The 121896-nt window shown below is 36.9% G+C and overlaps 6 protein-coding genes, 1 long non-coding RNA gene, 2 other non-coding genes and 1 pseudogene across 14 annotated transcripts; 6 read left to right on the top strand and 4 right to left on the bottom strand.

The window, feature by feature from the left end:
• The first annotated feature begins 23772 nt into the window (after positions 1-23772).
• Positions 23773-54028, top strand: exoc3l4 (exocyst complex component 3-like 4). The gene is made up of 14 exons (XM_088087484.1): positions 23773-24354; positions 26567-26822; positions 29953-30078; positions 30827-31054; positions 33311-33929; positions 35738-35852; positions 36933-37058; positions 38068-38168; positions 40925-41023; positions 43596-43719; positions 45539-45661; positions 46361-46513; positions 46997-47118; positions 51093-54028. The coding sequence occupies exons 2-14, from the start codon at positions 26591-26593 to the stop codon at positions 51310-51312; spliced, it is 2388 nt and encodes a 795-aa protein (XP_087943610.1). The 5' UTR covers positions 23773-24354; positions 26567-26590; the 3' UTR covers positions 51313-54028.
• LOC148187398 (uncharacterized) lies at positions 38185-38669 on the top strand. Its single transcript, XR_015778675.1, has 2 exons — positions 38185-38574; positions 38615-38669. It is a non-coding gene; the product is annotated as an uncharacterized LOC148187398 (long non-coding RNA).
• On the bottom strand, positions 50702-50908 carry LOC121954177 (small nucleolar RNA U3). The gene has a single exon (XR_006106553.2). It is a non-coding gene; the product is annotated as a small nucleolar RNA U3 (small nucleolar RNA).
• A 2279-nt stretch (positions 54029-56307) lies between the features above and the next one.
• On the top strand, positions 56308-56513 carry LOC121954176 (small nucleolar RNA U3). The gene has a single exon (XR_006106552.2). It is a non-coding gene; the product is annotated as a small nucleolar RNA U3 (small nucleolar RNA).
• Positions 56514-57908: 1395 nt separating this feature from the next.
• On the bottom strand, positions 57909-58107 carry LOC121964044 (small nucleolar RNA U3; annotated as a pseudogene).
• Positions 58108-61304: 3197 nt separating this feature from the next.
• Positions 61305-74356, top strand: LOC121953977 (tumor necrosis factor alpha-induced protein 2-like). Of its 2 annotated transcripts, none has more exons than XM_042501268.2 (12): positions 61305-61428; positions 64631-64837; positions 65869-66514; positions 67676-67787; positions 68137-68259; positions 69751-69845; positions 69964-70056; positions 70158-70284; positions 71178-71297; positions 72467-72622; positions 72837-72958; positions 73731-74356. In XM_042501268.2, the coding sequence occupies exons 1-12, from the start codon at positions 61386-61388 to the stop codon at positions 73879-73881; spliced, it is 1995 nt and encodes a 664-aa protein (XP_042357202.2). In that variant the 5' UTR covers positions 61305-61385; the 3' UTR covers positions 73882-74356. The 2 variants fall into 2 exon arrangements, with proteins under 2 accessions (XP_042357202.2, XP_042357203.2); XM_042501269.2 differs by lacking the exon at positions 61305-61428 and adding an exon at positions 63416-63570.
• Positions 74357-78206: 3850 nt separating this feature from the next.
• Positions 78207-91074, bottom strand: LOC121954005 (uncharacterized). Its single transcript, XM_042501308.2, has 11 exons — positions 90448-91074; positions 87617-88097; positions 86692-86809; positions 83744-83830; positions 83395-83495; positions 83170-83271; positions 82930-83047; positions 82710-82817; positions 81701-81856; positions 81476-81597; positions 78207-80253 (listed from the first exon to the last, which is right to left on the bottom strand). Exons 1-11 carry the CDS (start codon positions 90545-90547, stop codon positions 80103-80105), a joined length of 1644 nt encoding a protein of 547 aa, XP_042357242.2. The 5' UTR covers positions 90548-91074; the 3' UTR covers positions 78207-80102.
• LOC121953226 (uncharacterized) lies at positions 84069-99842 on the top strand. Of its 2 annotated transcripts, none has more exons than XM_088087370.1 (8): positions 84069-85132; positions 93775-94536; positions 94660-94688; positions 95680-95816; positions 96611-96737; positions 97736-97913; positions 98368-98453; positions 98653-99842. In XM_088087370.1, exons 2-8 carry the CDS (start codon positions 94466-94468, stop codon positions 98769-98771), a joined length of 747 nt encoding a protein of 248 aa, XP_087943496.1. In that variant the 5' UTR covers positions 84069-85132; positions 93775-94465; the 3' UTR covers positions 98772-99842. The 2 variants fall into 2 exon arrangements, with proteins under 2 accessions (XP_087943496.1, XP_042356118.1); XM_042500184.2 differs by having other exon boundaries at positions 94292-94536.
• Positions 99843-100366: 524 nt separating this feature from the next.
• vps29 (VPS29 retromer complex component) lies at positions 100367-107127 on the bottom strand. 2 transcript variants are annotated; one of them, XM_042501175.2, is made up of 5 exons: positions 106996-107092; positions 104926-104937; positions 103395-103586; positions 102199-102434; positions 100367-100889 (listed from the first exon to the last, which is right to left on the bottom strand). In XM_042501175.2, exons 1-5 carry the CDS (start codon positions 106996-106998, stop codon positions 100772-100774), a joined length of 561 nt encoding a protein of 186 aa, XP_042357109.1. In that variant the 5' UTR covers positions 106999-107092; the 3' UTR covers positions 100367-100771. The 2 variants fall into 2 exon arrangements, with proteins under 2 accessions (XP_042357109.1, XP_042357110.1); XM_042501176.2 differs by lacking the exon at positions 104926-104937 and having other exon boundaries at positions 106996-107127.
• Positions 107128-109087: 1960 nt separating this feature from the next.
• On the top strand, positions 109088-120300 carry eif5 (eukaryotic translation initiation factor 5). Of its 3 annotated transcripts, XM_088087497.1 has the most exons (13): positions 109088-109225; positions 109834-110060; positions 110749-110793; positions 112376-112655; positions 112823-112904; positions 113741-113913; positions 114013-114124; positions 114222-114352; positions 115450-115611; positions 116658-116819; positions 116998-117162; positions 118349-118489; positions 119844-120300. In XM_088087497.1, the coding sequence occupies exons 4-13, from the start codon at positions 112584-112586 to the stop codon at positions 119940-119942; spliced, it is 1299 nt and encodes a 432-aa protein (XP_087943623.1). In that variant the 5' UTR covers positions 109088-109225; positions 109834-110060; positions 110749-110793; positions 112376-112583; the 3' UTR covers positions 119943-120300. The 3 variants fall into 3 exon arrangements, with proteins under 3 accessions (XP_087943623.1, XP_042356726.1, XP_042356727.1); XM_042500792.2 differs by lacking the exon at positions 110749-110793; XM_042500793.2 differs by lacking the exon at positions 110749-110793 and having other exon boundaries at positions 109182-109230.
• Positions 120301-121896: the final 1596 nt, after the last annotated feature.

The raw sequence follows: 121896 nt of genomic DNA on the forward strand, positions 1-121896 counted from the left end.
TCCTACTTCTATTGGCACTTCCCCCTTATTTTTTCCTGTCAATCTTTTCTGCTGCACTTTCTCTGATTCCCTTATTTCCCCAGTCTTTCTTTTTTCCTTTGACTCCTCACTCTTTTCTTTTCTTTAACCGTTTTCTCCCTTGTTTTGTTCCTTTTCCTTCCTCCCTTATTTCTTTTTTTTTCTCATATTTTTGACGGAAATGAAACTTCACTCTATTCGAGTCTTTTTCTTTCTGTCTGTCTGTCTTTTTTTCTACGGCTTTGAATCCAAAACAAACTCCGATTTTTTCCCTGGACATTAACAAACCCAATCTCAAATGAACAGCCATTATTTTTGCTCGGCTGTATCTCCTGCGGTTGCTCTCCTGTTTCATTATGTTGAATTCATTCATGTTCAATTCAGACAAAGAGCACACGGACCATGCCAGCGGCCACTTGTAAATCTGTGTATTTAAAAGTACCTTTTAACACAGCCATTAGAGCCGCTGAGTGTTGTGAGGGAGTTGTGTTTTGATGATGTCAAAGTGTGCTGCGCCAGGACTTTCATCTCCCACTCCTGCTGGCTTCAAACGGGGCTTTCAAATGTGTCCGTGATAGGCCGAGGTAACGCACACCCGCCTGCAGCCCGACGCCATCCTCCTTCAGCTCACCACGACTGGATAACAAGGTTTAATGTCAAACGGATCACAGACAAAACAGGATGCAAAGAAATATATGTAATATGTCTCCCTCCTTCCAAAAGTGAAAACTGCTTGTTTAAAATTAAGTTAAATTAATATTATAATAATAATAATTATAATTCTTTCTATCTCAGGACAAAGAAATTGTCAAAATGTTTTCTCTAAAAATATTAAAAATGTTAGAGAAAAGGTTTTAAAGAAAAAAAAACATTATTTTATTTTTAAAAAATCTTCAAAACTTTCAAAGAAATCGTGGTTAAAAATTTTCTTTAAAATTTGCCAAAAAAAAATGGTAAAGAAAAAAATGATTAAAGCAATTTTGGAGGGCATGTTTGATTTAAAACTCATCAGTAAAATAAACACAAGATACAGCCATTTAAAGTTGTATGCCCCTCCCCTACAACCAAAATAAAAAGGAAGCCCTTCACCAATGTTTAAAAAAATATTTGACATGCCTCCCCCTTTTTGCACCACCCCCTCCCCTCTCATAAATAACAAGTTATGTGGAAACATTAAGTTTTAATACTGTTCTTAAATTCATTGTTTTTTTTTTAAATAATATGTATTTTAAAAAGCTATTCCATAGCAATTCATACAGTTCTGAAAAAGAGCTGATAAGGAGTATTGATCATCGTTTCAGAGAATATATGGTCTTCAAAATTTGCCCCAAAGTCACAGAAATGTATTGGTTAAAATGTGTATAAAAAAACAGGGTCAAAAGTCTCATCTAAAAGTACTGATGCTGACGTGCCGTGCAACATGAGTAGCGAGATTTCTTGAATATGATGAAACACAACATGATGAAACACTTGAACGTGCACGGTCTAAATTAAAGAGCGGGGAGATGCAGCATGTTTGATTGTATGAAGAGCTCTCAGTGTGTGGACGGCAGCCAGCCAGGAGCTCCGGCTCCTCCGGAGGCCTCTCAGCCTTCACTGAGACGCCCACTCGGTGTGAAAAACACCTCCGTGTTGGACTCGTCATGGCCGCCGAGCACGGCGCTGCGACTGGAAACATTTAGCAGGAGGCCAATGTAAACATTCGTCCGCCAACTTGTCGCTGCTGCTGTTGTTTGGGCGGCTTCGAGTGGAAAAACTCAAGTGTGTTCAGCTCAGTTAGCATGACGCAGCTCACTGTGGAAGCACAATTGGACTTCTAAGTGTTTTTAACTCTAATTTATCGGGTGTCGATTGTAAAGGTGTGCACTCTGAAAGCAACAGCAACATTTATCCACAATTAGCCCTAAGCATAAGAAAAAAGAGGTGTGAATTTTTCAAAGTCACTTTTTTAATCACAATTAGATCAATATGTCCGACCTTTGTCAGATTTATTCTGTCATGAAAAATATGTTCAAGATAATGTTGCTGTCAAATAATAATTATTAAAATTAAATTTAAATGTTGGAAATGTTATATGTTATATTTAAATGTTAAATCTGAATGTTATATGTTAAATCTTAAATCTAAATGTCATATGTTATATCCAAATGTTATACGTTAAATCTAAATGTTAAGTCTTAAATCTAAATATGTTAAATTTAAATGTTAAATCTTACATCTAAATGTTATATGTTATATCCAAATGATGTACGTTAAATCCAAATGTTAAGTCTTAAATCTAAATGTTATATGTTACATGTAAATATTAAATCTTAATTCTAAATGTTAAATGTTAAATCTAAATGTTATATATTATATCTAAATGTTATATGTTAAATTTAAAAAAAAGATGGGGGCAGTTGTGTAGTTCTTTTACTTGAGGATCAGAAAAATCTGTAAACTCAGGTTGTATTTTTTATTAAAATACTAGAATATTGATCTGACAATCATTATTTAAACACTTTCTTTTCGGTTTATCTTTCCTTTTCGAGAGTGGGGATAAAAAATCATGATCTCAAATACCCGACAGATATGCATATTATTCATAATTACACAACCAGTTTGTCATTCAGCCGTGGTGCACAGTTCAGTGAAGAGCGCCTCTTCATTTGTTTGGGAATAATGTTCCACTCAAACATGCGGCCCAGCACAGGGTTACTCTAGTAACCTTTTCTATGAATAGTAAATGTCAGCGTAATCAATTTTAGATGGGGCGGCTCTGCAGGTGGAGCCGGGAACCGGCTGGGAGGAGGTAAAGGGGGCTGATGTGAGGAGCGAGCGTGCCTCCACCTTCATAAAGTAAAGGTTTCATAAAGGCTCCATGAGGTGAACAGTCGTGAGACTTAACGAGTACAAATATCTGCCATTAGGAGAAAAGATGTGTCAGTATTTGTATATGTATATGTGTTTGTGTTATATGTCTGCATTTTATTAGTGTTGTCTAGTCGTGGATCTTTTACTTAAGTAAAACTAGTGTTACCAAAGTGTAAAATTACAAAATTGCATTCAAAGTTTTTAATTTACTACTTTAGTAAAAGTGTCAGCACATACACATACACACGCAAAGTACCAAAAGTAAGTACTCATTATGCCGAATGGCCCATTTCAAAATGATATATATCATATTACTGGATTATTATTATTACTGATGCATTAATGTGTACACGTAACAGTGTTTAAGTAGTATATGATGTAATTCCACTAGCTATAATTGCCATGTAAAGTTTGTCTTTTTTTTTGACAGCTCAATGGCGCCCCCCACCAGAGGTAGTTGATGTATGCTTGACTGCGCCCGAGGTGGGTTGCAGAGCGCAGTACTGTGTACAAATGTTGGGTATTAATGCCTGTAGGTCCACTGTATGAACATTTTATGCACTGTGATGGAGGGAAATGTTCATGAGGAGACTTACGAGTGGGTTGCTGTGCTTTTTAAGTGCTAAAATATTCAAACAACACCACGATGCACCTGCTAAGTTAGCTTGTTAGCCTCTGTGCTAAATAAACCTGTCGTTAACTGTAGAGAGTGCTGTGTGCGAGCTGCCACATCGGGCCAACTGTATGAGTGACCAGCACAAATCCAGTTTCTGTTCAGAATAATTTGCAGCTTTAAAGAGAGAAACTGGCCTCAACACAGAGTCGCAGGGGTTATTTGGACCAGCCAGCTGCAGTGAAGTGCACCTGAGCGCGGTTACATACATGACTTTAATACTGCAGCTGGTCAACATTTAGCTCATTTTAATGACTGCATGTACTATATTTGTATATAAACGTGTATTTGCAAAGTACCTAAAGGTATGAAAGAAATGCAGTGGAGTAAAAAGTTCAAGATCTCCCTCTGAATTGTAGTGTAGTAAAGTATAAGGTAAATTGAAACTACTCAAAGCTGCACTCATTGGTTGGCTGGTCTTTTAATTGTCTTGTTTTTATGGCTCACTTATAGCTTACATTAACACACTTTTTAGAGCTTCCTTGAGGCAACTTCATTTTTTGTTCTTTTTGTGTTGTACACTTTGATTTTCCATTTTTGTTCCATGTTGTCTGTCTGTAACTTTTGTTGCTGGCTGTCTTTGCGAGGACACTCTTGAAAAAGAGATTTTTAATCTCAAGAGGTTTGTCTGGTTAACAGGTTTTTTTTAATTTAAAAAAAGGGGGTAACATAACACAGGCAAAGAAGACAATTAAATGCCAGGGAGCAAAACCAGCAGTCCTCACACTGAAAGCTTCTCGATTCTGCTGCTGGCACGGGAGGTTTAAACGCCTCCTTCCAGGTGCACCTCGCTGAGCAATGCACCTCGTTAGGCAACGTAGCACACCTGGGCAGAGCTGCAGCAGACAGAAAAGGGACAACAGCTCAGAGGACAGATTTTGTTCTTTTTTTAAAATGCAATCTAAGCTTTAACATTCTTTTCCTAACCATATCCAAGTGCCTTTGTGCCTAAATCTAATCACATGTTAATCAGTGTTGTAGAGAATTATAAAATGTTCAACTTATTGAAGCTTATATCGATGCAATTTAGACTCTTTTTTTTTTTTTTTTTTTTTGCTGGTTGGGTTGCTATTTTTTTGTGTAAGTGCACTGAGAGCAATTCAAAACTCAAAAGGAGTAAAACTCCTCGTAAGTTGTACACACTTATCCAATAAAGCAGATTCTGAAACTTTGCCCACAAGCAAAGTCCACAGTTTCTTTAAGATATAAAACAACTTATTTAGTTTCATGGAATAAATCAGTTAATGTAATGTAACCCACTACTTTTCATTTACCTGGCAACAACATAAAAGAGTGCTATGGCTTAGCACAAGTCAGGACGTGCAGCTTTTTTGTCTTTCTAAAACCTCCAGATGTTCTGTAATCAGCTGCAGATCCACAGACTCATCCATCAATAGTTGAAGGATGACCTGAAGCTTTTGTTCAGCGGTCCTGATTCTCACTCTGCAAATAAATAAATAAAAATTCAGATCTGCCTTTGGATGTTGTCCTGTTGGCTCAGTGGATGATGTTGGCACACACACGTGATAAGGAGTGTAAATTCAACTCTCAAAAATGTTTTCTCCTCTTCTTTCTGTCTGTATGTGCTGCATTATATGAACTAATAAAACAGCAATATACCCAGCAGTTTCCCCTGAACAGCAAACAGAAGAACGCAGACGGCAGGTGGGGACTGTAGTCGAGGGGCAGACCGTATTATTCTCCTCTTTGGGGAGCTGCAGCGAGCCCACAATAACCAAACAAACTCCTGCAGACGAAGCTCTGCATGAGGACATCCCAGTTCTTTTTCTGAAGACATCTGTGGTCCAGTCAGATCATCAGTAAAAAGGTTTCAGATTTCCTGAAAAACTGACACTAAATGCAAGACTTTTTAACAAGAATAGTAACTATGTTGTATGCTTTTACAAAATACAGTATTCCTCCTAGGGTGTTTACGTGTCTCATGAAAATGAATATTCCAATAAAATTCCTGTTTACATGCAGCCGTGCATACTATGATTAACGAGCATACGTCATTTATCACGAATGGGTGAAAGTCCAGAGTTTGCCTGACCCATCCACCATCCCTCCTGCCCTTGATATTACTTTTTTTTTTCTTTTTGTTTTTGCATTATTATACCACCACAAAGAGTGCCTCTACAGGTCTGTGCCTTGCGCCAGAGCTGGCAAGTTGGTTTGTGCACAACACACAAAGCTGATCAACAACTGCCAAGAGGAAATGTGCCACTAACTGTGGTAAAAGCCCATATTAACATGCATATTCTGAATTTGCTGCATACATGTCCAAAGAATGCTCCTTAAACTTAGACAAAACTGGCATATCACACATTTATTTTGAAAATGCTGCATTTGGAATAAGACCTATTTTGGCATATCAAGCAATGTTTACATAACCTATACCAAATTCAGAAAAAAAGATGAACATTAGTGTGCATAGTCACTGTTATTTGTGTAAGTTGATGTAAAGATCTGAGTCTGCTGCTGCTACTTTCCTTCAGAAATGTAGGGAGGGAAAAGTAATACATTTCCTAAAATGGGTAACGTAATAAAAGCAAAGTATTTCACATTTGTTTTGTACTTGTGATGTCCCACTTTTGTTTATTTTACCTGATTCAGTCATAAAGAGAAGTTGAAGAGATATTTACGAAGCTACTCTCTTGATGCAGCGTGTCATTTTGCTGTGATGTGAATGCCACCTGACTGAAATTGAACTGTTCTTCATTTTGCTCGTTGACCCGCTCAAAGCCTCGGAGATCCGGCAGGTCATGGAGAGCCTCGGGGCCTCTCAGGGTGAACCGAGTCTCTACGTCTCCAGCTCGTCCACATGACACAGAGCTGATGACACTGCATGCATTATTTAAAGTCTATCCAACTCCCAGTGTCAGAGCATTTTAATCTGCAGCCTCTCATAACCCCTCTTCTCTGCAGGGCTCGTGTTACTGTTCGTTCCCCCCGGTGGTGACAGAGAGAGGACGAAGATGTTTCTACCAAAAGATAACTCAGACGCTGTTTTATCTTTTTAGTTTTATCCATGTTTAGCCCACACAATAATTCATGCTACATAGTGTTGTCTGTGCAGCAGAAACTTGCAGGATATTTCTATAAAACAATGTCATACAGAAGTATTTCCTCTTAATTATCACTAATGACCCACTTGAAGTATTTGGCTATGTATTTATCTGCAGAGACTGCCTGTAATTTCTTTTTTATTCTTATTTTCCTGTGTTTAGGATGTTCCTGGGCCTCAGGACTTAATAAAAAGGTATGCAAAATAAGCAACAGTCATTCAAGAAGACGGTACGAAAATTGCGGACTCAGCTCCTAAAAGATGCAAATATGGTGATGCAAAACACCAAGTGGAGTGAAGCTGGAGTGACAGACAGAAACCAACAGTTCCTGCAAGTAAATCTGGATCGCACAGACCTGGTGTTTGTGGGGGAGGATATAGTTGTTAGTGAGAACAGCCGCTCCTAAGGGAGTATGCTGATAATACAGTGGAGCCGTGTGGCCCGGTGCTTCAAATGTTTCAACATCTATCTTTTGTTCTCCCGAGGAAACAGTTTTTTTCTGCTCCATAAAGGATGCATTTCTCTCGGTGTGGATGCTAAATGTTTGTCCTCTGCACTGAAAACAAAATCTGACATTAATGACACCAACATATTTTATTTGCTACAAGGGGCTTTTACCAGCAGAGTCCATGTAGGATGAGACATGCAAACACACATAATATCTCAAATTATAGGCTGCAGGTGAAAGAAAATTTGTTTCTTTCACTTGCCTTTCTGTGGCTGAAAGGGATTTTATTAGCAGAGAAAAAGTGTTGGATGACAGATACAACTCATCTCAACATTCACATAACGATCTGAACTCCAGAAATGTGACTTCATTGTTTAATTATATCCTACAAGGTCTCTCTTAAGGACAATCTTGCAAGTTATTTTATGAACATAAGAGCTGAACTCAGACCATATTTCCATTGACTGAAATACTCTTAAATTACATCAGGTAAGAAATAAAACTGTAAAGTTTAATCCGCGATGTAAAGAAAAGAATCATAAAAAGCTGTAGTCTAATACTTTATGGTTTCCTTCTGTGGAAGTTGGTTGGTCTACCATTTTTGTTCAGACTGAAATATCTCTGTAACAATCAGTTGGATTTAGATCACATTTTCTACGTATTTCCATGGGGCCCAGACGATAAATCCAGCTAACTTTGGTGATGACTCTGATTTTCCTCTTCCTCTCGCGCCACCATAAGGTTCACTTTTGAAGGTTTTGAGAATAATGTCTTGACAACTATTGGATGGACTGACCAGCTTGCCCCCACTCCAAACTCTTTAAATATGTCTGCTTTTTCAGTGCTTTCGGTGTACGAGCATGACGCCAAAAGCCACCTTCCACATCCACCTGCAACACGACTGGCAGGGTATGACATGAGAACGCACTCGGACTGAACCGGCGGCATTGTTAATATGTGCCAGTAGATGACTGAACGGCACAGGCACGTCCACATGCAAAACACATGCGTAGCATCGCTTGAGAACGCGGCTGGAGGGAACAGATTGCGTGCACATTAAATGCTGAAGAACGGCGCTGCCATTAAAAATGTAATGTATTCGTGGTTTACAGAAACGTGCAATGTCAACATTTTCTTCTGGCAACTGGGCTGCCTGAGGAGGCAACAGTCCACCTCCTGCAGCTATTTAAACCAAAGAAAGAAGTGGAAGGAGCCTCTATAGTATCATTGTTATGTTGTAATGCAGCTTCTATCAATACATGTATCGATTAATGAGTGGTAAGGTTTGGGCATGAAAACTACCTCTACCTACGGTTAGAAAAAGATTTTATTTTTGCGACCTTTCTGTAAAAAAAACCCTGCTTTTTTGTTGTCCCTGCCAACGAGTTACTGCAAAACACCCATATTTGGAGCCTTAAAGCTGCTGTAAAAACACTGACATGTCGCTACAAAGAAAAAAAAATCCTGAAATAAACTGTCTAAAATCTATTTAAATTCCAATATGCAATAGATGAAACATCTGAAGTTGAAAATAGGCTGTAACCAGATAGTTCTACAATAATTTAATGTGGCTGGGACATTACGCAGGCTCTGCTCCGCAAACAGAAGATACTCTTACATCTCAACAGTGTTATTTAAATGAGGCTCATTAGCACGATGTCTTAAGTCCATGTAAACACAGAGCGAGAGAACAGCTAGATCATGTGTAGCCTATAATAACCCCCCTGTGGAGGCTTACATTTCCTCCCCTGGTGGCGACCATATGCTGGCAGAGCCAGCCAGGTGTGTTATTGAGCTCGCAGCATCACCTGAAGCAGCAGCGCACACAGCAGGTGGAGCGTGACTTTGTCCCCGCAGTCATTCATAGAGCTCTGGGTCACGAGATGTCATTTTTTATTTATGATTGACACCCATTAGTTGAAACTTGTATTTTGAATTTCAGAACATAAAGCATTTTCCTTTCACACTGCTTTGTTTAAATTGAATTGCATACCTGGAAAGTGATTCACACTGGGAATTGTTTTTTGTAATTTTAGTTTACATAAAACTGAAATCCCAGAAACATAAAAAAAATCATAGAAATATCCTTAAATCCGAGAAACGTCCTAAAACGACCAGAAATGTCCTCAAATCCAAAAACGCATGCTGCTGCGACTGGCCCTTGGCCCCTGGCCCCTTCACAAATAAAGTTGAGTATCGTAGCGAAATCATTTTTCTTTGTTGCAGATTTACTTATATTTTCTCCCAACACTTCAGTCTGTTGTTTCTTTCACCCTGCGGCGGACTCTGCCGTCAGATTTACCCGTTTGAACTCTTGCTCTCTGCATTTTTATATTCAATATTCCACATCTTGTGCGGCTAATTCCTCTAAATATCCATGACTGGCTCCGCTCTCACCAGCCGCTGTGTCCTCCATCATCAAAGCCAGGTTTTAACATGATTGCATCAGATCCTGTGCAGCCAAAAAAAAAAAAAAGAAAAAAGTACATGGTTATACTTTTGTGCTGAAACTCGGATTTGACTGCAGTGTCACAAAAATCAAGCTTTGTCTGCAAACTTGAAAGTCTCACCCAGACATAAAAATTGAGGTGATTTAAATCTTTCATTTTCTGTCTCGTATCTCTTCACTCGGTTGTGAAGACGGTTTGTTGTGACTGAACAAAGAGGCAGTAAAGCTCTCACAGGAACTCAGCAGCTCATTCTGTATGCTGCATGCAACCATGGTGCCATTTTCATCTCAACGACGCGAGGCAGGAGGAGCGCCGCGTGTTTAAGACAGACAGATGATTTTGGCTGCACAATTTTAAATATAGATGCTCTTGATGTCTTGGGCATCTTTTTTATTTCCCTCTAAATTCAGCCTGACATATTGAAATTTAGCCAGAAGAATAAAAACATGAAACTCTATGGGTTTGAAATGTGTTTCTCTGCACAGCAGAGTTTGTAATGATTGCTTATTATTTATATTTTGAGGTGCATGCATTAAAAAAAATTGACTTGGAAGAGGGAAAATACAGAGTTTAAGTGCCACTGAATGTCTGTTTGATGTTTGCATCACAGGGAAGAGAAACAGAGGATCTGACACCAAACTCCATTTTGATTAAACACATTTAATAGTCGTTGAACGTGGGGAGGTTTGACTAATAGAGTTCCTTACGTTTCAATAAAAACTTAATTAAAATGCACCAATGGCAGGTCCTAATCATAAGCATCTGTTATGCACAAGGTTTACTCATCTCTTTTATCTCAGAAATCTTTTGTAATGTTAGAAATCAAATCTTTTCTTAAAAATCTTGTGCAATTATACAGCATTGTTTGAAAAACCAAGACAATCACTTTGTTCTGAAGAGAACTCCTCGAACCACACGGATGAAAAGAATTTTCCATCTGCTGCACAATAAAAAAGTTTTTTTTTTAGCATGCATCCTGTGTAATTAATGCTACATTAAAATCATTCTTGGCACTTTGTGACAACAGTTTGAGACACACTGTTCGTGTTTCAACATGACAATGAGGTAAACTTTATTTATGCAGAGGCTACGAAAAAAAAGTTATATACGTTTTTTTTCAGTGGCTTTACAACATCTCGTTTCTGACTCACATGTGTCTGAACTAAACAGAAAAAGACACTAAAATCTAAAACCTTCGATGGAAGAAAATGTTGCCATTGTATATTTCTCCAAACTACAAATAAGTTATATTTGTACATTTTATTCAATTCAATTCAGCTTTGTCGTCATTTCACTATACTTACATGCAGAGCAGAATTAAAGAGCACTTATCAGAGATCTCAGGTGCAAAATATTAAAATAAATACCAACAATAAATGCTAAAAACATCCTCACAAACTTTTTTTTTTTTTTTTTAGCAAGACATTGCTGTGCTTTTAACCGCAGGGCACTGAACTGGTTATTTGTAGTGACCTGTTGCTGTTTCTCCTGCTGGGATAGCTGCACAAAAAGCAATTATTATTCATCACTGCTTCTCCAGCAGGGATTGTGCCCCCAAAAGTGGGTATTTTAAGACAAATTATGATCTTTTGCTAATCATAATCTAATGAGTTTTGTGCCTAAACCTAAACACATTAACTATGTTGTTGAAACATAAAGTTTCAATGTATCCCCAACATAATATCGTACAAATGTAACTATAGTTTGGAGAAAAGTACCTTTTTTTCTGGTGATTTTGGTGAACATATAAAAATCAGAAATGGACAAAGCCAGCTCTGTGAGGAAATGGTTTTCCCAGTTTGGTGTAAAAGAACTTGCCTGGATCTGCACAGCACCCAGCTGACCACCTTTGAGATTAACTGGAACCCCGTCACCCAACATCTGTGCCCAAATGTGTGGTGGTAAGCCTGAGACCAGAAGACTATAGGCTGTCAGAGCAGCAGATCAATTCCTTATCAGGTATGGTTGTAATATTTGGAAGTCTGCATACTTTTGGCCATGCATATGAACTGTAGATGTATAGGCAGATATGGCCTGTAATAAATAAATTAATAAAACAAAAATGGAAGTAATAAATAGGTTTGACATTGCTTTTACAGAAGGAGGGACTGTGAGTATATTTGTCTGTCTTTGTGGGGACCATATCACTGAGTTAGACCATGAGACTAAGGACATCTTGGGAAAGTGAGGACATTTTGGCCAGTACTCACTATGGTTGAGCTCCTCAAAGTCCTGTTTGATGATTCAGACCTGATTTTAAGCTTCTGGTTAGAATTAGGTTTAGGTTAGGATAAGGAGCCTGTTAGTGCATTATGTACATAGGGTCCCCACAAGTATAGAAGTACAGGATTGCATGTGTGTGTCAGAGAGACAGGGAGAGAGCGACTCTGACAGCCCGTCTCACAGCTGGGATACCCGGTCCTCAAGAGTGGGGTGATCAAGCCACGGGGGCGCGGGTTATTTTGGGAACCACTGAGGAGGAAGTGCTCATTTTCGCTGCCATCCAACCACCGACCCCCACCCCACAACCCCTCCTCCCCAGCCTCCCGCCGTCTGACAGCTCCCTCTGTTAATTTGCACAACCTCAATTAGCCTTCAGCGGGGGAGAATAAAAGAAGTGGTCAGACAAAATCCTTTAAAAGGGTCTATTCACCATGGACAAGGGGAGTGTGTGTTTGTGTGTGTGTGTGTGTGTGTGTGTGTCTGAGGGGATAAAAATACATCTGAGACTGAAGCTGCGTTTGATGTTTGCTCCACACAGCGGCGAGGCGGTTCAACCTCTAAACTGGGAATCTTTGAAAGCAGGCCTGTGATGTCAAACGTCACTTACGGTGAATGAATGAAACACAGGAGACGACATATAGGCCGAGTATTTATACATGACAGGGTACTTAAATGTGTCTGCCACTGTCTGCGTTTTTTCAATGAAATAAATTTAACAGGTGGAAACATCCCCTGCAGATTTCGCCTATTATTGAGGGGAAGGCAGGCCAGGTTAAAAGTTGAATTTTCATTATCACCATGGTGACATATAGATGTGCAAATTGGGTTGAGACAACATGACCACAGTGTCATATTTCTTAAGTACATAGGCTACCTTAAGCAAACGCACTGAAACTGGCAGATATCAGGAGTTTAATTGCTGATAAAACAATAAAAAAAGGTGTCTGAATATGACACTTGGTGGTATTTTTGGTCTTTAATATGTAAAAGATGTTACAGATTCCTAAAGATTAACACTGTTTTATATATATTTTTCTCTTTTTGTGAACAAATTCCAAGAGAATACCAACAACAACAACAACAATGTATTAGTGCGTCTCTCAATACCATGGATATATAGTCCCGTTTCTACACAATTATAAGTGTGCGAGTGCATTTTTATGTATGGCAGAGAGCAACAGCTTGTCAAGCTATGCAAGGGGATTAACCACCAAAGATCACGAACCTCAGCCGGTTCACTTTGACAAATGGTGACCGACTCCCAGATCCTTGTTCTATTAGTGAGAAGTTAGCACGAGCCAGATATATCTATATAAGTATTTGGTGGAGAAACTGAACATTTGCAGCAGAGACAAATTAAAAGCCTACTCATCTGTGGTCACGTACAGAATGTGAAAGTACATGACATTGACGTAGAGTTTTGTGTCTTGAAATTAGAAATCGTACACAGCCAAAGGACACAAGACAACAATGTATGAGACAAGAACATGGAGGGATTATGTGGTTATGTTTAGACAACAAAAGCACATGGCAACCAACGCAAAGATGTCAACAAACGTACATGTTGGCACAGATAATAGGATAAGACAAAATACAAATCCCATCACATTTTGACAGAAAGCAACCACCAGACTTCCACCTGAAAGTCCGGGGTTTGTTGGATCCATATTACATCGTTACTGCATTTCTGCCCGATGCTGTCCAGCAGCTTTTCATGCCGACACCACAGGTTCTGTCCAGTTGCGTTTTCGAGTAATTTTGCTCAACTGCATATCAGGCTGCCACGGCAGGTGCCATCTGGCCGTTCATCAGCTCATAATAACAGAGCGTCTGGGTCTGTCTGGCCGCATTCTCAGCTGATGCTGTCCAGCCCCGTATTGTGCAGATGCAAAAGGTGGGTTTTGGCGTCAAAATGTACGCCATAGACACTGCAAAACATCTGTTTTTATAGAGTTTGTTACACAAGTACTTATTTAAGAAGAAACCATAATGTTTTTCCTAAACCTAACCTTGCAGTTTTGTTGCTAAAACCTAACAAAGTAATTTTGGAGCAAAACTCTGGCTCGTCCGTGACATTATGGACATGTTTACAAGTGTGACCGTTTAAACTGTCATAAAAGTCACATGTGAAAACATGTGAAATATGAAATGTAAACTCTACACTCCAGAGGAAAAGTATTCAGATCTTCACTGTTCATGTCACTGCAGAGGCCTAACATAGAAAGACTAGACAGTGGTGTAGAATGTAAATACTTCAGTAAAGTTACTCAAATTTGTACTCTAGTATAGTAGTTGAGTAAGTGTTCTTTGTTACATTCCAGCACTGCACATACATGTACTTACTGTCTGTATTTTATGATTAAACTTAACTTTGACTGTATGTCTCTCTCTCTCTCTCTCTCTCACACACACACACACACACACACAAACACACATCAAACACGATTAAACACATGGCTGACTGACATCTTTCTAATGTATTACATAATGCATATTTCTTTGCCTCGTGGATCAAAATAACTCTGTTTTCACTGACAACTCTTTATGCCGCAACACAGGAGCAACACATGACAGAAAGCTCCAGTTAAAGTTCATTTATTCTCTGAAAAAGGCAGCTGATGGTGTTTTATGTGTTGGGGAAAATGTAATGGGGGAGATGAAGATGGAGGTTGATGTTTTTGTGATTGGGGCATTAGTAGCCATCTGTGACCTTCCTCGGTGAAGAGAGCCCACGGCTCGGGATTCTGTGGTGGTTATTGTTTGTGTGTGTGTGTGTGTGTGTGTGTGTGTGTGTGCGTGTGTGTGTGTGCGTGTGTGTGTTTGCCTTCGACACGTTCCACCAAAACTCTTCTGACAACATGGTGAGCAGCACAGGAACTGTTTATCACCACAAACTCTCCCCCCGGTCTTCTTTGCTCTGCCTTTCCTTATCAGAATTTAAGTTAAAGGAACAAACACGTAGCTTTCGTAAACAGCCAAAGGCTTCGAGAACTAGATTCAAAAACATAAGTCTTCACGGGACCACTCTGTTTAGCGTAAATAAGATCTGACCCAGAAGCCAAAGTGGCCAAATATGGACTATGTTCAGTCTTTCTAGGTCAAAGAGGATCTTGTTCATATGCCAAATATATCCCAGTGGATCTAAGTGGACACTTTCCATCAGCTGTAATCACGAAACAAAAACATCACACAAGAAAAATGTCAAATGTAAAGTCTGAATTGGAGAACTGTAAAAATGACATGCTGCTGCTCTTTAAGCCTGCTCTTGAAAACTGTAATGTTGCGACAAAAGGGGATTTCCATTAACCCTCAAATTGCATCAATTAAAATTGGGAATATAAAATATTTCTAATGGTATTTCAAACGATTCAAAAAAGCCATATCTGCAAAACCGCAATTAGAACACTTTTTGCTTTTATAAGTCACATGATGCTACTGTCCTCATCATCTTATGCGCAGCTATCGCAGCTAAAAACACGTGTACGTCTGCTCTGAGGAATGCGTGAGGTGACACACTCTCACTGCACGTTCCTCCTTTTTAAATGCCACTTTATGTTTGGTAAAAGACGTACGCGTGGTCTTTATGGGTACACATTGTTTATGCATCTGGCCCCTGCAGTCACAGCAGAGGCTTCTCTCCTCTGCTGCTGGCACAGGAGCACCTTCTGCACAGGCCAGGTGCACCACGTTAGGCAACACGGCACACCTGGGCAGAGTTACAGGGGACGGAGAAGGGACACAGCCACATGTACAATATATACAACATATACACTGGATCCACAGTAAATATACAGTATAATATGGAGTGAAGTAAAAACTTATCATTGCTTTTAGGAATGAGGCAAATGAGTTAAATCAGAAGACAGACGCAAAAGAGTTAAAAAAAGAAAGAAGAAGGAAATAAAACCCTCTACCAAGTCAAGAGTTCTTGGTAAGTATTTAAACATTTTCTGAAAGTAAAAGGCCGAACTTTTCCTGCTTTTTCCAGGATATTAAAAGTTGATGTGTCAGCATTTATGTAAACAAGGTGTCTTCATACTTTAGTTTATAAGGAACATTTTTATATTTTACACACTTTACACACTCAGTACATTATCCATGTCATAGTTTAAAAATTCGCATGAGTGTTTGTTGTCTGTTACCGTATTTATTCACATTTATATTTTTACACACTTTACATACTCAGCATATTATACATACTTATATACTTTTGAATATTTACATACAAGGGTTAATGTTTTTACTTTTATTGTATTTCTATTTTTTATTTTTTTTTACATTCGTTGTGCTTTTCTGCTTGTTGTAATTTCTACTTGCTATAATTGTCCATGCAGACATCAGAACGACTGTAATGAACCACAGTTTCCCTCAGGGATCAATTCAATATTTCTGATTCTGATTTCTGATTAAATATGACTCCATATTTTGTAATCACTGTGTGCAGGATTTGTAGTCTCATCAGGACAGTAACACAACTGTGTCGGATTCAGGTGTGAACAACACACTCGTCAGATAAAAAGTAAGTTTGCTCTCTCTTCCTATAAGCCAATTTTTACAAATATCCATATTACCACAAGCTTTTCTCTCTCGATCTGTTTGTATCATTCATTCACTTCCCTCCTCTTTCATCAGAGTCTGTCTCTGGATCTCATCTTATCTGCATATCCGTCTCATCTTGTGTCTTTCTTTTCCTCTCTCTCCTCAAAATCCATTTTCATAAATCGTCTCTGACAGAGTATAAAAACTCTCCTCACCTGTTATTTTTTTCTTTTTTCTCTGCTCTCCCCTGAGCAGAAGAAACTGAAAACACAATGAGTCACGAAGAAGAAATCCAACCAAAGATAAAGACAAAAAAATCACTCAGCTTCCACTTTGCTTGTGTAGCTGACAGTTTCCTGCCATCTGCCTGTTGACTTTTTCTTTTCTTTCTGTTCTTGAATATTTTATTGTTTGACACTGTGGTTCCACAACGCTTTTAATGTCAAAAATTCCTTGAAAATTCACACTTAACATTTTGTATTTGAGGCATAATGTCAGACAGTTATATATGAGCTTCATAGTAAAATAACGTACGAGCACCAGTATTAGGACACTGAGCATAACTGAAATGGTAAAATAGACTGGTTTCTGATTGACATAAGATATACAACAAGAACATGAAACAAACCAGTTCTGTTAACTCATTCCCGAATCTGCCGCCCACCGTCATTCCTAATCCTTCTGAAGTATACAGACTTCAGAAATTTAAAAAACAGAAATAAATTATTAGAGATACATGTATAATCAATCCATATAAAACCAGATTGGCAGCTGTTTGGCATTTTATTCACACGGAAATGGCATGTAGGGGGCCTGAAAACGCAAACTTTTGAAACTTTTCTGTCACCGTGTAAACTTGCAATGCGTGGATCCTGAGGGGACGGTGACGTCACGGCTGCACTTTGCACATGCGCATTACATTTCAGACAAACAGCCGTGCACGAGTAGGAGGGACACAATAGTAACAATGGCAAACTATCGAGCTGTGTGTGTGCTGCTGCCTGAGTTTATGAACGCTGTCTGTTCTCGTGTGTGTTTGCCATCGTCTTCTTGTTTGTTTACACTCACCGCTCAGTAGAAGATCGCCAACTACTGGCCTGGCATGTATACTGCAGCATTTTTGGTTGTGTTTTTCAATCTGTGTACACAAGTTATGATTTTAATGCAGATTTTTAAAAAATGCAGTTTTTCTTCTGTTTTTATCAGGGCCGTACTCGTCTACACATGTAGCCTTAAACAGCTCATATGCATTATGACTGACACACATGTATGTATATGACTGAAAATCAAAGTGATTTTTGAAGTCAGTTTTAGTCCTTGATTTCAGACAAGTAGACAAAAGCAGTCTTTGAATTTTTAGGTGGTGAATGCCTTTTTTGTTAGAGTTGATCAGCTAAAGCTATCACTATTAAGCTGTCATTATTTCTGCGAGTTGGTCACAAATGTCAGAAAAATAGGTGAAGAGGAGGAGAGAAAGGTTTAATTTATTGTCGATCGGCAAAGTGCAACAAAGCAGTACAGGCTACAGACAACACTTCCTCCTCCTCCCCCAGAACTGAATAGACAAAATAACAAGCATGAATTAATATTTATTTTGAGCACAAAGAATATACTTTACAGCAACCCCCAAAACTAAAAAGAAAAACAAACAAACAAAGAAAACCTTTATTTTGATGTTCTTCCACAGGGCTGGCCCTGAATATTCAGATATTCAGATATTTTCAGTAGATTTAATATAATCTAATTACTTTTGATACTTAAGAATAGAAACTTAAATATCAGATACTTTGAGACGTTTATTCAAGTAATATTCTAACTCTACCAGAGTCATTTTTCTGGTAAGAAATCTGTACTTTTACTGAAGTATGGCTTTAAAGTTCTTTATCCACCATTGACTCTGGACCACATATTAGCCATCATGACTGACGTGCGTGAAAATCTGGCTGTGACAGATGATGACAGGACAGACAGGCGCTGCAGCTGAAACGCCGACAGACAGACTGACAGCTCGGCACAGACTGGAAATTCACCCGAGGCAAGTTGGTTTTCCTTGTGACGGCATTCTGGTAAAAAATAATATTTCCGTCTGAACAATGGTGGTAGACAGCCAGATAATATCCAACACAATCTATGAAGGCCCAACGTGCATCTGTGGGGATTCAAATGAGGTAAAAATAAAGGAAAGTGACACTTGTACTGCAAAATGGTGAGCAATAGACTGATATATACACTGTTTCCGGAGTTATTTTAAAGGATGGACACAATGCACAGCTTGTTCGGCTGATTATCAAAGTTCAGAGTTCAGACTCGATGCGTCGTGTCTACATAAGCCAGATCTCTATGTGCTGCTGATTTCCTGCCTGGTGCTGGTGTTTGATTGATGGGGGGAAAAAACCTCCGGGTCATCTGAAAACCGGACAACTGACAGCTATGAATGGATGTAATTTCCATATGTAATTTTTTCACGGTCGAATGTAATATTTTGTCGGAATAACAAGGCTGTGTTATTTCAGTGTGTGTCAGCACAGAGCTATCAGAGCTTTTGCATTTAAATGAGAAAAACCAGCATCAAGATTTCTACCCAGGGCTGCCCATGGGTACAAGGTGACACTGGAGTGACGTGGGTGGTTTATATATGTTTCTCTCTGTGTGTGTGTGTGTGTGTGTGTGTGTGTGTGTGTATGTGTGTGGGCATAATACAGCAGAGCACATCATAACCTATTTACAGTAAACTAAGCCTATAACCTAATATTACATAATCAAAATGTAACATACAATTGTTAAGCCTATTTATCCACTATATCTAATGATCTATCTATCTATCTATCTATATATATATATATATATATATATATATATATATGGTCATATTTTTTAAAACATATTTGGCATGTAAGGATTAGAGTTGTACACGTTTTCATTTCACCATCTTTAATAAATTGCAGTTTAACACAAAAAAATCTCTCTCTGAAACGAGTCGGTGAAAAAAAGAGAGTGGTAGAGAAACTCTAAGAAAATTACCAACAAGCCGTATAATTTTCCAAAATATATAGTATATAGTTCTAATTATTATAATTATCTAAAAATCTAACCTAATCTCACAATTTTGTTTTGTTTTGGGTTTTTTTTGCTATTTTATTTAAAATATTTGTACTTTATTTTCAGGTTCCTTGTTTGCTTTTATACTTTCTTTCTATTGTTTTTTTTTTTTTAATTTTCTTTTTATTTATTTTACTCTACATGTCATTTTCTTGTAACTTTTTAGTAATTTCTTGCAGATTTTTTTTGTTTTTGAATTTTTGAGTTTTTGAATGAAATCATGCTAACCTGCGCAGGTTTGAAAGGATTATCACAGGATACTTCAAAAGTATATATTTAATTTCCTGTGTCTTCATGTAATATAGTTCAGCACAGCACAAGACATTTAAACACATATGATGTGTTTAGCTACAAATTGCCATTCCTAAGTACTCTGTAGCAAATTAATTAAAGAACAAAAACTGATAAAAACTCTCCACTGAATGAAAAGAAACCAGAGCAGAACTGAGGCCGAGGATAACATGTTGGTAATATGCTTCTTTTTTTCCCCACTATACAACTTACATTATCAAATGATATCGATTCCCCGGCTTTACAATGAGGGTTTTAAAGCACTGCAGTATAATTGAACATTCAACATGGTCTAAGCTCATGGACATCTGGGCTCACACACACTATTCACACGCCACAGCTTTCCTTTCATTATGCAACACTAATCTGAAGCCTGCGTTCAAAAGCAGCCATTGTGTGGCGGAGCGGCTGCTGAGTTCGGCAGCGCGGTGGAAATCCCTGGACTGTTGGCAAAACCGGTCGTATTGTGCCATCATCAAAAAGAAGGAAGTAGATAGTTTAGGATAATAACTGTGTGTCCACAGCTAACATAAAGAATAAAAGAACAATAGAAATGAAAGGGTTAACCCTTTCAAACCTGAACAAACTGGATTAATTACTAAAAAACACAGGGAGAAGTAACATGTTACAAGGAAATTAACTGAAATTGAGAATAAAAAAGAGAAAAGAATAAAAGTTTAAAAATGAAAGAAAAGAAACAAAAAAAATTTAAATATATTATATGGATATAAATATATGGATGGATAGACGGACGGACGGATGGATGAATGGATAAATGGATGGATGGATGGATGGATGGATGAATGATGGAGGGACAGATGGATGGATGGTTGGTTGGTTGGAAGGTTGTCGGATGGATGGATGGATGGATGGATGGATAAGGGAGGGATGGAAAGATGGACAGACAGACAGTTGGATGGATGGATAGCTGTTCCAATGGATGGATGGATAGTTGGTTGGTTGGATGGATGGATGGATGGATGGATGGATGGATGGATGGATGGATGGATGATGGATGGTTGGTTGGGTGGATGGATGGATGGAGGGAGGGATGGACAGACGGACAGACGGACAGATGGACGGTTGGATGGATGGATGGTTGGATAGATGGTTGGATGAGGGAGGGATGGAAAGATGGAAAGATGGACAGAGGGACGGTTGGATGGATGGTTGGATGGCTGGATGGCTGTTTCGATGGATGGATGGATGGATGGTTGGTTGGTTGGTTGGTTGGATGGATGGATGGATGGATGGGTTGTTTGGATGGATGATGGATGGATGGTTGGTTGGTTGGTTGGTTGGTTGGATGGATGGATGGATGGATGGATGGATGGATGGATGATGGATGGATGGATGGATGGATGGATGGTTGGATGTAAGGATGGATGGATAAACAGGATGTGATGAGTTGTGTTAAGCTGTTGCAGACACTCTACTGTCAATAGCAGCTCAGTAACTGTTTCATTTCCGTGTATCTATAATCCCCTCACTGTATGTCACACACACACACACACACACACACACACACACTGACAGAGGATGAAGCATCTGAGTTCATCTGAACTGTGGACAGGTGGTCTGTAGTGCTGATCTTCTGTGGATCTGCAGCAGATGTGTACCCTGATTTAAAGAGCAGATTATCACAAATCTCAATGTTTCTGTCAATATACTTCCAACTTAGTTTGACCTTTTTAAACTTGGACCTTCATCAGTTTTCTGGCGCCTTTCTCGGGCACTGAAACCTCTGAAACTTTGAGCAAATGTGTGTGATTTCCTTCAAAAACACTGGAAAAAAAGTAATCAGCAAATCTGCATAAAATGTCTCACAAATTGCAAAAAAACTTGCAAAAGTTACCTTAAAGATTTGCTAAAAAGAGAGAGGGAGAATCATTAGTACATTTTCAAATAACAATGGAAAAAATACCAATAAAACTACATATATAATTATTATAATAATCAGAAATTATAATATAATTTTAGAACTTTTTTAGGTCATTTCCTGATCTGGATCTTTTACTTTTCTGTTTTTTTTAGCTAAAACTTTTCATGTTTTGAAAGTAGTCGAGCCAATTTCAGGTTTCAAGGGGTCAAGTTTAGTTTTCTTTCCCCTGAAATTTGAAAAAATAAAAATAAAGGTAAGGATAGAGCCTCCATCAGTGCACAGTAATACGTTTTGGATCTTTACCAGAAACAAATATGTCACATATCACCCTCCAGTGGGCGTAAACGGCATGACGATCTCTGGAAGTCATGTTGCATTTATGTCATTTCAACTTTGACCTGACAAAGTGCAGGTGGAAAGCAGAGAGCCATGAGGGTTTATTTTAGGTTTGTATGCAGCTCTGCATATGATAGATAAAGTGAGGATTAATGAAATAAGAAAGAATAAAATCTGGCCACACATAATCAGGTACATTTTTATAATTTCAGCTTTTTTTTTTCCCTAAGAAATTTTGGAAATTTTGGAAACTTCTAATAATCCAATGTACGTTTAGGATCTGAAATTATTTGTTTAAAGGAGTTGAAAGGGAAAAAGAGGGGAAATTGCAATAGATTAGTTATTTAGTTTTTATCACCACTTACAAGATCCCGAATGCACCACAAGTATTAAAGCTTCTATTTAAATATTTAACCAGATTTAATTCATCATTATTTGTTTTTTATTGTATTTTTTAATGCTAATATGTTATTTTTTTTAATGTTTAATGATTTTCCTGATGTGTGTTTTCTGTCATATGCTTTGCAGCTTTGTTACCAAAATTTAAATTACACTGTCGGAAAGTAGGTATAGTTTTAAGGTACTTGAGTATTTCCTTTTTATGCTACTTTATACTTCTAGTTCACCACATTTCAGCAGGAATTATTGAACTTTTCACACTACATTCATCTGACAGGTATAGACTTAATATTTAAAATGCTTAGAAAATGCAGCACACTGTTAACGATTAAACCAGTGGTTTAAAACAGTCCTGGCTCGTGGCCCCTTCCAAAAAGACAATGTCTAACCGGGGCTCCTTGTCATGTTTCCGACTTCTTGGGTTGTTCACTGAGTGAAAAGGTCTCATGTGGTTTAATTTAAATAACTGTTCAAGACCCAAAGGTGCAACTCTTCAATAATTCACATTGAAGATTTGAGATATGTCATTTAAGACACTTTGAAGGGCATGACCTCCAGGTTGGGAACTGCGAGACTAAACCAACACCATATAAAATTGTTAGTAGTAGTAAAAGTAGCACCACTTTTAGCAGCTGCAGCAGTAAAAATGCTACAGTGAAGCATCAGTATTCATAATCTAAAGTAGTGGAAGAAGTACCCAGATCCAACATGCATTTAAAATCCTTTCCAAACATAATTACACAAGTATTATCAGAAAAATGTATTTAAATGATCAAAAGTAAAAGTGCACACACAGAACACACTGTTAGACACACGATTACCTCAATTAGATATAAAATAACCCCAAGACGACGAAGAGACGCAAAATAACTACAAAGCTACCTCAAAGAGACACAAAACGACTACAAACGACCACAAGGAGACACAAGATGACTACAAAAAGATGCAAAAGAACTACAAAATTGGGCAAAACAACCACGAAGCAGCAACAAAAAAAGACACAAAATTACCTCAGAGACACAAACGGCAAAAAAAAAGACATAAAATAACCACAAGGAGACACAAAATGACTACAAAATGACATAAAATAACCACAAGGAGACACAAAATTACTTCAAAGAGACACAAAATGACTACAAAGTGACAGAAAATGACTGCCCAGATGCAAAACCACAAAAAGACTACAAAGACATAGAGCCATCACAAAGTCTGGTGTTTTTGCTCTTGTGTTTGAGGGGTGGTGGGGCCCTTGGCATATCTGTGCCCAGAGGCTCATTATCTCATAATCCGCCCGTGCACATGCCTCTTTATCTCCCAGCTTCGTGCCTGCATGGCTGACTTCCTGTGGGGTAACTGTCATTTCCTCATTATCTTCTGTTTCCTGCCATAAAAGAGTTAACACAGGAATGTTTTTTATTTTTTGTTTTGCAGTCCATGCAGTTTTGATGGAGAATTTCGACTTGCATGGAGTGCTTTTATATTATTATGCTTGTACTTTTACTTCAGCAACGGATTCTTTTTTTTTCACCATTGTTAAATTATTTCTCCCATTAGTGATTAATGACCTTGAAACTGGAGTTTACGGAGGCCCCCTGAATGCATCATGGTGGCATGCTTTAACGCCACATTCCAGGGAAGAAAAATAATCCACCTATAGACCAATAAGTTTGTTTAAGTACATATATGTATATATATGTATGTATGTAAAAAAAAAATGAAAGCAGCTTGTGGAGATCAGTTTCAGCTGTCAGACTGCTGTGACTCTCCTTTTTCAGTTTATATCTGTTTAATCATTAACTCATCTTTTCTGTTTTTTTCCAAACACTAATCACAGCAGAGGCAGGAGGCTAATCTTTGTCATGTGCTTGGACCAGAAGAAACTGGCTGCTCTGCTTCTTACAAACTGTTTTTTTAACTCCATGTTCACTCTACAGACAAACTCCCCTTTTTATTTTTTTTTTTATTTTTTTCTCAAACCGGCTTAACCGTGAAGGCACAGAAAGTGAAAGCACAGTGGAGGTGCTTTAAAGAGCGATAGGTGAGCTGGCAGACGGATTTCTACCTGAGCTGCGCAGGTAAGGAGACACCTTTTTTTCTCTCTTTTTCTCAATATACAGTATGAACCTGTTACTCTTTAACTTAGTGTATAATGTGAAAGCATTGCTCAAATATTTGTGTTTGCAATCAAATTGAGAGTTTTGCTTCAGTTGCAGAGACAGTAAGAGTTTTTAGTGGTAAAAACAATGGTGCTCTGTATGTTAGCAGGCTGTTTGGTGTCAAACACTGTTATCGGCACACTGGTAACCTTTATCCTGGAAATTAGGACTTCTTATACATGAAGCATGACTTGGCAGGTCTGAATCGTATACTATAATGTACTATAATAAAATTATAATTGTTAAGTGGTTTTAAGTGGTGTATTATAATGATATTGTATATAGTAACAACCACAAAGAGACAAAAAAATGACTACAAACAACTAAAAAATGTTCACAAAGAGACACAAAACAACTACAAAGCAAGACTAAACAACGAGGGGACACAAAACAACCACAAAGAGACGCAAAATTATTATAGAGAGACACAAAACAACATCATGGCCACAGAAAAGGACTACAAAGTGCCAGAAAATGACCTCAAAGAGATAAAAAAAACAACACAAAACTAATACAAGAAGACCCAAAGTGACTACAAAGTGAGACAAAACAACCACAAAGAGACATGAAACGATGAAGCAAAGGGACATGCATGACCAAAGGGAGACAAAAAACAAAAAAAGAGTAAAATGTTCCTAAAGTTCAGGCAGAGAGTACAAATGGCTGAAGAGACTGAGAGTTTAATTTTTAAAGACAGCCTTGAGCAAAAATATTTCTGTACCTCTTCTCACCTTTGCTTACAGGGTCAAATTAATTACTTTTAATTTCAATTCGTTGCCCTGGTGGATACTGAAACTAAAAAGCAATGCTGGTGAGTTGCTTTTTTACTTTCACTTTTTTAATTGACGTGTGCTTGTTCGATCAATCACACGCAGAAACTTGTTTTGACTTTAGAGACCGATGGTCTGACTTGATATCTCAAAAATAAAATAAAAGCGCCCATGTGGCTTGGTGCAAGTTAGCAGGGTAAATACTGACTGAATGAATGAAACCTTTATTTATTCAGGGATAAAAGTCAAATTCTGAGCAATGTTTGCATAGATACACAAACACTGGTTTAAGCATGGGAACAGCAGAGTCAGAGATCTGAAACAAAAACAAAACGGCTACAAGATGAGAAAAGTCTGTAAAAAGTGCGTCTCAAAGCTCACGGAGAGCTTGAGCCAGTTAATACTCTACGTTTTTATAGATTGTGCATTTAATTTGTTGCAGAAAATAATGGATTTTTTAAACTTTAATTCTACTTATGTGGAAGTAAAACTGAGGATCTGGATGTTGTTGGGTTAATTTAAGTTTCATTACTATTATGATATTATGTTGATTCTCTGGCAAAAAATACAATATTTGCTGATATCACAAAGTTTCGTTGTAGTCCAGGGGCCCGTGATGTGTATTGTCTTTTTCTTGGTTGCTTGCCATTATGTACCTGCTGTGCACCACCACTTTATGAATGTTTAAGAAGAAGGTGTGCTCCGACGGAAAGTGGTGAACCAGACAGAACATGGGAATTTCAAAATAAAGGCGCCTCCTAAACAGGGCTGCACAATTAATCAAAATATTACTGAGATCGCAGTAAAGCCAAGTGCAGTATCCTCATCACAGGAGCTGCAATTGTTTGATAAAGGCGATATTTGTCGTTATAAATGCAGCGTTGTGGTGCTACAGAGGTCATATCAAGTAAGTTTTGTGTATTGTGGATAAAGTTTCACAGAAAATGTAACTGAATTAATCTATATCTTGAATTTAGTTTACAAATGACACTTTTTGGATTCTCCACAGTATCTTCTTTTATCTGTATTTTTCGAGATGAATAGTCAGATGAGACTGAAAGGGATTTCAGTACTGAAACTATAAATGTGACGGGGACAAAAATAGGATTTAGGGACATCCCCGGTGGAAAATACGCCCTTGCATCTTTGAGTACAGCATGTAGCTGCTGTTACAACATATTTCATGTCAGTCTCTCCCCGTGTTGACATGAGCTGCACTGCTGTTAACTGTAAACAAAAACTGCTCCGCCTGTACAGCTGCTGAAACCACAAAGACCAAAAACACACCTTAACTGCTGCTTCACACACACTCCGAGACAGCAGAGAGCAGGCAGACTGTAACCTTTGATTCGATGTCACAGGTGGCTGTTATTTAACGGGATGAGATGTCGCAAATGATGGACAAGACAACGGAAGACTCAGACGAGGACAGAGCGTCCCTGACGAGCAACAGGAAGACGCCGAACAACGGCACTGTGAAGGAGACGCTGGGGATGTTTCCGACGTTCAGAAGGAGCATCCGGCGTGTGGTGGAGAAGAGCCCGCTGTCGTCTGGAGGCAAAGGGCCAAAGGTCACGACCGGCAATGAGTCAGGGACACAACCGCCTCCGTCACCCAGTGAGTACAGTCATCTCCCTGCCAGCATGTAAAGGTAATATGGCCTCTCAAGGTCAGAACGAGAAGAAGAGGAGATTTGGTGTTTATGTGCCACACTTTTAAAGTGCAGTAACACCATCAACATTTACGGCCTTCGTTTCAGCCTTTTAACCCTCCGAAACCAGAGTAAGTTGGTTTGATTTCTGAAAAACATGGGGAGAAGGCCACGAGCAACTTAACGAGATGTAGTGAAACTGTTACGAGAAAATGACCTTAAAATATGCTCAAAAAAAGAGCAAAAAAAGAAAAAACAATGAGGAAATGACCTCAAAAAGTGCTGTTAACAATTTTTAAAAATCCATTTGATAGATTTTTTTTAAAATGTCATTTTAGATATAAAAGTATTATAATCAGAAATGTAATTTTCAGGACACTTTTCGCTATTTTTTTGGAGAATTTTTAAATGATCCTCTCCTCTTTTTTAAGGCTTTTTTTTTTTTTTTTTTTAGAATTTTCTTGTCACCTTGTAGTAATTAATTAAAAATTTGGGGGACATTGCTGGTCAGGTCGGTCATTGCCTTTTTACCCCATGTTTCTCAAAAAAAAAAAAAAATGCTTTTTTAAATTTTTTAAAATGTAATGTTTCAACACAGATTTTTACATACTACAAATGATCTCTGGTTATTTTCCAGCTGGCGTTCATTAACGTAACATCACTTCGTCATGCTTCTCTCCTGCTCCCTGATTGGCTGCTGTCATATTGGTTCAAACTGAGTGGATTGTGGGAGATAAGGGTCGACTTGTTGGGAATGATGTTAGTAGATTCGGAAAATAAATTGATTCGTGGCACACTTTTTAACCCTTAGAAACTTAAAATGTGAATTATTTCCTTTCATAAACATGGAAAGACGACAATGAGCAACTTAACAAGGAATGACCCCAAAATTAGCAGAAAAAAAGTGAAAAGCTTCAAGAAAAAATAATAAAAGAAAAAGAAATTAAAGTAAAAGAACAAACAGGAAATAACCTGAAAAAAAATGCTAAAATAAAATCCAAATTATGAATTTGCTGTTCCAGGTTTCAAATAGTTAACCGACCGAGCTGCAGAAAAATGCTCCCTAGAAAAATATGCAAATATAAGATAACAAATCTTTTTTTGCAATGAATTTTGTTTTTGGTTTCTCCAGAGAGTAATTGTGCCTACATTTCCCAGAATTCCCCTGTAACACCCACCAGAAAACGAGCGTGTGCCAGCTTGTTCCTCTCAGATGTGGGTGTTACTGAGTGTGTAGGTGGAGAGAGCAGCAGTGTAGGAATTCAGCTCAGAGAGCAAGAAAGCAAGTTTTTCTAGCTGAGAAACAAAAGGACAAGCAACGTTTAAGCAACATTTAACTTTGAAAATGAAACCTTTTGTTTGGATGCTTGTTGATCAGTTCATGTTTGATCCTCCGGGAGATAACCAAAACCGAAAACATCAAATTTATCGTCTACTGTGAAGTTTTGCTGTTTTTCATAGTCTTATTTGACGTGTTTGGGGGTTTTTTTTCTTGCTGATCTGACAAAACAAGCTATGTGAAGACAGTTTTGGGATATTATTAGTTGTTTTATATTGTTATTATTGTCTTATACATACATTACATACATACGTACATTTAGCCCAAATGATTAACCCTTTAAGACCTGAATCCACATGAGTTGAGAGAAATTTGCTGCTCTTTTAGATGAATGTCCTTTTCTGTATTTAAACAGGAACATGAATTTGAATTTATGTTATCGCAGAATTTCAGCAGTGCCCTGACTGTAATCACAGCCCACCCATCGCCCACTGCGTTGTCATTCACTGCTCCAGTGTCACTCTAAAGACTAAAAAAATCTGTGCAAGTCGGTGGAAGGAGTCATTATGTTTGCTTCATTCAGTCCTTGTGGGTTTGTGACACTTAAAAATGAAGCGATGGCGAGTAGTGACCCTCTTCAGTGAGCTCAGAGAAAGACTTTGAAGTAAGGACTCTCATCTCTTCATTTAGTTAGTTTTAGAGGCCTGAAGAGAAAAATAAAAGTCTTTATTTAACAAAAGAAGCAAGGACTTGGGTACTTTTACTTTTGCCATTACATTTTTAGCCTTTATTTCAACCTTCTAATCCTTTGAAACTGGAGCAAATTGGTTTGATTTCTTTCAAAAAAAAATATGTGGAGAAGGCAAAAAAGAGTTACAAGAAAATTACCTGAGAAAAATGCTCCCCACAAAAATAGATAAATAAATAAGCAAATAAAATAAAAAAATAAACTAGAAAATGACCTGCAAAAATGCTAATAAATCAATGAATAAATAAAAATCTCTTTAGGGTATATATTTAGTTTTGTTTTTTCTGTAACAATTTTAGAGGTAAAATTATTATAATCATAAATGTAGTTTTTTATTTTTCAGTAAGCTTCTTCTCTATTCAAAGATTTTTTTAAAAATCAATTTTGTGTTCACCTTTTACAAATTTCTTGAATTTTGTGGGATATTTATTGTCAAGTTGACTATTGCCTTTCCTCATGTTTAAAAAAAACATCGAACCAATTTTTTCAGTTTATGAAAAGCATCTGAACACAGCAAAAAAAGAAAAACTGATGTTAAACCAGGTTTAAAAGCATTAAATTGTTTAGTTGTTAATCTTCTCTTTCAGTCAGCTTTGACAGACAGCAGTTTGACAGGAAATCATTGTGCACATTTGCAAATCCTAGCATTTTGAAATTTCGGCAGCATGCAGCAAGGTTACTTTAGTCCATTTAAGTCGTGCACATGAGGTTATTTCACTCAGTGAGTCCCGAGGATTTGGCTAAATAATTGTCTCTGTCAGCAGACACAAGGACAAACTGCTTTTTCAAAACTCTCCTCTGACTTTAACTTTAATTCTGGATCTGAGCCAAACTGTCAGTTTTCATCAGGACTTAATCTTTGCATTCCTCAGTTGGTTTAGTTTTCGGTCACCGTGAGAATGAAGCACTGCCAAGTCATGCACTCACACGCATGTAAATATAAAGCTTTAGAAACTGAAATCAAATCAAGCACTGAGATTAAGCTTCTTTTCTTACTGACGCGACAAACAAAGATGAGATTGTGAAATGAGGAAACCATTTACTGAGAAACTCTCTGCCTCTCTGTCAGGTCTGAGCGCCGGCTCTCCGGTGACGTCTCCTATCAAGAACATCAGAGGACTTTTCCACAAAAAGGAGGACGACGAGAGAGACGACGCTTCACAGAGAGGCAAAGGCCTGTCGCGTTCAAAGACAGGTAAAGAAATCATTCAGCCTTGGATCAGTTTTTCACACCAGTGAATATAAATTAAAGTACGACTGACTTTTTTTTTTGCTGTTTTCTAGATTTATATAATCTACATGACTTGGTTTTTTTTTCCACCATAACATACAACCATGGCCAGCAGTATGCAGACACCCAAATTAGTGGACACTTAAGCAAAAGCGATGCGGGTTTGCTTTATCCCTTTAAAACCTGGAGCAACACACTTTGCTTGTGCTGATTTCACAAGTATTTAAACATTTGGAGTAAATTGGTGCAATTTCTGTGAAAAACATGGAAAAAAGAAAAAGCAGCTTGGTAAGAAATGTTTCGCAAATTGCAAGAAATTTGTAGGATTAGAAATTTAGTTTTGAAACGAGGGAATATGTCTATATTTATAGCTAATAATAGGTACATATTTAAAATTAATTTATTATTAATTATTTTAATTTTAAGCACCTTTTCTGTGCCATTTCTTTTTTTTGGAATTAAAAAAAAATATATATATATATATTTATTTTACAAATTTTCAGGTAATTTTCTTGTGCTTTTAACTAGTTTTGAATTTATTAATTTTTTTTTGAAAGAAATCAGGCTACTTTGTTAAGGTTTCAAAGGTTAAGGGATTTTGGACATGAGGGTTTTAACACCAAGAACGCTTGACTGCAGCAATGGAGGGAAAAACAAAAACTGAAATTATGTCTGGGTCAGTAAAAGCCAACTGTGTGTTTTCCATCCTCAGATCCCAACATGTCCGGGCTCGGTGAGTCTCTCATAAAAAGAGGAGCATCAATTCGTCGGAGCCTTAAATTCGGCAAGAATAAACCCGGCAAACAAGAGCCGCTGGTCCCCGTCTCTGAAGGCTCGACGGAGGAGAGGAAGGAGGATAAAGAGGAGGAGGAGGAGGAGGTGTGGGAGGAGATGGAGGAGTTGTACACGCTGCCAGAAATCCCCCACACACCGCTGTCAGGTACAGTCTCTCTCGCAGGTTTTTATTTTGTGTTTATTGAGGACAGTTTGCTGATGTGTTGTATTTAAAAGCCACAAATCACCTCCTTGTTTGGAAGATTGTTTGGACTTGTTTTCAACATGCAATTATTGTTTTTTTTTTGCCACTTGGGGGCAGCAGAAACAAGCACACACTGACATAATCTTTTCAGTTATTACGGTGAGCTTGTTATTCATTTTTATCTGTGTTTGTGTCCATCTGATGAAGGTGAGTCCAATATTCACTCTCTTTTAGCTCCGTTTTTGGTCCCCACCAACTCCTGAAGGAAATATCTGTCTCTTTAGCCACTTTAAATGCTCCACTATGTCCAAAAGTTTGTCTCTTACTTTGTCTGTCTGAGGCCGGGCAGGTAGTGTAAGGTGGGTTTTTAATGCCTCTTCGCTGGTAAAAGCGTTGGGTGGAGGCTTTATGATTTCGGATTGTCCTTTCGGCCATTCTTGGAAACTCAATATCTTAGTAGCACTTTAAAGGAATTACCTCAAATTTGGCACAAACGTCCACTTAGTTTCATTTGCTAATTATGACAACTCACACAAATGTCTAACAGAATAAAATGATTAAGTGATGTTTTATATCCAAAAGGTCAAAGGTCAAAACTCCTCAACTCCTCCTTCGATGCCAAAAAGACATAGCAGCATTCAGGATCGACTTCAATTTTCATTTCTTCTTAAACCACGTTTAAGAAAAATGGCAATAAATCTACCTTGTATTCTGTGTTTACCATGTTGGTTTTATTTATGTGTGTAGCTGTAACACAGAGTAATTTCTTATTTTAGCTGTGACATCATGATGTTTAACAGCCAATCAGAGTGCTCGATGCACACAGAAGACAAAGACTTGATTGATTTTATAGTTTGCTTGTTTTTTTAATTTCCTCCCAACTGCCACACGCATTTTGTCTTCTGGGGTCGTTCTGACCCCGCCCTGTTTTGACTGTCAATCGATTCTGTGTTACACCTTTAGTCTTACTTCAGTCCAACCCATTTCCACACATTTTACCTTCATTTTGGAATTTAGGGCCAATAGACCTTGTTTTCATAAGTATAAAAAACATATTTTGATGGCAAAAGATTTCATTTGGCATCAGATTGACCCCAAAGACAACACAAGGGTTAAGAAAAATGTAAACATTTGGGGGAAACATTTGGTCAGTTACTAAATTGGTGACATAACATCGCATCATATTTAGTGAGTATATCCAGACTTGGATGTAAACTATAACTAAACTGATTGGTGGAGGCAAACAACCACGAGGCGTTAATTCTAGTTTTTACAGTTTTTTCTCTGAAAATTACACTCCACTGCTTCAGCTTGTCTTGCAAATATGGTCCAAAAAGCCAAGATGGCAAAGGCCGAAATGCCGAATTCGAGGCTTCAAACAGCAGCCCACAAACCAATAGGTGACATCATAGTAGCTATGTCCATTATTGATACAGTCCGTGTTTTAAACTCACTATAAAGTTTCATAAAGCCGAGTGGAGCTGCAGATTCAACCGATAATTCTCTGTAGGTTCATCAGTCCGCACGACCCCGCTCACATTTTCACATTTGGCGACTGTAGTTCAGGAGGTAGAGGGGATCATCTGTTAATTGGCAAATTGGCGGTTTGAGGTGGTCCCAAGCTCTCCAGTCTACATGTTAAAGTATTGGCAAGATACTAAACCCCAAATTTCTCCCGATAGTGTGTAACTGAGCAGCAGGTGGCACCTTTTATGGTGCCATTTAAGTTGTTTTCACATCTCATTAAAAACATTTTAATATAGCCATTTTTAGGTTCCAATTTTTTAATTTAGTTTTGGCGAATTAGGTCCCTAAATTATTGAACTTTTTGTGCAATTCTCCTGGTGGAGGAACTTCAGTTCGGGTCTGATTTGACTTTCACTTGTGTATTTGCTTTAGTGCCACTCTCAGTTTACATAAAAAATAGGCTGTCAGTGTTGTGTTTTCAGGCAGCAAGTTGTGTCTGCAACCTTTTCTCATAATGTTCCCAAACATATTAGTCTCTGTCTCTGTCTCTGTCTCTGTCTCTGTCTCTGTCCCCGTCTCTGTCCCCGTCTCTGTCCCCGTCTCTGTCTGTACATTCAGCTTTTCTTTCTCTGTTTTGGCAGCAAACACAGATGGTGATAAGGATCTTAGTCCAGGTGTAAATACACAGAGGTCCAGTTTGTCTGCAGACACCAGAGTCAGTGTCTTAATCTGTGTTTTGTTTTTTTCCAGTGATGCAGATCAATAAGCTGATAGAGACGGAGGCGCTGGAGGAGGCTCACCTGAACCTGCTCGCCCTGCGTCAAGAGTTCCAGCAGGAGCGGGACCGGTGCGGCGAGGACTCGCCCATGGAGCTCGCCAAGAAGGAAAAAGACCTCAGCCTCCTCTATGGAGACCTGAGGAACAAGATCAACATCATCGTGCGCGACTCCAACTCTTCTCCCCCCACAAACAAAGGGCTGCTGGAGTACGTGGCCCGCATCATCCAGGAGGAGGAGAAGAGAGCGGAGGAGCCCGGCGGGCTGCAGGGCGGCTGGATGGAGGCCTGGAGGGAGGCGGTGGGCGAGGGGGTGCGGATGAAGGTGGAGAGCGTTCACCTGGAGCAGAGGGAGCAGAACGCCTCCTGGCTGGCGGTTCATCTGGGGCTGCTGGGTAAAACCATCGTGGAGGATCTGGAGAACGTGAAGAGGATGCTGCGCTGGTCGTACCCGCCCAGCTTCAGAGTCTTCAGCACCTACGTGAAGAGCTACCACAGAGTCGTCGGGCAGCACCTGAAGAAGCTAGCGCAGCAGGTGACGGAGCTGAGAGACCTGTACGCCCTGCTGGGCTGGATCCTCAACGGCTACAAGAGGTCAGGCACTAAATCAGCATTTTTTTTCAACAAATTTCCCATAAAAATGATTGTGTTTGTATCAAAACCTGGTAGATCTTCTTCCTCTGCGGCATTAAGCTCCATTAATGTCCAAACATTATCAGTGAGACACAGTGGTGCACTGGGCCACACCTTTCTTCATTATGAACACACACACTGAAGTTTATGTTGACTCAGTCACACACACACACACACACACACACACACACACACACACACGCCATTCTGCTACTACAAATACTCACTAGACCTGTGATTTGATTTGATTTGATTTGATTTGATTTGATTTGATTTGATTGATTTGATTTGATTTGATTTGATTTGATTTGATTGATTTGATTTGATTTGATTTGATTTGATTTGATTTGATTTGATTTGATTTGATTTGATTTGATTTGATTTGGTGTGATTTGATTTATTGCAAGCATCTCACAAGACAATAGAGTCATACAAAATCATGCAGACAGACGAAAAAAAGTAGTTAATATATACGGATAGTTAAAAATTAAAAACATGAAGCAAAATAAACACATGAAGACTTGGTTTACATATTTAAAAAGGAGTGAAAAAAATTATTTATTACTTTTGTTTATTATTATTTATATATTACTTATTTAATCCCACCCCTCCTCCATGAGTCACTGAATTTTAATCAAAGCGCTTCCTTATGAATTTAAACCTAAACTCTAAATGATGATCGTCAGCCATTGACATGTGGCCCAAATCTGCCCCCTGATTGGGTGCCAGGTGGCGCTCAAACCATTTTCTAATTCACAGTAAAATAAAGTGATTCCTGCTGGGAATTGTTTTGTACTTTTAGTAAACATAAGGTGCCAGAGTGCATAAAAATGCATCAAAATAGAGCTTGTTTATCAAAAAAAGACATGTCCTAAATTCCTAGAAACATCCTAAATTAAAAATTCCTGAAAATGTTCCAAATCCTGGATGTGTCCTAAAATCCCCAAGAAATGGTAATAATAATAATAATAATAATAACAATAATAATAATAATAATAATAATAATAATAATAATAATAATAATAATAATAATAATAATAATAATAATAATAACAATAATAATAATAATAATAATAATAATAATTTCTAATAATATTATTTGTGTTTGTTTTATATGTATTGCCTTCCTGTAACCATGTTTACAAACTGAAACATGTCTAAAAACATGTCTCGACTGCCCACAAACAGTGAAAATGTGTCCACAGAAGGTGCAGACTGAGATGTTTAAAGGCTCCTGAAAACACAGCAGAGAGAGCACGAGTCGAGGAAGCAGATGGAAAAAAAGGAGGCAGCACTGCTGACATTATTTGTTGAATCAGGCCACGACAGAAGTGAAAAAGTGTGCTCGAAACAACATTTGGGAGACCAAAAATAAACCGATGAAAAAGAAGCACAACACTCTCTGGAGGCCAAAATGGAAAAATTTAAATCAGGTCGTGTCCACGTTTCTCACAGATTACGTAAAGTAGCATCCTGAAAAAGACTCCTTTATACAGTAGATCACACACATACTGTAACCAATAAAAGTGCAAATTTACTCTGATTCGATTTTTATTTAACAATGATGCATCTTGTTACTCAAATGCAACAATAAAATTCATGCATTTAGAATTATTTTCCACTTTAACAACATCACAGAGGTTTTCGTGAAATCTGAATCTGCAGAGCTTTTAACGCGATTTCTTCTTTTCCTCCGTCATGACGCAACACGTCTTCAGTGTTTTCAGATCGTAGTAAATCTCGTTAAATGTAACCTGTTTCATCCACAGTGAGAGGATCATGGGAAGTGTCTCTCTGCAGCCCGACATGAAGGAAGAGAAAACTGATCTGGATTTGGAGGACGACCTGAAGCAGCTCAAATACAAATACTGCTGCAAAGTGAAGGTGAGCAGCACCGCTGACGTCATAATGTTTATTTTATTTATACAGTTTACAGTTTAAGAGGGACAATCCAAATTAACATCTTCAGCCTTTTTCAAACTAGCTTCAGTATCTGATGTTTCACATACAGAGATTATAGCTACTGCTGGTTTCCAGCTTCTGTCCCGAGACAAGCAAAAAATAATAAAGGTAATAAGGTTACTTACAGTTACGTACATATATGACAACAGTTATGGCAAAATGGAAAGAAAAAGGTAATATTACACAGAATTACAACACTTACAACACTTAACTATAAGATATTTTAACACTTTTCTTAATAGTCTTAATATCTTGTGTTACGTCCGGCATTTATCTGGGAATCTACCGAATAAATGAACCTGTGAGGGTCAATTAAAATTACATTTTTTTTATACCCAGTATTGTTTTTTTCACCATGGTAATACAAATAAAACATTTGTATATAATTTCCACTTCTTGCGATTTATTTTATAAATAAATAAACAAATAAACAAACAAACAAACAACTACTATTGGGACTCATATAATGGACATGCCAATAAAAATAAACATTTGTATGTAGTTTCCCCTTCTTGTAATTTATTTTATAAATAAGGAAATAAGTAGATAAATAGATAAATAAACAAACAAACAAACATTGTTGGGACTCATTTAATGGACATGCCAATAAAAATGAAACATTTGTATATAATTTCCACTTCTTGTGATTTATTTTATAAATAAATAAATATTTAAATAATTAAATGGATAAATAAAAAAATAAATACTGTTGGGGTTCATTAAATGGACATGGCAATGGAAATAAAACATGATGTCCACTTCTGATGATTTCTTTTATGAATAAATAAATAAATATGTAAATATATAAATAAATACTGTTGGGGTTCATTCAGTAGATATGGCAATAAGAATATAATTTCCACTTCGTATGATTTAAATGGTAACAGTCGCTGAGGAAAAACGATCTTAAACTGCATCATTTCTCAGAGTAGACTCTGCGTCTTGTGTCTGAATTTTTTACAAACTTTTCCACCATGTGTCTCCTCGTGTTTGTCCCTGCAGGAGGACATGAGGTCTTCACTGGACAAAGTCATCGAACTGGAAAATGAGGAGGTTTGGACGCACAGTAAAACTCCAGAGAAGGACGAGGACTTCCTCGAATCTCCATTTCACATGGACATCTGGACGGTAAGACGCAGTGAGGCATTTTATATTTTTTAGACATCGATGTCACGTGATACTTTCATACCGTGCGGTCAAAATCAAACATCATCTCACAGTTATTCTTTAATTATATTATGTGTGTGATTTAGTGTGTCTAAAATTAAAGATCTGCAAACTATTATGTTAAAAATAGTGTATTTTTAGCTTTTGAAGGCACATAAATACCAAAAATACATGCAGATATACTTTCATACTTGAACAAAAGAAAAATATTAAATATCAAAAATAAAAAGACACAAATTAAATATTACTTATAAATATAATAAATGATAAAAAATTATATTTTATGTTTATAAATTTTGATGTGTCTGAGTTGACTTAGTTTGTTTTTGTTTAATTTTGTATTTGTCTGTTTTTTAAAAATTATTATTTGTATTTATTTTTGGCATCGTTACTTTTTATGTATTTTTGCTTTTTAAAGAAGAAACAAAAAATACACGCAGATATGCTTTCATTTTAGAAGAAATGTACCTCATTTTGCTTTAAATCATACTTTAAATCTTGAAAAATATGCCACTATAAGTTTCTATAACCTTTTAAATATTTAAAACAAAAAAACAAAATTAATAAAAATAAATACTATAATAATAATAATAATAGTTGTTATTTGTATTTTATCTAAATTAATTATGTATTTTTATTAAATATGTGTCTTAGTTGGCTCAAGTTTATGTTTTTGTTAGTTTTTTATTATTATCATTATTATTTGTGTTTATTTTTGACATTCTTACTGTTTCTTTTTCTTTATTTTTTGCTCTTAAGGAACAAAATAAAACAATGTTCAAAAGTCAAATAGTTTATAAGGTAAATTTAAATAATTGTTGGACATTTAAAGTATTTTTTCCCTCAGCCGTCTTTAATGCAGCGCAGTGATTTGACCACACAGAGGCAGCAGAGAATTCATATTTAACTCACTGTTTCTCTCTTTATGTATCTGCATTAAACTGTTTGATGATTTGATTTCTCTGAACAGCAAGTGGAGGGAAATGCTGTAAACTCTCGGCAAATTGATGCTCAGCTGGAACAGAAAGTGATCTCCTGCTGCATCCAAGAGCTAAAGGAATTCCCCAAAAGGTACATTAACACAAAGACACTGAGTTTGCAGAAAGAGTACATATACGTGTATGGTTCAGGGGGGACACAGGGGACATTGAAGTCCTATTAAAGGGGTTTGAAAAAATAATGAAACTTAAAGACTTCATCATATATGGAAGTGCTGCATGCAGATTTAAAGATGCTATTTCCCAAACAAAAGTCACCACAGAGGAGGGAAGGGTCAATAATACCTATATCTGTGTTACCTATACCTGTATATCCTATATCTGTCTGTCTGACTGAGCAGAATTAATATTTCAAAGCAATACAGAATATCTGAGAGCCTCACTGCGTTATAATCCATCAGACTTTGATCATTGAAATTGTCACTTACTGCTTGATTAATTTTGTTGTACGTGAATAAAGATGTTTCCACCATAAAAAGGTGCACAAAAATTCACTAGAATGCAGGAAATAAAGTCCAGATTTTGGGCCCAAAAAATTACCTAAATAAATAAATAAATAGTTTTTTTAAAAAAAGAGGGAGAAAAACAATTAACTGAACATAACAAGAAATTTTAAAAAGTAAAAGAAAAACGAAGTAAAAAAAAATTACAAGAAAATTACCTTAAAAAGTGCTGAAAAAAATATTTATTTTATATATTTTTATCTGCAATGTCATTTTAAATATAACATTTTTATAATTATAAACATAATTTTTCTTTAAAAAAAAACAAAAAACTTTCTTATGATCCTCCTCCATTTTTTAAAAACTAATTTTTAGGGTTTTTTATTGTCACCTTTTGGTAATTTCTTGCAACTTGTGGGACATTTCGTGCATGTGCATCATTGCCTTTTCAAAAGGTCAAATAGCTTGTGACATGCGTCTAAGCGCAGTACAAGAGAAGTGATGCTGAAACAGGTTTCAAAAGGTTAAATCATTAATTTTAAGTTTTTTTTAAGTCACATACAGTCAGATCTTTGAGACTGTCATTTTCATTCTCGGACAGTTTATTCAGCGTGAGAAGGTCAAAGGTCAAACAGCATCACTGAGAGGAAGAAGTGGAGCACTCCGCCACAATAAGAGGCCAAATGTTTTTAGAAATATCATAAAAAAGTAAAAGAGGAAGGCAGAGATGTGCGAGGGAACCCACCCAAAACAAACAGACTAAAAACAGGAGCGTGCCCTCCGAAATGTGCAATAATCACACTGTTGTGTGATTTTCCTGTTGAGCAATGTGAGAATGTTTCCGCCATCTGATTTATGACTAACGTTGTTTTTAAGTGAAGCCCACTTCAGCCTCTGCGGATCACGCGTCCACCCTCTTCCCTTCATTGTTTTTTATCCCAAAAATGCAGAAAGATGACATGAATCTGTTTCATCTCTGCAGCAGCAAATGTGACGGAGAAATATAAATAATGATAATTAATCTATTACAAGAAGTAATTACAGAGATATTTAATTATCATAAAAGTGATAAAACTGAGTAAACATCTGTAGACCGTGGTGGAAGAAACACTCAGATCTTTTAATTGCTGCTTTAATTCAGACGCCTTTCACAAGTATTTAACCTTTGAAACTTTGAACAAATTTGTGCTTTTTTAAAGAGCAAAAGGCAACAAGTAATTTGGTTAGCAATGTTCCACAAATTGCAAGTAATTAATAGATTTTATATTATGCTACAAAATTATTATAATTTTGATTAAATTAATTTAATTGATTTAAATTAATTAAATTAATTTTAAATTTTAAAATAAAAAATATTTTTTAATTTTAAATCAAAATTTTCTTTTTAAATTTTTCAAAATTATTTAATTATAACTAAAATTATAATAAATAATTTTTATTGCAAATATTTGGGTAATTTCTTATTTTGTTGCTCATTGCCTTCTTCCTATGATTTTGAAAGAAACTTAGCCAGTTTGCTCAGGTTTCAAAGCGTTAAATAAAAGAAGCAACAATACAGTGTACAAATACTTTGAGGCAAATAAAAGTACTGAGTTCAAAATGTCACTTAAAGGTCCAGTGTGCAGGATTTAGGGGATATATTGGCAGAACTTGATTTTTTATTTTCTTTTATTTACTTATTTATTTTTTTGTTTTATGTTAATAGCATATAATATATAAAAAAATTTGCCTGAGTATAGTACTTGAGTAAATGTACTCGTTACATCCCACCACTGCTGCAGGTTATCTTGGTATATTAAGAACAAACTAAAAAAATAATGAAAATAAGAAGTATGAAATTATTTTTAGGAACAGATGTAAATCTCTGCTCGCTTAAAAACAAATAACATAACGTGATTTGTATTCATAGACACACTTTGTGTTACACTGCGTGTTCTTGTTATTTTGTCCACCCCCTGAAGGCTTGTCTCCGAAAAGTCCCTTCAGAGTTGTCTTGTCATCTAAACAGGAAGTCCATGATATGTGGGTGTTATACCCTTTTAGTCGTCTGAAAGGCTTAATCCTCCTCTCTCTTACTCTCTTCTCCCTCCTCCTCTCTCTCCTCTCTCCTTTCTCTCCTCCTCTCTCCTCCTCTCTCCTCATCTCTCCTCTCTCCGTTCTCTCCTCTCTCCTCTCTCCTTTCTCTCCTCTCTCCTCTCTCCTCCTCTCTCCTCTCTCCTCGTCTCTCCTCTCTCCTTTCTCTCCTCCTCTCTCCTCTCTCCTTTCTCCTTTCTCTCCTCCTCTCTCCTCCTCTCTCCTCTCTCCTCCTCTCTCGTCTCTCCTCCTCTCTCCTCGTCTCTCCTCTCTCCTTTCTCTCCTCCTCTCTCCTCCTCTCTCCTCGTCACAGGTTTGAGACCGCGTTCAGACATCACTGCAGCGCTCTCAGGCCGCAGCCTCTGTGGATCAAGTATCACATTACATACATCAACAGCTTCACTGCTTTACAGTAAGTCACGTGACTTCCTGAAAATACCCATGATGCACTGTAATGAACTGCCTTGACAGGCGGCACGCCTCCAGAAACAAAAAAAAAAACTGTCACCAGATTCTTTCAGCGAGGATTTCCTGTTTTATAAAAACAGCTGCTCGCCTGTCAAACAAACAAACCTGCACCTTACATACATGCATTTAAACAGGTTTTTTATTATTGTTTATTATCCACGGGAGTGGAAAATTTATCACGTGGTCACCAAAAGATGGCAAAAAAAAACCCCACCACCATTAAATAATAAAATACAGCGCATTAGTGAAAAATATAAACACAATAATTAAAACAAAGCATCAAATGTTAAAACATAAAATAAAATATGAAAGACCAAGATGTGTAACTCACAGAGCATAAATAATAAATAACATGACATTTTCCTTATTTCAGACATATATGTAATATTACTGTGTACATATTCTGTATGTATGTATATATATATATATATATTAGTATAAGTTCCAGTATTATAATGCTTTTAATTTTAACTAATTCATTTAATTAATTAATTTAATTAATTTAATTAATTTAATTAATTTAATTAATTTAATTAATTTAATTATTATTTTAATCTAAAAAATTATTATATTAAATTTATTCTAAAAATAATTAAAAAGGAGTTTGAATATTTGTTTGGGCTTTTATATCTCCTAAAAACAGTAATTAAATTGAATCAAAACGCCACTGGAGTCATGGGTAAACATTTTAATGTTTGAGGGTGAAGATTTTTTAACACAGATTTTGGAAGAACACTTTTTTCCCCAAAAAAAAAAAAAACCTGAGAGAAACTTTTCTTCATAAAACATTTTTCAGAGCAAATGATTTAGCTTTAAACTCTTTATTTTAAGTTGTATTATTGTGTCTTTATCTTCAAAATCAACGCTCGAAAGTTAGAGAGAGCTTTTGTTTGGATGAGTCACCTCTGAGCTATTCTCGCCTGGACGGGGAGATTCCCAGCACTCGTGCCAGCGTGATCTGTGTGAGATTCAAGCACGAGTCTTTCTGAGAGCAGCAGAGCCACATTCTTCTCCAAAGCGTGGCGTTGTTTGGGAGACACTCTCTTCAACGTGCACAGCAGAGGCTCGTAACGAGGCCGGGCCATTATTGGGCTCTGATTTGTGCCAGCCTTGGAGAGAGGACTGTCCCACGTGATTTCGGAGAATCTGGGCTGCGAGTGAGAAACACTGTGTTATAATTGTGGGGAACAGAAAGAAAAACCAGATGTGGGTTTGCTGCAGGTCGACGTGTACTTATAGCTGCAGATTTGATTTTCTCGCTGCGCTGAGGTTTTTGTGAAAGGGGGCCCAAAGTGAGCTCTGAATGAAGATAATATGAGATAAGATCAAATCAAACCAAAGAACTAGTGGCAACAAACATCAACTGCTGCATCATATATATATATATGTATATATATATATATATATATATATATATATATATATATATAAGATGCAGCAGTTGATGTAAGAAATTATTTCTTTAAAAAAAATGCCCAAAAAATTGCAAAAAAATACAAAAACAGTAAAAAAAAAAAAAAAGAACCTACAAATTGACAAAAAACAAAAAAACAACAACATAGGTTTAAAAAAGACACAAGAAATGAACATAGAACATTTTTTACAAAAAAAATAATAATAAATATATATATAAACATTTCTTGTATCTGTTTCTTGTTTTGTTTTACTTTACTTTGTTTTTTACTTTTTTTCAGATTTTTTGTGGTCAGTGTCCAAGTTGCTTGTTGCCTTTCCCCAAATGTTTTTGCATTTTCTCAAAGGGTAAACAACACAACCCGATGGACAAAGAATATTTATCCTGCACCAGCGAACAATAACACAAGTCATGAACCGTCTCTGCTTAAGAGCTGAATGGCAAACAAACATTACCTCTCCAGACACAACAGGTCTGCGTGGACCTCCCGCGCTCTTGACTTCAGCTGTTTGAACTAAAGTGCCATTCAGAGTGATTTCGCTCACCAGCACGCTCTGACAGTCTTGAGGCTGAATCAGCACGCCTAATCAGCCGAAAACATTTGTGACAATAACCAACGGAGCAGGACACACCACCAAAATTACTGCCATCTGAGAATTCGTCTGGAAAAATTAAATATGATTGGTGACAGATGCGGTCAGGGCCCAAAAATGAGAGCTTTAATTGATAGTCCCTGAGGGGAAGGGTTAAGAGAGAAATAGAAATAGAATATTAATAAACAAATATAATAAAAATTAAGAAAAAATAGTAAAATTAAAAATATGAACTATTTAAGAGCGATTCAAGACAAAAATATGAGGTAAAGTGACAAAGTATGATTAATATCAGCTGATCTAGTGTCCCGTAAACAGCGTACACCAGAATAATAAAAGCTCTAATATGAGGAATAATGCAAATTTGATATAGAAAATGGAAATACTTCCTTTAAAATCGAGAGAGTAAGTCAGATGTACTTCAGCAGAGTCTGCAGTTTTTGTTCTTGTTTAAAAAGTCAAATATTGCATAATAAAGTGGGTCAGTGATGCTGTTTGTCCTCCTGCAGGCAGCACATGGACGGGTACCTGAACACCTGTCCCCAGGAGGTGGAAGGGTTCAGAAAAGAGGCCAAGTGGCTGATCATCAGGCTCACACAGGAGCTGGAGGACCAGTTCAAAGAGGAGGTCAAGGTACAATCACAGCAAAACAAAGTAGACTCATTCAGGGTGGATAGCCACTTCTGTTTTCATTGATTTGCTCCTGAGGCGGAGAGGATCCGCGATATTTTGGGGTTTATAAAACGGGAATTGAAACGGGGATGCACCGTGATTGAACTTATACTTGATGCTTTCCAGCAAGTGAATTATTGTGAAGCATCAGAAAAGAGCCAGCGAAGGGACGTGAAATCAGGATGTAAGACAGCGCAGAAAATTCCTGGTCAGAGGTGAACCGATGATCACGACACAGCAGGAGATATGTGAGTTAATGTACTTAACGCAGGGTTTTGCAGGAAAACAGGAAACAGATTATAAGCTGTGGTTTTCTGTTAATGTCTAAACATCCACTCTGACCTCGTCTTTCAGAGGTTTACATTCCCCGAGAGTTTTTCCAAAACTGATACCAGTATTGGAAATGCCTAAAATGTTTGATCAGGTATCAATGAGTACTCGAGTCTGCATCACGATCTGATGCATGTCACTTATTTAACTTTAAAGAAGTTTCATACGCAAGTAAAACAACAGTTTTTGAGAGAAATTAAATTCTTCTTTGCTGCTTTGATCAATAGTCTAAGAGGTAGAAAACCTAGAACTATGGTTCAGCACATTAACCCTTTGAAACCACAGCAGGTCGGTTTGGTTTCTTTTGAAAGCATGGTAGGGCTGCAGCTTGGCAAGAAATGTCCCAACATTGCAATAAATTAGTAAAAATATGACAAGAAAAAAAAAACAGAAAAATTGTTTAACCCTTTAACAGGCAATGTAACCAAAACCACACGTTTGATTTTTTTGTGATGATGAAAGCTTTCATGTTTTTATAGGATGCATTTAAGTATTTTGATTGCAATATATTTCTATTCTATTTTTGTTGAATTAAATTGACTATTTGTTTTTTTCTACAATATATCTTTAACAGATTTTGTTACTAGATTCAGTATTTTTTAAAATTTTTTATTTGCATATTTTTCAAATTTATTTTATTGTTTATTTTATAAGTTACTTTTATTTTCAGAAGTCTATTATATAACACTGACAAATTTTCACCGTATATTCTATACGTTGTTGTTTTTTTACCCGATTCAGTTTTATTTGCATCTATTTATTTTTGTTTATATATTTATTGTATAAAGTTACTTTTATTTTCACATCTCTGTTAAATTGCATTGACTAATGCACATTTTACAGTGCATTATAATGGGAATTTATTTTTTCTTCATAAATGTATGCATGGGCATTTCTTAGTGTGACTGTTTAAGGGTTAAATAAACAAGCAAATAAAAACCTGTGAAAACAAAAATAATTAAGAAAAATGTCCAGAAAACTGTCTAATCATTATATATATATTTTTTAAAAGAATAAAGTCTATTGTATGGTATTTTAACTACCATAATACTTCAGACCGATAAACGCTTCCACTGGTGGGTGACAAAATGTAGCTTTTGAATGCTCTTATTGTGACACACGGAAACCTCGGTAATTAAATGAGTGGTTTCTGACCTTTTTGGTTTGTGATATCTTACAAAAACACACGAAATAGTGATTTTTACCTTTAAACTTTTTATAATCAACAAATATTTGTCATGACCAATAGTTTTTTTTTCTGAAAGCAGTTAATTAGGTTTTGCCATTTTTTCCAGGCTAAGAGACGAGTGCAAAAGTCTAAAGGCACCTGAGAGGTGGCAGTATGACTAAAGGGAGGGACAAAGAGACAGAATGGACGGAAATAACACAGCTGAGTCTGACATTATGGCATCTGAAAAATAAATAATAACAGTTTCACTCTGTTTTCCAGCCTTTCCTGCGGAGGATGATGACGAGGAAGTGGCTCACCAGTGACGAAGACTTTAAGCAGCTCTACAGCCGGACGACGCTGCTCTCTGAGCACTGCGCTCTGATGAGGCTGCCACACGTCCAGGTGAGGAAGAGGGGGAGCCGGAGACGGGCTGGGAGAGTCCGCCAGAGGGATTTCCAGCTTTTACCAACCACTTCATCGTCTCCATTTACCAGCCGGACTATTTCACTTACAGGAAAGACCCCCGCCTCTCTATTATGATTGGTCACCTGCCAAAGTGATATGATCCGATAAGGTTTCCAGTCAGAGCCAAAGATTTGCTGGCATCTTTTCCAACTTGATTAGATAAATCACACCTACATGTTCCTGGCAACAAAATGTCTTAACAAGACATTTTTGGGGTTATAATCAGCTGAAAGAGGTCAGAAGATGCAGAATATCAGCTAAAAGTAAAAGATTTCACTCTTTTTAATAATCGCTTCAGAAGTCAGGAGAGGAAATCCTGATTTACTTTTTTGTCGACTCTCTTGGAAGTCCAACTGAATTTATATCGGCCCCATTGTTTTGGGCCGGATGCTGCGACTGCAGAATATATTACAGCGAGGAGGAATAACCCCTGAAAAACAGACGTGAATGAATATGTGGAAGTGGAGGTGTTGTGTCAGATGATCTGATGGCTGCTGGTTGTGTGACGGACAAATAAAGACAGACACATCTAGTTTACCCAAAATCACAGTTTCTCTCTCTCTCTCTCTCTCTCTCTCTCTCTCTCTCTGTGTGTGTGTGTGTGTGTGTGTGTGTGTGTGTGTTTCCTGGCAACAGGAGTTTGCAAGCCGACTGCACTACCACGTGGTGAAGGAATATGTGGGCCAGCTGATGAAGAGCAACTACTCCTGCAAGAACCAGAAACACGACAAGGCGGGGACCAAAATAAGTCAGCAGTTGGGTCAACTCAGAGATCTGTTTGAGGACATGGTAATTCCCTTTTTTTTTACTTTACCATCAACATCAGCAGCATCTTTTCTGTTTTGTTTCTTTCTTTTTTTTACTTGTAACTTTGTGATAGTATGATACTGCAGTCATGCATGCAGCACAAGAAAACTGATGCTGAAACAGGTTTCAAAGGGTTAAAGGAAAATTTGCCACCTAATCGTGGATCTCCAATCACTGTTGATGGTAGATAGCCGATTGAAGTAATAAATTCTTCAGTGTGTGTTTTATATTGACCACGAAAGCTGAGCTCTACTGCTCGCGTTGTGTGACACCGACAGCTGCAGTTAGCAGCCTACAGCTGTGGATTTGTTGGATAAAACAGTGTTAAGGCCCAAACACACCAAACTGATGTCAAAATAATTTCAGCTAAAATGCTGAATCCCTAATAAGCTTTAGAAAGAATTTAAATTCAATTTTCTTTTTTTTTTTTGCTTGTTTGTCTCGTCTCGTCTTGTCTTGTTGCAGAAATCGAATCACGACTGGCTCTACGCTGTCGGAGACGACCTGAGTGACATCATCAGACAGAAAAACAAGACAGAAATAAAGAGCCATCTGCAGCCTTTAGTGGAGCATTACCCCGACTTCAGGTGAGCAGCCAGCAGAGTTCACTGCAGAAGAAAAACAAACTAATCCAAGAAAAGTTCAGCAACCCTTCCAGAGGCAAAACCCTCTCACTGTTAAACCAGGCGGACATTGTGTGGATTGTTGCTGCCTTCATGTGCTCCCTGGAAATATCGTATTTATCATATTTACGAGTTCTGAGCACATGAACGGCCCTCCAAAGTTGTTACTACGAGTGGGAAATTGAGAAATTTCAATGATGCTCAAGTTGTGGCATTATGACGTTTTAGGGCAGCAGAAAAGGCAGAAAGCATGAAAACAGTATCAACAATGGACACTAAAAATTATATTTTTGTTATCATTTACTTCTAGTACTTGCACATTTTTTGTAAGCAAGCAAACGTTTAACTACAAAGCATGCCAGGCTAACGCGATAACAGCGTTATTTTATATCATGAGTTACCGACTTGACGTCATAACTGCAAAAACATGAAACATGAGGGCAAAAGTCAATGTTTGGTCAGCTTTTGACCTTGCTTTTTAAAAATCATTTTCTAAATCTAATAACTTTTTGGAATTGATGGAATATTTATTTTCAAGTTGCACATTGTCTTTTTCCCCATCTTTTCAAAAGTACCAATTTGTTTATGCTTTAAAGGTTTAAATACTCATGAAAGACGTCTGAAAGCAGCACAAAAGAAGTGATGTCACTCAATTTTTAAAGAGTTAAATTTAATTATGACCAACGAGCCCATCCAGAGGCTTTTACTGCAGCTGAACGTTGTTTTGATGCAGCAGGATAGCGTCCGCGGCAGCTTCGAGCCAGCTGAGGTCAAACAGGTTAAAGAGGGGATTTTCATTTTCTAATAAACCAGACAGATTTGTTAAAGTGGAACATAGACGGAGGTTAGTGCTGCAACACGTCTCTGTGTTGGAAAGCAGCAGTTTTGTTAAAACTGAAGAAGTCAAAGTGAACATGCTTAACTTAAAAACTCCAAAGTGAAGACATTTAACCAACATCCTGATTTTAATTTCAGTCTGAAATGATTTAAAAAGTTCCCCCCTCTTGTAAATGTGGAAGTGTTGGACGAAGGTGCTTCTGAGAGGACAGAAGATTGAAGCTGTGCAGAAACCCCCGTTTTGAAACAACTGCACTGAAAGTAACCAGAAGACCAGAAGAATGAGGAAGCGATGATGAAATAATGACAGCAAAAAAAGTGAAGTTATAAGATGAGAGTTATTTAGTTAGTTAGTTAATTGTTTACCGAAAAACAGAGCAATTGCTTCTAAAACCTGAAGAATATCAGAGTATCCCTCAACCCTTAGGGACCGCTTTAATGTTATACGCTCAAAAATATCACATGTTAATATGATTTTCTACTTTAATGGAGTTAGTTTTTCAACTAACATCAGTCCCAATCATAAACGTCAAATATTCATTAATTTTCAGAATTTTAACCCTTTAAATGCCAAAGTTTAATCATGATGCCACTATGTTTTTAGATAATGAAAAAAACAACACAAGAACTTAATTATTTTCAGTATACAACATATTAAGTCGATCTTTTGTGGTAAATGCTAAAAAGACAAAAAATGATGTTATCAGGTAGAAAATAGCAACAGTGACAAATTCCAATACAAAAGCCCAGAATGACACCCAGAAATAATACAATGCATGCTTTTCTGCTTTGATGGCTGTGGGATCAAAAATGTCAGTTTGAATGGGTTTCAATGTCGCATTTTTTGCACTTAACAGTCTGAATATAACAATTTAGTTTACACAGTGTGTTTAAGACTTACTGTAGGAGCTGAGCTGGAAATTCCAAAATACGCAATCTTGCCAAAATTCTCAAAAAAAGAAGAACGGAAAGCACGAAAAATGCTCCCAACAGTCCCGAAGGGTTAATGGGAAAATACTATATTCAGAATAAGTCTTATTTTGAAATGTCCAAATACAATATGCTCTTTACATGATCCATATCAAAGTTGGAAAATTGTGATATTTGGACTAAAGGTGGAATATTGCTATGCATGTGATCAGTTTCTCGTGACTTCAGATGGTCTTCTTGCAGCAGGTGACGTGGAGCACCCAAAGGTTGTGTTTGTGCAGCTAAAACATCATAAAGCAACTCTGCTATTTATTTTTTTTGTCATAAAGCTGCATCTCTTTTTCCAAATATCCAAACAGCAGTTTCAAGGTTTAGATTAGAGTGAAAACATGGTGAAAGACTAAACTCCTTTGCAGCCCTATGCACAGCGTTTGTTTGGGCTGTATGTACTTAAAAATGCACACCAATATTCCCCTATTACTCCTAATATGACATTCTGAATTTGATATGGGTCATTTAAACAGCATATTCCGAATTTATCAACTTCCTATTAAGATATGCGGGTATTATTCTGGTTTTAGGAGCATTATTTGGGCATTTGGAGTATGCACGGCTGCATGAAAACTAAATATGACTGGAAATATTAATTTTCTTCATCCATGTAAACATCAGGAATATTGTATTTTTCAGAATAAGGGTAAAAAACTGATTATTTAGAGCATGTAAACATACTCACTGTGGAGGTGTAAAGATTATGATTATGTACGCTTCACAGTTTTTGTGTAAACGGGGTAATACGTGCAGGAGTTTGGCTTTTGTTCCAGTAATTTTCAGTGCAGCTTCATCAAACTTGAGCCTGAGCAGCAGAGTGCTAATCAGCCAAAATCACAAACACCTGTAAAGACCCACACAGGTGTTTTCACTTCGTGTTACCGGATTAGAGCTCCTCTCATGTGCACACTGCTCCTTAACTCTTCTGTTAGTTTGGCTGCACATTTTAAAACAAACCCGGCTCAACTTCATCCTAAGTTGATGCTCATTAATCAAAACATTATTATTTAACAAGATAAAAAGCTGCTCTCAGACCATGTTTCCACCATTAGTCCCAATAAAAAAAACAGTGTTCAACAGTGGAGAAGAAACATGAGCAACTTGGCAAGAAATATTCCACAAATTGCAAGAAATTTGTGGGTTTTTATTAGAACAAAAACATGAGACAGACTTCTTTGAAGCCCCATGCACACCCATGATGCACCTGCACAGGTGTTTGCACTCATGTGGCCTGAATAAATGTCTTTTCAGGAATGTGTGGACTGAAACTAATCGACATCTCCTAAGTTTGTCTCTCTTGTTTGACCAGAATACTTTAACCCTGTGAGACCTGAATCTCAACCCTCTGAACAAGCTATTCAACGCTCTGAGCCCTGAGCACAATGTTTGAATTTCTTTCTAAAACACAAAATTGGAAATAGCAAACAACGCACCACAAATTAAAAGAAATTAGTAAAAGGTGACAGACCTAGAGAAAGACCTGAAGATTTCTTTAAAGGGGGGGGAATTTAAGAAAAACACTAGAAAGCATGACTAGATAACAATATTCCTAATTATTATGATAATATATTTTACAAAAAAAAATGGTATAATTATATTTTGTTTTAATTTTCTGCACTTTATCAATCTGACTTCAATCTCCCACCACAAATAACACATTAAGAGCTGTTTAGGAACTTTAATTTAGTGGATCTAAAAATACTAAGTTTATTTTGAGAGCAGTTAGAGCTCCACTCAGATCATGTTTCCTCCATCAGAGTCTCACTCAGAAACTCTGAACAGTCTTCAACAGTGAAGAAGAAACAAAATCTTCCCACCAGTTTCCTGCTCTGAAGGAAACATCTGAACTCTTCATCGTGGGCAGCGAGACCAAACTCTTTAGAAACACATTTCTCAAGTCAGCAACTAATGAAATGATCCCTGAAAGTATAGTCTTGGTTTGTTCCGGTTGTTTCTCGGGCTCTTAGGTCTGAGACGAGCAGTTTGAGTCCTGGTGAACTCCTCACGGTCACAGAGACGCTCCTCCTATAATCACTGACAAACTGTGTTTCTTCTTTACTAATAAACATCAAATTCACTGATGAATAAAAATACAATATTCTTCTCTTTTCCACCTGCAGCAGGAAGCACCTGGTCGCTGTTCTGTACTTCAGAGGCCTGATGCGAGGCCGTGAACACCAGCTGATCCTGCAGAGACTCACGGAGCTGAAGAAGACACTGGGCAGCGCCGGCGGGGACAAGAGCCGAGTTTTATTTGGTGACATGCAGGTCACCGTGAACACAGAACGCCTCTCAAATCTGCCTTTCTCCTGCTTCAGCTTCCTGCAGCCCAACAACTAATGCAACATGGAGGAGGACGAGCCGCCGAGTGGAGGAAAAATAACTCAAACGGTGGAGTTACAGTTTTTTTAAGGCAGTTTGACACTTTTTTTAATACAAATTAGGGTCATCGTTCTCAAACAGAGCCATCTAAACTCAAACAAACGGTACCTTTTGCACAGAATCAGGTGAAATTCTGCATTTTTCAGGGTTGATAGTTCACAAACTTCCTATTATTATTACTGGGTTGGCAGTTGAGTGGTGTGTCTGTAATTTAGGAATTAGTTAATCTGCATTATACCTCTCCAGCATAAATGTTTTATTGTTATACGCTCAGTCAGGGGCGTATATTCTGAAGCACATGAAGAAATTGATCAAATTCAATTTTTAATCGTGCAAATAAACATGCGGTTGATAAATGAGGCCCCAGGTCCAAGACATGAAGCTCCACGATGTGAAATTCTTTTTTTTTTACACTTTGGTGACATTTTTGCAGTTTTGGAGGAGTTTTTCAGATCCTTTACTGAAGAATTTTGGTCACAAATTTAAAATCCGAGTTAGTGAGGAAGATAATCCATCCACCTGACAGCAAATATCAGGATTAAACAGCATCATTACATCAATAAAATTTTGGATGGTCACAGTAAAAGGATACTCTGAAATGTGCAGTTTGATTTTGCAATACAATGCCACAGATGTCGTAAGTTTTTAGGGAGTGTCCCATTGGCATGCAGACTGCAGAAGTGCCGACGTTGTCGTTTCTCTGAATTTGTCAATACATCCATTGCAGGCTGTAACAAATTTTTACTTAAAATTACAGTAAAATACTGGCAGCTGTTGCCAGCATCCTAATATTATTTTGCGGTGTCACTGCTGTAAATTAGTAAATTATCCTTACATTTATTACATTATTCTTCAGTAAAATATAAACATTACAGTGAAGTATTTGCCCTAAAAGCATCAAGATTTAGAGTATTTTACTGCACTTCAGAAAAAAACTGGTACACTGCTATTAATATTTGGCTGCATTTTTACAGCAATTTGTTACAGTGTTGCAGTGATTAATAATAATCTATAATCTTATTTATGTAACCCTTTGAAATTTGGGCTAATCGGCTTTATTTTAAACACATAACATGAAAAGAAAGTAATGAGCAGCAAAAGAAATGACAGAGAAGTTAGTAAGAAATCTGTGAAAATGTTATTATATTATTATATTTATTATAATATATATTATATTTATATATATATGTATAATAATAAAAAATACAATGTGAGAAAATACCTTTAAAAATAATGATAATTCTGTAAAATAATTCAAAATATATTTTTATAAAAATAGTTCACTGGATTTAAACTTTTATGGTAGTAAAACTGTCACAGGGTGTATTTTTCTGCTGTTTTTTTTTTTTTTTTTGGCTTTTTGTTGATTTTTGTTACAAACACTTACTTAGCTTACATTGCAGAGCTTTTGGTTTTACCAGAGTATTTTCACAGTGTGATATAAGTACTTTTACTTCAGTAAAGGACCTGGTTTACTCAGTCTGGTGATGAGGATGTGAGGTTGATCTGTGTTGGTGAGTCGTCAGCTGATAGACGGCGGTATTATTACTGGGAAACCCCAAAAACCTCCACTGTTGGTAGAAATATTCAGATCCTTTACTTGAAGTACAAGTACTAAAACCACACTGAAAATGCTACAATACAAGAATGTGAGAGTAATGAGCAAAATATAGAAATATAGACTCACACCAGCTGTATCCTTAAAACAAATCAAGTTAAAAATTACTCTAGTAAAATATATATTAGCTGCTTTATAAAAACTCTTAACAGATGAGCAAAGTTATGTTCTTCTAAAGGAAAAAACAAGTTCAGCGTGTTCAATAAAGTCTCCTCTTATGTAAAAATGCCACATATGTAACCACTTACAAAACGTATTAAATCTGACGCATGTAGTGTGTTAGGCATTTAGAGCGTTTCCAGCACTGTGAGGATCTGCAGGAATGTTTCCTGGGAACAAAAGTTTTCATTCACTAATCTGGATGAAATTAATTCATCAAAAAATTGTGAAACATCCTGAATGTGAAGCTCTCAGCAGATGGAACAAATGCAACATGTTTCTCAGCTGCATGATTTTGCAGAGGAATCATGCTGTTGTTGCAAAATTCATCTGCTGTGGCGGCTGTGTTTGACCTCAGTTTGAGTTAAAGTTTGATAAAAACTGGAAGAAACTCTGCATGAATCATGTGCTGTGAAGAGGCGAGTTGCATATGCATATGACTTACATATGTGTATTTAAAGATGACTTTTTGTGGTCTTCTCTTGTCAAATGTCTGATATCAGATGACCTTGTGTGATCACTGATGCAGAAAAGTCTGCAAAACTGAGCTGGAAGTGATTTTATTTGCATACAATTCATTTGAATCAGGACTTTTTGGTCTTCTTGTGTTTGTAAATAGGTTGTGTGATGGTTATCAGTGTGACGAGTTTAGTCTCTCAGGATGGTTTAAATCAGGGTTTTAAGACTTAAATCAGGGTTTTACTATTTAAAACAGGGTCTTTCAAACCTGTGACACCATGTTTTCGGTACCAAACTGTACTTGAATGCTGACAGTTTTATGAATGTTAACACAAAACTCTGATATGTTTCTTCAGTATGAAGGGAGCCAAAAGGGATTACAGAGAATTCATGTTGCAAATCTATTTAATCTGTTTTTAATAAAAGATAAAACAAATATGTCATGACTCAGTCTGCATGTTGAGAAACTGGACCAGACACCAAGAAGCTTTTCAGCTCTGATGGGAAACACTTGTGTAATTTAGGTGTTGTGCATCTGTGGATTCATTTTTAAATATATCAGCACTGACTTTCACAAACCTGAACCCTCAAAATCCAGCCTAATCACCAGCAGAAAGTCTACAAACATGTCACAATTTATGTTTCGTGCTTATTTTTTCTAAATTGAAATGTATAAGTTGGTGTTATTGCGAGTTGGAGGAGATGGAGGATGGAGTGACATCGGCTCAGAATCCACATTTCTTTTGAAAATATGGGAAAATGGCAATGAGCAATTTGGCAAGAAATGTCCCGCAAATAGCAAAAAAATTTGAATAAATTGTCAAGAAATTGACTTGTCACCTAGCCGTGGGGAGATTATTAGATTTTATTAGATTTTTTAAAAAAGGGGGAAAAAAATGTCCAGAAAACTAAAATTATAATTCTGATAATTATCTTTTCTTTTTAGGTAATTTTCTTGTAATGTTTCACTTATTTCTTGCTTATTTTTAGTTCAGTTCTCATTAAGCTGTTTGTTGCCTTCTTCTTGTATTTTTGGAAGAAAACAAGTGAATTTGCTTTGGTTTTAATTAGTTAATATTGAAATATATTCTTATGACTTATTGTGGAAAGGGGAAGAATTTCTGGCATTTTAATGTCATGTCAGGATGTGATTCTTGTCAGACACACAAAAAAACGTTGATTAATCCTTAAAAAACATACAAACAGCTGCAATGTGTGTATAACCGAGGACACACACATCAGTGAGGGATTGTTGAATAAACGACTGTTTTTCAACAATTTTTTATTCAACAAACATGGAGCATTTTCACCTAAATTAAATAGACTCAGATTGACGAGACAGAAAGGAAACATGCAGCAGTCGAATGCATCTCATGTTTTGCAGCACCAGGCGACTTTACCTCTGAAAGCAGTGTTGAATCGGTCCAGAAGTTGTGTAATAGCGAACAAAGCAGAGTGTGTGTGTTACAGTTAAGAGGGAGTCGTCACATGTTTGGCTCGGTGAAAAAAGGAGCGGACCCGATGATTAATGTCCTCCCAATCTCCCTCACTCCCTCCTCAGGGGCTTTATCTCTGTGAAAGAGGCGATCTGACCTGAATGCCTGAATGAATTGGTTCCCATCAACAGAGCGAAGAGTTCAACTTTTGCAAATTTATTCTGCTAACTTATATACTTTTAATGATGCTTTCCTTAGTGATCGCCATTTCTGAGGTGAAATCACCGGTAACATTTTCTCAGTGTCAGTGGACCACACTTGTATCGCGCTTTTCTACTTTTGGACCACTCAAAGCGCTTTAACACTACATGTCACATTCACACATTCACACAGTGATGGCAGAGGCTACCGTACAAGGTGCCACCTGCTACTCAGTAACTATTCATACGCACTCACACGCTGATGACGCAGCATCCTGAGCAATTTGGGATTCAGTATCACGCCCAAGGATAGACATGTTGAATGGAAGAGGAGGAAGAGGATCGAACCGCCGAACTTACAATTGGAGGACAACCTGCTCCACCTCTGAGCCGCTCTACCTTTCTTTTCTTTATAAATCAATTAACTGATTAATTTCTCTGTTTGTTTGTTTTAAACTGTGGTGGAGTGGGCTTCTGTGTGAGCGTTTGTTGCACATTTGTGTGATAAACCTTGTATTTTTATTCTTTTTTTAAAAGTGTTTTTGCCTTTAATTGATAGGACAGCATGAGTGTCAGAGGGGAAGAGAGAGAGAGGGGATGACATGCAGCAGAGGGCCGAGGCTGGAATCGAACCCGCGGCCCCTGCGGCGAGGACACAGTCCCCAAACATGGGGCGCCCGCCCCATCCATCGAGCCACCAGGCACCCCATATTTTTTATTCTTTTAACACTTTTGTCAGTGAGATGTCTCAGGTCGTGTGTGGTTGCATTTTTGGAAGCATTTTGTGCTTGATAATGTGCATTAAGTGTAACTGTGTGTTAGATTTTTGCAGAATGTGGAAGCCTGATGCAAACGTTTCCCCTGAAGTTCACATTGTTTCTCTTGCAAACTTTTTGTGAAAAATAAGATGGGTTTAAAAATAACATTTTCAGTGTCAAGTCACAGAAGATTCACAAAATAACTTCATATGTCTCTGATGATGTAATTGGAGGAGGAGCGTCTCTGTGACCGTGAGGAGTTCACCAGGACTCAAACTGCTCGTCTCCAGACTTAAGAGCCCGAGAAACAACCGGAACAAACCAAAACTATACTTTCAGGGATCATTTCATTAGTTGTTGACTTGAGAAATGTGTTTCTAAAGAGTTTGGTCTCGCTGCCCACGATGAAGAGTTCAGATGTTTCCTTCAGAGCAGGAAACTGGTGGGAAGATTTTGTTTCTTCTTCACTGTTGAAAATGTTCAGAGTTTCTGAGTGAGACTCTGATGGAGGAAACATGATCTGAGTGGAGCTCTAACTGCTCTCAAAATAAACTTAAAGTATTTTTAGATCCACTAAATTAAAGTTCCTAAACAGCTCTTAATGTGTTATGTGTGGTGGAAGATTGAAGTCAGATTGATAAAGTGCAGAAAATTAAAACAAAATATAATTCTACCTTTATTTTTGTAAAATATATTATCATAATAATTATGAATATTGTTATCTAGTCATGCTTTCTAGTATTTTTCTTAAATTACCCCCTTTAAAGAAATCTTCTTTAATCGTCTGTCACCTTTTACTAATTTCTTTTAATTTGTGGTGCGTTGTTTGCTATTTCCAATTTTGTGTTTTAGAAAGAAATTCAAACATTGTGCTCAGGGCTCAGAGCGTTGAATAGCTTGTTCAGAGGGTTGAGATTCAGGTCTCACAGGGTTAAAGTATTCTGGTCAAACAAGAGAGACAAACTTAGGAGATGTCGATCAGTTTCAGTCCACACATTCCTGAAAAGACATTTATTCAGGCCACATGAGTGCAAACACCTGTGCAGGTGCATCATGGGTGTGCATGGGGCTTCAGAGAAGTCTGTCTCATGTTTTTGTTCTAATAAAAGCTGCATAAATTGTGTGTTGAGATTAGGAAATAAAGGAGAAGCTTTATGTCTAAAACCAAAAGTCAGTGATGTGTGAGCTGCACAAACACGACCGCAGAGGCATCACCTCACCTGCTGCAAAAAGGTTCATGTGATGTTACCAAAAAACCTGAACTGTGTCAACTAAAATGACAATAACTGGAAATGCTGTAAAGTACAAATATTGCCCAAAAAGTTTTTATGGTTTATTAACGAGTGACTGTTTGTGTATCAATTAAAACGACAAGAAAACAGACTTGGTGAATTATTGGTGCATACAGCAGAGACTCACATAAGGAAACAGCTTTGTGATTGTTTGAAATAAACATATTTAATCTCTTTTAGTCGGACTAAAAGCTTGGATTTAGTCTGTAAAACTGTCACAGTCTGTGTCCTGAGTGCTTCAGACTTTTGGAAAGCATGGTTTATAAAACTTATTTAAGTTGTCTTTATCAGTAATTCCTGTATTTTCACTTAGTTGTTACCTTTATTTTTTTCCTTTTTTGTGTGTCTTTGTTGTCAGTTAATTTTCTTCTAACTTTTTACTAGTTTGTGGCCATTTTCTTGGTTCATTTCTTGCTAAGTTCCCCATTAACTTCTCCTTCTGTCTTTGCAGGAAAACCATTATGCTCAGGATGCTTCAAAGAATAAAAAACCTTTAAGTTTATTTTGACAGCAGTTAAAGCTCCACTCAGACCATGTTTCCTCCATCAGAGTCTCACTCAGGAACTCTGAACTCATTACTTGTTTCCGGATGTTTTTTCAGGTTAATTTCTTAAGTTCCTCTTTACCTTAACCCCAACCAACATGCTCAGCTTTCAAAAGGTTTAAACTTTAAACAGTCTTCAACAGTGAAGAAGAAACAAAATCTTCCCACCAGTTTCCTGCTCTGAAGGAAACATCTGAACTCTTCATCGTGGGCAGCGAGACCAAACTCTTTAGAAACACATTTCTCAAGTCAGCAACTAATGAAATGATCCCTGAAAGTATAGTCTTGGTTTGCTCTGGATGTTTCTCGGGCTCTTAAGTCTGAGACGAGTACTTTGAGTCCTGGTGACCTCCTCACGGTCACAGAGACGCTCCTAAAATCACGGCATCAGCAGAGACAAACAGCAGCACAAATCATGTCTTACTGGGCAGGTTTTCACTCACATGCTGCAAAAACCAAATTTCCAGAAAGTCTGTCAAAAATATGATATGGGTTGTAAAAGAACAGAAAATGCCTCAGTATGATTGACCCTTTGTAGAATTTGCTGAAAGTCTTTTTGTAAAAAATAAAAATAAAAATAATTGTGATTTTGTTTTGTTTAATTTCAATTCTTATTATTTATTTATAATTTATTTACTTATTTCTATGTTTCTGATGGTATTTTGTATGTTTTTTCTTCCTTAAACTGTTATTATTTAATAAATTATTATTATCTATATTATTATTATTATAGTTTCACATAAAGTCCAATGTCAGTGAATGTTCCATTTTGTGAAAATTGAAAATAAAAAGTAAAAAAATATATATATATAAAAATGTGCCGTAAATAACTGCAAATTATTGTTTGTTTTATGTATTAATGTGAGGAAGGTCACCGACTCACAGTCATCACTGCACACAGACCGGATGTTTTCATCTTAAAAATGAAAACGAATGAAATTTCGTCTTTTAAACCTTGTTTTAAAAAATACTAATAAATCTACCTTCTACCCTCTAAGTCACATGCTTTATGTTTGTAAAACAGTGAAACTGAAAACATCTTAATTCCTCTAAAGAATATTTTCTAAGAAAATCATGTGCATGTTTCCACTGCGTCTCTGTGGTCGCTGCGGAGTCTGTATTTATAGTTTCAAATGACATCTTCCCCTCTGGGTGCTGAGACAAGTCTGTGCAGCAACACTTTCACTTTTCTTTTGAAGCATGTTTTGCAAAAGTTGCCGTGAACAACAACAGCGAGCTGCGTGTCAAACCAACCTCTTGTGTCACTGTGGAAAGGTATTATGTCAAAAAAAGGAGAAAAAAAACAACTCTTTTAGCAGAAATGTTATCTTTAAAATAAAACATCAAACAACTTCCTCTTACTTTTCTTTAAAATCAGTTTCTAATAAATGTGCAAACCATCTCCCAAATCAGCAAGTCTTTTCATTCACTAACTGACAGTCAACAAGTGCATCTTTTTTTATTATATTTTTTAGTGCAACAATTTGCAAGGCATATAAATCACAGAGCACTTTAGCATTCTTCCACTTTTTCAGTGTTTTCTCACCTTACCCTCCGGCCCCCAAAAAGAGACCGTGACAAAAATCAAGACAATAACTGAAGTCATGTATTATTTACAATGACACCAAAATTACTAATCCCATACACACATAACACAAGGAAATACTGAATAAATATTTGGATGAAAACAACAAAAAAAAGGCACAAAAAAGGAAAAACGAAACAAGTGCATCTTTAAAGGAGTAAAACTGCCCTATTTTATATAAAGTTTGGTTTAGAAACACGAAATAGCTCAAATTTTGTTCTTAAAGTTGGAAACAGCTACTGATAAAACAAAAGGTGGATTATTCATCTGTGATACAAACTGTAGTTTTTTATATGACTCAGATTCATGGAGTGAAAATGAATCACTGTCTCAGCTGTTGAGGTGTTTGTTAGATGACACCCACAAGAAAAAAAAGAAAACACACTCTGGTGGTGTTTGCCTCTGTTTAACCCTAAACACACACACACACACGCACATGCACACACACACACACACACACACACACACACACACACACACATACACACACACACACAGAGTGTCTGTTCGTGCAGTTTCGCTGACAGTCGGTGGGCTGTCGTCTGAAATAATCTGGAGCACGAAGAAAAAAAACTGGAAAAAATGCTGCCAGGAAAAAATTATGCAACAGTGAATTACATAAGGAAACAGATCTATGATTGTTTTTTTTCTTCTTCCTCCTCTTCCAAGTCATTGTTGTACTGAGTACTTTCTTGTTTTTTTGTTTTTTTAATATTATATTTCTGTAAATTTAAAAAATAATAATAATCCAGCACTTAGTACAACCATGACTTGGATAACAGCTTTGTGACCATCAGGCCGACACGGAGACCAAAACCTGAGCTCACACACACTAAACCTTTAAATCTTGCTGCAGACAAAAGTTTTGTCCGTCCAGAAACAGCTCCAGTTCATTAAACATTTGGTGATTCATTACGCTCCAAAACGCTGGACCAGCGTCCTGGAGGATCGGAGAGGAGCTGGAAGCACTGATGCTTTTAAACTGTCTTTTTTTCTGGCCTTTATGTCGAGTCACAATTTTATGGTTTATACTTATCCTAATTATTAAGATCCACTTTTGCGTATTTCATGTGTTCTTGCTTCGTTTTTGTTTCTTCAATCGAACTGTAAAGCACTTTAAATTGCATTTGATTTAAAGGTGCAATATGAATAAAATTTGATTGATTGATAAAGCCTCCAACTGTCTTGAGCCTGAAAGCTACGATCAAAGAATCAAAGAACAGGTAATTGTAAAAGTATTATAGATCAATAATAATCAATGACCAGATGTTCATCAAAATGTTTATGTAGTTTTGTGCAGAGTATAATAATAAATCAAATATACATGGTTGCATCTTTTTTTGCAGGTATGGATGCTCTTAGAATGACCTGTGATGTCTGAGCTGTATGATTAAAAAAAATAGAATAAATAATATAAAAACAAAAATAAATAAACTGATAAATTTTGAAATAAAATGTTTTTAAAAAACTCAGACAGAGAAACAAATATGATGAAAAGAAAAGTGTTTATGAAAATTTAAAAAATGAACAAATAAACAAAAAAATAATTAATTAATAAAAAATCTACTCATCTTACCATATAATATATTTAAAAAATATATACATATGAAGAAAAAAAACACAGAAGCAATCAATGACCAGATGTTGACACAAAATACTTAACAGAACTTGTGTCCTAAATTTTTGATGTTCCTGTTCACATGAATCAGTATTTTTTTTTTTTTTTTATAAAATAACACCTTTCCCACGTTGTGAGTTCAAGCTGCACATTATCTTACAACCACTCGTACGTTTATTCTCACATCATAACAGTGAGGTCTCAGTGGAAACATGCATGAGTGCAAAAATGGAAATCAGTGGTGTATTTTTTCACAACTTAACCAACATCCTGACATCAAAAGTCACTCAGCATTTGCGCTCAGTGTTGAACAGACGAGGGAACATCACGCACCTGTGAGCGAGCTGCCTGCAGGAGCGACGATGCAGTGCTGCTGTTTCCCCTGCAGATCCTCCACAGCAGAAGGTGAGAAAAACTGTTCATAGATGTCAGAAGATGGAACTGCACATACCGAAGTTTTGATATGATATTAAAACACAAAATAAATACTGCATGTAAGAAGTTTGATGAAATGAAGCTTTTTAGCAGCATGGTGAGCTGAGCGAGAGCTGTCAGAGAAAAACCAACAGATGTGGTAACGAACTGTGTTTCTCCCGTTGAACAGTGTTTCCCTCTGTTATGAAAAAAATAACAATTCAAGTTCTAAAAATAATTCAGGGTTTACTTATAAAATCCATATGTTTTTTAACATTTAAAATAAAATAAATAAATAGGTTTTGGTCCAAATGTTCAAAAGCGGTAGACCAAGTATGACTTACTGTATGTAGCTCCTATGGATTACCATTGTTTGGCTGCATTGATCAAACTCATAGTGTAAGAATGACAGTTTAAATTATATGAAATATAGCATATATTATAAAATAAAATAAAAAGATGGGGAGTGGGGAATATAGAAGAGAGGATAACAAAAATATTATATATATATATATATATATATATATATGTAGATAGATAGGTAAGTAAAAGATAAATAAAAGAATAAAAGATACATATACATAAAATATAGAATTAATTTGAAATAGAACTGTATTTGATGCTAAAATAAAAGTAATGCTAAAGTAATTCAAGAACACTTAAAGACACTTACGTTTGTAATAAAACCACAAAGTAATAAGTAATAATAATAAATTAAATATTTCAGTTTAAAATTACAAAATTGTCAAAGATGCACTTAGCTTTTGTGTCTCTTCGTGGTCCTTTAGTTTCTCTTTGTTGTTGGTTTGACCCTTTTGAAGTTATTTTGTCTCTTTTTAGATCCTTTGCATCTCCTTGTGGTCACTTTGTGTCTCTTTGAAGTCATTTTGTGTCTCTTTGGGATCATTTTGTGTCACTGGAGTCATGCTGTTTCTCTTTTGGTTTTTGGTTTTGTGTCGCTTTGTTGTTGTTTTGCCCCTTTTTGTGGATATCTTGTCTCTTGGCATCTCTTTGTGGTCATTTTGTGTCTTTCTGGGGGCATTTGGGTTTTTTGGGAGTCATGTTTGTCTTCTAGTGGTCATTTTGTATCTCTCTTTCATTTGGGGTCTTTGAGGGTCATTTATGTCTCTTTGTGGTCATTTTTGTCTCCTAGTGGTCATTTTTTTAATAACATTGCAGTTCCTTTGCATCTTTTTTTGGTAATTTTGTGCCTTTTTGGTGCATTTTGTGTCTCTTTGTGATCCTTTTGTGTCTTATTGTGGTCATTTTCTGTCTCTTTGGGGTCATTTGGGGTCTTTTGAGGGTCATTTATGTCCCTTTGTGGTCATTTTTTTAATCTCTTTGCAGTTCCTTTGCATCTCTTTGTGGTCGTTTTGTGACTTTTTAGGGTTATTTTATGTCTCTTTGGAGTCATTTTTGTCTCTTTGTGGTTATTTTGTCCCTTTGTGATCATTTTGTATCTTTTTGCAGTTCCTTTGCATCTCTTTGTGGTCTTCTGGGCTCATTTTGAAGTTGTTCCCTGTCAGTATTTTGGGCTTCTGTGCCTGTACAGCCGTAGACGCCTCCTTTTTCCTTAAATCATAAATCATTGCCTGGATTTTGCTGACGCTCAGCAGTGGGTTGTTTCCTGAGCGCCTCAGATTGCTTATTTTCTAATGATGTGATTTCTTTGTGTCAAAAAGCGGCTGATAATGTGTTTTATCACTAAAAAAATACATTAGCTGCACTCACAGATGAAAACAAAACTGTGAAATAAACGGAAAAAATGCCATTTCCTTTTGGCAAAAGTCAACCATTAGTTTTGAGGATATCTAATCTAATTTTTGACCAGTTGGTGGCGCTATAGAGAAGTGAGGGGGTCACTTGAATGTCTCTACAAAATTTCATAACCCTCCACGAAAGTGCTGTTGAGATATATCATTCCTTACCAAGGCAAGTTGCACAAGTGTGTCTAAAAAAAGCCCAGTGTGTGTGTGTGTGTGTGTGTGTGTGTGTGTGTGTGTGTGTGTTTGTGTGTGGACTTTCCGCTGCTCTTTACATCATCTGGAGCAGGAGGAGCCTTCCAGCCTCTTTAAAATCACCAGCTCAGAGCAGCTGAACTGTTAGTAACAGAGCAGCGACTGTGAGATCCGGGTGAGTAAGAGCTGCTGGAAAATTATCTGCATGTCCGGACCGATTAATTATGTGTTTCATTCTTCTAAAAAAAGTTTCTGAGCAACTTTCGCCACATTACAATAACTGTTAAAGATAATGGTTTTGTGTTGTTTTTGTGTTTTTATGTTTATTCATCAATGTTAAACTGATATTTAGGACATTTATTTACTGTCATTACAATGTCCTGTTTTTTCAAGTGTTGATTGCACATTCTGTCTTTTTCACGTGACTTTTTTAAAGTTCTTTGACTTTGCATTAATGAGCACCTAAATTAGCACCTATTCTTTGATACCATGAAATAACTAATTTGGCTTTTAATCTGAAATAAAACAGGATGTAAGTTACACTAAGAGCAGTTACTGAACTGTTTAGCTAACTACTATAAAACTTGTTTTTTTTTCATAAAATATGAGAAAACACTATTATATAGTCATTTAATGTGCAAAAACTCATTTTTAAGCGAAAAAATAAGAAAAAACATATGCCCCTTCATTGCATGTTTGTGTTTTTATTTACTGTTACACCCTTGTCCTGTTTTTTCATGTTCTTATTTTTTGCATCTGTTTTGTTTAGTTATTTTTATTCATGCTTTTTTATTATTATGTAGGCCTAATTTCCTTTTTTCTTATTCAGGCAATACCATTACACAAGGTGTTTTGGAGACATTTTAGTTTTTACACTATACTGTCTCTCTTGTGTGATTGCATTCATTTATTCATGTATTTATTCATTTATCAAAAAAATAGCAATTGTTTGATCAAAAAAACGAGTTTGGCTTTTATTGTGAAACTAACACAGGTCTATGGGAGCAGTTAGTTGTTTAGCTGACTTAAAAACTTTGTTTTTTGTTTTTGTCATTTGATCGTCAAAGGGGGGATTGGCATCCTTATAACAGCAAAGTAAAACATACAAATATGGATATAAAGGTAATTTACGGTGTAGAATTTAAATAAAAGCTAAACGTTAGTTCATGCAATGAAATTTGAGCTTTTCTGGATTTTTTTTAATAAATAAAAAAAATGTTTTTGTCTCCATGTAGAACCATCGCAGCCTTTCTTAGACCGCTGGTCGCGTCCTTCCTCCCGGGTAACGATGCTAACGAAGCCAGACAATTTCAGGTTCAACTTCCTCCAGGATCACAAATGGACCTTCGGGAGGGGCCGCAGACGGCGGTCCCCTCCCAACAGCAGCGAGCCCTCCCCCACTGACAGCCAAACATCACCAAAAGAGGAGGAGCCCCAAAAGGGTCAGTTAATCTTCACAAAAAAGTTCATAATTTAATGTGTTTAAATTTGACTCACTTCCCCAGATAACAAACATCACAAAGATTATTGCTGCATGAACCTGAGATATGTTTACAAATAATGACAGTATGAATATTATATCAGCTAATAATAACTGTTATTTTAGGTTTTGTAACAAAAGAAAAAAGCTTAATGTTTGATGGTTTAACCTGTGAAAACCTGTGAACCCTGAACAAAATTATGACTTTTTTTTCACAAACATGAGAAAAAAAAGGCAACGACCAACATGGCAGAACATTTTCACAGATTGAAAAAAATAGATATATTATATTTTTAAAAAAAGAAGAAAAAAAAGGCAAGAAAAAAAATCGAATATTTTTGTTATTCATAACTATTATAATTTAATATTAAACGTTTGTTACAGGATTATTTTAAAGCACTTTTGACATGTAATTTCCTCATTTTTTAACCCTCTATTTTTTATTTTGATTGTTTGTTATAAACTAATTTTCAGGCCTTTTTTTGTACTTTTCACTAATGCCTTTCTAATTATTGGGTCATTTCTTCTCAAGTTGCTCATTGCTTTCTTCCGATGCTTCTGAAAGAAAGTTCAAGCCAATTTGCTCAGTTTTCAAAGTTTAACCCTCTGAAACATGAAGATCTGCTTCCCTTTCTTCACAAACATTGTAGCGAGCAAAATCTTTGGGAGTTTTGTGCAATTAGTCACACCAAACCGATAAAAGGCCTCTTTTTCTAAACCATTATTAAGTCATTTTAATTTTGTCTACTTGTATTTGTGGATGTCTGCTACTGCTCTGTGCATTTTTCTTTGTTTTTCTCTTTCATCATTTTTGTAATATTTGGAGAAAGAACTAAACTAAAAGTTGAAGTTTGAACACTGAACTGTGGTAAGCGAGTACATAGCAGATGTTTCCATCGTAAAAACAACTGTTAGCTGTAGCCTTAAATGCAATCTGTATTTCTTTTATCCATTACTTCGTCATAAACGTCATCTGCTACTTTTCTCCCTCAGTGATCGTCAGAATTGATCAGATGCTGGAGGCAAAACACTTTTATGAAGTCGGCCTGCGACTGAACCAGAAAGAAGAGGGTCTGTTTGGGGATGTCAGGGAGGCCGAGGCACTGGCACATCATGATGAAGAAGTCAACAAGCTGGCTGCAGACTACAGGGCCCTGGAGGAACATGTCCTGGAGACTCTGAAACTGTCTCTCAGTTTGGGACAGGTCAGCTTAGAGGCTCTGACGTCTGCTGTGAGGGCCATGAAGCAGCAGGAGGACCAGGACAAGCTGTGGTCACAGAGGGATCACACACCTCCGGCCTGGAGGCCCAGCGGCTGGGGGAAGCTCCACGACTCGACGCTTCGCAGCTTGGTGGAGGAGCAGATGGACACGGACCCTCAGACGCCTCCTGTTGACCAGGTGGACCAGTCTACGATCCAGGCGGACCTCCACAGCATGGGCAGGCGGCTGAAGGAGGACCTGCAGTCTGTGGTGAACGTGCTGAAGAACTGCTACCCTCCTGAGCTGGACATCTGTAATTTTTACGCCAGCTTGTACCATGAGACCCTCAGCGCCAGACTCAGGAAGATCGCAGACTTTGGTCTGGATGACAAGGACTGCACCTTCCTCCTGCGCTGGGTGAACGAGTACTATCCACAGTAAGTACTTATATGTAAAGTATTTTTGGGTCCATTCTGTTGGAGTTTTTCTGTCTTGGTGGCAGCTGTCAGTGTGTAGATCTGTCAATCCATCACGTTAATCCAAAGTGGGCCAAAATTTCTCAACAACTACACTGTGTATAAGTACACTTTTGAGGCATTGCTTTACTTTAGTATTGCCATTTTAGGCTATTTTATACTTCTACACCACTACATTTTTAAGCAAATATTGTACTATAATTATCTCAGTATTTTTGGTGCTCAACGCTCTCACTCTTGCCACGAAAGGCCCAGAGCATCTGCACGTACTGAAGAAGTATTACAAACTAATCAGAGGAAAGATTACCACAATATTTACTGAGACCTTCGTGCTTTCCAGATGATAAACTCTTCGTCTTGTTCCCCCCTTAAGACAAATTTCACAATACTAGAGTTGATCCGAATACTCTGATTAAATGAGTGTACGGTACAGATAAAGTACTTCATTTGAGTGCAAGTATCATTTTTGCTATAAATGTGAGTTTTTACAAAATTGACGTGTTTCCATTTTGCATATTTTATATTCTTAATTTCAGTTTGTGCAAACCTGCCTGCTTTCACTGGTAATACTGTTACCAAACAGTAACCAACAAGTCCTGCAAAGCCTCCCTAAAACAGATCACAATCCACATCTAGAACTTTCTTTAACCTAATCTCTCATCTGAATCTGTCCCTTCATGATTTTATTGCGTGAAATCAGTGGAATAAATGAGGAAGCTTCGCTTTTGCCTTCAGCTGCTCGGGTCAATTATTGGACAAAACATCTCACCCTAAAGTTGTGAAACCGTGTAGAAAACCGTTGCGAAAAATCTTCAGCTCTGTGCCCAAAGTGAATTACAAAATACATCCAGATGCAACTCAGCAAAAAGACAGATTTTTGGTTTTACTGTTTGTTTTGGGTTGAGTCACAGCCTGATGTTCACAAGGCAGTTGACTTTTTCTTGAATTCAACAAGTTGCTGCCTGGTCTTATTTCGATATGTTGAAACTGAAGTCGGAGAAAATGAGGCAAGATTGATTTTTAACTTCTGTGATGTGAAAGAGTGCAAAATTGACATGAAGTCATGATCTTGTTGTTTCTCCAGGTGTCGATTAAAGTTGGGATATCTGCTCTCTGTTTCAGAATCCTTCAGAATCCAGAGCTGGCCAGCGAGATCAATGTCGAATCGCTGGGAAAGCTGCTGCCAAAAGAGTCACTGGACCCTCTGGAGCATCAATACCTGGACAAACAGCAGGTAACATCAGCTGCTGCTACCTGCTTCACTTTAGTTGTTTTCAGTTTAAGTTTGGTTGGGTTTGGTAGCTCTACTTGAACTTTTACCCCTCCTTAATTAAGTTCAGGTGTAGTTGGGTTTTTGTGGGTATTCATGGACCTCTGTTGATGGATCTTAGTGTTTTTGGTGATCTCCCCTGAAATTAATACCTAAATTGTCAATATTATTTCAAGTTTCAACACTTATTTTGGGTAGTAAAGGACATTGTAGCGCACAATTGTACAATAGCACAATTGTTCGATTTAATCACGTGTCTCATATATGCGTGCGATATGTAATGTGTGACAGCAGCATGTTTTTGTGTTTTCAGAGTGAGCTGACAAGGTACGTCGGAGCTATTCTGGAGGAAGCAGAGCAGGATTGGAATAAAGGAGAGGAGCCAAAAAGAGAGGACGGCTGCTTCGTCAGCACTGTGGCCTACGACATCATCCAGGTACATTATCATCAGTAAGACACACCTGAATCTGCTGCTCCTCTGAGCTTTACTGAACTTTACAGCGAGTTTAGGCTCATTGTTTTTGTTTTTTTTCTGCCTCATAACTTTACTGTTCTGGTTCACTCTAAACTCTCTCGCAGTGTTTTTTTAAAGAAAAATCAGTAAAAATACACTCAGCCTGTAGTTTGAGCAATAGCCTGAGAATCTGCAAAACTGCCGGATGATGCAAAATGCATAATTTGGTGGAGTCTTGCCCAGAGGGGAGCAGGAAGATGGAGGCGCTGGATAGATAGAGGGCAGTTTAAAACGGGGATTAGTCAGGGAAGTCGGAGCCTGTCAGCACGTTTCTCAGCACGTTATTTTCCAGGATGCTTTTACGTATTAACTAAAACCAAACTGGAGACAAAAAACTGTTCAAACATTGAGCAAAAGATTAACCAACAAGGAAAACAATGTTTGTATTTTCAGATAAAGGGTTAAAACCACAGTTCTTCTGTTCAAAGTCAACTAGATGGGAATCATAATAACAATAGGCCAGTTTTTATGTATGGTTTATAAAAGGTGGAGAAAAGAAATCATTACAACTTAGTATCATGATTTTTTGTATGAAAATCATTTATCAATCCATCCATCCATCCATTTTCTTCCGCTTATCCGGGGTCGGGTCGCGGGGGCAGCAGCCTAAGCAGGGAAACCCAGACTTCCCTCTCCCCGGCCACTTCATCCAGCTCTTCCCGGGGGACCCCGAGGCGTTCCCAGGCCAGCTGAGAGACGTAGTCTCTCCAGCGTGTCCTGGGTCTTCCCCGGGGCCTCCTACCGGTGGGACGTGCCCTGAACACCTCACCAGGGAGGCGTCCTGGAGGCATCCTAATTAGATGCCCGAGCCACCTCATCTGGCTCTTCTCAATGCGGAGGAGCAGCGGCTCTACTCCGAGCTCCTCCCGGATGACTGAGCTTCTCACCCTATCTCTAAGGGAGAGCCCAGCCACCCTACGGAGGAAACTCATTTATCAATACATGGATGCCAAATATTCTTTTTTTCGTATAAATAATTACAAATACTACTAAAAGTTCTGAAAGCCCTCTAGAATAATCAAATCTGTTTGCTTTTTCAGTTCACTATATATATATATATATATATATATTTTGCTGCAACAAAAATGACTGCAGTCTGACTGAAAACTTTAACTCAACTGATAAAACAGATACTGACAAACTTTTCTTTTGGGCACAGAATTTGCAGTTGAAAACATGTAATATATTGCAATATATGCTATCACAACACTCACAGCAAAACATTTAAAATTGCAATAATATTGTATTTTGACTTGAATATTGTGATAATGTTGTATTATGAGGTGATTCCCACTCTGAATATGTATACAGTTCAAAGACGAATAAGTGCTACTTTCTTTACTTTATTTAAAAACACAGCAGTCATTTCAGCTCGAGCTGTCACTGATCTGTGTTTCCTCCCTCTTTCTTCAGTTTATCAATGGTATGGTGACGTCAGCTGAGCGAGTTGTTGGAGATCTGCACAAGGCTCAGAAGATCACGGTGCAACTCAAAGATTTAATGCAGAGGTAACAAAGCTGATGATTTTCTATTGAATAATGGCATTTTAGAAGGCATTTTTGTCATGTGCTTAACAACAAAACACTGTTAAATTGTAAATTTACCCTTTTTTTTCAACTTGCGCAGGTTCAAGATCTTCCAGAACAACATCATCAAGAAAAACACACCCAACAGCCAGCCACTCATCAAGGCAAACCTCGGCTGTATCGAACAGTTCACGTACGTTTCTGACAATGATATATAATATGCCATATTAAGAATTTAAAAAAAGGAGAAAATGTCACCCTGAACCTAATGTGAATTTTGTGGTCCGTCTGCAGGGACTTCTTTGAAAAGAAGAGCCATCTGTTCACGGAGGACGTGCAGAAACACTGTCTGGATGTTTTGATTGACATGAAAGAATCTGCCCACACATATTTATTAAAACCTGTGCACAATGGCCTCAAGGTGAGTTTATTTACAGCATATTTGAACTATTCTTAATATTGTCAACAAGTGTCATGAAAAGACCAAAACCAACAGTGAATTTTCCTTGAGGAGTATTGTGTGTTTAACAAAGTCTGCTGTATCTTTGTCCTTTGTGCCGTAGAGCTCCATTATTGTCCAAAAACTATTAAAAACACACCAGTGAGCCACACTGTATCACTGGGTGACATATTCCTGCATTATAAACAAACGCACTGTAGTTTGTTTTGTATCACTCCCACAACGCACCGTCCTGCAGCCACAAATACTCACTAGAACACCAAATATGGATTAATTAATTAATTATCCCAATTTCTCAGTTTTGAGATCAATAAAGTATATCTATCTAATCCCCCACTGAAAATAGTCCCTAACACATGCACTACTTTATTCTGTTTGTTTGGTACAAATTACAGTGAGCAGCTGTCTTTTTTCTTATTCAAATATGCAAGCCTGTTTTAAACTTTTTTGTCTTTAAAAGGAAGCCGGGGGCTCAGTGTGAGAGCCTCAAACAGTTGGAAAACATTGAGAGATACATTAATTTTCTCACCAAGCATAAAAGAAAAAAAAAGTAAAACAAAGGTTACAAACTTTTCCACAATAAAAGCATTTAGTGCAAACTACCAAACAGGCAGAACAGTTAGAAACACAAGAGCAACTAAATAGAATTAAAAAAGATAAAAAACATTAACAACAACAAAAAAATATCAATGAATTACTATTGAATCATAGCTCAGGAGAATCCATCAAATATAGATCCTCGCAGCTTTTCAAATGAAGATATTTGCAGAAATATTTGATCTTCTCATTTCAAATTCTCTGCTACTTTTGATGAAAGTGTTACATGTCTAATGCACCGTGTTTGTCCCTCACAGCCGCAGTACCGCAAACTGGGAACCAGCGACTGGCTGAATAAACCCCTGTTTGAGAAGCTGCTGGTCAGCCTCGAAAAAGAGCTTCAGGATCTTCAGGGCTCGACTGAATCTTGTCACCAGGTAGATGGAAGAAAACACAAAACACATTTAAAAACTTTACAAACACTTTTTCTTCCAGCACACGCTGTTGTTAAGATGTTTTGAATGTAGTTTTTGTTTCAGGGAGCCTTAAGTTTCGATTTATTTCCATAAAATCAGCTACGTTTACTCCCAGCTGGGCTCTTACGTCAGACAAATATTAAATTTTGGTTGGAATGAAAATCAGTTTGATGATATTTAAATGTCTAACAACATTAAAATATAACATTGTGTGGACCTAATCCTTACAACATTTTGCGGAAGCTGGGTTTTGTTCTCCATACCTCATTACTGAATGTTGTTATTTTCCATCAAGATGACGTCGACATGAGACATTTTCAGTGGTCATGGAAAACCCCAAAAAGTCATGGAATTTCACAATCACATTTTCCAAACTTGGAAAAGTCGTGGAATTTGTTGTTGTGTAATGAAATTGTCACAGTAATCTTCAGGGGATCATTTTCCACAGAGAGTAACATTATGGTAAATTTATTTTTTGTAGCTGACCACCTAACGTAGCTTTAATGTGCAATGTTTGTTCCCGATCACGGAGACAAGGACATCCTACACAGCATTTATCATAACATAAAAAGAGCAGTTTATTTCAAGTTGAGCCCAAACAATAGTTCACTTCTTCAACCCTAAAGTAACCTAAAAAAAATAACTAAAGTTAAGCAAAAGGCAAGCATCTCACTTGAGCTCCTAAAATCCAAAATAATAGAAAACATGCAAAAAATAAAAAGTAAAAAAAATTAGCTTTTCAATCCAACTAAACTGCTTTAAAGTGCTCTATATTTACAAAAACTGAAAAAATAGCTGGAATAACAGAATATTTACAGCTGATAACACAAAATAACTGAAAGCCACAAATTAAAAGCCCATTAAATAACTCCTACAAACAAAGTTACCCAGTCAAAACACAGTGATTGTTGAATGAATGGACAATAGCTGCCCGGATGTTGTGAAAACTGCTTTGTACAGTTCATAAAATAGTCAGAAAATTGTTATGGTTAATAGAGTAAAATATGTAAATTGGTATTGATCTATAAACTTGGAAAGATTCAGAGAAAATTTACTGTCATAATTTTGAAAACAATGAAATTGTTGACTTTTTGCACCAATTTCTGATTCGATAATTGACTGTATTTCAGAAGCTGATTGGCCAGCTGCACCAGGAAGTGACGGCAGAATATGTGAAGAGGCTCCTGAAGGGACAAATCAAGCTGAAGGACATGAGGCAGCAGCTGAAGGCCTACGAGACCGTGAAGGACGACGCAGAGAGTTTACACGATTTATTCGTCAAAATGGTGAGAGTCTAGCCCACATTTGCTTTAAACAGGCTGTAGATTTTGAGAAACATTCATTATTGGCCGAATTTCAATATCAGAAACGAAATGTCACTGAACTAACCACAGAGTGTGATCAATGAGTAAACACGGGAAACCCACAGTGACCACAAAAGATTAAATCCTCCCGAAAACAGGAGGCGTGTGGATCTAAGTCGCTGCTCTGTCTTCACAGGGATCACGGGAGGACTGGCTGAAGGAAATCCTGAACAAGATTGCAGAAGTACTGAAACTCCAAGACCTCCCCGCCCTTCAGATGCATGTCGTCTCTCTGGGAACGTCATATCCTGACCTCAGGTAACCTTTGCACTCTTCATTTTGGACTTTTAATGACTTCCAATCAAACAGCATATTTCACACACACATGCAGTGGTCTGTTGCCAGAAATGTAACTGACCCACAAAGGACAGGATAGCATCATGCTGGGAGAGGTTTACAAGATTTTTGAGGTCAGCATAAACAAACCCACTTTTTAGATGCAGCTGAAAGCAAACAGGAAGTGGAAATTTGTTCAGATGTTTCCTGGCAGCAGGTTGAAGCAGAGTGTTGTCTGTGTCAGTCGTACGCTGAAGCAAACATAAGTATTGCAATAAAATAAAAATACTAGAAAGACTGACTTTTAACGCTTAACTGCTTTCTTTAGTGTTTTTATTGGTTAAAATCACTGGTTTTATTTGTTTTGGTGAGGAGGAGACAAGAAAATAATTTGGCTCCACGTTAAAACCTCCTGAAAATGAATTCTGAGGAGATTCTAAGTGGGAAAAACTGACTTCAATGATGACATTGCCTCATCTTTTATTATTGTTTTGAATGAGAGATTTGGAAATTAGATACTGTACTTTTAACTAACATATATTTTAGCTCGACTAAAATAAATCTTTGGGATGGACTGATGCTGAGAAATAATGTCACTAATAACATTTCCTGACGTTATTTGATCACCTTGTCTCATGCAATCTTCACTCTACAATCATGTTCAAGTGGCTCTGATATTTTGATTATTAATAATTAATTTAGGGGATTAAAACGATACATTTTAAAGTTTTTCTTTTCCTTTTCTTACCCACAGTGAGAAACATGTTGCGGCTCTGCTCAAGCTCAAGACCAACCTCACGAAAGACAACAGGAGAATAGTCAAAGACACTCTGTCGGACACTTTGAGGGAAACTAGTGGCGACGCTGATTCCCGTCCGTTTTTCTCCGGAGTTCAGGTCAAATGAACCGCAAACTCCTTAAAGTCTTTCAGTTCTCCTCATTTTAACAACATGTGAAGGTTTGGCTGTACAGTGTTATGTGTGTGTTAGATTTGTGTGTGAGAGTTATGTGTTATAGATTACTGTCTGCAGACGCACTGTAAAATGATGGGATGAGTGTTTTAGTCGCTGTATGAGTGTGTAAGCTACAGGTCACATCAGTGCCAGTAAACGTGGTACTTTTTACTGCTGAGTGTGTGTTTTTGGAAAGGACCAGTTCAGTGTTTGCAAGTGTAATTCTCTGAAAGTGTATATATAGATTTTTTAAAAATCAACCAAATCAGTGTAGTTTATTTTCATATTGTGTGCAATAAATGTAGAGGTAAAGCTTTCATTTTTATAGGTTTACATTTTTTTATTTAATGTCATATGAAGTATGGAAAAACTTTAGAAAAATGTTAAATGTAAGATAATTTAATAAAGAAATTTGGTGAAACCTTAATGTGATTTCAAGGTTGAGTTGATGAAAAAATGTTTTTTTCTACATCTGTTGTACATTTACTTAGTATCAAAATCATCATGTAGATAAAAAATAAAATGTTTTACTGCAAATTCACATGAACAGACACACAGAATATCATATAGTCAATTTTATAAAGTATATAGATGCCTCGCTCTTCTTTAATCATTTTATGATGTTGCAGCCTTTTGATTAAGACATTTAAATTACATTTCTTCTCATCAGTCTGCACTTAATATCTACGGTGTCTACACTTTATAAACAGGACTTAATGTTTTTTTTGCAAATTTATTAAAAAGAGAAAAATGACAGAAAAGTATTCAAACACTTTACTTTGACACTTGATTTTTAGCCCAGGTGTCTCCCATCCATCCTGATCGTCCTTGAGATGTCTCTGCACTCTGATTAGACTCAGCTGTGGTGAATTCAGCTGACTGGACACTTGTCTATAAAAGGTCTCACAGCAAACTCGAAACAAAAGCAAAGCCGTGAGGTGGAGGGTTGTGCCTGCAGAGTTTAGAGATTGTGTCGAGGCGCAGATTAGGAGGTCATGTTTTGGTTTTCTCGTTGCAGACAGTGTTGGGGAAGCTGCTCTGAAAGTTTTGCAAGCTGCCAGTTACTTCACATCAAAGAGTTTGCACAGATGTTTCAGGGGAGAAGGTGCTAAAGACAAAAAAAGGGCACCCCTCTCATAATAAAACAATAAAACATAAAACAATAAAACATTATAAAACATAAAGTTACAAACAGCAGCACAATCTCTTATGACATGTCTCTGCACCTTGACTGGAGTCCACCTGTGGTAAGTTCAACTGACACGACATAAAAAAAAAGCAGGTTTCCATTACAGATGTGTTCGAAATTTAAACAGTATTTTATAATAATATATATAATAATAAAGTTTAGTAATATAGCACTTACTAAAACCAACGTCACAAAGTGTTATCACTTAAAATCTCAAACATTTTGAATTTGAATTTGAACTTTGCTTTTTGTATATCTTAAAAAAATAGAATGAAATACAATAAGGATATGATATGATAAGAATATTTTTACACAAACATACAAACATATCCAAAAAGGAGTGGGAGGAAGTAAAAAACGTATTAAATCCCACCCACTCTCCATCAGTTATTGCAAAATAAAATGCTTCGCTTCCATTTTATACAAAAAAGAAATTTCTATGCAATATTCTACGTGCAACATATTAACATTGTTATTTTTTTTAAAAAGTGCAGAAGATAGAGAGAAACAAAAAGATAATAATAATAACAGGAAGAAGACATGCTTCAAATCAGTGCAACACCATATCATAATCCCTAAAAACAACACAAAATAGACAATATAAGAACAACACTCAGGAAAAATGTGATTTCAGTTAAAAGTCTTTATTCAGAGTCTATGACCTGACCTCTGATTTAAAGACCACTGCAGTCTTCCAATCTGAAATTAAAGCACGAAGGACGATTTGGGCGTCATTAAAACTCAAGATAGATCTTATTCCTGCGATGTTTCTCAGATGAAAATAACATGACGGGATGATTTTGTTTGTATGTCTCTCAAAGGTGAAGTCATTTTTGTTATGTTGAAAAAACACAGTTGCGAGATGACTGCGTTTGTGTGTGAGTGATGTTCTGCGACTTCTCTGGCGATGACATTTACGAGAAGCACGGTGATGGATGTTTAAAACATTAGCAGTTTTATTTCTGTTGCAGCCGCCGCACCACCGTCATTAGACCATGGCCAAGAACATGTTTTATAAGGTCACCATGACCTTTGACCTTTGACCACCAGATTCTAATCAGTTCATTCTTGAGTTGAGGAAATTTTCATCATTCATTTTGCATTTATGACAATGAGACAGATGCAAGGTCATGGTGAGCATGACCTTTGACCACCAAAACCTTATCCAGGTCGTCATCATTAAGTCCACGTGAACTTTGTGTCAAATTTGAAAAAAAATTTCCCTCAAGTAGTTCTTGAGTTATCGCGTTCACAAGAATGAGACAAACGAGGTCACCGTGACCTTTGACCACCAAAATCTATTCATTTCATTCTTGAGTCAAAGTGGATTTTTGTGTCAAATTTGAAAAATTTCCCTCAAGGCGTTCTTGAGATATTGCGTTGCGAAAATGAGACGGATGGATGGATGAATGTACTGATGGACATTCTGAAGACATAATGTCTTTTGTCCTCGGCTGTTGCTTACGGAGCGTGGGAGGTGGCATCAGAATCATTTTATTTTTTTAAAACACATTCACACTTTCTATTTCGCGCACCTGTTTATAAATTGCATACGCATTTTAATAATTTGCACATGCATTTTGTGATGCACGACTTAGTCATTTGCAGTTCCTCTTTATATTGACATATGACCCATGCAAATTACGCGTTTTAAAGACATTCGTGGAAGTTACTAAAATGCATGTTCAATTTATAAAATCGTGTGTGCGTTCTTAAAAATAAAACCATATTGATGTCACCTCTCAGGCATGAAAAAGTGTTGCAGAAAGGACACAAATCTAGTCAGAGGCCAAAAAGACCTGCGATCTATCTGTGCATGTGCAAAGATAGATCTGAACACGCGTACTTTCTAGTCATTTTTAAAGATATCACAGTCTGGACCAAAGTGTTGGACCAGTGACATTTGCATCTTGACTAAAAACAATGTGTCTCTTTTTGTCTTGAAGAATTTTTCCACAATGAGGTCAGGCCTCGTTATCTTCATCAGGGGAGTTTTAAAACCTCCAATGATCCATTTTATGACAAAAACACCACAAGCAGCCAAATCCAATTTAACAATCCCAGGAAATCATTGAGCCTCTTGTGTGGGAATAGAGATTGCACACACTGAGCCGAGGTGTTTCCAGTTATTAGTTATACCTGCCGCTCCTCGGGGGGGAGGAAGGATATGAGTCAGCTTACTGTCAGTGTCTAGTTTTTCTTTTTTTCTGAGGGTCTGTCGCTGTTCGTCTGTGTGGTGTCAGAGGAAGGAAGACAGGAGGTCTGAGCCAGGAGTTCCCATCGGAAGAGCAAAAGGGAGTGAAGGAAATAAGCTCTTAAAGCCGCCGGTTGTAAGCTGTACTGGAAATAATCGGGCCGACCACTAACTGGAAAGTGGCTGGAGGAAATCCACGGTGCTTTTCTGCTGTGAAACACTGACCCCGGCTCTGCTGCTGTTTTTTAGATTTAGTGAGCGGGCTGCCAAAGTGTCTCTGATGAATCACAGGTTGGTATTTTTACTTTTACTACCAGTTTTAAGTCATTTATGATAACTGACTTTACTTTGTCCAACACTTTAGTTTATAACCAAAACCAGCAAGACTAATAACATTCAGGCGTTCCAACAATGACATTTATATTGCACTTACGTTCTCGCACTCACGTTAAAAAAAAAAGAAGTTTTTAGATAAATAGATCATTTATTTGTCTTCATGGGGAAAACTGGTTTGAAAACAATCACTTGATACTTCTATGTATCACATCAGTGGACAAACCGCACACTTTTTTAAGAGACACACACAGCCACACTTTTTTAAGCAATTATTGGATTGCTAAAATGGTATTAAGGATTTATTTTGGGGACATGAGGAATAAGTATCCAAAGAAAAAGAAGAAAAAGTAATAATTTTATATGATAAAATGATTTATTTATATGATTTAAATCATCTTGCAACCCTTTTCACTGATTGAGCATCACTGATCTGAAATCTGTTTTGTGTCTGATTCAGTGATTTCTGTGGAGCAACAGTTTCCTACATAGTCCCATTTTGGTACATTGATGTTAGTCTCCATCTAGTGATGATAAAACAAACATGCAGCCACAACTAAATTTTTTTTTTCTTTGTATAATTTTATTCATTGATTTGCTGACAGAAGAACAAAAGTGATTTTTCTGTCCTTTTAACCAAATTTAAAATCTTCTAAACAAAACCATCCACCACAGAAGAACAAAGTGTATAACATTAAGAAAATACAAAAGCATCAAAACAGTTAAATTAAAGCAGCAAGTGTGATTATATACAGGGAATAAAGGTCCCAAACCGGTAAATCAACACAGTAAACCTCAAACAGTCAGCAGTTTGACTGGAATGCATAATTAAAAACTTTCACATGAAGAGAATAAACCTACATTTACACCCTGATTTTAAGAATATAAAAACATTCAAAAAGTACACAGTACATCTCCTGAAGAAGCTTTAAAGTTTCAAAAAGAAACTGTAGTACAATTCAGATGTGTTCAAGTAACCAAAACAAAAGAATCTTTACGTCACGTTTGATATTGTACATTTGATTGTGCATTAGTGTATACCAGGAAGTTTTTGTAAAAGACACATATATTCATATAAAAAAATAACCTTAATAAACTTAATAAATATTATTATTATATACAGAAGGATAAGACACAGAGCATCTTTATCAGTGCAGCTCAATCTCAAAGAGCATATGACTATTAAACTGAGAGGAAACTAAAAGAATGAGCATTTCAGGGTTTAAAACAAACTTTTTTTTTTTATCCCTTTGTGCATTTAAATTCTCTGTTTTTGTCTTTTGAGTGTCCGAACTCAATAAAAAAATCTTCGCTTTTAGAAAATATGTAACACCTACAGCACAATACCAAATTTTGCACAAAACCCAATTTTAGTGTCAAAGTGTACAAATATCCTGCAGCCTGGTCTGACCTCAGGACGTTAAAATACGTTGCAAAACTTTTTGTCATCGGTGCCAGAGCACCCTTTAGCACTTTAATGTCTGTATGAGACACATTGAGCTTTTAACAACCTCAACTGTAAACCCACCCGCATCATTATAAGACACTTAGAGCAACGGACGTGATTTAAAAATCGAAAAGCCCATTTAAAATGGACGGGAGTGGAGGTGGATGGGTCCAACAAACGGCAGACTTTGACCCAGGAGCGTATAACGTTGTCATCCCAGGGCGTCACATGTTGCCGCTTTGCAGTAGACCTCTGCGTCTACATATTACGCTTCAGATATTCTTCTGCATCTGCTATTGATGTTCAGGATGCAGCTACCGTGATGTCAACAAAAGCACATGGTGGGATTACGCTGCACGTGTTTATGTTTATGCAATAAAAGCACATGACAACCAACGCCGGGACGTCAGTAAATACACATGCTGGCACAGATGGTGAGGTTTAGGCAAAAGCGGCACATGGTAAGGTTCAGAAAAAAGCACATCCCATCCACTGCTCCCTCGCCCTATAGGGGCCTTCGTGCTCCTTATATTACATCGTTCGAACGTGACGCCATTCAGCGGTGTATCATGCAGACATGACAGTCTGTGTATCATGCTGCTGCTGCGGAGGGTGTCGTCTGGCCGTCCAGTGTCATATAATAACACAGCGAACGATTCTGTCTGGCCACGTTCTCAGCTGACGCCATCCAGCAGCGTACCATGCAGAAGATTTTTTCATTTTGAATTAAAATGCAAACTTTTGGGAAACAAGATACAACAAATATCCAGTTTCCTGAAATAACAAAATGAGTGCAAACATCAGACATAAAGCAGCCTCTGCACATTATTCCTTTATAGTTTAAACTATATATCTACAAATCCGCAACTTAAATTGAGATTTGAGAAGTGACAACTGTAACATAGTTTTAACAGGATGCAGCTGATTCAAAAAGTGCAATACAACCTTAGAACTTCAGCTCTGTACTCTTTGCTTGTTCAAGTTATCTTTGTTTTTCAGCAGCCAACTATTCAGCAGCACGGCAGACATGAGTACCAGGATGCAGATCTGGGTCTGGGTTCATAACCATCAAGGACTTCCAGGACCTTCAGCACCTCTGTAACCTGCCATCTGTAAAGACCGTTCCATCGCAGCAGTGAGGGCAGGAGCTCCAGGTCCTCGCTGCAGACAAAACAACAAAACAACATGAAGCGTAAGTTATACTGTTTTGTTTGTATCTCTGTTTGTATTACTGCACTCTAAAAAGGGGTCATATCGCCACCACGTAGATAATTAAATGCATGATATGCATGCAAGACAAAAATTCTAATTTATTGATTTAGATAAACATATTTTTGATGAGTTGTGTTAACGCAATAATGTTGATAATTACCTCAACTTAATTTTGTGTGCAATTTAAACACACATTTCTGTGTTAATTGCTTCAGTTTAAGACGAAATTCAGGATGTAGTAACTTCATGAAATCTGCTTAATAATTTAACTTTTCTCCACCTTCAGTTCAGGATTTCAAGTCCCCTGACCTGACCACTTAACATTCAGACAGTTAACCCTTTGAATTGGCTCAATTTCTTTCAAAATAAAATGGGAAAGGGGCAATAAGCAGCTTAACAAGAAATCAACAATATAATAATAACATATAATAATATAAGAAAATGACCTGACATTTGAAAAAGAAAAAAACAACAGGTAAATTGAAGTAATATTAAATTTTAAAAAATGAAAAAATATATATTTATGATAAAAACAGATTTCTTTTCTGTAGCCTAATTTTAACATATAATTATAAATGCAGATTTATGGATATTTTCCCCTACTTATTATTTTTATTTTCAGGTTATTTTTTCTTCACCTTTTAATGATTTTTTTTCAATTGTGAGGCATTTCATGCCATGTTTCTCATTGCTTTTTTCTCCATGTTTTTGAAAGAAATCAAACCAATTTGCTAAAGTTTCAAAGGTTTTAATAAAAAATATCGATTTTAATAAAAAATATCGATCCAGGTTTCAAATGGTTAAGACTGTGTTAAGGATCTATGGGCCAACAATCTAGGACACAAAGGACATTTTCTTATTTTTAAGAACTTGTCTTTTGCTATTGATTATTAATCAGCCGCTGCTTAAAATGCCCTTGACTGCAGAAGACTAGTTCCCCTGACTCGATGGAGTGTGCTCATGGCACATGAATTTATTAGAAGTTGTCATAACAAAAAATAGCTGATGCGAGCTTTTGCATTATTTTATTTTATTGTATTTTATTTTTGATCCAAATCATTTCTTTAGTGTGAGGTCTTTGAGTGTGATGGAAAGGGGAAAAACATAAAAATAACATTTGATTGCAAACTTTTGATCGACAGTGCGTACAGAGATGATAAGAATGACTTACCTCCATGTGGGACATTCTTTATACATTTTTCCAACTGTGAGCTCCAGCATATCGAGGCTTTTGCAGTCCACCAGCTCTTTGATTTCCAGCAGCATGGTGTTCCACTGTCGGACACCTGGGACCTGATAACACAGCACACACACATCAGTAAAATTAAGATTTTATCCAGCTTCTGATGTAAATGTCCTTAGCAAGACAGAAAAACAAGCAGTCTGTTGATCTTACTATATTTGAGATAATGTCATGAAGCAGTGTAGCATCATCCCAAACTTGCTTCCCAACATCACGACTCCAGCCCCTCTCCAGTTTGCGCTGGCTTCTTTGGATTAAATGTTTGAGGTAACTGTGAGCGATGAGCTTGTAGACCTCGTCCATGACTCTCTGAGAGACACAAACAAGAAACACTTTTTAGTTTTTGTCAAGAAGAATAAGAACAGCAACCAAAGTGACACAACCTATTTAGATGCAAAGATTTGGCATAAAAAAGCTGCAAAAATCAGATACAAAGCCCTCACTTGATACTGGATGCTGAATCCTTAAAGTGGATGGATGTCAATGCACTCAAAATCAGGACAGTACTCCAAATATAGAATTTATTATTATTATTATTATTATTATTATTATTATTATTATTATTATTATTATTATTATTATTATTATTATTGTTGTTGTTATTATTATTATCATTATTATTATTATTATTATTATTATTATTATTATTATTATTATTATTATTATTATTATTGCCGTACGGACGTTTCAGGCTGGATACTCTTCTTCAGCGTAAGCGTTCGGCAATAATACAAAAAAAAAACTGAGTAGTGGAGTTAATAATGACTTCTCACATAGAAACACCAGCAGAGGGAACATTTTAAAGACACAGAATCACAGTAATATGTATATAAATAATTAGAAAAATAAAAAACAATAAAAATAAATACAAAAATACATCAATATATAAATAAATGTAATAATAATAATGACAACAAAAACTCAATCTCAAAAACAAAAAATAATAAACTAAAATGAAAACAATATTTGAAAAATGAAAAAAGAATATTACTGTTATGGTTTTTATTATTATTACTATTATTATCATTATTTCATTATTTATTGATCTAGTGTTATTTTTTTTACTGCTTATTTTTTTTACCATTTAAATACACAGTACTGTGATTTGTGATTCTGCGTCTTTAAAATGTTGCACATGTTAAAGTTCAGATTTTTAATGTACCTTTTGTATTTCCTGAAAGTGCGACAGCTCGGAGAAATGACCTTTTACTGCGTCAACCAGGAAGAAGAATTCTTTGTTTTCCGATCTGAAGTATTTCTTCAGGTGGCTCTGTGAAAAAACATGAATATCAGTATGACATTACTCAACATATGCCCCTTTTGCAATACATAAAATAAAACAAAATAAAATAAAATGTAGTATATTTGTGATTAACAGCTACCTCTGCAATGTCAGCTACAATTTCCATCAAAAGTTTCAAAGTAAAAGCCTCCATGTTTTCAAGTTTAAACACAGTTTCGTTGAGAAGGTTGCCTTTAGCTTTGGTCAGCACGTGCAGCCTGAGAGGAAATACAAACAATTATTCATCATTTATGGTCATATTTCGTTTGCATGTAATGTTTTAATAATAAAATATGTTTGAAGGATTTATTTTGTAAAGAGTAACTGTCCAAATACTCACTTCAGTTTTTTACAGTTGTTCAAAGTCTGGAAGAAGTGTTTCATTTCTGGTTTGTCCATTTTTGCCATTTTTTCAAGAATCTCCGCCTGCTTATCAGTGTACCTTCAAACCAAAGAAAATATACAGTTTTAAATATGCACCTTACTGATTATATATTATTAAATTGATTATTTGTGTTCAGAAAGTCTGGGTTGAAATCTGTGTAGATAAATAATTTACTCTCACCTCTCAAGAAACCAGAACAACTCTTGGAGGCAAAATTTCTGCACGTGATCAGACAGTTTGGGGCTGATTTTGAGTGCTTCTGTGGGCATGGCCTCAATGCACTTAAACAAGAATAAAAGAAGAAACATTATTATCATCAAATAAAGAGATGGACAAATAAAAGAGAACACAATAAGCAAATAGATATTCAAATTTAAAAAAACTAATTTGTAGCACTACATAGAAATACATTTTAAATAGCAAATAGAACAATTTAGAGGAAAATTAAAGGCATAAATAGACAAATATATGCACACAAACGCACAACAGACAACAGACACACCTGTTACTTCTGGTTTACATTCAGTACCTGAATAGTGTCAACATGAAGTTCATCATCAGCTTCGTCTCCTCTCTTGATATGCATGATTATGTCCAGTTGACCTCTGACCTCTTTCTGTGGACCAAAAACAGAAAATAGGTTACGTTACTCTAGAATCAAGAATCTATTTATTTAAAAATGACTTTTTTTATTGTCTTTTGTAAAGAGTTACTTGATGTTTGTTATTTGTGTCATTGTGTTAAAAAACAACTTTTATAAATTACAAACAGTGTTGGAGAGTAACTAATTATATTAAACTATAGCAAAGGCTGCATGTACTTAAATTACAAAATAAATTTAATTGTAATCTATTTCAGTTACTGAGAGAACAACATTTAATTAAATTCCATTAACCAATCAAAATGTTGGTGGTTACAAAAGGGTTACATTTAATTTCATTATTTAAAGAGCTTAAATAATGTAAACTATAACGGTAATTCTGTTGCTTTTGAAATTCAGAAATTCCATTTTTGGCATAGCCTATTTTTGGACATTTCTTAGCTTTATTGCTCCATTTAAAACATCTGTGAGACAGTAATCAAAAAGTGGTCAAATGTAATAAGTTACTTTATTTTGATGAAGTGGCCCGAATTAAAATAGTTACATCACTCATTACATTTTAACTAGGTAATGAGTTGTCACCCATTACATTTTGCACTGATAATAATTAAAGAAATTATTTAAAATTAAATTATTGTGTCAACAAAAGAGAATGAAAAAGAAGTAGCAGCAGGAAAAGGCAGACCTACTAAGTAACTTAGATATTAACATAATTCTGAATTAATGCATAACATATAACACAATCCGTAAAATATCCTTGGTTGGCCATTTATCATTATTCTACAGTTTCATGACATTTTCAAAATATGTTGTCATCATTACTTTAGAATTCTGAGGTTTTATATAACATTTTTTGTAAACATTTACTTATAATTGTTAATTCTGTGACAACTTATTAATATTGTGTGATGTGGGTTATTTTAAGTTATATGCATTTTTTGATTCTTTTTTTTTAAGTCAACATATAGTTTTTGCAATTTGGAGTGGAAAAACTTGCCATATCTAAAAACCGTTTATTAAAATTTTGAGGTGGCGCTAAAGTTGTTAATGAACTGCAATTTGATTGGCTGTTCGGATGTCGTCATTGTTATCGGGCAGATTAAAGAAGAGCTCCACCATGACTGAAGGGGGTTTTCCTCTACACAAAACATTTCAAAGACTTTAAGGAAAAATGTGGATTAAAAACATATTTGGTGCATAACAGCTGCTGCATATTAACATTAGACGAATTTCTAGCTAAAAATAAAACCAAATAATGGAGTTTTTTCCAGGATCAACAAAAGAAGACGTTTTTCTTTCTGCTTCTGGTGAGAACAGGTAAGTGCTCACCTGCATTAAACTGAAATGAAAATACAAATTACTGTTGGGAGAAGTTTTCCTTGAGGGATTTCTACCAGAAAATTATATCTTTGTTAAGGTTAGAAAGAAAGTTATTTTATTTTATATATTTAAAAAAAAAAATTATATTTTCAGATTTATTATAATTATTGCTATCATTAATGAATACTAGTATGATCATTATCTCTGTTATTTTCTATTAGGGCCGATCTCTTTGCATTTATTTATCTGTTTGTTTATTTGTTTATTCTTTCATTCACTGTGATTCTGCTTCTGGTAAAAATCTAAAAATGTTGTGGCTCCCCCTGCTGGGTTATACTGTTTGCATTGTTGTTTGCATTTGTGGATATAATTAATCACACCTGTGAGGATTTCATTGTGTTATTATTGCCCTTGTACATGCTGACGAAGGGCCCTGGCCCTAAACCTCCTCGTGGTAATAACAAAAGATGCTTTATATGGAGAACTTTCCTATTTTCACTTCTAGGCAAACTTCCTCCATGAGCATGTGACTAAAAACATTATGTGAAAATGTAATATTTCTGATTTTGCATCTGTTTACAGTAGGCCTAGTTGATGTGCCACAATATTTGGTTTTTTTTGTTTGTTTTTTTCTTCTGCTAAGTTTTGTGTCTTGTTTGATCCCTACATTCAGACTCCTTTCACAAATAAAACCATTCAACCCTGAGCAAATAATTGGTATGGAAAAAAATGCAATCAGCAACTTTGCAAGAAATGTCCTATAAATTGCAAGAAATTAGCAGATTTATTTTTTATTTTTATTTTTTAAAGCTTTTGGGAAAAATGGTAAGAAAACAATATTTTAAATTATCATAATAATTGATTTATAATTATTTGAAAGAATTAGTAGAATTTTTATGCACTTTACCATTGGTGTATTTTTGGTTTGTTTTTTGCTAATTTTCAGGTCATTTCTTTGCACTTTTTACTAATTTCTTGCAAATTTTGGGGTCATTTCTTCTTCCAATGATTTTGATCAAATGGATCAAATTAGCTTTGCACAAACACTAAAAGCCATAGCAACAACAAAACATCGTAAAGCACTCCAAAGATAAATTAAATAAATAAAATAAATTAACAAAGTTTATGTTAAATGTATCGATGCACAAAACTAGATAGTGGTAATCAAAGAAGTGATGTGCAAATAAAACAGTTTGAAGAGAGCACATTTTCTTAAAAAATAGACATTTAGAGGTGCTGGTATTTAAGTTTTGACGGCCTCAATGCACATAGTTGCTGTAATTTCTCAGTGTTTACTAGGCCTCATGTTGAGATTCGTATCTTGTTTTTGTCACAGGTACTTTCGAGGGTCTGTTTTTTTGGGGGTTTTTTTTGGTTTTACAATGTTCCTCAAGGTTTAAAGATATACGCTTGTAATCAAGTAACTGCAACAGAGTCATCACAGTGATGTGCTGTGATAAACCTGCTCCCATGTATCTAGAAGGTTTTTGAATCTGCAGTATTTGTTCATGTGTAGAGGGTTATAAATTGTACTACTAAGTAAAAGTATCTCTTACCTGCACATTTTCAAGCAGTTTGGCCTTTGCCTTTTCTACCCACTCGGTGAACAGCAGGAAGTCGACCTTTTTCATGAGATCCATTTTTTGAAGGTCCGGATGACTGAGCAGCTCTGGACTGGGAAAATACCACCAACATCAAATCAGAACTGAGCAGCTGCATGTTTCCAGTTGTCATGAACAGGAATATTAGTTCTGTGTTTATTTCTGCTGTAAAGTTGGACATTTTTGGGGGTCTTTGGCCCCCCATGATTTGTTGGAAATTAACTTTTTTGTCTACCTGCCACTGTGGCTGGTGGATTCCAAAATCTAAGCCACTAAATAGATTACTATTGTTTTTTTTGGCTGGTGAGTGCGCAAATCTACCACCCACATGCATATTTTACCAGCACTGGCTGGTGGCAGGTGCTAATTTCCAGCCCTGGTCTATGGGGAAAACTGGCTTGTGGAGTCAGCCTCCTCCAATGGCCATTTAAAGAATTGCAGTTTGCAGGAGTATTGTAGACACGAGGCGTAAACGTAACGTGAGTGTGGAAGTAGCCTAAGGGGCCGATCACACCGAGACACATCACTATAGAGGCGTCGCCAGCAAAACCATTGTTACCCCATTTTACAGCACGCCTATCAGGTGCTCCTCTCTTGCTGCTGCAAGGTATGTTTCTCTGGTGTTTTTTGCCCCAAAATGAAAATATTTTTTAACTTAAACTCAGTTGTCAGCGTCACTTTTGGTCGAGCGTATACTGTATGCACATGCAGGCCCGCACTAGGCACTCCCAGATGTTTTTCCAGCTGTACCTCCAAGGTGTTTTTGGAGCGGTCTGGTGCTCTGTGTCTCGGTGTGATCGACTGCTTCAAATAAAGGCCTCGTTCTCTCTGCAGTCGAGGTAAACAAAGACGCGGTGAGTAAAAATGTCGAGATAGATACCTCAGATATGTATGAAGGACCCACTTCATCAGCACAAAGGAATTTTGGGAGGAGCTGATGTTCTGGAGAAGACCATTGAGGTGACGAAACGTCTCACGATGGTAGCAATCAATCAGAAGTCCCATCAGCCCCCTTGATTCCAGCAGGGGCCCCAGCTTCACAAGCTCCTTGCACACACTTTCCTGCACATTTAAGAGGTGCTGCTGAAGTTCCGTGTCCACATCTGCCGGTGGCTTCGGGATGTGCTGGTGCACAGATCTTTGTATGAGGCCAACGATGCTCTGCTGTCTTGAATTGGGCTCAGGACCCATTGAGCAACAAGATCTATCCGAGGCCGTGTTCACATCGGGGGCCACGCATAGAAGTTCAGCTAGATCAGGAAGCGAGATCGGTCCCTCACTCCGCAGGGACTGTTCCTCTTGGATGTTGAAAGCGTCCTGAGCCACAGGGTTATTAAAACCGGTGGCGGCTTGTTCGTATACTATGAAAGAGTGAACATTGTAAATATTAATTTAAATACAAAGATATATATATATATATATATATACACACACACAGGTATTCCTCAGTGATGCTGACGTAATCCTTACCAGTAATTAACCCTGTGGTGGTAACTAAGTCCACTGAAGTACACATTTGAGGTACCTATAGAGTATTTTAATCATGCCACTTCTATTTTTACTCCACTAGAGGGAAATACTGGACATTTTACTTCTCTATAATTATTTGACAGCTTTAGTTACTTGTTAGTTTACAAATAGCAGCTAATTTAAGTCATTTTTCATGCAAAAACATGGTGTTTTTTTTAATTATTGAATTAATTTTAATTTAGTTTTATCAGATAAATTTAAATTAATAAATTAAAAGCAGTTCCCCAGATAATTCATTTTTCTAGCTTTTACTTGGTTATTAAAAAAAGTTATTACATTTAAATTTATTTTAATAATCTCATTAATTAATGTCGTCCTTCCGTTTCTATGGAGGACTAAAGCTGCCATTACAATAAAAAATAAATAAATGTATCAATAAATAAATAAATGAAAAAAAAGAAATGTAGAAAGAAAAGTCAATTAGCAAACAAATGTGCAGGGATTTTTTAAATAAATTACAAATACATAAAATGTATTTTATGTAAAAAGTATTTGTGTATTCATATATTTTCATATATTCCATGTTTACATTTACTTCAGCTTATATCAATAAGGGGGTTGCCTTGACAACCATTGGCTGTCAGGCATTGACAAACAGAAATGAATGGGGAAATAAATAAATAACTAAATTTAAATATAAATGGGAAATAATTAGATATAGAAATAAATTAATATAAAATCAAATGAATAATTATACTTTATTTTCAAAATAACCACCATATTTATTTAATAATTTAATAATTTTATTTATAATTTATTTTTATCTTTGCTATGTTATTTATTTATTTACAGTATTCATTTATTCATTGTAATGGCAACATTAGTCCTCTATAGATAGGATGGTGTCTTGTTCTAACAATATTAATTAAATAAAGGGTAATCAAAAACACAGTATGCACAAAAAGCATAAATAAACATTTGATATATTTTCTACATATTTCATTTATCTGTGGAACAAATGTTACTAAGAGTTTTTGCAGCCTAGACATTTTTTTCTAGGCTGCCCAGCATTATTTTGCACTCGCCCACATGAAAGCAGGCTAACAGGTTTGTTTTCTGAGGGGGAGGGAATAAAATCAAACCAGTTACAAGTTTGCACGTATGTATCACGCATCTACCTGCTTGTTCTTCAAGCACAACATTAGTGTTCTCAGTATAGTACTCTGCAATGGTAATTTCTATCAAATATTTGTGTAGCAGCATGGGAATCCCCTGCGTGCCTGAAGTTACTGTTAACACCAGAGGTTATGCAACAGGTTGAAAAGGTCTCATATAAACCGCAGTATCACAGCTCTCCAAATATTCCTCCAACACTTAAATTTGGCTCCACTTTTACATTGTCATTTACAATTTTTCCACGTTATTTCTGTCTTTAGCGAAGAAAATACTTCCTGGTTTTAGAGAAAAAAAAGAATCGCAGGAGTCCAAGTAAAAGGCAGTGGTGGTATGTAACTAAGTACATTTACTAAAGTGAACTGAAAGAAATTTTGGGCACTTTACTTCAGTATTTCCATTTATGCTACTTCATACTTCTACTCCACTATATTTTTTAGGCAAATAGTGTACTACATTTTTAGAGCTTTAGTTACTTTGAGGATTCAGATTGTTAATACAAAATATAAATAAACTAATAAATTCTTTTATTATAGACTAAGCTACCCAGCAGTTTATGAAGTAATTAAAATTAGCACCACTTTTAACAGCATTAAAGTAATTAACACTTCAGTGCATTAATATGTAACCCAGTAATGTATACTTTACTCTTCGTACTTTCAATATATTTAAATACTATTCTACTTGAGTACAGTTTTGAATGAAAGACTTATAACTCATTTTTTACAACATGCTTCTGCCATGCTATGCAATATTGCTACTTTTATTTAAGTGAAATATCTGAATACTTTAACATGAGTAAAAGGTCACTGTTTTGGGGCTTTTTTTAATTTTTAAAATTGTCTTTACTGCACTTATGTTTTGCTTTGTCATCTGTTTTTTGTTTGTCATTTTAGCACATTTAATTAAACAAAAAAATATCTATGCAAATTCGTCGCATTTCAAGCTCTATCTAAATGTAAACCATAAACAATACAGATGATAGCTCTAAATGCTCTTAGTCAAAACTCACTCATGCACACAAACTATGTAAACAAAGCAAACCCATAGTCAAAAGAAGAGTTTTACCATTTTGTTCGTTTTCTTGTATGTTGTTGTTGTTGTTGTTCTCGATCAGAGGACTCCTGATGTCGCTCCTCTGAGATCTGGTCTTAAATATGTTGCGCATTTTGAACTCTGGTTTCAGTGTTCAGTGTGCAGACTGTGATTTTTATGCAGTTGCTGTGCAGGGCGGAGTTTATATGTGAGTGAGCAGCTCTGTAGTGGCTTATATGGGGTTTCCCCTTGACATCATCCACACACTGCTTTCGTTTTCCCCAAGAACTGGTTTGAACTGGTAAAGTGAAAGCTGTTGCATCATGTTGAGATGAGCCACAGCCATAACATAAATATTACTACTACTACGACCGTTACATTAATAATGTGAATAATAATAATAATAATAAAAGGTTAATTCTTAAATTTGAACAGTAGTTGACAAAACAGCAAAATGTCACCACTTTACAAATTATATATAAATAGCAAAGTAGTACATTCTCAAAGATGCAGATTGTGTTAATAAATAAGCCAGTAAAGATACATTTACATTGTAAGTTATAACAATATCAATAAATAAATAGAACCCCAGATTATACATACAACAAGGCAAGCAATTCAACAATATGTACTTATGTTAAATGACCATCAAATTCAACTCTGTTTATTCAGACTGCATGAATTGAATTAAGTTAATTTAGGTGCCCATAAATAACATATTCAATATGCACATATTCAGAAAAATAATAATGCTAATTATATTTATCTGTATCTCTATATATATATCTATATAGATAGATAGATAGATAGATAGATAGATAGATAGATAGATAGATAGATAATTTTAAAATATATTTTTATGATGTCTTTTATTTTATTTTTGTCTGTAACACAATTATAAATATGAAAACATATATTATTTTCTAGGATCATTTTGCAGATCCTCCCCTCTTTTTTTGGTAGCATGAAAGTAGAAAACTGCAGAAGTGAGTGGGAGTTATTGTTTACCTGTGCAGGTATCTGAGGAGCGTCAGTTATCAAGGTGTGTCATTAAACTGAGTCATCGTGAGTGGAAAGAAGTTTACAAATGGAAAAACCTTCACTTGTGTCAATAAACTTCCTCTTACTGCCAGATAGCAATGAAAATCAAAGACGGCTAAAGGCAAATTCAAATGTGAAACTATTTGATTTATTTAGATGATTATCTTCCCAGTTGTTTTTATTTTCAGTGACTGAGTAACCTTTGTTGTGTTTACATGATTTGATATTCAAGATTTAACACATGGTGACAAAATATCTCTCAGCATATATAATATTGATTTCTTTCTTTCTTGTAAATCAAAACTCGATGGATTTATGTCAGGTTTGTGTGGGCGTGTCTCAGTCTGTGTCTGCTGGACTTCTCTCTCTCGTTTCTGATCATAATAAATTCCCCTTCAGAGAGCAAAGCACTCTGGGAGAAATATCCGGGATATTCCACTCTCCCACAAAGTGAGAGCACCGTGAATGTCCAATTTCCATCTCTAATTGTATTGATTTGGATATTCCCTTCAGTCCCAACAAACTGTCATAACGTGAATATTTCCCAACTATGGACTCACATTTTTGTTTGATGCAGGAAGACGGCTAGAGTGAATCTTATTGGTTGAGTTTAGCACTAAATACCTACCCTAAATGCATTCAGACGTTGTGGTTTTAGGGCGTTGCCCTTTGGGCGGCTTTAGATGAACTGAGATGAACTGTAATGCAGAACAAAGTCTAGTTTCAACAGCTCGGCTGAGTCATGAAGAGATAAAAAACAACATGAAAATACCTAACAGATAAACAATGTTAAGTCAGAGAAAAGAGAAAGTACGTGGATACAAAAATAAAACATTAAAATACAGATTTGTTGATGTAACAATCAAAATATTGCAGGTGAATATGATGAAAGTGCTGCATGAACTTCTGTCAGTCACATTATTTGTTTTCCCCTCGTGGGTCCTGATGAAGCATAATGATATAAAAAATATGATAAGAGGAGTCTACAGCCATGTCATTATCTCTGTGAGGTCATGCTTATGAACAATGGGTCTTTGAGTTGAATAACATCAGCATGCCATAACCTCTTTCTCACTGCACAAAAAACCCGTTAACATCTGGCTTTTTAATGCAAGTGTACGATCAGCATTCACACCCAGGTCATATGACTCTGCAGTAGTCACGGTATTTATAAAGGCTGGACTCAAATATTCAGATATTTGAGATGATTTGGTCAATATTTAGTTTTCAATTTAGGTGTTCAAATATTATTTTTATTTTTTTGCAGTGGTTGAGAGTTATTTCAGTGTTTGTAATACTTGTTATTTTTCTTCTTATATTGTTGTGTTCAGGATGCTCTTAGGCAGCACGCAGGTGAAATTGGGACTTTATCAGTAAAGAGTGACCAGGTGACACATCTGTGTATTCTACACAATTATCATACGCAACGCCAAATTAATAGAAAAACAAAATGCCGAGTGGACGAATCTCATTTCAAAACGAGTGAATCTGGAGTTGACTTCACTTTTAATGTCGCTGGCTCTACAGTTTACCAGCAGGAGCCAAACATTTCTGCATAGTATACCTTTTGGCTTTGAATGTTAATTTTAGGAAATTAAATCATATTTGAACAATTGCTAGCTCATACAAGAATTTAAAAAGCAATTTAATTAAACTGAGTCAAAGAACTGGACTGCTGCATGAGATGGGTTTTCCAGACAGAAACTTTTAGGTCGCATTCACACCTGAACCGTTTGGTCCGCTTTAAACGGACCAGAGTTCGTTTGCTCGGATAGTCCCGCTCATTTCGGGTGGTGTGAAAGCTCAATCGAACTCTGGTGCGGACCAAACAAGCAAACTGTGGTCCGCTTGCTCCGCTTTCAAGTATGGTTCGTTTGTTTGTTTATTGTTTGTTTATTTGGATCCCAGCAGCTGCTCCTCCTGGGGCCCACACAAGACAATTACATTATATAGCATCAAAAGTAAATTACATTACAATACATAAGACAGTTAACAAAAAAAAACAGCCAAATATTGTGCGGCGTGAATGAAAACAAACCAACCACAGGACTTTATTAAAGAATAAATGTGAATTTAGCAGGATTTCTACAGCTGAATCAATAATAAATCCATCTGCTGATCACTTTTACTTCATTATCAGTTATTTAAACAGTCAGATGCCTCTGCTGAGCGATGCTTTTCAGAAGTTAAGCTTATGAAAACATACCTGTGTTTAACAATAGGAGGAATGTGTAACTGGCCTTTCTGTCATCAGTGTCACTGCAGAACTCACTCAGAAGACGTCATATAATGACCTGATTTACGATCTCACCTCTGCAGAGCCTCCAGCAGCTGCTGAAAAATGACGACGCACCCACAGCGGTCCTGATAACACGTGATCGATGGGCAGTCTGAAAATAGCTGCCTAATAATGCTCACAAACAGTTTCATCATTTCTTAATGAGCTCTTTGTGACACCAAAGGACATAAATATAAACTCTCTATAAGCATTAAAGTGCTGCATGAACTCATATATTTGATTTCCCCTCGGGGGTCCTGATGATGCTTGATGACAAACAGGCAGCAGAACCTCATGTTTACTCCTCTTAGTTCGTTTTTCAAAGTGCAGTGTGAAAGTGGACCAAACCAACTTGAACTGCAATAATTTTGCAATTTCGCCTCCAAGTCAAACTGAGTCCTCGTACTATCATGTGTGCAAACGACCTTCTTCATTTTTACACTTTTCATACTTGCTCCGTCATGTTGATGGAAAAAAAGAGTCTCCAAAGGAGATTTTTTTTACTGCAGGATTCAATGTAACTTCATACAACTTATTATTCTTCTTTTGTTCAAGCAGATAAGCTTGAGTTTTGTAGCACAGGACACACCCACTGGCCTCTAAGGTCCTCAGTGAGTCAGACAACGTCTTTACTTTAATTACCTGGACTGACCTCCGTGTGGACGGATATGTCTTTAAGTGGCTGCTGCTGTTTTTAAAGAGGATATTTGAGTTTCAGTGCGTCTTCCTAACATGAAAAAACAAGTGACATTTGCAGAAGGTCAGACGATCCACAGGCTTCATCAGGATGTGGCGTTGCAGAGGTAAAGTAATTCAATTTTAGTGCATGCCAACAACAAATATCTCGTCCTAATGATATTTTTTAATCTGTGAATTTGTGTGAATGTCATTAAGATGACATTTTTGTGTTGCTCTTTCTCTTGCAGAAATACCAGGGTGAATAGATCAAAGAATGGTAAGTTTAAATCCTACAAAAATGCATTTGTACAAGCAGACATAAAATGAAACCCAAATAATGACTCAGCTTTTATTCAGCATATTAAATCTGCTGAATTCTGTGTATTGTGCTGTCTTTCCTTGGTTCAGATTTCAGAATGTAATCTGTATGTAATCTCCTCGTTAAATAAACAAAACGTGTCTTAGCATCCTGTATGCTTTGAAACCGGTTTTCTAACGGGGCCACGGTGACGTTAGGAGGTAGGTGGAAAAGAGAGGAAATCCTACACCTGAACCTGAACCTGGGTCACGCCTGATCGGTTACAGGAAGAACACTCGCTCATGCTGTTTACTAATAAGAGGCGGTTAAACTAAGCCCACATTACAAGGGTTTGGTTTTTGCTCACATGTCAACACTTTGACAACTTCACCGTCCAAATATGACCTCTCAGATTAGACTTGGATTTAAATGCAAACATAACTTTCTGAGTCATTGGTAATTCGTCTGTCTGGGAAAGTTACGATTGTCAGATTCCACCATGAGACATTAGGCAGGTTTCCATTAACCCTCACGCTGCGCAAATTTGAAATTGCGAATATAAATTATGCCGAATGGAAATGTCAATTTTGAAAAAAATGCCATTTATTGCAAAAAATATGCTCGCATGAGGTGGTATTTCAGGTGATGTGTAACAGCCATATCTCCCAAAACTGCAATGAAAACACTTTTTTTTTTGCTTTTCTACATCACATGATGCTTTGGCTATGCTGTAATTGCACCACATAACTCTTCAAAAATTGAGCGGATCATCCAGAAGTTTTGAATCCACAATTCCTCTGTGAAATCGTGGACTATCACCTCACAGAAATCCCTAATATGTTAGTTAGTTTGTTTGTTTGTTTGTGTACAGCGTATCCATGACAACGCACAGCCCTGATTATTAACAGAAGAGAGTCTGTGTGATGCTAACTGCAGTTAAAAAAAAGGTCTGTTTCCTTTCTGATACCAGCTTTAAAAGATGGGGGCATGAACTTCAACAGTGGTTTGACAATCAACAGACCATCCGCTCCAAATTGTGAACCACAACTCCAGCATGAGGCGACCATACAAATCCCCAAAACCATGACTGCAGCCCCATTTCTGAAGGTAAAACTGCTCATCAATGAGATCTGTTTTGCACTTTCACTTTAATTCCCATTGTGCCAGCTGTAATGTAACTAAGTACATTTACTCAAGTACTACAGTTAAAATGATAAAGATTTTTCTTTATGGTGGGACTTTTTTAGGTGGCTAATATGTTTTTGGTTGCTAACCCTTATAAACAGTACATTTCTCAGTTTCTGTGTCAGACTCTAGCCTGTTTCTCCAAACTGGAGGCGTGCTGACTGATTTGTACTGTAAAATACTATCTGTGGATAAGTATTTCATACAACCCCACTTCAAAAAAATCTGGACTATCCCCTTAATAAACTCTTTAAAAACTGTCTTTCATCAGCGGGAAAATGCACTGTTACAAAACTTAAAAGTGAGTTAAAATATAAAGCACAACATTAAACATCTACAGCAGTAAAATGTAACATACACGTTGATCCAGCAGTAATATTTATCCAAAAACATCAGATATAGGAGGAATAAACTTACAGGGAACAATTTATTAAATTTTACTACATTTTGCTGATGCTTTCACGTAAATAAGGTTTTACATACAGGACTTTTAGTATTTTTCCAGTCTAGTATTAGTACCCTTAGTGGAAGATCTGAATAGTTCTTCCACCACTGACTTATAAATCCTCTACATGAGATTTAACCAACAGCGATTCCTCCCACGTCCACACTAGTGAAAGGTTATTAGAGTACAACACAACAGGATGAAGTCCAACACAGTGAAGTGTGTCAGTGTGAACCTCAGCAGTGAAACCTGACCTCCGTCTCTCCCTCAGCACGCTGCACTCACACCAGCTCAGAGGGAGTATCTGTACACCATTGCAGCTTCCTACAGTGCGGCTCACGTGCGTGACCTCATCACTCAACACTACATGAACGTGCTGCACAGGTGCATACAAGCAGGTAATGGGAAAAAAACCCAAATATGTTTGCCAAGCCTTCTTTGTCAGCATCTCAAGACTTTAGAAGAACATACAGATGGTTTAATTACATAGTTCTTTCACTTTCTCACACTCACTGTCACTGTACTTCTCGGATTGTACTTTAAGTTCAATTTTATTGATTGATCCATCCATATGTGTGAGAAACACATAAAGTAAAGCGAAATAACATTTCTCCGAATCAGTGACCATAAATACATGTGGCCACGTCTTATATCCAGCACACAGTGCAGCTATCACTGCTAGTTTCAAACAGATGCAGCTGCCATTTTCATAACCAGCAGCCACATTGTGTGAGTAGCAAATGCACTTGCACCCAGCTGTGTGCCCACAGGTGTGTAGGTCTTAAAATGAGGTGTGGTTAGGCGCATAGTTGACGTATTGCTATTTTGAGGCAGCAGAAAGGGACTGCACCATTGATTAACAAAAAACTGGTCAGAGTGGTGTATTAGTATTTTGCTGTCCGACTCCCCGTTAGGAGAGACTGCATTTACGCTCGAGGAGCCTCGCAACTTTGGTTATTTCAGAAACTAAGGCCACGTTTAGATGAGTACGGCCCGACTAAAAACAGAGAGGTCTGCATTAATATGCCAAGACTGTGAGAATGATCCTAGTGTGCATAGATCCGCAAAAAAATCTGAAAACGCGGTAATATGCTGAGCCAAAGCGCACTATTTGTTGTTTTCAGAATTCACAAAAAAACTTCAAAGTCAAAACTTCCAAAAAACCAACTTGTTGTATCAGTGATCTGCTTTAATCAACGGTTGTTCTTATATCCACTGTTTGTCTTGTTTTTAATTTATACTGTATGTCATTTCTTCAGGTGTTTTTATTGCTTTTGGTAAAACATGTTGAGACCTGATTCGTGTGTCCTCACTTTTTTTGCTATCATGCAATTTGTGTTTATACTTCTTTTCAGAAATTGTATATTTTTTAAAACTTTATGCCTTCTGATTTTAGGTGGAAACCCTGAAAGAGGCGACCTTGTTGCGTCCTCTGTTACCTCACCGAGGTCTGATGTGAGTGATAAACGTCGATCAGAAGTTTATTCAAGGGTGAAACACAAGGAGAGGAAAGACACGAGCGAAAAGAATCCTGGGAAATCTTCTCTTCCAAAAATCTCAAACAGACAAGCCAGGTGGGACACATTTTCGACAGGTATTCACACAAAAAAACAAATAGGTGTCGGCAGCAGGAATATGCTCCGCTATCATTGTCCGCCAGTATTTGCTCCACTCTCATTCTCCGCTGGTTTCCCAGCCAGTGTCTGCTCTGCTCTTATTCTCCACCAGTGTCTCCGCCGGTGTCTGTTCTGCTCTCAATGCAAAATCATTATTTTGTTGTTATTTTCTTGTTCGTTTGATTTTTCCTTTCAAGCAAACAATGAGAAAACACATCTTTCTTCATCATTAGGTTTCTACGGAAAACCAAAAAACAAAATTCTCACTTGTTTTGTTTGTTAGTTTGTGAGTCAGAATTGAATATTTAAATGAACGGATGACACACGGAGCACGGAGATATCTCACATGTTAAAGAAACATTAAAGAGAATATGAAAGCTTGTGTAATAATCCTGTTTTATCATCACTGCAGCCTTTCAAACACATCAGCGTCAAAACAAAGAAAGATGAAGAATCAGATAATAACATCTCCCACACTGACAAGAAAAAGCCCAAGAAGTAAGTCACAGAAATATAAAACTGTTTTTTTAATCACCGCTTTAAACATGTGTAGTAATTTCTTTGTATAAAAGCTAATGTAAAATAGATCTTTTTTTCATCTAGAACATTACATTTATTGCACCAGAAATTTCTGTGCATACTTAGTCAAATAGATGTAATTATTTTACGGCTAAAGTGTTTTTGTTTGTGTTACCAGGAGCCAGAATCAGGCTGTTGGAGGACGGAAAAAGGGACGAAAAAGACGACTCTCTGAGTGAATGTTTGAGTTCACTCTCTGTGGGAAAATGGGATGTTGGCACTTTGTCAGATTTATGACATTTTTATAGAAACTTTAAGCTGTCACATTAATATTCTGCACGGATATAATTTTAGAAAAAATCTTCAGGTTAAGTCCAACAAGCATCTTTTTAATCACAGTTTTTCATGAAATTTGAAATCTTATACAACCAACATACAGCAATCAGAGCAAGAACAAAGTGTGAGTAGCCTAGCAGCTCATTTTTTATTTTTAGTAGTTTAGTGCCCCCAGTGTCTGCAGGAGACAAGTGTCTCTGACAACTTTCTAAAGACTGCTTCCAGGAAATCACGTGATCAGTTCTTGAATCAGCCAGGATCACATCTCTTGGCCTGTGCTTAATTTAACTCTTTGGAGAGAGGACAACCAAAAACACTTTGACACCTTCAGGATCAACTAAAACACACAGAAAAACATCCGTTTTATACTGCTTTTTAAAGTTGATTTTATTTCTCTGAAAATTTTAGTTTTTTTCCCATTGGACTTATTCCATTATATGCACTGCAGTCATGTGTCCTACTATTATTCTTTCCTCCATAAGCCTGGTGAAGACTGGAAATTGAGTCATTTTGCAGTTGCTATTTAGAGCCACCTTTTCTATTTTGGGGAGTTTTTTGTCACATTTAGCTCCTGCAAAAAGCAAAATAAGTGACACCATACTTTCACGTGGGCAAATAAAGCTGGAGGAGCTAACTGGTCTTAACTTATACTTATTTATTTTTAAATAAAATGCATCTTTTTAGTTTAAAATCTCTAAGTAGTGCTGGAGATATTGAAATGCATCAAGAAAAACAATGCATTACTAACTTACTTGATGAGTGATAAACCTTTATTGTATTGATTGATGTACACAATAATATTTAAAGTAATATTTAACATAAATTAACACTTTAACATATTGATAATACTGATAATAATGTGTCTTCTGTCTTATCTTAAAGGTTTTTCTCATTGTACCGCTGCCTCTGATTTTTGGATTTTACTAAATGTGTAACCTTTCATGTATGATTGTGAGGCTACAGCTATATAATTACAGTACTTAAAAATGTGTTTTTGGTTGTTTTTTTATCCCTATGTGTCAAATACTTTTCTGCAGTGTCAAGAATTTTATCATAATTATGATTATTTTGCTTAACACCTTTTACCTAAAAAAAGTCCAATTCAAGAACATTTACCCTTTAAAGAAAGGCTGAATCTGCTTTTTCTGCTTGTTAAAAAGTCAAAAAATGATATTTTAGACAGTAGTGATCTGTCCTGTTTCAACATGATTATGCCCCATAAAGAAATAATGTAATTCTTCCAGTTTGGCGCTGAAGAACTTGACTGGTCTGCACAAAGCCCTGGAGGCTGATTTTAGCAGATTAAAGGTCATGATTATATTTTCTACATACTGGCTGTAATGTTCGGGTGTCCACATGCTTTTGGTCATTTAGTGACCTACATTGACAGTGAGCTTGAGGGAAATTCGGGGACTTCTCTGTCTCTACTCTTAGGTAATGTGCACGTGTTATCTCTAAGTTTAACTATTTCAGTTATCTGGATATCCCCTTCTACTTCTACCACAGGATTATCCATAAATGTTTCTTTTGTTATTTATTTAAGACAAAACAACCCGTGGAGTGAAATTAGATCTTTATTGTGGGAATAAATGAATGGAAAAAGGAAAAGGCTGACGACATGAAGCTAAAGGCCGGTAAAGGACATGATGAGGGCGAAAACAACAACGAAAAAAGGAAGAAAATGGCACCAAATATTTCTTTTGATAACAAATACATGTGACATTATTGCATTCTCTACAGTTACCAAATGACAGCTTGGACACAAGCAAATGCTGATGACTTATAAACAATATAATACATATTTCTTTTTTTAGAGTTAAGTTACTGAACAGTTTGTTACAGCATTAACATTGTGGTGACTGCAGGAGAGCTGCTGCCCCCTGGTGGAAAGGAATGAAACGATACACAGAGCCACGCTAACCCAACTCCTCCTCCTCCTCCTCTTCCTCACGCCGTCCTTTTTAAGATTTCTTGTACTCGATTCTTTCCACCTTGACGTCGTCGCCGATCAGCTGATAAACGTACGTCACCACTGTAGACGCCTGGATGTCCATTAATACAAAAGAGGGGATGATGTTGCTGTGAGGAGAGAAGACAGACGGGTTTTTGAGGTCGATGCTTTTCCTGCAGCCCTGACTGCTTGTAATTTTAGTCAGTCTGGTTTCTACGGTTACACCTGTTGTACTGTACGTCACACTGGAGAGCATCACTGTGAAAAAGATCTGCAGCTACGCCTTTTTCCACAAATTCTGTTTATCTGGAGGAAAATGGGTCCAAAAAGCACTTAAGTTGAATTTTTCAATGCAGTCAGCATTGTCAGTGGTATATGAAGCGTTTAGGTCTTTTACTTAAGTAGAAATAGCAAATGTACAGTGTAAAAATACTGGAAGTCCTGAATTAAAAATCTAACATGAGTATTTCAAATACATTTGCTAATAATTCTGTATTTCTTCTGAAGTACCATTCTGAATTCATGACTTTTACTTGAGTAATTGAGTATTTTTAGACTTTCGTATTTCAACTTTCTCTTAAGTAAAGGATCTGTACTTAAGTAAAAAATCTTAGCGGTGGAAGAAATGCTCTGTTTTCATTTACTTATGTAAAAGTAGAGACACTACAGGGTAAAAATTTGGGCTACAGTTAGCATTATCATTGATAAATCTGGAGATTCATTTCACAAAGAATCATTTAATCTTTTAGTCTATAAAATGTCAAAAGAAATTATGAAAAATATTCATTACGATTTCCCAGAGCCCAAAGTGATGTCTAAAAAATGTTTCTTTAGTTCAATGACCAGTCCAAAACCCAAATACTCTTCATTTAAATGTTTGTCAGTTTTGCTTTAAAAACATGGAACATTTTATTCATTATCACAATAGTTGGCGATTACTTTTCTTTAGATTGATTTATTTTGGCTTCAGTCAACCACTACTTAACGCTGCTGAGCTAAACTTGATTATTTTTCACTATTTTTTTAAGCATTGTTAACATTAAAAATACTTTTAAGCTGACTTACAGAGACATTAGCAGAACTGTAAATTTTGATTTATTCATGTTTTTTTTTTATCTCTGTGTCTCCAGCTACTATGATTGGGATAAAAGGATGCCAGCCAACGAACATGTCATGGTGAGTACACTAATGTTTGAAAACAAATCAGATTTGGTGTGTTGTCAAACATACTGCTGGACTTTCTGTGCCAATTTATCAATGACTTTCTTCTTCAGTGGTGCCACTTTCTGTGGAGTTGTACCTTCAGATTTGGGCTACATATTTAAAAAAGTGATCATTTTTTTAAATTTGAAAAGTTAAGTTAGAATTTGTTGCCATTTTAAGCCCTTGTGGTCACAGTGGGAGGTGACGTTTCATCAGTGTGAATGACTCCTCTACCTTTCCGGTGCGCTGTAGGCTCCCGTGGCTGAACCAGGGTTGATGTAGAACTTGTTTTCGTTCTCGAATGCCTCGAACTTGTGCGTGTGCCCGGAGATGAGGATGTCAACATCCAGCTGTCTCTGGAGCACCGCCAGACTGGCCATGTCGCCCCAGGGGATCACCTGGTGTCCGTGGATGAGCCCGATCTTAAACTGGCCCACTGTAACCACCTTCTGCTCCGGGTAGTTCAGGTTCTGAGGTGAGAATAAGAGACAATATCGGAGTTTAAATCTGAAAGTGCCGTTCTTGTAATTATACACTTGTTCTTAACCCTTTGAAACCTGGATCAGCATCAGTTTTGTTGTGCTGGGTTCAGATGTCTTTCACAAGCACTGTAAACAAAATTGTTTTGATTTCTATCAAAAATGTGGGAGAAAAAGGTAAAGATCAACGTGGCAGAAATGTCTCGCAAACTGGAAGAAATAAGCAGATTTAGAATTGTTTTTTAAAAAAAACTAGGGAAAATGTCCATTCAGCTAGCTTCATAATTATCACTATTGGGTATTTAAAATAATTACACAAAATTATTTGGCACTTTTTGAAGGTCATTTCCTTTACTTTTTTTTCTTTTTGACTTTCCTTGTTTTGTGCTATTTTGGGGGTAATTCTTGGCTATTTGGGGGTAATATTCTTTCTCTCTTTTTTTTCTAATTTGTATTAAAAAGGTGTCAGTTTTTTAATGTGAGTATTGCGTGAACTAGGAAGGTTAAACTCAATTTGCCATAAGGGAGAAATTACAATTTCATTACATGGCTATTAGTTTTTAGGACCAGCAAGAGATCCATTTCACTTCATTCTTGCAAGTAAATACTCAGAGACTTTAATTATGTCTTTTTTCCCATCTGCACCCTAAGTTTGAAATCTGTAATTACAAACCTGGGGGGGAGTAATGGCCAGAAAAGTGTTTTTTGCAGAACAATATGAGGTTACAATGAAGTTGGCCTTTGACCCTTTGGATATAAAACGTCATGAATTCATCATTTTATCCTAATAGACATTTGTCTGAAATTTGTCATAATTAGCGAATGAATTCTTGAGTTATGGCCAAAAACGTGTTGTGATGTCACAGTAACCATTGACCATCAATTTTTCTCATAGTATCATGTTGTGTAATGAATACGGCTGTTTTCTTTCAGTGTTGTCTACAAACAGACCTCGTCGAAGTCTCCTCGGACTATGTGGACGTCTCCAGCGAGAGTCTTCAGGTAGTCATAGCTCTCCTTGGTGCAGAGGTTACCCGTGCAAAGGATGTGCTGGATCTTCCCCGGGACCAACAGCTTCTTGAACTTGGCTGGCAGGGTGTTGCACCGGTGGGGGATGTGCAGGTCACCTAACACCAGGACCAACTGACAGCATCGCACAGACACACACACGGACAGGTTAGTGACACACCGATGAGGGAGAGTTCAGGCTATGTGAAAGAAAAAGGGCCGAGGATAGAGCCCTGAGGGATGCCACAGTTCGGGATCCACCAGAACCACTGTAGTTAGTTATTAAGTTCTTTTGTGTTTTAAACCAGCAAAATACTGCCCAGTTTTATGTTATTGCACCCAAACAACAACTTACTCCAAATTAATGTAATACAATAGAAAAACAGGCTTTAACTTGTAAATAAGCAATGTTTGTGAGTAAGAAGTTTATTAAGTGTCTTAATTCAAACTGGGTTGTGAATGTTACTTCTAACATAATCTATTTAAAAAAACATCCCATGATGGAAAATTATGGATTGAATCCACACAGCTGGATTTCAGACACTCAATAACAGATGAAGGACATGAGAGTTAGATAATTATGTTTTCACACAACACAAGGAATCCATAAGAACCAAACAACAACAAACTTGAATGTTCGTGCTAAACATTAAACCTTTTAAATAACCTTTTCTAACATCACTAACCAGCAGAGAGATGCTGTAAATGTTAATTGTGGTTGCATGTTATGACTTTGGTGAGAAACAAACCGACAGATATTTAATGCTTATTAAGGCCTTACTTTTAGATTAACTGATTAAATGTCTTTTTAAGGATCCGTAGGAACCCTGGTGACAATTAGGGCCTCACAGAATTAAAATTTAAGACCATTTAATGCCTGTTAAATATAATATATAAATATAATGTATACATATACAATATGTATATAAAATTTAATTTAAGACAGTTTAAGACTTTCTACGGACCCACAGACACCCTGTCATTCACTCTAAAAACTAAAGAGTTAACTTGTTTTACTACTGATTGAATTTCTTCACTAAAAAAAATCTTAAATTTTGTCCAATCAGTGTGGCTTATTATTACTGAAATGGAAAGCCATTCATGAGGATTTCCTGTGTTGAAATAGATGAGTCAGTGAAGAGTCCCAAACACGGGGTTGTGAAACACCATCGTGACCTTAAAGATTGCCTGACTTGTAGATTTCTATGCAGATTCTTGAAATCTGATATATAGCTGAGTTTTTCCTTCTCTGACTTGTTGCTAGACTATTTGGGGTAATTTACTAATGAGTAATTTCTTATTCAGGACAGAGCAGATGTAGTTAAAGGATTGTAGCCTGCAGGGCACCAGATCTTGCTGAATTAGCAGCAGACACAGCAGACCTCCGCAGCGGTGCAATCCTAACCCTGTGTTAGTGCGTCAGGCAGAAGAGCGAGCAGAAAACAGGGATCCAACACAGAGCGAGGACACTTACCCGGTGACTAGCCTGGTTGATTGGAGACAGGCAATGAGGGGTGGGAGGAGGAGAGTGGGTGAGAGAGGGAAGGCAGGATGTGCACGGAGAGAACGACACGAGGCATGATCAAAGATTTGGGGGGGAGAAAAATACAAAAAAGAAAAAACAAAAGACAAAAAGAGTTGGGACAAGAAGGGAAAACTGAAATTAGAAATTAAAAAGGAATGGATTAAGTTGACAGATATTAATCATTCAAAAACAAATAAGAAAAGTTAAATAACAATGTGGTTGAATCGATTGTTAATGGTTAGTGATGATGACGATGAAGCACGCGTGTAGTTTTCATCTGAGCGTGAGCAAAATCATGTGGGGAAGCAAATGAAAGTGTGGACTGGAATTTAGTTATAATCAGTAGTGGAGTCTAACTAAGTACAATTATTCAAGAACTGTTCACAAGCATAATTAAAGGTACGGCTGGGCAATATGTATTTAAAATATTACTTGATACTTTTTTATTACTTTATATTGTAAGGCTATATTACAATACATGATATATATCGCAATATTTTTAAAGTCCTTTAAATTAATGTTGACTACTAAAATAAAAAAATAAAGTTTAATAAAATACAGTTATCAGGAAGTTAAATAAAGAAAAAAATCTTTTTTAATAGAGTATGTTCTATGGTCGCAAAATGTGACTAAATAGTCACAGTCTGGAGCTCTACAAAAGCCCTGCTTTGTGTGTGTGTGTGTGACTGTGTGTGTGTGTGTGTGTGTGTGTGTGTGTGTGTGTGTGTGTGTGTGTGTGTGTGAATGAGAGAGAGAGGCAGAGAGCCTTAAAGAGAGCGAGAGAAACAAAACACTGGTGGCATATAAAAACAACCTAACAATTTAAACACAATGTTCGCAATAGAGTCATTTTATAAACACGCATGGAAAAAGCTGCGATATATCGAATATATTCAATATATCGCCCACCCCTAATACACCCTAAGTGTATTAGGGGTGGGCGTAATACATATCGATTCATGATATACATCTCTATATTTTTTTTAGGTCTACTCGAGAGCACTTCTGGGAGACAGATCGAACATTATGTTTAAAACCAAACTGCTTCTTTTATGTGACAATATTGTAGGAATAACTACTGGTACTTAAAAGTATTATCACGATTTCATTTTTGATCAATAATTATTAGTTAAGTAGATATAATAACTAAGTGGGTAAAGGCTAGTATTAAAACAAGTAGAACTGTCTGATAATTTAAGTAACTTTACGATAACACAACCTTTAAAATCAGGAAAAAACACAATTTATTCTATATCACAATATAACAATACCCAATAACTAAGACGATATATCGTTTCATAACCCAATACAATATAACATCTTTATAACGCCTTCCATGTAATAGTCAAACAACTACTTAAACTGAAAATGCACCTAAACTTGATGCTTTTCCAAATATTTTGCTCCAGATTTTACCAACCTTTGATGATTCCTGACAGTAAAACGACAGACAGAAGGGTTGAACGAATGAATGAACCACTCACTGATGTGCATTTGTAGATCTAACACGAAAACAATTTAGTCAAACTATTTGAATTACCTCGGAAATCACTGACAGCGAAAATACGAGTTAATAACTTTGTAAGAAACACCGTTAGTGCTGCAAGGAAAAAGTGCCTTACAAGAAAGTAGCTGTTAGCACAGCGAGCTAACTGCTCGGCTCAGGAGGGAAAAAAGTGCAAAATGTGATGATATCAATTAAACAGACGACAAGAATGGATGATAAACAAACGTAACAAGCTGAGAGACAACGATGCAAATGCAAACAGTGACTTTAAGGGTGCTTGCAGCTTGTTGCAGTGAATTTTTGGGGGACTAAACTGCTCAGCTGTCATGTGACCGTTGATCCATCTCGGAATGAGGCTTCAGTCAAATAAAACACCAAAATCGGGACCTAAAACTATGATGTCGCCCTCCACGCGTCGACAACGAGTCTCAGGAAACCCCAACCGATTAAAAAGCTCGAAACTAGGGCTGTAAATGAGGGAAATTGTGGCCTTTTCGCCATTTCATACTCACCATCTTCTATTTTGCTGTTTCTGCTAGTCAAGTTGAGGAAGCGCCTACGCACGTACAGCGTCAGGCCGTCAGCCAATCAGAGACGAGAATGTTAGACGCTGCGTCAAACTGGATATAACACTTCCTTTTTTCCTTTCAAAGTAAAACAAGGGAAACAACAGATGGGGTAAATGGGAGAAAATACCAATGGTGGAAGAATGATTCATCCTTCGTTGAAGTCTTCATAATCCTTCGCATATCACCTCCCCAGGTCAGCTTTCTATCAAATATCGTGGAGTTTGAAAATGTTAATTTACTGTTAATTTCCTCTTTGTCGTTGACTGTGTACAAAAAGAGACTTTACTGTGCAATGCTTTGCTGTTAAAAACTTCTTATTTGGATCAAGACTGATCCCACTTTGAGCTCATGTTCACACGTTCAAAATGATTATGTGCATTCTCATTTTTTAATCCTATATTTATACTGTGAGATTTTTATGTACTGGTGTTTTTATGGCTTGTTATTTATGATTTAAGTGTTTTCTGGGTGTGGTTTTCATATCAACTAGTATATGTTTATACCACACTCTCTACCACATGTACTTTCTATATGTTCTACCCTCATTGTGGTTTATATTATGTAAAACAAACTAAACTAAGTAAAAGCACCAATCCAGGGTTGTCGCAAAAAAGCACTTAATTTTATTATCCAATAATAGAGTCCTTATTGGTATTAAAATGTTTAACATTTTTTTGTAAAGTCATGAAAATGCTAAGACATGGAAAATAGGATATAAAGGATTTTTTTCTGACTCTGCTTTGTAAATCTCAAAGTAATCGATAAAATCTATTTTTAAAATAATTTACCAAATTCTCCACATTAATAACATGCAGAACAGGATGGCGGAAACTTACAATTACAAATTTTGAGAGTTTTTTTCATGGTGCCACTGTGTTTTTAGATGAAAATGAAAAAAGAAATACAAAAAGTAATTATCTTCAATATACTACATGCTACATAGATTATTTTTCTGTGATCACCACAGCCTGGGATATGTCAGCGACTTGCTACAACATGGATTTTTATAAATTATTATTTTTTGTGCAGTATGTGTCAAATACTTAGAGAGACAGCAAGCTCAATTTGCGGCAGCGGCACCTAACTGTGGCACCTCGTGTGGCACCCCCAGATGCCGCAGCTAGGTGCCGCTAGCAGTTGCAGCAGTCGCAGCAGATGCCACTGGTTGCCGAGACGTGCCGGGAGGTGCACCTCGTGGCACCTCCTGGCAAGCAGTGGCACAAGCACTGGCACCTCCTGACACCTCCCGGCACGTCTCGGCAACCAGTGGCATCTGCTGCGACTGCTGCAACTGCTAGCGGCACCTAGCTGCGGCATCTGGGGGTGCCACACCAGGTGCCACAGTTAGGTGCCGCTGCCGCAAATTGAGCCAGCCCCTGCTGAATACTTACACTCATACCACTCTGTGCACAAAATGTGCTTTTCAGAATCAGGCTATAAAAATTTTTATACATTTTTTTCTCCCACTGAGTTATTTTTTTAACCAACATCAGTCCTAATGAGAATTATCAAATATTCATTAATTTTCTGAATTTAAGTTTTTGTCATGATGCCACCATGTCTTTACACAAAAAATGGGATTATCTTCAGTATACTACATGCAAAGTAATTTTAATTATTCATTTTTATTATCACAGCTTGGGATAAGTCAATGATTAGCAGCAACATTGATTGTGACAGTGCGCCTGATGGATGTAGCATGTATTTTCTCCATTTGCCAAATATGGTAAGAAAAATTTTTTAACTTAATCTGATGGCAAATAGAAACAATACAACGCATGTTTTATGTAATGTGGGTTAAAAGAAATTGCGAATTTAATGAGTTTCGTTGGTGCATCATTTGCACTTAACAGTATGAATGACGGTTTTGTTGACAATAGTGCATTTTGGTCTTATTGTAGGAGCTGAGCTGGAAATTCCAATATCAAATAAAAATACACAAGCTTGCCAAAATGTATGCCATATGCATTAACACAGCCATAGCAATCAAAAAATGAAAAGCGCGTAAAATGTGCCACACAGTCCCTTAAGGGTTAACATGGAACGGGAAAAGACGACTTTTAATTTGAAATGAATGCCACCGCCGGAAGGTGCTAACCGAGTTCCGTCCGTTAGCTCGACATCCGTCAGTAAAAGCGACGTGAGTAACAGTGTTTCGCAGAACATTCGAGAGGTAAGGTGCGAAGTAATTTCATCTCATTTTACGGGGCCTCACCCTGACGTGGATTTCATGTCGATGGTCTTTAAACCACCGAGATAATTCAGCTAGCTAAACCAGCGTCAACGATACTAACTCAAATCATATATTATCTTCAGCCCGAACGCGTCGTCAGCGCTCCGCTACGGACTGCGTTAGCTGCGTCAGCTAGCATCTGGGCTCCGGCTATTTCCTGGAGTTCTAATGCTGTTAGCGGCTGTTTATATAACGGACCGACGGTCAGGCTGTTTTTAGACTCGGAGTGGACTCGTATCACTTCGAGGTTGACTCTGACTTTATGTAATGTTTATATTATATATAATTTAGGGGTATTTTGGCGATGATACACGTGTAATGTAACTTTAGCTAGTTAGCTGGAGTCGTTACCCGCTCGTTGAGTTACATTACTTAACATAACGGAACAGTTAGAGTCTTTTTTTGTTTGTTTTTGATAGTTAGATATGTATGACGGTTTGTCTACGCACTCAGTGACCGCCAGCGGCTGTCACACCTGATGATGCTAACGTTAGCGTTTTTTAGTCCGCAGTTTGTGTGGTTAACAATACGCCTCTCCTCCCCAAAAGGTCCCCCCCAAACCCCGAGGACTTTCCAGATAACCCCGTCTGCCTTCGAGCCTGGCGACCGCACCGTTTGGACGCTTTAGGGTGTTAAACTGTGCATCTTTGAGAGCCGAAAAACCGTCAAGAACCCCTGCTGCAATCAATACTACACCAGCACCAGCCATCGACCACCGTTCACTGCGCCTCTTGGACGATCAGCGTTGTGTTTATGTCTTTGTTTTGCGAAAACGGTAAGTCGTGGGTAGATTTCTCAAACGTTTTATCATTTTTTTGTGATATGGTTATATATTTAGCGTTGCTATTGTGCAATATGACGTGTTTTCTGTGCCTCTGTATCAAAATGGCGTCTCCCAGTCCCCTCACTCGTGTGCGGTGACTGTATGACGCACTCTGCACCAAGCTGCCAGCTAAAGCTAAGTTAGCCACCTTTCTGAAATAGACTTGACCTCGTGCCCTTCTGAAACGCTCCTGACATCACTGTGTCGCTGTCAAACCAGTCGCGAGTCATTTCGTGTCGGATCGCGCTGAGGAAACTACGGACGAGCTGCTGTGAAAGCCGTCGGCAGGGGGGAGAGTTGTTTGGCAGCTGCTAGGCCTCCTGTTTGTGACCTAATAACAAGAGAAGGCCTTATGCGACTAAAGCCAGAGGCCCTCATGTAAGACAAAGGGCTTTCACAAAAGAATTTTTGCACGTATATGGCCACAATAGCATCTAGTTTAGTGCCTGGGTTTCATTTTTCCTCTTTGGATTAATCTGCCATGCTAGCTCACTGCTGCATCACGTGGATTGCTCAGTTTGATTTTGTCAGCAGTGCAGAGGCTTTTCATATTTGTTTTCTATCTGGTAATGTAGTGTTAATGCTCAAATTTGTTTATGAGGAGAGATAGTTGTGTAAGGGTCTCTGCTGTATCCCACAGAGGCTCTGGACCTGGTGTTGCCCATCCCCCTGCACGGACACACAAGTATCCTTATGCACATCAGGAATTTGGTTATATGATGTGATTTTACCTGTGATCCATAGAAAATACAAATCCACTTTTATTACATTATAATTGGATTAATCAGGGTTATAATTGACCTGTCTGACCACAATTAAAACATCTTAATAATTATCTCCCAGAGCCTTAATTTACATCTTAAGATGTCTTATTTTGTTTGACAAACATCTGAAACCCAACAGCTTTAGTTTGCTATTATACTAAACTAAATAAGACAGCAAATGTTTACATCTTCATCAAGAACAGAAGTTCAAACCAGTTTTTTAAATGTATTTATTTTTGCTTTAAAAAAAAATACTTGCAAATATAAGTCATCAAAATTAAATTGATTTATGGGAATTTTCTGCTTAAATACCACCACAGACTCAACAAACTGAGGCTTTTCATATTTGTAGTATATAATGTAGATATTAATGCTTGTTTACAAGGAGAAATATTTGTATCAGGGTCTCAGCAGTGTCCCCCAGCTGTCTCTGAGAGTTTCTGGACTCTGCATCGGCTGTCCCTCTGTACCGACGTACCTGCGTCATAACTCAGTTTGTTCTGGATGAAAGGTGGCAGACACTCAAAAGTAATTTTACACCACAGGAATCTGGTTTTATTGTGTGGTTTTACGATTGGTTGTGAGCCATCAAGTAATAGTTTTAAAAAAAACAAAAAAAACAACCTAAACAATTGGTTGGCTTATAACCTGCCAGACCACAGTTAAAACATCTTTGTCGTGGTCTCCCACAGCCTTATTTTACATTTACAAATTGCTTATTTTGTGTGACAGACAGTTTGAAACTCCAAATATTTAGTTTGCTGTCATAAAAAACTAAATCAGTGAGCAAATATTTACATCTTGATCCAGAATGGATTCTCAAACCGGTGATTAATTTTTTGTGTTTCTGCTCCAAAACTACCGACAGGAAAAGAAAGGTATCATTCTTTAGTAAATAAATTGGAAAATTTCTCCTTGGATACTGGCACACACCCAACAAATTGTAATTGCATATTTACACATACGCGGGGTTCCTACAGTCATGGAAAACCTGGAAATGACACAGAATTTCACAATCAGGCCTGGAAAAAGTCAGACTTAGTAAAAATCACTTTAAGTTTTAAATTAGTCGTGAGGTTTTGGTGTTTGTAATGAAATTGCTGCAGTAAACTTCCACCTATCACATAACATTTCTGCATTTTCTTCCCACGTCCAGTACTCCCCTCATGCCTGCCAACTGGCTGAAATTAAGTTTGAATAGAGTTTGATATCTCCGAAAGCAGAAAAAAAGTATTATGAGTCGTTGAAAAACAAGAAAACTTTTGAAACGTCATCCATGAAACGGTGTGAGAACACTGCTAAAGGTAACGTACCGTACTGGGAGAACGCCACTTTGCATTCAGTGCAAGGTACATGAAAAAAAAATCAAATGAAATAAAACAAAACAATCAGTTAATTAGAAAAAAATCTCTATTTGATTGAGTTTGTCAGCACAATATAAAGTTTCTGTTCAATGACTTTTGAATAAGATATTGATGTATTTTTGTCCCTCTCCTCTTTCAGAGCTGTTGCGCAGCCGTTGGAACCTGTGTGGTGGAAATCTAGCCTTCAAGCAAGGAGCTTGCGGCCACAGCGGCACAGCGTTTTTCATGTCAGAGACAGAGCGCGCTTGCAGTCGTTTATGTCATCCCCTCTTTTCCAGACAGAAGATCCCGAAAAATCCCCAACCAAGATCCTTTTATCTTACTGATAGTGCTAACATCCAGCCAAAATGTCTGTCAACGTCAACCGCAGCGTGTCAGACCAGTTCTATCGCTACAAGATGCCCCGTCTGATTGCCAAGGTAACGCGTCGCTGTGACGGGTTTCTAAGTTTGTAGTGTTTGAGAAGTTGACAGAAATCTAGAAAAAGGACTCCAACTTATTAATGTTGCCTAATCAAATCAAAGGAAGATCATTCGTCTTTTTTCTCTGATATTTTGGGTGTTCCTGGTCTGTTTGTCTCATCCAGGTTGAAGGCAAAGGGAATGGAATCAAGACGGTCATTGTCAACATGGTTGATGTTGCAAAGGCACTGAACAGGCCTCCAACATGTAAGTAACACGCAAACCAAGGAACCGAAAAAACACTGAAGTTATTTCGATATTTACACCTTTAAAACTTTTAATTTTGTCAAGGATTACTCAAATTTTCCTCCTCTTTTATCGCTTGCCACTAACATCTGCACCCCTTTTGCAAACAAACAAGGCTACAAATCCAAGTTACCTCCTAAAAAAGTCTTCCACTAATTGAATAGTGGTTTGTTCTGTAGAATTTCACACATTAAGTGTATCCCAAAGCCCAACATTATGTCCTCAAATGTCTTATTTTGTCCACAACCCACAGATATTCAGTTTACCAGCAAATAAACCAGAAATGAGTCACATTTAAGAAGCTGGAATGAGATGTTTTTTTTCTCGAGCAGTTACTCAAATTGAATTAGTTGCCAATTAATTTAATAGCTGAACAGATTGATTTAAATATTGGAGCTCTGCTGTGGATGAAATACACCAGAGGGAGTTGTATTCATGAGGAAATTTCATTTTAATTGTTTTGATACTTCATTTTTTCATGTCTCTGGTTGAGGCAGTCGTTGCAGGAGTGTGTTAAGAATAGGAAAAAGGAATTTTTCAGCCGAACTTCAGAGATTGAACATTTTACTGTGATGTCAGTCATATAATGTAAAAGTTTGGGTTTTTTATGTATGTGCTTTTGCAGCAGGGGTTAAAGGGGCATCACTTTCTCTTGTGTGGGCTGTGTAAAAAAACAAATGAATATCCATAATTTTCTCTGAAAAAAATGCCATCTTTATATCAATGCTTAGCTGACAGTCAACTTTTTTTTTTCATTTTATTATAACACCTGACATCATGTCTGATTTCCTCCACAGACCCGACCAAGTTTTTTGGTTGTGAACTCGGTGCTCAGACCCAGTTTGATACCAAAAACGACCGTTACATCGTCAACGGATCCCACGAGGCGAACAAGTTGCAGGACATGCTTGATGGGTTCATCAGAAAATTTGTGCTGTGTCCCGAGTGTGACAACCCTGAAACTGATCTGGTAAATATTTCACAGTAAACTTAAACGCAGGTCCAGAGAGGTTTAAGATTTGATTGTATATTTTTTCAGATTTAGTAAGATTTATTTATTTTTTTGCAGCATGTCAATCCCAAGAAACAAACCATTGGCAATTCCTGTAAAGCCTGTGGATACCGCGGCATGCTAGACACCAGACACAAACTCTGCACGTTCATCCTCAAAAACCCACCAGGTGAGATATTGTTGGTTTTAGTAGTTCCGAGTAGAGTTAGTGGTCCAGCACCCTCATGAAGATTTTGATAAAAACTGCTCTGCTTCTCCAATGGCAGAGAGCACTGATGGTGGATCCGCATCTGTAAAGAAAGAGAAGGAGAAGAAGAACCGCAAGAAGGACAAGGAGAACGGCTCCGGCAGCGGAGAGGCTGGGAGCCAAGAAAACTTTGATGCTCCTGAGGCTGTGGTGGGTTTCTAGTCCTGGATCAGAGCGCTACGTGGCTGCTGGTGTGAGAGTCAGACAGTTATGTCACCAGTTTCTCAACAGTAAACACGAAGCCTGATCATACTGGACACACACACACACACACACACACACACACACACACACACACACACACACACAGTGTTATTTGCGTACTTTAAGAAAATGTTTGTGGTTGCTCAAAGTGGTCGCTGAGGTTAACGGCCCCGTGTGCAGCTGGCTGTGTACTCAGTGCCTAAACAAAGATCAGCAAAGTCAAAAATCTCTCCCTGCCTCACAGCCCAGAGCGACTTCTGATTCGTATTTACTCTGCGTGGTTATTCAGAATCATTGAGCTTAATCAGCTGCTTCTGTGTTTGCAGGAATTGTTTTTACTTTTTAAAGCTGGTAGTACAATGTGATAACCTCTCCAAAAAAAGCCCCCAAACTTAAACCGACACTTGCAGTTGCATAAAATGGTTAGGCTGCAGGGCTCAGAACATCACATGCACATGCACGCAGTGAAAAACGAAGCTATAAAAGACGACGTTGCAGAGCAGAAACAGGACGCTGGCGGCCGCACAGTAAAACGCTGCTGTCCGGCCACCTTGTCTTTAAAAGTTAATACTGTGAATTTAGATTGATGTCTAGTGACCTGAATTTGATTTCAGGACATCAAATGCCAACGTCAATTTAATATAGAATATTGTCGATAGTGACATTGATATTTTGCTGTTTTGCAATCAAATCCAACCGCTTGTGCCAATCATGTAGAATAGATATTTATGATATATGATGGAGTAAAAAAAGTCGGTGCATGTAATTTAAACACTTGCATCAGGGCGTGTACACCCAAAAAAGTATTTCGAGCCCTGAGCTGCTTACTGCTGCATTCAGAGGTTCGTTTACCTTTGCCCAAAGCTTCTAAACAGGTTTAAGGATTAATCATCTTCTTTAGAGCCAGGAGTCGTTTCTGCTGACTCACACGTTTATTAATAAGCAGTTTAATATTTTTCAGCTTTTTTTTCTTTTTTTGATGATTATGCAGAAAAAAACTTTTAGCACCTTTTAATCATTTCATTTGATTTCTGTGTGGTCAGGATGGAGACGACGATGATGAGGACTGGGCAGAGGAGACTACAGAGGAGGCGCAGAGGAGGCGAATGGAGGAGATCAGTGACCACGCCAAGAACCTGACGCTCAGCGAGGACCTGGAGAAACCCCTGGAGGAGAGGGTCAACCTGTTCTACAACTTTGTGAAAGTAAGGTTCACTGAGGTCTTAAATTAAACTTCACTTCACAACATCCCGAGTTTTTCTTCCAATCCAAGTCTGTTAATGTAGCTTTAACGAAGATGTCAAACTTTAATTGATCTCAGTCTTTGAAAAAATCCCTCAGTCTGTGAAATGATAAATGATGACAAAGTTCCCCTTATGAGGGGAAATAAGAAAATTTTGAAGAATGGAGATAATAACGTTTGAATCTAACTTAATAATTTTATTGAAATAATAAATGTCACCAACAACGAAACGTCTAAAGTTACCTCCTACAATAATCCCTCCTCTGTAGATTAGGTTTCCAACAAACAATTATTTTTATTCTTGATTAATCAGTTGATTATTTCAACTAATAGATTAGTGGTTTGATATATAAAATGTCAGGAAATGGTTAAATAAAAACCAAAAACAATGTTCAGTGTTTCCCAGGGCCCAAGATGACATCCTCAGATGTCTTATATCTGATGTCTCCATCATAGACGAGAAAGAAACCAGAAATGAGTCACATTTAAGAAGCTGGAATCTGAGAATTTTGTCTTTTTTTTCTTAAGCAGTTATTCAACGTGAATCAGTTGCAGATTAATTTAATAGCTGAACTAATTGATTAAATATTGAAGCTCTGGATGGATGAAATACACCAGAGGGAGTTTCAGTCATGAGGAAATTTCATTTTTGTTTTTTTTGTCTCTGGTTGAGGCAGGCAGTGTTAGAAATTAACTTTTTTGTCCACTGTGGCTGGTGAACTCCAAAATCAGCTACTCAATAAATAAATAAATAAATAAATAAATAAATAAATAAATAAATAAACAAACAAACCCTGGAGGCAGATCTTTGGAGGGAAATTAGGTTAGTGCTAGGAAATGTAAAATTAAGCTGATAGTAATCATGTGCTTCTCAAACTCCAAATTATCCAAAACAAAACCAGCAGAGTTTTAGAGTCTCTGCAGGAGTGTTGAGGGGAACACAAAGGAACATTTAAATCTTAACTTGTGTGTCCACTCCTCAGTAATTTCACTGTTGTCCGTTTCCAGCAAAAGAAGGAGAGCGGGACCATCGACCTGGCCGATAAGGAGATCTTGGCGGAGGCAGAGCGTCTGGATGTGAAGGCCATGGGCCCCCTCATCCTCAGCGAGCTGCTCTTCAACGAGAACATCCGCGACCAGATCAAGAAGTACAAACGCCACTTCCTGCGAGTAAGTTGAACGATGCAGGACTTCAGCTAACGTTAGTCCGTTTATGCGATTAAAAACTGAAACGTCACGGCTAATTTTCTCAGTTTATAACCTTCTCTTCAACTTCTCTAAACATTTCTGTAGATTGGATGAAATCTTGTGTTTGTCTCATGACTGTTCTCTGATTTTAAATCCTCAGTTCTGCCACAACAACAAGAAGGCTCAGAAGTACCTGCTGGGAGGTTTCGAGTGTGTGGTGAAGCTGCATCAGGTCCAGCTGCTGTCTCGAGTTCCCATCATCCTCAAAGACCTGTACGACGCAGACCTGCTGGAGGAGGACGTCATATTCGCCTGGGCAGAGAAGGCGAGTGCAGATGTTTATATATTAATCTTTTATTAAATCAAGGTGACTGCGGGCCTTTAAAAGATCCTGAAATATCTTGAGGGAGCAGTGTGTAAGATTTAAGGAGATTTCGTGGCGTTTTGAGGTGAGGATTGCAGAATTCAAGCAGCTGAAACTTAACTGAAGCTTAGAATTCCTTCAGTGTTCATTTTTCAGGGAGGTTTTTTTAGGAGCCTGATTACCTGCGGCCGTCTCTCCAAAACAATATTATTAATCAGTGTGTCTTCAGTGCAGTTTCACATGTTGAGGACGAGCCGCTTTCCCAGCACCTGCTAATCTCTGCTCAGCGTGCTTCTCTGAAATCTTTGGTCCTGAAGTTCAGGAGGTTTTTACTGTGAGCTGATTTATCTCAAAGTGTCTTCCTCTCCAAAACAAGAAGACCTGGTGATTTAAACTGATAAAAACACTAAATAAAGCAGTTTCTCATTTAAAAAATAAAATAAAAATCAGCGTGTCTCTGATGCAAAAAGGCAGAAGACCCTATTTAGAGCAAGTGTTGGGTTTGTCCCCTCTGGGTTACTGTAGAAACATGGCGGTGTAACAGTGTGACCTCTGCAGACGAGGACTTGCTCCCTGTGTAAATATAAACGGCTCATAATAATAAAAAAAACCCACAAACGTCCTTATTTTCAGGACGAAACGAAACATACCTACTAAAACATACTTATTATATTTTTATATTTCTGCCACACTGGACCTGAAACATTTTACATTTAAAAAACTTTAACATCTAGTAAACTTCCAGGGTAATAAGGAGTTAAAACTGGCACAGCCTCAAACATTTACAGCTGTGAAATGCAACAAACGCATCACACCAGTTTAAACATTTAATCCTGATATTCGTGTTTTTATCAAACAACATGAGGAGGAAATATGAAATATTGGCACTGGCTTCTGAAAAATATCTTGAAGTTAATAAAAATTCTTAAAATATTTAACTTAAATTTCCCCTTAATAACTGTTGCTCGTTAACACTTTATCATGAAAGCTCCGTATAACTTTAAAAAACATTCTGCTGTTGAGAGTAGTCACGAGGAAATAATGGTTTTTTAAGATGAATTTACAGTTCGAACATCGTCGGGTTGTAGCGTATTTGATCAGAGCTGTTGGCGACTTCACTGACCGACAGTTTGTTTTCGTCCACCAGGTCTCTAAGAAGTACGTCTCTAAGGAACTTGCCAAAGAGATCCACGCTAAGGCGGCTCCGTTTGTTAAATGGCTGAAGGAGGCGGAGGAGGAGAGCGAGGGCAGCGACGAGGAGGAGCTGGAGGATGATGAGAACGTGGAGGTAAACACTGACGAAGATCACTCTGCAAACTTTGTTTTAACACGTGATCTTTATCCAAAGATCCACCTTTAAATTCTACAGTAAATTTAAATACATTAATTTTAGAAAAAATAAATTGAATAAAATACACATGGCATCCACTTAACTGGACTGACTGCAGTTTAATTAACACTAAAGTACCGACATTTGAGGATTAATTTTAATCTGTCGTGATCAACTGTATTCTTTTAGGCATTTTTAGGATTTTTAAAATTTAAAAACTTTATCCTGTTTCTCTCATTGTTTTGTGTCGGTACCAAAATCTGGGTTTTATATCAGCACTGCTGTTGAAAATAAAGTGGCAGCTTCAGTTAGTTTGTATCTGCAGACTGAAACCTGTCTCAGGGTTCACATTAAAACTTCGAGAGGAAAAAAATAAGGAATCGGTAAACCTTTAAAATTTTTCAACAAAGTGCTCTTAAAGTCTTTAATATTTTAAAGAACCACATAACTTTTAATTTGACCAGTTTTGGCCTTTTCCTTTTATTAAATCCTGATGAGTAAATTCAGCGCTGGACTCTTCCTCACCTTGACTAAACCGGCAGGCTTACCTTGGCTGGATTTGCAAAAGTATTCCAGTTTTAAGAAATACTGTGATGTGAAAATTGACGGTTATCAGATCGTTTACTGGGCTACAGTATCGATAAACAGCCTGACGGCGAAACATCTCCTGTCCTCCCTGACGGCCTGTCAGACTTTTTAAACACACTTTCATCATTTAAAAAAAAAAGAGGACTTTCAATTAATATCTATAAAAACCAACAAATATACTTTTTAATATTATAATATTTGTTTCATAAAAGAACTTGTCTTTTCTGTCCTTAGAGTCGTTTTTATCAACTTCTAATGATAGTAATTGTGTAATAATATAAACCATGAAACTGTGATATTTTCCAAAATGGTTTATCGTATTGTGAAAATCTATTACCATGGCAACCCTAATGTTGGCATGGTTACACTTATCATGACTTAACTTTGCTTAAAACTTTGACTGTGATCTGTTTCTTTCACCTCAGTGGTGCTGCCGTTAAAAATTTAAATTAACGTAGTTTCCTGCCGGCATTGTTTTTAAACAGTTTTACAACATTTAAATGTTTTAAGGATTTAATGCAGAAAAGCTTAAGAGTGTGATAAGTAACATGTTGCTTAAGAGACATTCATTTGATTATTTTTATTTGAAAATGATGTATTTGCCTTGAATTAAGTCGTTAAAAATGAAAAAAAAAGTGTATAAAAAGTACTTGAAAGTCCTTGAATTCCCTGCTGTGTGGGCTGCGTGTGAGGCGTTAACCCCGGTGGCGTCGTCTCTCCTCAGGTGGTGTACTCGTCCTCCGCCCGCGAGCTCAAAGTTGAGACTGTGAAACCAGACACGCCTGAAAAAGAAGAGGACGACATTGACATTGATGCGATCTGAGACTCGGCTGACGACGACGACGACGACGACGACGATGATGATGATGATGATGATGATGCTTGTGTTGTGGCTTTGACTGACCTGCACCACCTGAACAGCTGGCCTCCCCCCTCCTCTACTCACCCCTCCACCTCTCACCCCTCCTCCGCTTCGTGGCATGACTTAACATAGCGCTTTACTTGCTGCACATTAACTCTGTAATTTTGAGATGTATTCAGTTGATGAAATGAAGTCGCTCCGGGGGATTTTAATCACGGGTGTTTGGGGATCATTTTGACTGCACATTGTTCTTTTGTTTTTTTCTTTCGGTCCCTGTATTTTTCCAGTCAATAAAGAATGAATGTTTTGCTATCCACTACACCTGTTTGTTCATGTGTGATGGTCATTATCTCTTCTAGGTTAACCCTTTGAAAACTCAGCAAATTAGCTGAATTTCTTTCAAAAATATGGAAAGAAGGTGACAAGCAAATTAACAAGAAATGGCACAAAATGAGTAAGAAATAAGTCAAACGTTACAAGTAAATGACCTCAAATAAGCAAAAACATCAAGATGAATGAAAAGGTTACAAGAAAATACGTTTAAAAATGGTTAAACAAACAATAAAATGACCATAAGAAACTGTTAAAGTAACCTAATTATAAGAATGACTTCTTATATTTGCTTTATTTTCTAGTTGTTTTTTTTTTTGTTTTGAAATTTTCAGTATATTTCTGGTGAATTTTTTTATCAAGGGAAAAATATGAAAATAGGAGAAATGTATTTTTAATTATAATCACATTTAAAATTATGCTGCAGAATTATTTTTTGAAAATTAAATTTATCTGTGTGTGTATGTGGGAGGGGTCTGTTTTTTTTTTTTTTTTTTAAAAAGTAATTTTTGTGGTATTTTTTTGTACATTTTACTAATATTTTATCAATTTTTGGGTCATTTCTTTTTTTCATCAGTTTTCAAAAAGACTGAGTTATGTGTGTATTGGTTGTATTGGTTATGTGTGTATATATATATATATATAGATATAGATATAGATATAGATATAGATATAGATATCGATTTTTTTTTAACCTGTCTGGATTCATAATTGTCCAAAAATACAAGATCACAATTTTGGCAGTCATTTTTCATGCCAGGTTTAATTTTGTTTTGTTTTCCCTCCTTTTAACACCTGAATTAGTGCAGAGGTATTTTCCTTGCTGCCAGATGAATAAATCCCCTCAGAGACGCTTCCTGCCGGATGATGACGGTCCTCTCTGCGGTCCAATGGGACTGAGGTCAGCCGGTTTCCTCACTTCCTCCACCCGCTCAGCTGGACCCGCTGACGCTGCGTTCAGGAGCCGTCGGAAATATGAGCACCAACGCTTCAACACAACAACCTGCACGCTCTGGCAGTGGGTACACTGTTGTGTTTATTCAACTCACAATAAAGCAATTAATCGATTAATCGCTAAGCACTTTGTCGTGATATTCAACTTGTGCAAAATATTATTAAACTTTAACAGAGAAATTAAACAATAGAACTACAGCTGACTGTAACTGGTGGAAAACAAGTAATAATATTTACTCAACTACTGTACTTTAGTACATTTTATGCTATTTTTTATACTTCTACTCCACTACATTTCAGAGGCAAATATTGTTCTTTTTACTCAGTAATGTTTATATGAATATTTACTTTGCAGTTTCAGATTATTAATACAGTAAAACTGAATAAATACTATAATAATATAATAAAACTGATGAATAATAATGTGTTTTTATGAATGAAGCTCCCCAACAGTATATATATATATATATATATATATATATATAGTTGAGGAGCGCCATCAGAAATGTCCCATTTTAGGAAATTTCTAGGATTTTAGGACTTTTATAGGAGTTTTGGACAATTAAATGATTTTATCACCTCTAGGATTTAAGGATGTTTCTATGATTTTAGGACAATTTTTAGATTTTGG

Source organism: Plectropomus leopardus, chromosome 14 (assembly GCF_026936395.1).
Source record: "Plectropomus leopardus strain MGB_pleo_1.0 chromosome 14, ASM2693639v1, whole genome shotgun sequence".
Taxonomy (NCBI): Eukaryota; Metazoa; Chordata; class Actinopteri; order Perciformes; family Serranidae; genus Plectropomus; species Plectropomus leopardus.

Coding starts and splice junctions, on each gene's coding strand:
- exoc3l4 (XM_088087484.1), top strand. CDS start 26,591: ATGTCGCAAATGATGGACAAGACAACGGAAGACTCAGACGAGGACAGA. Junction 38,169..40,924: donor CTAAAGGAATTCCCCAAAAG/GTACATTAACAC, acceptor TCCTCGTCACAG/GTTTGAGACCGCGTTCAGAC. Junction 43,720..45,538: donor AGTTCAAAGAGGAGGTCAAG/GTACAATCACAG, acceptor TCTGTTTTCCAG/CCTTTCCTGCGGAGGATGAT.
- eif5 (XM_088087497.1), top strand. CDS start 112,584: ATGTCTGTCAACGTCAACCGCAGCGTGTCAGACCAGTTCTATCGCTAC. Junction 112,905..113,740: donor ACTGAACAGGCCTCCAACAT/GTAAGTAACACG, acceptor TTTCCTCCACAG/ACCCGACCAAGTTTTTTGGT. Junction 118,490..119,843: donor AGGATGATGAGAACGTGGAG/GTAAACACTGAC, acceptor GTCTCTCCTCAG/GTGGTGTACTCGTCCTCCGC.
- LOC121953977 (XM_042501268.2), top strand. CDS start 61,386: ATGCAGTGCTGCTGTTTCCCCTGCAGATCCTCCACAGCAGAAG. Junction 69,846..69,963: donor CTCAAAGATTTAATGCAGAG/GTAACAAAGCTG, acceptor CAACTTGCGCAG/GTTCAAGATCTTCCAGAACA. Junction 70,057..70,157: donor GGCTGTATCGAACAGTTCAC/GTACGTTTCTGA, acceptor GTCCGTCTGCAG/GGACTTCTTTGAAAAGAAGA.
- LOC121954005 (XM_042501308.2), bottom strand. CDS start 90,547: ATGCGCAACATATTTAAGACCAGATCTCAGAGGAGCGACATCAGGAGT. Junction 81,598..81,700: donor ATGACATTATCTCAAATATA/GTAAGATCAACA, acceptor CTGTGTTATCAG/GTCCCAGGTGTCCGACAGTG. Junction 80,254..81,475: donor AAAGAATGTCCCACATGGAG/GTAAGTCATTCT, acceptor TTTTGTCTGCAG/CGAGGACCTGGAGCTCCTGC.
- vps29 (XM_042501175.2), bottom strand. Junction 102,435..103,394: donor TCCGAGGAGACTTCGACGAG/GTCTGTTTGTAG, acceptor TTCTCACCTCAG/AACCTGAACTACCCGGAGCA. Junction 100,890..102,198: donor GCCTACAGCGCACCGGAAAG/GTAGAGGAGTCA, acceptor CTCTCCTCACAG/CAACATCATCCCCTCTTTTG.
- LOC121953226 (XM_088087370.1), top strand. CDS start 94,466: ATGAAAAAACAAGTGACATTTGCAGAAGGTCAGACGATCCACAGGCTT. Junction 94,689..95,679: donor GGTGAATAGATCAAAGAATG/GTAAGTTTAAAT, acceptor TTCTGATACCAG/CTTTAAAAGATGGGGGCATG. Junction 97,914..98,367: donor ATCTCAAACAGACAAGCCAG/GTGGGACACATT, acceptor TCATCACTGCAG/CCTTTCAAACACATCAGCGT.